Raw genomic sequence first — 105,639 nt, 5'->3', positions numbered from 1 at the left:
ATTACTATGTTGATTTCAGATATCATCAAAAAGTATCTTAAATGCTAATTTGAATTATATATAAAAAACTAGGCTATGGCTTTATTAAATTTAAAGAGTGTTTATATAGAAAAACTAATAACCGCTAAATTTGATCCATATAATCTGCATTTACTAAAGTTATCACAAAATTTTATGAAAAACGCAAAATTAATCATCGTCCCTGATCCTAAATAATCTAAATAACACTTTTATAATTCAACATAACAAGTGAGACTTTTGGTTTAAAAATATACAAGAGATTTTTTTTATAACACCACAAAAAAATCCGAAAGTTAATAATATAAGTCGTAACACATTTATATATATATAAAAGAGTAAAAAAATTGAATGCATTGTTTTGTATACACAATTGTTTTAAAATACTGAGTTATATAAGAAAAAGAAAAAAAATATATATATATAATTTTCGCGAATTTTCGTGTTCGGAATATAATAAAAGAAAGTAAGGATATGAAGTTTTGAAAAAACAAAATAAAAAAAAAATAAAAATAAAAAAATAAAATAAAATAAAAAATAAAATAAGATAAAAATAAAATAATATTATAGTCAACAAAAACATTATCCGAAAACGAATAAGCGAAAGGAAGAAAAGAAAGAAAAAAATAAAATAAAAATTATCTTAATATAACATGAAAGGTATTCCCCTTTTCTATTCTTTATCTTTCACTTGTATTCCCAACCAGAATATCAAAACAAAATATATATATTGTAATTTTCAAGTAATATAATAAATCCCCTTGTGTATAAATTTTTTCTACAATAATATGTCTACTGTAATAAAACAAAAAAAAAAATTCTGAAGGTTGGGAACAATGGGGATGATAATATAAAAAAAAACCTATAATTATAAGTAATATGTATGAAACAAAAAAAAAGATATGTGGCATGAAGCTACGCAAATGACCCATTAATAAAATAATGAAAGACGGATTCGGATCTATAGCTTCTAACTATAAAGTAAAAAAAAAATATAGATACAAAGAAAAATTTTTTTTTTTTTAATATTGGATGTGTGTTTAGTAATAATGATAAATTCATAATTATTTGACCTGTTTTTTTTCAAAAAAAAAGAAAAGAAAAGAAAATGATAATTATTACAAAGTCATTTTATGTACTGATTTTTAAGGCCAAATAATGTAAAACGATGCTTTTTTTGTCGTCTTTTTACATCTTGAACTTTTTTTTTTTTTTTCAAAAAAAAAAAAATACTTTGCAACCGCACTTAACTTTCTTCATAAAGGTTCATTTCTTAGGCTTATTTATCATGGGATTAACAGCACACATCCAGATACGTGTTTTGTAAATTTTGAATAGGTCACGGACCAATTCACGGAAATCAATACGACGCTCAGCAATAAAATAAAAAGTAAGTTTGCGTCGATCCCTGCAATATTAGTTTGTACTCGCATGATCAGAATACAATATATAAAGAAATTAAATAAAATCAAAGTAGAAAGTGATTACACTTACCACTGATATTCAGCATCCACAACTTCCATTGGTAATTTCTTTTGACGAACTTTTGTCTGACATACTAACATAGCTTTTGCTTCATCTTGACTTTTAGTTACTAACATTGTGATTTCTGCTGGCTGGGCCAACCGATAAATACGTTTCGGATGAATTTCTTTACTCATACGGTGTCCATCATTCATGGCGTCAGCTTGTTGTTGTTGTAATAATTGAACTTGATGAGGCATGATCGAATCATTAGTAACTTTTCCCAAATCTTTACCACGATCCGCCTCAACAATAACAAGATCACCCTTTTTCACCATAACATCACTGTTTTCCGCTACATAAAACAAATCTGTACGACCCGCTTTGAATTCTACGAGAAATAGCGGACCATGTGTTGGAACAGCATGTAGTGGAAGACCTTTTCCAAGTTCATTCCATGCTCTGGTACGATGTTCATCGTTATCAAAATAATCATCAATGTCCTCTGGAATACTTGCATACCCCGTATCATTGGTATATGATGCTTGTGGTACATTAGTTAAATGGAGAGATTCCAAAGCATCAGATATATATCTCGATTGTTGATTTGTTGAAAATGAAATTGCAGGTCCCGCAACCGAATGTCGTCTTTGCACAAGGTGCGCATATGTTGGATCGATCGCGGTTCTATTTAATGAGAGTATACAAAAAAAAAAACAAATTAAAATCGATCATAAAATGGTCGAATATTAATTATATCATACCGATGATTAAGCATTCGCAAATCTTGATTGTCATTAATATACTGATATTCGTTTCCATACGTAGGAACCTGTGAAAGTGAAAATCGGCGTTGTCTCATTTTTTCACCAGCCATGACTGCTAAGTAAGAAGAAGGTGGTGCAGGCTGTCTTGGTGCATTTAAGCTATCCCACATACCATAATCAGAGGTACCAGGAACAGAACGTCTGTGATGAAGAATTGGACCATCACTCTGTGATCCTTGATTATTCCAAATTGACCCAGATTCTGAATACTGCTCAGAATCACGGCGATAATCATTAATTTCGTCCTGAGAAAGATCATGATTGCCCGATATAAATGCCGCGGCCGAAGACTTTGACCTTACACGAAATTTCATATTGAATTGTGATATATCATCGGTTTCTTCCTCCATAACAGGGAGTGAATGACGATATGCAAACCGTAAACCACCTTCACTATCACGACGAGACGCAGAGGTTGGAGCATAACCAAACAAATCAGTATCATGTTGCCCGACTGAAAAAGAAAGACTTCTGTGTTGACGATATTGCGGGTGAGGAGGGACTGGTACAGGCAATTTTCCAGTGATACCAGGGGGTGAACTCATCTCTCGTTCATATGATGAATTATTATCATCATTTTTTGAAACAGGAGGAGGAGTAGGAGATGCTCGAGGTACAGCTTTAGATCCTGAATTAGGAACTTGTTGTTGGTTCTTTTCATTCCAAATGGATGTAGCACTGCTCCACTGTAATCCTCCTAAAGCACTCCATTTACCACCATTCGCGCTATTTCCTTCACCATTTCCACTTGGTATACCTTCAACATAAGCTTGAATTTCGTCTGGGCCGGGCCGAATATAGTTTGTAGGCGGACTTCCAACAACTTTCCAATTATACGGTACTGAATTAGATGACGTAGTTGGGGAATTTGATGCTGGTGAAGGACTGTTTTTGCCGCTACGATTCTCGCCATTAGCGTTAATTGATTTATTCGATGCTGATGCGGGGCTAGAAGCTCTACCAGCGGTTGACTTGGTCTAAAGTGAATCCAATTTAAAAAAATAAAATAAATATAATATATACTATATACATATTGCAGAAAATTATGGTTATTCCAATAATTAATAAAGGTATGGAAAGTAGATCTTAAATCGAATTGTTTAAAGAACAATTTGTGGCTTCAATTGGTTTTTTTTAATAATCAATTCTTTCTTTTCCTATTGCTATTTAATAAATGTTTGATGTCACACAATATTTGTGGCTTGGGATGGGAAAAGGTCAAAAAGTAAAACACTATATTATATGTTATTACTTACAGTCTTCCAAGCATTGGAGACAGGCTTCTCTTGCTAAATTTTGTAGTTTAAAAAAAAAAGGAAAAATCTTTTCAGGCATATGCGTGAGAAATAAAAATACTCGAGATTTGCAGTTTGTTAGGTTGCTTTATATAATAAATATACCATACCTCCATTATTGTATTTTAACCTTTTATTTCAAGGTGGAGTTATTAATAAATAGAATAGATTTAAATAATGCGTTAGGTAATAGAACTTAACCCAGAAGTGATCATTAAGATGTATAATATATCAAATTATAGGAAATTTTATTTGTATCCTTACCTTTACAGAAACACTCTGTTACTTACACAAATAAATATATCGTACAAGTTAAAAAAAAAAAATTTTGTCGTGCAAAAGTATGCACACACTTAAACGTGGAATATATTCTAGACAGAAAAAATAAAAAAAAAATATGAAAAAAAAGTATTATTTTTTTGTATATAAAAAATTCTAAACTTTTGCTTATAATAACTTTGTATGCATACAAAAGTCTATTTATCAGTCTAACGAGCAGGTTCTATTCTCTTTGGACCACGAGAGCCAGAGGTCTTTTTGGGGAATATAAAATATGCGAGTTTCTACACTAAGGTCCAGAAAAGGTATTTACAAAAGGGGTAGTGAAGAAACAGAGTTTTCCGTAGAGTTTTCGAGGGATGATTACAAGGGAAGGAACCGAAGGAAGGATTTAGGAGAGGAGAACAACCTGTAGCAATGTCGTAAACGAAAAAGCAAGGATCAGCCAAAGAAGTTAAGATCGTTTTGGAAGAAAAGGGAAAGAATAAATAATATGGAAGAATTGGGTGACTTATTTTGTGCAAGTCGCACGAAACCGGCCAAAGGTCCAAATCATACTAAGGTGTTCCGCAGGAATGAAATATATATATACATGTATATATATTAAAATAAAATAACATACCCAATCTGAAACTAATCAGTTATGTTCAAAAATTCACATAGGATTTGCCTTTGAAAATTGATAAGCGGATAAAATTTGGGTGAAGAATAATGGGAAATAAAAAGAGTGGGCATAGTGAAACATTACACTAATACAAACAAGGAATGTTTTCACATCGAAGTTTACCTGTTTATTCTTTAATTTTTAATCATTTAAGAATTTTTCATTTCTGCACTTGAACGCTGACTTTGCTTAAAAGAAAGAGAGACAAAATAAAATTCATTATCAGGAAATTAATAGTGATATTGTTATTGTGAAAATATCTGATAAAGTGATGTAATGCGTAACAAATGATCGGGGGAGGTGAAAACGTGGGGTTTTAAGCCACAAGTTTATCGAGAGCGAACGCTGAGTGCGCAGTATTTTGAACAAAAATATTTATATGTTGTGTAAATTATAAATTCATTGATGCAATTAATGGTCTTTTTTTAAGATCATTTCTTTTTTTAAAAAAAAACTTTGCATAAATCGTGAATAATTTGTATAATGAAATATTTTATCATTAATTTTAATGTTCTGATTAAAAAATTTAAATTTGATCTAATTGATCTAATTCAAATAGAAAATTTTTGGTAGCAATTTACCATCGGAGGGTAGACATTATTAATCAAAGAAAATCGAATTTACTTAGTGTAACTAGTATAACCCGTGACATTTTATAACTATTACCAATCTATATGTAAATCAATGCATGAAACAATTGACAGTCGATCAAAAATAGATCGCTGAACACCGATTATAGTAAAATAGATGACCAAATATATTTTAATAAAATAAAATGAGCATAAAGGAGGATTAAAGCGTTGAATTAAGTGAAAGAGTTAGAATGTAGAAGAAGAATGAGCAGCATTTGTACTGAATGTATATTAATGAAGCATATACTATTGTTCATCATTATGAAACGTTTACTTTTCGTCTATTCTTTTACAATATGATTTTACACATCATTTTCTTTCTCGTCAACATTTACTACAGCTGTTCCCATAAAAATTTCTTCAACCACATCCGTAGGTGACTTGTCTCCAACCTTACGAAGAAAAGAATTCGCCACCAACGATGAAGTGATAGGAGTAACATGGGTTGCTTGTGCGTAATATGCCGATCCCTAGAATTATTAAAAAAAAAAGAGTAAATATTTCCACAAAATGAAAAGAATTCTATATATAAAATAATATATACAAGAGAGGAATTCGAACGAGAACGCTTTATATGATGTGGACTAAAGCTTGATCTGAAAGCACGAGCTAAAATATATAAATTCGGATAAGCATTTAGTAAAAAAATCATTTTTTTTTAAAAAGAGTATAACTAACGTGATCTTTCATCATCCTGTCGTTCACTTTGTTCTGATATTACTCCTGCAATTCCACCAAAAATTTGCGTTTTTTTGAGGGGCGGTCTAAGATATATTAAAACGCATAAGAAAATATGTATATATCAATGAATAAAATTTCCCCTCAACCAAATAAATACATACCCATGTTAATGTTTGCAAAAATTTATATATACACACACACATACATATATATTACAGTATTTATAAAATTTACGAAGAACGAATAAAATTGTTACTTACACTTTATAACTACTAGAATTTACTATAGTTTGTTTCATATTAATTGTTAACTATGAAAAAGATTAATTGTAATGATTATAAAAAAAAAGTGAGACGAAAAAGATATTAAAAAAAATTATACTTTAAGTGTCGAATTGATTTTACTGTCTTGTAACAAGTATCTTCGAGTCATTGCATTTAATCCAACATATTCGGAAAGATTTAACGATAATTTTCCAATATTATTTATTTCTTTACCTCCATTTAATTCCTAGAAAAAGTAATTAATATAAAAGAAAGAAAATGAATGAAAAAAACTATATTCTTACTTGTTTAATTTTAAGATTTAGTTCACATGGCATTAAAACACCATCTTTCCCTATGACAATTTGTACAAAATTTTCTAATTTATAGTTCCAAAAAATAGAATGATCCTTAATAGGTGCTCTATTTAGCAATTTCAGAAAAGGAGTTTAAGATAAAATTCTAAAAACGTCAGTAGAATATATAATATTGTAACGAATTATATTACCGACTAGTCATACTATTTGACTTCTCTCCATTTTTTAATTTCAATTTTACATAGTAAAGACCTGTTACTAAGGGAACATTTGCTAATTCTTGAATAAAAACCTCAACTTCGAATTCTACTTTGCGATTTTTGGGAACAAGCAGCAGAGAAAGTGAATCCATTTGATTGGAGCATTGTTAAAATTTTCCATCCGTTATAATCTGCGGTTTGTGTCACAAAACACGTGTATATAACCGTATGTTGTTTTTGTTCGGACCTTTATGTATGCAAATGAGTTAAAATGGCAGAAGCAGTAGCAAGAAGATTACTTAAAGAACTCAAGGATTATCAAAAAGAACCAAATCCAGATCTTGCCAAGTTATCTCCCATATCAGATGATAACATTTTGGTTTGGAATGCAGTTTTGCGTGGAGAGTCGGATACTCCTTACGAAGGTAACGTAAATTATTAATAATTTTAAACTTCATATGTTCATGACTTTCTTAACTTAAATCAGGAGGTCATTGGACTTTACGTATTGAAATTCCAAAAACATATCCAATTCACCCACCAAAAATCAAGTTCTTAACGAGAATATGCCATCCAAACATCTCTTTCAAAGTAGGAAAAATTTTATCCATTTATCTCGTGCAATTATTAAGAAACTATTAATATATATATTTTCTAAATATAGACCGGAGAAATATGTCTCGATATCCTGAAAACAGCTTGGAGTCCTGCGTGGACTTTGCAGTCCGCGTGTATGGCGATCAGATTATTGTTGTCAAATCCGGAACCGACAAGTCCACTAAATTGCGATGCTGGTAAGAAAATATATTGGTTATTTTTTGTAATTAATATATTAAATAAGATGTACTCTTTTAATATCAACAGCAAATTTGCTTCGATGCGGTGATTTTATGGGGTATGAATCTTTAGTGAAGATGTACACTCAGCTTTACGCAATGGATCAACAAGAAAACGAAGCAAATAGTTAAGATAACAATTAATATCAGTTTATATCAATTCAATTTATAGCAATTTATATTGTTATGTCAAACTAGATGTAAGCTTTATATTGGTTTTTAATAACATTATAGTATTATATATAGAAAAGAATTTAAATAATGAATTCTTATTGAGAAAAATTTTTAAGTCATTCCTAATTTTTGCTCTAATTTTTCAAATTCTCGTTGAGAAATTGATTCTTCTTCATCCAAAACTTGTTCTACGCAAGTAACTTCCGGAATATAATGCATTAACATATTTTCAATACCATTTCTAAGTGTGACAATTGAAGAGTCACAAGATCTGCAAGCACCTTTCAGTTTCAACTTAACAACTCCATTATCAAATCCTTTATATTCAATATCACCACCATCATCTTGTATTGCAGGTCTAATTCTTGTATCCAATAATTCTTTAATCATTTGAACAATTTCAGGATCATCATCTTTAATTTTTGTATCAGAAGGTGTTTGAACTTCTGTCAATATTGGTTGTCCCGAGGAAAAGAAATCCATAATATTTGCGTATATATCGGGTTTCATTAATTGCCAAGGTGTATCCTGATCTTTGCTAATTGTAATAAAGTCAGGTCCGAAAAATACGCCTCGGACACCTTCTATCTGAAATAATTTTTTTGCAAGAGGTGAAATTGTCGCCGAATTTCCTGAAAGAAATTCTGCAGTATTACCGTCTGTCATAACTGGTACTCCGGGTTTAAATTTTAAAGAGTCCTGATTAGGCGTAATTTCTGTTTGAATGAACATTGTACGAACTATAATAAAAGAATTTTTATACCGGATTAAAACTAATTAATTACAAAAAAGAGATAATAAACAGTACTAAATAATAATTCACCTTGACATTGATAACTTGATAACTTATACAATTTTCCCTTATTTATATTAACATTTTTTATTCCATTTATTATTTCAAAAGAACGTAAAGGACCACAAGAATTTAACGTTATGAATGTTCGTGCACGCATTGAACGACGCTGTATGTGAAAAGAACTTCTTACTGCACTGCTAAGATTCAATAAAACTCGTCTGGATTGCATCTTTAACGCAAAAAAAGAATTGGCAAACTGTATGGTCAAATAAGCAAAAATATGAATCTTTGACCCGTCACATGTATTAATCTTACGCACTGCATGCACGTTGTCGATCACATATTTTACAACCATGAAATAGAATCGACGACGTGCATTCACGTACGTGACGGATCATATTTGCGTCAAATAAAATTTGATTGTCTAAAAAAAGAAAGTATGTGGTTTATACCTTAATAAGGATTGGGTATAACATGAAAATTGATAGTTACAAAGGTAACACGATCGGAAATTTTAAATTTTAAATATCTCGTTTCTAGTTATCACTGAATTTTTTCGCACAAAAATGGCTACACAGTCTAGTTTTGATAATATTGAAGTTGAACCACTTCTATTACCTAGTTCACCCTCTTTTCAAAATAAAAAAGTATGGTATAAAACGCCTTCAGCATATTGGTTATTACCAATGTTTATTGTAGTATCAATAACTAGTGGACTAACTATAGCAGCGGAAGTGCAGCTATATTTAAGAACAGTATGTCATTATTATTACTCAAGAAACGGAAATTTCACTTCTGATTTTTCATTTTCTTCAATAAATGATACTGATAAAGATTGTAATAATGCTGATGTGCAAGCAATAACTTCACGTTTTCTTATGGCTTTGAATCTATGTTCTGCTATTCCAGGTAAATGCATTTAAAAGGAAAGAATCCGAATTAAAATTTATGGCATCTGGCTAAAATTCTTAATTAATTATCAGCTATATTTGTTCTTGGCCCACTTGGAACATTATCAGATAGAAAAGGACGTAAAAGAACTTTATTAATATCAACCACAGGAACAATTCTAAGCACATTAAATTTATTATTGGTCGGGAACTTTTTAGATACATTCGGAATATATTTCTTCTTAGTAGGATCAGTAGTAGAAGGAATGACTGGTGGATTCTTTTCATTATCCGAAGCAAGTTATGCATACGCAACAGATTGTACTTCATCAACACGAAGGTATTTAAATTATATTAATAAATACTAATTCAACATAAACAAGAGAGTGGTTTTAGATTCTAAAGATTAAAAGAAAGTCATTTATAAAGATATTCTTAGTTAAGATTATTCATCTTTTAATGATTTCTTCTCAATAGGAACGTGATATTTGGATGGATACAAGGAGCTATGTTTGCAGGATTTTCAATAGGACCAACGATTGGAGGGTGGATAGTGAAAATCACGGACAATTTACTTTCAGTATATTATGTAAAACTCGTTATAAATATCATGCTATTTTTCTTTTTTCTTTTTATTTTACCTGAATCTTTAACAGAAGAAAACTTATTGACAAATTTAAAACGACAACGAGGACTAAATTCAACGATCAGTACAAATTCATGGATTAATTCTTTCATTTCTTTATTTTATAATATATTTGGACCATTAGCGATATTTCTTCCAAATGATAATTCAAAACAACAAAATAATAATGATAAGGTTCCCATTGTTTTTTTCACAAAATATTCATCATTATCATTAGCAATTACATATACTTTATTATCAGCTTCTATAATGGCTATGACGAATATATTTTTATTATACACATCATTAGTTTTTAAATGGTCATTATTAGAACAAGGTTATTTCATATTTATACAGAGTGTGACAAAAGTATTTGTCTTATTTATTTTATATCCTATATTAGTAAAATTCAAAAAAAGAATTCTTTCCTTGTTATCAAAATTCCAAAAGATTCTTTCAAAAAATTTAGGATATAACATTATACAAGGAAGAGTTGTTGAAGAAAACCAAATGAGAAAAGAATTAATATTTGAAGTTTGGGTTATTAGATTAGTATTATTAATTGATGCATTGTCCCATGTCGCGTATGGTCTAGCGACATCTGGTTCAGTGTTCATCGGAGGTAACAAATCAATTTTATAAATCACCTTTCGTTCATCAATATTTTAATCTATTTTTCTCTGAATTTTATAGTTACTATAGTATCGGCATTAGGTATAATAACTACCCCTGCGATAAAATCTTTACAGACCAATTTAGTGCCCCCATCACAAATAGGTCGATTATTGGGTGCAATAAGCGTAATAGATTCAATCCTTCGTATTATTGTTCCTCTTATATTTGATAATTTATATTCTATACTAGTTAAAAAATTTCCCAATTTAATCTGGTATTTTATTTCTGCTTTGTTATTTGCTGGCTGTTTATCCTCTTTTGGTGTAGGTCCTAAATAACAATATATTGTAAAAACATTTTTTATAATAAATATTAAGGTTTTATAAAGACGTTTTTGTGAAACTCGATTTCATGTTGCGTTAGAAGTCAAGGTAACACCTGCTTCGCCAATCGCCACGTTTGTTTGCATTTAATATCCAAACATTTATGTCTGATATAAATTATAATAAGAAACTTTTGTACTTACCATATGTCGTCATTCTTCAGCTTCTTCTACTCCAAGCCAAAAGCCGAAGAGGTTATGGCAACAACGAGTCCAACTAACGAAGGTGAAACACTCGTGGGTTTGCATTGATCTACTTAATTTTATTTCACTCTTCTCTAAGCTTGTTTTTTCTTGAAATTAGAACCCACTACATCAGCTAAAACAATTACAGAAGATTCCCAATCAGAACCTCAATCTCCCGTGAATTTACTTTCTCCTCCACGTCAAGCACAGCCACAAACGTCGCCATCTAATTCGCCCTCCTCTCAACCCGGTTCACAGCCTCAAACACCGAAGGAGCAAGAAATTTCTAAAAATTCTACAGCTTCAGAAGAACGTAAGTTGGTTTAAATTCATTTAACATTTTATTTATTCTGTTCACTAAGTACACTCTTATCTCTTGTTAGAACCTCCAGATTCCTATTCTGACGATGAAATATTATCATATATTTCTGAAAATAATGAACTAAAGTATGTATTTGCGCGTTTGGCCATATCACACTTTTTTCGCGTTTTATTAAATGTAGAATAATATTTTGGTTTCAAAAGCGTTTCCTGGTCAAAAGTTATGAGTATTATCAGAGAAAGGCTCGAAAAGGTAAATTATTCGTGTGCGGTTAGATTAATTTCTAATTCGATTTTTAATATTGACCATTCTATTCTGCAGACATGTCATGATTCAGATATTCAAATTGCGATAAATGGGGAAGGTTTGGACAAAAATGAGAAACATAAAACGGATGTTGAAAATTATAAGCAAACCATTAATCAATTATTGGACAATTTTGAAAGGTACTTTGTATAATTAATTTTATCCACTTTTCCGGTAAATATAAAAAAAAAAATTTTTTTTTAATATTCTACTTGAATAACAGACCACCATTTACAATTCAAAGACTATCTGAGCTTATACTGAGGCCTTTTCAGCATCATAAAACTTTAATTAAATGGCTTCGTGCTGTAGAAAAGGTAATCAAGTAGAACAACTACTAAGCAAGTTCTATGTCGTTCCTTAATTTTCTTTTATTTAATAAATTATTCCCAATTTTTCATTTATTCTTCTGTTAATTCTGACAATATATTTGGGCATTTCAAAATTTTTTATAGGTTTTAACGGTGCAATCATCTCTTGATGCGTTCCCATCTTTATCTAATACAATTACACTCACAGATAAATTAGAATTAATGGAAGTTACTACATCTCCAAAATTAGTTCCTATTAGTTTCGCTTATAATGCAGAGGAAATAGAAAAGGAAAATGCCAATTCTCCCAAATTGGTTCCTATTAAATTTACTTATAACGCAGAATTGGAGGTAGCAGACAACGAAGAAGATGACGATATGAATGAAGATTATTATTATGAAAAACAAGAAATTGATATACCAGAAGACGATCTAGATAAAATGGATGAAGAAAAAATACAGGATATTGATGATGAAGAAAAGTATGATATGTTTGAAGAACAGTGCAAAGATAACATTGAAAAGGTCGCCAAGAAAAAAAGAGATTATGACGTTGAGGATGATATAATTGATGAAAATGAAAGGAGTTTAAAAAAGATGACCAAGAAAAAGAAAGAAGATAATATTGAAGATAAGATGATTGAAGATGGTAAAAATATTTCTGAAGATGTAGAAAAAGATGATGATGTTGATAGTTTATTTGAGGAGAAAAATAAGATTATTGAAGTTAAAGAAAAAGAAAAAGAAATTGCAGGAGATAAAATGACGGTAGAAAAAAAGGAGGAAAATGGAAAAAATATTAAAGACGAAAAAAATAAAAAGAATTTAGAAATAATTAATGAAAAAACGATCAAGGAAAAAAATGATGATGTTGTTGTTGAAAAAATTTTAGATGATAAAATTAAAAAAATAAGTGAAGAGAGTGGAGAAGATAATAATGAAGAAAGCAGAGATCAAGAGAAAGAATTATTTAAAGAAAAAAATAAATATAAATTATCTGTAATGAACGAAGAAAAGACAGAGGAGGAAAGTTGAAGGAAAAAAGAAAAGAGATTCAATAGAAAAAAAGAATTCTAGAAATAAATCTATTTCTAGGTAAATATTTGTTTATATTATAATTTATAATAGAAAATATGTAAATTTTATATCAAATTACGAATATATTTATTATCAGCTAAAATATTGTAAAAGGTATTAATTTAATGTAATTAACAGGGCTAAAGTTATTTTTTTTTTAGCAATAAATAACTTCTTTTAATATCTAAAATATTTATAAAATTATTTTTTAAATATTGTTCATGTAAAATGAAAAAATAAATATTACATAAATAAATAGAGAAAAAAAAAGTCCAATAGTTTATAAAAAAGATAATATGGTAAATATTTGATGAAAAATTGAAATGATCCTATATAAATAGTTAATAAAAGAATTGATGAGTTCGCTATAATGACAGGTTCTTTTATCGATAAATAAGGCAATTAATAAAACAAGTCTCAACTTTTGAGGAGAACAAAAAAATTTACATTTCACTTCTATTACAATTCACCGTAATCTCGCCTTAAAGGCAAATCTGGTAAATCGCTCATGTCGTCAGAATAATTATTAGTACCAGGAAAAGCCTCATAAGTGCTACTTTCATCCCCTATATAATTTCCTATATTACTTCCATTTGTTGAAATAGTCCATCCACTAATCGTTCTTGCGTCGTCGTCAGTTTGTGCAGTATCTGTATAATCGGAATATTCAGAATTGCTATACGAAGATGAATTAGCATAAGATTTTGGCTGTGCGCCAAAACTTTCACTGTCATCTTCAGCGTTCGTAGCTAGAGGGCTACTTATTCTACCATTTTGATAATTTGAATAATCAACTCCACGAGAAACTAAACCAGGAGGAACAGACATACTTCGACGATGAGCGCCATAATCCTTTCCTATCCCTTTATAGTTTTCAAATACTTGTTCTAATAATATTTAGATAAAAAAGAATAATATATTTAACCCATTTTTTTAAAAATAATAATAATCAAATATTATAAAACACTCTCTGATTCTACCTAGTCCTAACGCATGCGAATGACGAGCACCCACAGAATTTAACGCTTGACTTACTCCAGCAGTCAAGGAAGTTGCGGAAACTCCTAATGATCTTAATATTCCGTCATTTCTCAAAGAGCTGTAACCATTTAAAAGCGGAGTCGAGGAAAGAACTGTTGGTTCAGTTAATGTATGTCTACGGGGAATACCCGTAGCAACTGAACTTTGATTAAATGATGAATACTGTCTATTAAATTCACCAGAACCGCCATTAAGTTCGTCAGGAAAGACAGGTAATACAGCACGTAACGGATCTACCATTCTACTACTCCTTACAGAACCACTCGATAAATTATTAGGAACTGGATGTGAATATCCTTCAGATTCGCTTCTGTTAGATGTTATAAAATAAACGCCTACAAATGTTAATATACATCCAATAAAAAATCCAGTAAATTTCCAGAAATTCATATCTGCAAAGTCATTGTATAATACAGCACTGCCTATAATCGCAGAGATTGTAAAAAGAACAAATTGTATAGGAATGACCTCCTATATATATACATGAGAGTTTTAATTTAATAATAAGATCTTGAAAAAAATTTTTAATATCAAATAATTTTACCGTTGAATCGAATTGTTTTAAAGCTTTGTTGAGAAATCTAATCTGAAGTACTGCTGTACCCATTAACACTATCAATATAAGATAAGTTATAGAGTAGGTAAACATTGCGACAAATTTCATTGTCAACATAGATGACAGAGATTTTGTCGCCAATACAGTATATCCACCTAAATTGTCGGAACATATATATAAGTACGTAAAAACAATAGATTTGACCATTGAAGGCTTTCTTTGTAATAATTACCGAAAATTGCGACTAGAGATAGATCAACAAAACACGTTTTATGTCCAATTTTATCAGATAAATACATTAAAAAAATAGCCAATGTCACCGTGATTATAAAATAAATTATGAATTGTGTCTCTTTAATAGCGGTCCATATGGCTTCAGGCGTAAGCTGAAAATTATAAATTGTTTGATCTAAATAAATTCTAAACAATTATAAGGCAGAATCATTCAACTAATAAGTACCTTAACTTCGTCTGACTTTGAATTGACCACAACCACCACTGCTCCAATTATTGCAATAAAGATTCCCATTAAATCCTGCTTACGAAATCTTTCTTTTAGCATGATAGGAGCCAAAATAACATTAGAGATCAAAGCAACTGTTCCTAAAGGAGCTACTACCGATGCTGGTGCGAATGCATAAGCCATAAAATTTCCCAATTCACCTAAATAAAGAAAAAGAACAATTACGCCCAAAATAATAACATGGAAAGTGAACGCGTGTGTAAGTCATATAAATATTATTTACCAATGATCATTAAAAATATCCCAGCCCACCATGCTTTAGAACGAAGATAGTTTGTTTCGCTATATTGTTCTGGATCTAATAAAACTTCATATTCGTCATTATTAGTATGTAAACTACGCGACGAAAAATCTGAACCTGAATTGAAGTTATTTAATTGGAGCCTTTGGAGCCTTTGTAGCTCATTATGAGCGCTTTTTTGAATATTCAAAGCTACCGATATCAAAATCTTATATAGAAGATAAAGTATATTAATAACAAAAAATAATAAATAGTATGAATAAATAAGAGTAAGAAGCTTACATTGCCAGCTACAGCGAAAATAACGCCGATGAAAGATTTGACCTCAGGTAAGTCTTTAAATGGAGGCCACATTGGGACAATTATCGTCGTTTCCTCCATCATTATTGTTTTACCAAATTTTTACAGTGAGCATTGGGGCGCAAGGAATGGAGATATTTAAGAAGTTGTTCAACCTATTAATGAGGTCCGCGCCGTGGATCTCGTACTTCTTGGTTCTTATCAGCTACAGCTAATATATATATTGATCTGATGTAAATAAGAATTTCAAATGTATAAATTTTTACCACTCATGTTTGTGTGGTGTTACAGTGAAGGCTCCTTTCTTGTACGATATATTACCATGTAACTTCCAAATTAAGAAAAATATGCACTGTAAATTATATTACTTACATATAGAAATAAATTTATACTTTTGCTTTCCTCTACCGTTTGTTTTCCGTTTTTACTTTTTAACATAGAATGTCTTTCAAAAATTATTTTGTTATTATAATAATTTTGAACATATTTTGTTTTCAAGAATGTTTTTCTCGTCGTAGTTCTCACAGTCATGGTGGTCCAAGTATACCTGGGCTTTCAATTAACTCGATTCAAAATAGTAATGCTAACAATCTGCTTATATATTTTCCTTCTGTCACATTACAGTGAACTAAACTTTTGCTTTATAATAGAATACCATTGGAAATGTTTAGATTTGGCAACAAATCCAATGTATTTAAATGATTGTTCCAGTATACCCAGTCAAGTTAAATTTTACATAAGCTTATTGCATCAAAATTATCCAGAATGCAAAAATCCATTTAAAATACACGGAGCTGGAGGAACTGTGTACGATTTATTTATTTAATATTTCAATTTGTGTCAAATATTTATTACATTATTGATTATAATATTATATTTGCTAATACTAATTTAGTTTATCATGGAATAAGAAAGAAAACACCGTTTTCATGGATTCATCAATTAATGCTAATAACACACAATGGTGTTATGATGATTCAAATTATGAGGTAAAATTTTTCATTAGACAAAATTCAACATTATTCCAGTTGTTTATATTAAATGTCGAATTTTAGGATTCGTTCACCATACATCCGTATGGTAGACCTCAAGATTGTCTATCAGCTCCTCTTAAAGAGGGAGATCCAGTTTGTGTAATAGGTTGCTTTTCTGTTGAAGATGATTCTCAAATATTAGGAATATCTTGGGATTTACTCTATAAAACATTTGCTCCATAGATATTCCCAAGCAAGACGATGAAAAAATAATAACTAGAAAAAAAAAATATATGTATTGTAAAAGAACAATTTATTATCATAATTTAATAAATTTTTTAAGACAGGTTTCTTAAAAAATTATCCTTTGATAAATCAATTTTTATTTATATTTGTTAAGAAGTAGCTGCGATTTGGGCAAGATGTTTTGAAAGAGGACCATGATGCGATAAATATTTAACGTAAGCACCATCTGGTTGCAAGAGACCATTTTGCCTCTTTTCCATATATTCTTCTCGAGACAATTTTGTGAATCCCCATTTCTTGGACACAATGATTTTTTGTCGTCCAGGAAATTTGTACTGTATATAAATACAAACAAATTAATACCGATCATTTTTAGTCAACAATAATATAATTTCTTTTTTATAAAATTCTAAAATACCTTAGCACGTCTGAGAGCTTCAATAACGGTTGGCTTATTATTTTCTTTGGTGCGAACAGAGAAAATTATTTGCCCGATATCAACGCGAGCAACGGTTCCTGTGGGTTTACCAAAAGCCCCTCGCATACCAGTTTGCAATCTATAATTTAAATTAAAGATTTGACATTAAACTAAAAAAAAATCATATTTTTTTCATCTGTAAAGAAATTAAATTACCTATCAGCACCAGCACATGATAACATTTTGTTGATACGAATAACATGGAAGGGATGAACACGAACTCTTAAATGGAAAGAGTCTTTACCAGCCAATTTTGTAATATATTTGTTAGCGCAAATACGTCCGGCTTCTAATGCTTCACTAGAAAGTTGTTGATGTTCATCAGAAAGCAGATGAATACATAGAGGAAATTCGTCCACATTCGCCTTTTTTCGACCCAAATCAAAAATTCTAATTTTTGGATCTAATTTGTAAAAAAAAAAAAAAAATTAAATATAATATATTCATATAATATAGATTATAATTAGTTATTCATACCGGGAACACCGCGGCAAAATCGACTCTTGGGATAAGGTTTATTTTTGCAGTATCTGTAACAGCGAGCTGGACGACGACCCATTGTTTTCCCTAATAAATATTACTAGAAAACGTTTCGAAAAAAAAATCAAATTTTTATGTGATACTAACTCAGTACCAAAGTTTTTAGGCAAAGAAAATTTTTTTTTACCCATATTTATACTTTTTTGGAAGAAAAATAGAATTTCGGTAAGATTATAAATCACGTATTGATTACAAATGTAGATATCACGTGATATATAAGCTTAATTTTGTTCACTCAGTAACCTGCATCGTTATATTACATAATAGAATTATAAAAATAGATTAGATGTAAAATACTAAAGGTACCGTTCGAAAATTTGTCAGATGTGTAGATGAGAATCATTAAAAATGAGCACGGCTAATAATGCTCCAGGTTCTTTATCATCAAATACGAACCGAGATTCAAAACGGTTCTCCAGTTTAGGTGATTCTCGTCTAAATGACTTTTTACCATCATTGCACCTTGAAAGTATCGCGAATACGGTAACTGGTACAATGTCAACTACCGTGTCAACCACAGCATCTATGCTTTTCTCCCCTTTAACAACTCGTGCTGTAAAGGGAGATACTGCTTATATTCTATCTGAACTTGCTCCTCAGTTAATGGATCAACGTCGCATACAGCAACTTGTAAATAATAATGGAAACACTCGTCATACAAAAGAAGGTTCAAACAAACTTATTTCTTTAGAAGACATTTCAACAAGTACAACTACTCCAAAGCCCGATGATATTTTATTTAATTCAGAGATACCAGAATCTAAAGCTCCCTTATCGTTGTTTCAGGGATATAAAGCAACTTTTCAAGAGGTTGAGTCTCCAAATAATTCTAAAAAAAAATCAAAGTTTCATAAACGAAAAGTAAGAGGTCTTTTAGCTGAAGCTTTTGGTTCACAAGATGCAATGTCTGATATAGGTAATGAATTATTTCTAATAAAAGGAAAGCCAACTGTAATTATTTATTTTTTTTACATAGACTTATTATTAAAATCTGATCTTTTTAATAAGTCTTATATTTAATATTAATAAATAGCATCGATAGATGGTGATTATAAACCACTTAATCAACTTATTGCGGATCGTGATAGAGTTGTAAGAGAGAATAACAAAATACAAATGCAAGAGGTATATTTTTATTAAAGGAGTATTACGTATATTTCGAGTTATTTATAATTAACGTATATTTGATTTAGTCGCGAACAAAGGCCGAAATTAAAAAAATCGAAGGTGAAATCGCAGAATTGACGGCTAGAAAACTAAACCTGGAAACGAATTTAGCAAAATATAACGAAAGACAGATCGAACTATCCAGTCAACGTAAATTATATTTTTTGATTATTAGCAGTGATTCTTTGTTTCTTTTATAATATATTGATAATTTTAATTTAGTGGGAGACTTAGATGAAAAGATTGCCAATTTTAACCCCGAAAATAATAATAGTGAAAGACGAATGCGCACAAAAGGTTCATTACCTTACCTTCCTGATATTGGTGGAAAATTATTGCTAAATTTAGATTTTTATTAATATTTTTTTATTATTATAATGTAGGAAAAGGTGCCGCAAAACATAATTATGAACATGGAACATGTATTAAGGTACATCACATGTAATTATTAAAATTTATAGCAGTGTTTCTTACTTAAAACTTATATAGGTTTTAGAAGGTCATGATGATATTATCACGTGCCTTGATTTCGATAAATCTTGTGGAACACTTATCACGGCTTCTTTAGATAATACACTAAGAGCCTGGGATTTGAATAATTATCGCTGTTTGGGTATTTTAGATGGACATAAAGGTAATAATTAATCTTCTGTTAACCGTATTAGTTAGTTAAATGCATTATTAATTTTTGTTGTGTATCCATATTTTTTATTAAATAGATGTAGTTAATTGTTTGCAAGTAAATGGATCCCGTTTAGTGACAGGTTCACGAGATAAAACAATTCGTCAATGGGATTTATCTAAGCTAATATCTCACCCCGAATCCGTGACAAATTTATCAGAATTAAGCTTCGCTTCAGCTTCGGTACATGAAGCAAATGGATTATCAAATATTGGTGATAATTGTTGGATAGCTTCATTGGAAGGACACAGTAAATCAATTACTTGTTTATATTTTGAAAATAACAGTCTTGTGAGTCTTAGTGAATCTTATGGAATTTTTTATAATTAAAAAGATTAGTTAAATACTTATTTGTTTTATCAATTGTGAAAGGTATCTGGATCTTCAGATAAGACTATGAAGCATTGGGATATGGAAACAGGACAATGTATTTTGACTATGGACATTTTGTGGGCCATGTCCAGCTCTAAAGTTGAACGTAGACAAGCAGGATTCTTATTTGATAGTTATATATTTGACGGGGGCGAATTTATTGGAGCTTTGCAGTTCCGAGATGTTGGTTTAGCAAGTGGAACTGAAGATGGCGCAATACGAATGTGGGATTGTACGTAACAATCTGTGTTTTTTTTTAAAAAAAAAATTATATATGTATCATTTTAACTTTTAACCGTTTATGTTTTCTGTGTAATAGTAAGGACAGGTCAAGCACATAGAACTCTATTAAGCCATACAGGTTAGAAAATATTATAAATTTATTTGATTTTAAGCTAAACTTAAAAGCAATAATTTGTTTATATGAATCAGGACCCATAACTAGTCTTCAGTTTGATGACCGTCATGTTGTAAGCGGAAGTGTTGATAGAAGCATAAGGGTATTCATGTCTTGAAATTTTTGATACTTAATATTATTATTCAGATTATTAATTAATGTTGCTTTTATATTATTATTGTTATTTTGATATTAAGATATGGGACCTAAGAACAGGATCCATAATTGATACTTTCTCTTATGATAATAGCGTCACAAGTTTACAATTTGATACTAACAAAATAATTAGTTGTGCTGGTAGCAATGATATAAAGGTTAGTTATATACACATATTTATTACTATTGAAAAGGGATTAACTTGATAAATTTTTATTAGATTTATAATCGAACTAATTTTCAACATTCGAGTTTTGAAGGACATTCACAGCAGGTACAGTGTGTAAAGTTTAAAGATTCTATTTTATCATCTGGGGGAAGAGATAAAGTGGTGAAATTATGGGCTTTATAATTTTTAATAATTACATCATATTGAACTAAACGATCATTTGTAATGATTTAATTAACAACATAAAATTATTACATAAGAAAAGACTTTTATCGCGATTTATTTAAAAAAAAAGAGACATATTCAAAGATGATTCAGAGGGATTAAAGAAAGTATGCATTAAATCTCATATCAGTATTATATCATATACTGATATGAAATTAACTTAAAACTATACAATTAGATGTTATTCATCAGGATGAATTGTTAAATAAAGAAATCTATTAAAGTTTCAACCCTAAAACTATTAATCGACCGATTATTTAGTTTATAATAAATTATAATAAATAACGAGATTATTATAATTCAATTCAATTCAATTATGAGATTGCATTTTTTTTACTGTTCAGTCCAAAGTTCGAATGATCTTCGATTTTCTGATAATTTCTTTCTTACGACTTCCGCATCCTTCCAACTACCGCAATTCACTGCCACCAAAACTCTCAGCGATTTCAAATCTCTATCCCAATTTATAAATTGTAATAAAATTTGATCCGTTGCCCATTCACAATAAGATATATCTAAAACTAAAAGATTTATTAAACCTGAAAGAATACGTAAAGAATGCGGGCCATCCTCTCGATTAAAACATCCAGCGATTGACAAATGTGTTAATAATGGTAATGTTGCAACCAACAAGATGGATAAAGGAATACCGGAAATATTATGAGTAAACCCCAAATTTAATTTTCGAAGTTTTGGAAGTTTAGATATAAGTTTGTTCGTTTTTCTTGAATCATCATCATCGTTTGTAATATCCATTGGCTTGCCAAAAATTCTAGAGTATATAATATCAGTTTCTTCATCTTGATCTGCAAGATCTTCCCAATTTTTAACTAAATTATCTACTAAATCTTTTTCTTCGACAATTTTCCAAAAAGATTTTTTGAAACTTTCTAAGTTGATAGTACTGTTTGCAAGATCTAATTCTTCATATTCAGTATCCGTATTAAATAATGGGAGTATTTCTTCGGTAAGAGGATTATAAATACTCAAAGACGAAAGAATACACTGCTTCAGATGAGTTGGCATATTTGCAAAATATGGATATGATATGTAAGATTTAATATTAATAGCTACTGTTTTTGAACAGATTTCCAAAAGTGTTAGAGTTTTACGCATTGGAAGGGTTGGACCTATGAAAGTAATCAAGTGTTAATTTAATATCAAACCAAAAATTATTTAGATACATATTTAAAATGTGTACAATAATAGTCCTGGCAAATTGCCTCACCATCCCAGGCCCTCCTTTTTTCCTTTCGATCCTTAATAAGTAACTCTATTGATTCATTTTTACCTTTCCGGGCTTTTTGCCAGCTTTTGGGTGGTGCTGGACCAGATACTCGCTGTCTCATAGCCTCTCGTTCTCCTCTTTCTTGTTGTTCTCTTTCAGCATGCTCTCTCATTAAATAATTAAACGCTGGTTGTGGTAAGGTGGATGAAATATTCGCTGAAGCAGTTCCATTATTGAACCGAGCTTCCTTACGTAGCTTATCCAGTAATGTGGATACTTGGTTCGTTGATTCATCATGGTTTTTTTGATCTGCTGGTATGTAGTTATTTCTGAAAGCTGGTGTTGTAATAGATTTTCGAAGTTTTTGTTTAAATTTTTGTCGAGAACTCTTAACCATATCGGATAAATTTATAAATTTTCAAGATAGCCCATTTATAGTTTTTTATCTTACATAATCAGTTTTTGAAAAACTAAAAAAAAACGCGTAATAAACATAATAAACGAAACTTTGTTATTTTTATTTTGTAAAAATGATATTCCAACATGAAGAATTTGCTTCTCATATGTCATTTCGATTAATGAACCAACATGGTGTTAATGATCCTATAAAGTTAATATCAATGTGTCCAACAATGGATTTACTCGCAGTTTGTACTGAAACAGATTCTGTTTGGGTAGCTAGGTGGTTTAACTCCCTAGAAAAAATTTGGACTTTACCAGCTGAAAAACATGACGAAGACAAAGTGGAGGTATTAACGTGGAGACCCGACGGTAATAGTTCAGAATACTTGCATAGCTTTGAGTTCAGTGCCAAATATATAAATTATGAATTGATACATTATCAGGCAAAGTAATTGCTTTGGGTTATTCAAGTGGTGCCATTAGACTTTACAACGTTGATAAATTGGAAATGATACATGAGTTATTTCCACAATCTACTGATCCAAAACTAAAAACTAATTCAATATCATCATCCGCAATAAATTTTCTGATTTGGGTTCAGGAGAATGAAAGTGATAATGAAAATGTGAACGAACAACAGGTTTCTATTAACCACTCAAATGAATAATTTTTTAAATTCTTAGCTTTAGACTTATTATTAATTATTCTGGCTTATCAGATTAATTATCTTAGTACACATCCTGTACAGAGACACTTACCTAAACTTAACACAATTCCACGTGCAAAGCCAATAAGGTGAGTATATTTGCTCATACTTCTTTACACTTTTGATATAATCCGTAGCTTCATATTCGATCTCTTTAAAAAATCTAGCAATCTTTTGGGAAACATAAACGAATCATACGAGGATGAACTTGAAGATGAACCTTCCAATCTTATTGATTTATTGATAGCGGGGGACGCATCTGGGAATTTGCATCTGAGGTTTCCTTTCAATTTATAATTTATACTATGAAAATTTTATAATGAATACAAAAAAAAATGAAATTTTATTTTATATTACATTAGCGTTTATGGCATATATCAGTTACTACCTCTCTCAATATCTAATCATATAAAGTCACAGGCTTGTGTTTTTTCTTCTTTGCTGACAGTCATGCATAATAGATAAGATAAATTAAATTGATATTCTCAATTTAGAGTGCAAAAATTATAAAAGCTTCAATTGCACCTGATCTCTCTTACATCATATTGTTTGTTCGCGCAAGTTATACCTCTCCAGCCGTGAAATCCAAAACTTCGACTAACGATAAATTAGTTGAAGTTATTCTTAACACAGGCTTGCTTCACGCACGTAAAAATGAAATAAGAACTTTATCTCAAACGTACACTACTATCAAATATTTGACAGAGTATATATTCGAAGGTTTTAAACAGATCAAAGCTGAATACGAAAATATGAAATCAAGTGCCAAGATATATATTGATAAATTTCAATCGGTATTGTTAGAAAATGATGGTAGGCCAATTGTTATTAATTAAAAGAAAGTAACATTTTATGTTTCTAACTCATCATAATTTTAAATAAAAAAAAGCCAACTCAAAATTATCTGCAGAGTTTGTGCATTTTCTGGCCACTGGAAGACCGAGTTCTTTACTACATAAATATTTGGAAATGCATCTTACTAAGAGGGTAATAAATTTACAAAAGTCTACTATTTTTATTAATATTTATTGATATTGAAGCGTCTTATAACTTCAGGGGCTGAAAGATTGGGAAAATAAAGGCCAAAAGTCTTTCGAACAAATTCGGGAATACATACACCATTATGTTAGACCGGGTTGTGAAAGATTGCTTTTACGGTTGAGTACGTTAATTGGATATTGTAAATGGTATGTCTTTACATCATTGGTTCCCTCTTATTTGGCGTTTCTATTCTCAACTATTTTTGCAAAATTAAGGCAACAAAGATTTAAAGGTCTTGGACTATCAGAGTCATATGTTCGTTCTATTATAGTTTCTACCGAATGTCTCATTAATAGGCTCGAAAATATGTTAAATGCGATTGACGAAAAATACATAAATTTTATGGAGTTTCAACAGTGGCTTCAATATGGTACGTTCTTTTTTATCAATATTTTATAATGAAATTAATGTAATTATTTTATATATATAGAATTCGACAATATCAGTTTAGTAGACCATAATCAAAGCCAAGAAGCACCGCCGCGCATTGACATTAGTAAGGTTGCTTCTTATATAAAAAGTTCCTTGCATATGGATTTCTTAGATGATTATTTTGAAGAAACAGCAGATATTCCTTTGCCTGACATGTTAATATTGCGATGTAATAAAATGTCCACTTCAACAGCATATAACGTTGTTAATTCAGTTGATACAAAAGAATTTTTGGATATAATTGATAATCTTATAGAAGATTCAGAAGGAACACTTTCGTTATTATTAGATACGCGAATTGTAACAAAAGTAAGATATTTAATTGTATTAAATTCACTAAATTATTGTTTTTTCATCATTTTTTTTAATTAATTTATTAGGAAAATCAAACATTTGTATATGTTGCATTCTGTTTATCTAGAACTATTCAATATTTGCCACCGTCTTGTAAATGTTATATCTTTTATGTTATCTTATTTCTCTTTTTTTCTATTAACTACTTTAAACGCATTTGTAGTGTGGGTTCTTCGTTCATCTTTAAAATCGGAAAATGCATTCGATTCACTTGAAAAACCTTCTGATAAACGAACAAGTGAAATCACCTTCATCAGGTTATCAAACCAGGAGCGGCAAAATGAATATCTTAGAATTACAGATATGCGATTATTTGATGATGAAAAGATGCATATAATTGTTACTGGGCTTAATGAAACAGGTTATTTTCCATACTGACTGTATTTATAATAATGTTTTATTTTATTAATCGATTTTTATCTTTTATATTTGAGAATTATAGAAAATGAGGTAAGTTTTATAGCTGAAGTGAACTATTCAAAATTAAATTTTGTACAAGTTGCAGGACCACACATCATTCAAGTAATAGAAAAATCAAATAGGGTCAATGTTGTTGATCAAATATTGAATCAAAAGGTATGTAGAGCTCTGCTAATAAGTTGTTATATTTTTTATTAAACGTCTTTGATGATTCTGACTCTTTTCAATTAAATTATCAAAGAATATGGAAAATTTTAACTCTCTCTTAGTACATCAGTATCGTGAAATCACACAATTTAAGCCATCGAAATTAATAACCAATGGCGCAAGAAGATTAGCTTGTATTTTAAGTGAAGATAAGAAAAGAATAATTATACTCGATACAAATGATCAGGAGGATGAAGACGAAGATAACAGTGAAATGATGCAGTTTTCGTAAAATAAAATTTTATTTTAATTGCACAAAAGATTTTATAGTTAAATATTAGTAAAATTCCCATTACTGTAATGCTTATTTCGACTAGTATATATCAAGATAAATAAAATAGTACAACCGTGAAAAAAATATACACACGTGATTGTATAACCCTGTAAGTTATAAATTTTACTCCACTTTTTTGATTTGGTTTTGTTAGCGATAAAAATGAATGTCCAAGTTACCTCAGATGATATTAACATTTTAATTTATAAATATCTTCATGAGTCAGGTTCGTTATTATATTTACGAGTTATACTGTTTATTTCTTATATGAATTTTATTCTAATATGCTGTTATAGGTTTTAATTTCTCACCTGCAGTTTTTAACATGGAGGCTAAGGTTGAAGAAGCAGCCCACAGAAAGGGTATTGCTGAAAAAGATGTAGAAACTGGACTACTTGTAAAGATCATATACAAAGGTCTTTTTTATATGGACATGGAATTGCACGCATTACCGGTAATTACATATTTATTACATGTTATTTTGAATATGGATCTAAATTAACGAAACTTTATTTTCAGGATGAATCTACGATTAAATGTAGTGCTCCTATACATTTAATACACAAGCACCGTTGCATAACAAATGTATCATCTTTAACTACTACAGTTCAAAATACTACAAATGAGATAAATGATGGTAACGAAACAAATCAAATCAATGAAAATAATGATAACAATTTAAATCAGAATAATAATGACAAAAAGCGGAAATATGAATCTTCAACCGAAGAAGAAGAAATTAAACATCTTGACGAAGAGCAGCGTAGTAATAAAGAAAGAGAACAAAAAAAGGAAAAAGATCGTGCTAGAGGAAAGGATCGTAAAAAAGATGAACGTGTGAGAGATCGGAAAAGAATTAAAGATAAAGATCGAGAAGCAGAATTTGAACTCACGCGTAATAATGGTAAAGACCCATTCTATTAAATTCGTCCTCATATGTCCATTTTCATATATATATATATATATTTTAGTAAATAGCCAGCCGAGCCCAAGTACATCTAACAACATTATAGAATTGAAAGGTCACAGTAAAGATGTATTTTTATGCGCATGGAATCCAAAAGATACTAACATTTTAGCAACATGGTAAATGTTTTGAACAAATAATGAATAATGACTTTTTATAATTTAATTTTTATTTTCTTTTCTTATTTACTTAGTAGCTTAGACGGTACTTCGCGAATCTGGAATATTACAAATTGGCAAAAAGATCACGCACAACCCACCCTTATTAAAAGCTTTATTAAAAATAATCTTTCAGATGTATGCTGGCTAGATTGGAACGTGAGTAGATGAGAGCATTTGTTTCATTATCCATTAAGTTATAATGTTAATACGTTAATATCTCTATTAGCCAACCGAGGCCAATACAATAGCTATTGCGTATGCGGATGGATTTTCTTGTATTTATAATTCTAAAGGTATATATGGATGAATGAAAAGTTTTAAATACATAATTAATAATAGTAAATAATATATTAAAATATAGGAGCTTTACGTAGCAACTCCCAAGTAAATTCCGTGTTAACGATCAAATGGAGCCCAAAAGGTGAACACCTTCTTACAGTTACTCAAGATGGATTTAGTATTTGTACTGATAAGCGTGGGAATACTGTTGGGCAGTATAAACATGAAAGTTAATATTTATTTTTTATGTTTTCTTTTCTTTCCTTTTCTTTCTTTTTCTTTGTGCTATTAAAAATTTAATTATAGTCTAAATTATTCAAATTTTATAGCTGTATATGATGTTGCATGGGCTAGTGATGACTCATTTGCCGCAAGTACAAAAAATAATATCTTGTTTTACACCATTAAACAAGAAAATCCGATCAAAACGTTAACTGGACATGAAGGACCAGTCAAATGTTTGGCCTATGATATTAGTAAGACTTATTTGGCAAGCGGCTCCTCAGATTATACGGTCAAGGTATTCCATCATTATTATCATTACATCATCATCATTATTTATTATTATTACGATTATTATTAACATACATTTGATAATTTATAGATCTGGAAGGAAAATAAAAAGGTTATACATTCACTTAATCATGAAAGTGCCGTACATGCATTAACATGGTCTCAAGCAATGAAGTCAACTAACAAGAAAAAAGAAACAGGTTATATTCTCGCTACGTAAGTGTAATATGTTTGTTTTATAATTAATGAATATGATTATTTAAGGATTATTAATAATTTGTTTCTATTAAGTGCTACACAAGATCATAAAGTGACAATATGGGATGCAGAGAATGGTAAAAAACTTAAAGAGTTTAATGATAATCAAGCCATTATATCTTCGCTCGAATTTAGTCCGAACGGAGCACTTCTAGCGTTAGGATCGTATGATCAAAACTTATTAATTATCGATTCTAAGGTAAAAAATATATCTACATGAAATCATTTTTCAATATTCTTTTTCTTTTAGTTTTAACGGTAAAGTAATGAAATTTTTTTTCTTTCATGCCATCAGAGCTATGAACCTAAAATTTCTTACAAATCAGAATCACCAATATATCATCTTCATTGGGACGCATTAGGCACTAAAATAGCATTTACTTTGGCAAATGGCAATGTAAGTAGAATCAATATAAGCTATAAGTTGTTTAAATCCAGCATTTATTCATATTTTATATTTGTAGGTGATTGTTATGGATATGAAATAAATTGCAATACACTTAAGTACAGTTGATTTGAGTTATTTTTTAAATAATAATAATAATAATAAATAATAATTTGAAATTTCATATATATACTAATATGATATTTCCAAAAAAATTTATTATTATACGTGTTATACGTGTTAACAACTGTGATTCTTAAATATAATTCCAGAAGAAGGTGAAAATAAAGTTATAACTTTGTATGACAAACTTCTAAGAATTAATTATTGCCATAATGACATGTTCGTCGCCAATCTGTCTTAGTACACCATCCGCAAAATATTTGCCTATCTTATCTTCTAATCTTTCACGTAAATCATCAATCGGAGTCTTTTGTAATTCAATATCAATCAAGGGATCTACAGTTTCTTTTAACTTCGCTAATTTGTCCTATAATAAATAAAGGATTAAAATATCATCACACATATTGCAAAATACTTATATTGTACATACCACAATAGTATTATAACATCTAGCAGCAGCGTCACGTTTTATTGGATCAATATCATTCGCATAAGTTGAAAGTAAATCACCGTAAGTTTTCAAATTTGGAACTAATATGGTCCTAATCACTTCACGGCCTAAAGCACCCATAGCAACTATACATCCATAGTGAGTGTATAAAGATTTACTAGTGTCCATAAAACAGCTCATTAAATTTCTCGTAATTCGAGGTTGAAGAGTATTGTAACTTCCGCCATAACGATCACATATTTTGGCAAGGATACGTGCAGCTAATTCACGTAAAGACCAATGTTTCTCTCCCATAGATAGTCCCAATTTCCTTCTAACCACACAGGTTAATATTGCCGGCATCAAATTATGCAGCTATATATTAACATTATAAGTGAATACAAGGATTGTCATAATTAAAAGACAAGAAAAATATTTTATAAACTCACATAGGGTTCCAAGTAAAGACTTTTATTGTTAATTAAAGCCTCGGCCATTTTCAACATTGGCTCTAAAACATTAAAGTTTTTCCTTACGTGTATTCCAATCTAATTTAACATGTTATTATTAACCGAAGTATTTTTATACCAAAATGTCTAATCAGAGAAACTTACTTGTTCACAAATAAATTGTATGAAATATGGAAGAAGTTGAGCTAATCCGGTATCATGTTCGAGATTATTAAGAACATTAACTTTTGTTTTTGAATCTCTCGAGTCCTCACTTTTCATAGCTTTAGTAACTTTTTCGTAAAAAATTTGATGTTCCATGGATAAAACATGTTGTACCAAAGGCTTAACTTCAACATTGTTTGTAACAGGTAATCCAGCTTTAACTTGTAAATCATCATTTTTAGGTACGTATTTTTTGCGTGCTTCCATTTTGGATTCTTTAATAAAGAACGATTAAGAATTAAAGTAGCGATCAATTAATTTTGAATCACTTGAATTTTATTACCTTCTTCAAGCGGTGGAGGTGGAGTTGGATTGTGAGGTATTGCTGGTTGTACACCTTCTACCGCAAGCCAATGAGCTTTAAATAATAATAATCAAGCGTTAATTATATGTATTTTCCTCATTGCTTGGGCGAAAAAAATACTAACCACTAAAAGAAACATCAGTAGGAACTCTAGGCATTGCCGAACTAATAACGCTTTCGAATTCCCATTCGTCATCTTCAACATAAAAAAGATCGTGTTGATTGTTCGTAATACGTTGGAATTTTGAATTGTCATTCAGACTAAAACCGTATAATGGCTATATAACGAATAATATTCTTATATTATAAGTAATTAATTTAATCGGAACAAAGAAAAAAATTTTCTATATAACATACATCTACGTTACGAACACGTAAAGCATTATTAATATCTTCTCCCGTAAGTCTCGTGCGTTTTGAGTGACGCATGAATTTGTTCGCTTCCTGTTCGAAGCATAGTTCCGTAACAGTTTAAGTTTATAATTTTTTACGGAACACTTGGCGATTTGGAAAACGCGAACCACCTGTATTATTTCGTGGACCCTATATTCCACATCGTTTGCCAGCGCAGCAGCCACTTTGTCTTTTAAGTTTGTAACCCCAACAGTTTCCGCTGTGATCTATTGTTTTTAACAATCAGTTTTACTCAATAAAAAAAACATATTCTAAATTTTACCTTAATTGTATCCTTAGGGAATAGTCCATTCATTGTGAGTCGTTTTTTTAAAGTTGGATCGCGAGAGCCTGTTTAAGTAAACGTTTGCAGCTTCGTGCCTTTGTCAAGAAAGTAATTGAATGATTTTCCTTTTAGATTTTTCGAGAACTGTTACACTGGGAATAATCAAACATAAAAAAAAAAACTTTCTCGAAACCTACATATTATAATAGTGACAAAGGTATACTTAAATACTGTTTCTAAACATGTTAAACATGTTAGGAGTTATACGGCAAGCTGCTCGTGTAAGGCCTACAAATTTGTTTTTTTCGTATATTATGAGACAACAATTCTCACAAACAAGAAAGGTTCCATTTTACACTTTATTATTTATTTTTCGTAGTCTTGAAAAAAAAAATTTTTGTGATAAATGTTTTTAAACGCTCTTCAGAGAATTTTCAGTACCGAAGCAACTTCGAAGGCAACTACAGACACTTCCAAAAATGTTACTAAGGAAGCTACTATTGCCCCTACTGAAGCTATTAGAAAAGAACTCGAAACTAGCAAAGTCGCTAAAGAAGAATCTCCAAGGAAAAAAGGATTTGGATTCGGTAAATTTATTTTAGGTGTAACACTTTTGGGTGGTATAGCTTACGGTGGTTCAATATATTATTCTCTTAAAAATGAAGAATTTCGTGATATTTTTACCGAATATGTTTATGGTGCCGAAAAATCTGTGGAATATGTTGAAGATCTTCAAAAACAAGGAATTTTTGATAGACTTGAAAAAAAGGGTAAAGAAGTTGTTGATAAAGTGATCCGAACTTTCAAACCTACACCAGCAGTGGAACCTGGAATAAAGGAATCCGCAAAAGATGTCATTTTGAATAAAGACCAAAAAATTGTTAATAAAAAAGCAGAATCATTTGAAAATCCGATTCTTTTTAAACTTACTAATACTTTAAATGAACTTATTAACATTCTTAGTAATTATGATGTTAAAGATAAAGATGATCTTATTAAACGGGCACAAGAAGAATTAAAACAACTTGAAGTTCATATCGATCTTCTTAAGATTGAAAATCAGGCAAAAATTCAATCTACTATAGATGAACAAATTGAAAAATACAATCAACGATATGATTCAAAAGAATATGAACTAAAACAACAACTCGAGGAAGAAAAACGTCGTCTTTATGAACAACATTATGAACAGCTTAAAAGTGAACTCGCTCGTGAATCAACGAAACACAATGAAGAATTGAAAAATGCACTTTTTCGACAAGCTACTGAGATGCAACGAAGATGGATTCGAGACGTTAAAGTTATGGTTGAACAAGAACGTGGTGGACGTCTAGCAAGGCTAGACAACATTAATCATAAACTTAAGATACTTGAACGTATAAGTGTAGACAACGCCGAACGTTTGGACAGTAGTCTTAAAGCTCACAGGCTATGGTGTGCATTAAGATCATTACAAGATGCGGTTGAACAACCACATCGAACTCCTTTTGCTAATCAAATTACTGCTATGAAATATTTGACTTCAACTGATGAAATTGTAACAACTGTATTGTCTACAATTGATGATAACATCGCAAATAATGGAGTAGATTCCGTATCGGATTTATCAGCTCGATTCGCAATTGTGAGGGAGAAAGTTCGACGCGCATCTCTAGTACCTGAAGACGGCGGTGTATTCGCTCACCTTTTATCTGCTATGTTTTCAAGGATCTTATTCCGTAAACATGGACTTGTAAAAGGGAACGATGTTGAATCCATTCTTTCCAGGGTTCAATATTATCTTAATGAAAATGATTTAGATACTGCGACGCGGGAATTAAATCAACTTAAAGGATGGCCAAAAAAATTGGCAGAAGATTGGATCAAAGCTGCTAAAAATCACTTGGAAATCAAGCAGGCGATCGAGGTTATATTAATATATAATTATTGCATTCTCACTCAAATATTTTATATATTATGGTAATCTTTTTTTTTCTTATAGGTAATTGAGACACAGGCTACATTATCAAGTCTTTCAGTAGTATAAAAAAAAAATGACAATAAGAATTCCGAAGAAAATAGAATTTTTAATGTAACACTCCTATCGTTTTCAACTAATATCAAGATTCATCCATTTTATCATTTTGATCTGAAAATTTATTCAATTCTAGAGCTTTTCTCAATAAAGCAATTTTTTCATTTTGAATTTTCATCTTTTCTGCAATAGCCTCATCATGATGTTTATTTTCAAGTATTAATTCTTCGAAATTCTCGTGATATTCTCGTAGAAAAACTTTTTTGGTATTTTGCTGTGCAAAATAAATAAGATTACACACGTCATTCACAAAATTCATCTTTAAATAAAATTAAATGTTACTTACCAAACTAAGATAAATTTCATCACATACTATATGAAATTGAGTCTTCAATGACTCTAAAGCATCTAAATCTTCCTTAGAAGGTTCGTAGCTCGCTTGTCGTTGGCTATTAAAAGAGTTATCAAAAATATTTTTTTACATCCGTTTGAAAATCACGAAAAAGATACCTTAGATGAGCTTGAGTAGCTCTATGTTCGATTATATTGCTCGTACGACCATATATTGCCTAGTAAAAGAAAAAAGTTTAATAATGAGTATTGAGAAATAAAAAGACGTGATCTATTAGAAAAATTCTTAATAAAACATTTAATGAAGTTCTGAGCAACTGAATATTATTTTCTAGAGGATTCGAAGACATTTTCTGGAGAAAGATTGTATGACACGTGATATATTGAAATTACGGTTACTTCACCGCAGTATTTGAAAGAGAAAATAAAACTCCAATTTTGAATAATTGAAAGAAACCTCCTGACCACAAGACTTCTACTCCGATCTAATTCAATGTTATACTAAAAATCATAACCAATAAATAATATTGTCTTTTTGTACAACAAATTGATTTACTATATTACATGCATTTTTATGTTGTTTTGTTTTTTATTAATATTCAGGTGACTGCCCAATTTTTGATCAGTGCGGTTTGATCTTATAAGGCAAAATTCAGTATAGCAATACCCAATCATTTTATAGCGAACAGGACCAAAATTATTTTATATATAAGCTTAACTCTAGCTGCAAACTTCGTGGCTTTCTCTCCGCCTTGTTATTTTTTTTTTTTACTCTTGCCCTGTTCCAACAAAATAAAAAAAAAACAAAAAAAAAATAAAAAAAAAATTTATATTTCACGCCTTTATAATTTTATTAGAAAATAAAAAAAAAAAAAAAAAAATAAAAAAAATTAAAATAAAAGTCTGTTCCCCTTTAGATTCATTCATAAATATTATATAAAAAAAGTTTTTTTTACATCCTTTATAACGATCCATCAATCCCCTCTGACCCTCTTAATAACAAATCCTTTTATTTATAATCCAAAGAATGTCCGCTGCTGTCTCTGCTGCCTCCACTAGTGTTTCTGCTGCTGTACCAATGTCTAACCCTGGAGCTCAACTTTCTGTTGAGCAACAACAGCAAATTGCAGCTGCCCAGGCTCAAGCAGCTGCCCAAGCTCAATTTGGTGTCCCCCCTGCTGCTCCTCAAGCCTCTGCATCTCTTTACGTCGGTGAGCTGGATCCCTCCGTCACAGAGGCTATGCTTTTCGAAATGTTCAACACAATTGGCCCTGTGGCCAGCATCCGTGTTTGCAGAGACGCTGTTACCAGAAGATCTCTTGGCTATGCTTACGTTAACTTCCACAACGTTTTAGATGGTATGTGTTCCTATTTAATTCTTTTTGGTATTTATAGCATATATTTCTGGAGGAGTCTTTAAATCATAAAAATCTACAAGATGATCTAAAAATTGCTGCGCATTATGGCTCTTGTGTTGGAATTTGGGCAATTGTTAGATGTTGATTATTTATTCAAACTTTGATTTGTGTAACATTTTAATTACTTACTAAATATAGGCGAACGTGCTCTTGATACGCTCAATTATACTGTAATCAAGAATAAACCATGCAGAATCATGTGGTCTCAACGTGATCCTGCTCTTCGAAAAACTGGAACTGGCAATATTTTTATCAAGAACCTTGACAAATCAATTGATAACAAGGCTCTTCATGATACATTTAACGTATTTGGTAACATTCTTAGTTGTAAAGTTGCTATGGAAGATGGTTCTTCTAAAGGTTATGGTTTCGTTCATTATGAAACTGCTGAAGCCGCTGAAAATGCTATCAAGCATGTTAACGGAATGTTGTTAAAAGACAAAAAAGTGTATGTTCTTAATTTAGAATGTATTTTGCTACTTATTACTTTTTTATAATATTCTTTTTTTAACTATTTTAGATACGTTGGTCATCATATCCCTAAAAAAGAACGACAATCAAAACTTGAAGAAATAAAAGCAAAATTCACTAATATTTATGTGAAAAATCTTGATACTGAAGTTAGTTTAGAAGAATTTAGTGAAATCTTTGCTAGATTCGGTAAAATTACTTCTGTCGTCATCACAACAGATGAAAACGGGAATTCCAAGGTAAAGCGAAAAGTTTAATGTGTGAATTCATCGAATAAGTCTTTATGTTCATCTTTTTGATTCATACTAGGGCTTTGGTTTCGTAAACTATGAAAATCATGAGGAAGCTGCTAATGCAGTTAATGAACTTCATGATACAGATCTCAAGGGTAAAAAGCTATTTGTAGCTCGCGCCCAGAAAAAACATGAGCGTGAAGAAGAACTAAGGCGTCAGTACGAACAAGCTAAAATGGAAAAGTTGAATAAATATCAAGGTGTGAATCTTTACATCAAGAATCTTGAGGACGATATTGATGATGAAAAACTACGCCAAGAATTTTCTGTATACGGTGTAATTACGAGCGCCAAAGTCATGAGGGATGAGAGGGACCAATCAAAGGGTTTCGGTTTCGTATGTTTCTCTTCTCCTGATGAAGCTACTAAAGCTGTGACCGAAATGAATGGAAGAATGATTGGTAATAAGCCAATATACGTCGCACTTGCCCAACGTAAGGATGTACGCAAATCTCAATTGGAAGCCCAAATTAACCAAAGGAATCAAATCCGTATGCAACAACAACAACAAGCGGTAAACATATTTTTGTTGCTCTATAAAGATTTTTCTTAATTTCTCATCTTTTTTGTAAAATTTACAGGCAGTTGGAATGGGGGCAGGTGCTTACATGCCTGTTGGCTATGCTCATCCAGGAACATACGGTAGACTTGGTCGTCCTACTCACTTTTACGGTGGTGTTGGAATGATAAACGCCGTTCCCGGTACAACTCCCAATATCCGTACTAACAACTACAATATGGTCAATCGTTCTAACGGACGACCTCAAAATGCTCCACAAAACGCTGGTCGTCCTAATGCCAGTAATCGTGGTGCTAGGAATCAATATCAACCAACCAAACAACATAATCAATATTCTCAAAATAATCGTGTTGCCAACGGACAAGGTTTATCCAATTCTCGTAACTCCGCAACGGCTTCACAAAGCAGCTCTTCCGCTATAAGCTCTGTATTTGATACTAGAAAATTTGTTGGAGTTTCACCTGAGGCACAAAAGCAGTTGCTTGGTGAACAACTTTTTCCTAAAATCTCTGATCGTCAACCTGAGTTGGCCGGTAAAATTACTGGCATGTTGCTAGAGATGGATAACGCTGAATTGTTGCACCTTTTGGAAAACAAAGCCGCTCTTGACTCTAAGGTAAGAAAAATATTTATTTCTTGGTTCAAATTAAAGAGATTTGAATATGTTTTTTACTTTTTTCACCATTTTAAAAGGTCGATGAAGCCGTTAGTGTGTTGAAACAACATGCTATGGCCACTGGTCAAAACTTCCCCGACTCTGAATAATAGGTTTTAATATCATGTATGTAATGCGTCATATATAACTAAACTGAGATAAGCCTTAAATTCTTTAATCAAATGCTATTTATACCACATATTACATTATTAGACCGATAATGGAGAGAAGAAATTAAAATAATCCTTAAAAAGTATAAACGAGTGACAATCGACGGTTAATGTATGCATAATATCCAAATAATATCCCTTCTTCCTTATATACCAGTTTTTTTTATTTTATTTGCCTATATTTTATTATTTTTACTTTTTTTTTACCTTTTGCATGTGCATATATTAAGAAAGCAGGAGAAAGGGATGGATCTGGATAGTTTGCTATTTGTTGTTTGTTTTTAGTTTACTACTTTTTTATTGCGCTCTCTTAACATTTGTAACCTTTTGTTTTCTTTTAATAAATCTTTTGTTGGAACATTTGTGCAAGGGCAAAATTACAGACAGGGTTGTTTCAAGTTAATAATATATAATAATCATTTTAAATTGTTTAGTTATTTATTACTTATTTTTTCTATTTAATTTTATAACTAAAATGTATATATTATATATACACATTGTCAAATTACTGTTATATACTGTTAGGTTTTTAATAGACATTTTAATCTAATATATTATCAATAAATTTTCTTTTCGATTTTTTAATTAAAAAAAAAACTTTATAATCAATTGAAATCTGAAGATTTTTTTATATTAAATATAATTTTTTTTTTATTAAAAAATAAGTTTTTATTTTTATTTTAGCTTTTCTTATTTTATTTTTTAGAAACTTATAGGGTATATTTGCTAGCAGGTAAAATGCAATTTATTTAGCATAAGTCTGATTCTTGTAATTTTTCCTTTATATAAGAAATATTATATAAAAAAAATTATTTTATTTTTTTTTTTTAGATTTTAGTAATTTATTTTGCAAATAATAGTATATATTTATATATATATAAACTTTATATTATTTTTTTTTATATTGCAATTTTTTATATTTTATATAACATTTCTGATTAGGATAAATGTTTTCCTATTTGCAATTATAGATTTATAACTAGTACTTCTGGTAGACAATAACAATATAGATGAAATATTGGTTTTGATCCTATTACATCATGATTACATACTGTAATTTCAGATTTGTTTATATAATACTTCTATAATTCATTAAGTTTAATGCATTCATAAATTTAATTATATATTGATAAATATCTTTTGCTGCTTGAGATTTATAAACCTTTTTAAACTAAAAGAAAATTAAAATAAATTAAATTAAATAAATTAATAAACTAAAAAAAAAAACCTTTATAGCTCATTGGAAATATTTGCTATTAATTGAATGAGGTATTTTAGAAATTAGGATTTATAAATACATAAACTAATTACCATATAAGAGTAAATAAAAAAAAATTTTTTTATATTGCAATTTATTTATTTTATTAATACTTTAAACCTAATAAATATTTATTTGTATTTTACCTGTATAATTGTACATGTGGGATCCTTTTCAGGATGACAAGCAGTTTATAACTAATGTTAAATAGTCTGTTTTGTTTTTTCATATATGAGGTATTGATATATTACAAATCGAATTTTCTAATAAAGTTTTAAATATACTGCAGCAAAAAAAAAAAGAAAAACTATTGATTTGACAGTTATATATATTACCCAAATTATTTTAGAATGCTATAATTATAATTTAAGATAGAATTCCATTTACTTATAATAGAAAAACATTTTTTATTAACTGGTCTAAAAAGAAAAAAATCAAGTGCAAGCTGATATAATTCTTGATGACATATCTAAATAGACTATATTGATTCAAGACAAATATTCCAAAAAGAATGAAAGCAGAAAAAAAAAAGTTTTTTTTAATGAATAAAAATGAGAAATTTAAAGTGTTCATAAGCTTAAATTTAAAATAAAGTTATTTAAAAAAATAATTCATAATTGATTTATTATTAAAGTAATTTGTTAAAAAATTTTATTATACTAAACATTTCCTATGTATATATTTTTTTATATATATAATGATAATAAAAAATTCAATATAGGTTTTTATTAAATGAAAAAAAGTATTTAAAAACCAATCATATCCAAGAGTCTAGGATAAGAAGTTGACTCTGAACTCCGGGGTCTAACTGAGTCAAGTATAATTCGAATTTTCTTTTTATCTGCGAGCGAGAGAAAAGCATTTCGGAATGAGATTTGGTTATCTTCATAGTTTTGTTACAACGTTAGTAAAAACGCGTCAATCATCAAAACATTTTTGTACTTTCTATTGCAATGTTAAGACGAAAGCAGTTCCGGCAGTTGATTTATTTTTTAATAAACGAGTACAAACTACGTTGCAACCATTCTGTCGCGTAAAAACACGCTATTCTTTTATCACTCGTTCAAAAAAGACCTTTACTTTATCCGTAAATAACTTGCCTAAAATTTCGGATAAACCGCAAAACGATAATTTATACAAAGGACCAGAATGGGATAGTACAGTTGGTAAGGCAGTGAGACTTGCTCAACTTGAATATCCAGAATGCATTATTTTAACACGCGTTGGTTCTTTTTGGGAGGTAACTTTTAGAATGAAACATCGCTTCTTATATTTTTAATTTCTTGTAATTTTTTTTTTTTTTGGATTATCTTATACTTTTATTAAGTTATATTTCGAGCAAGCCACGAGAATTGCGCCGCTTTTAGATATCAAACTGACTAAAAAGAAATTTGGTCAAGAATATATGCCTTTTGCAGGTTTTCCACTCCAACATCTTGATAGATATCTTACAACATTGGTTAATGATCATGGTTTCGCAGTAGCTATTTGTGAGGAGTTTCTCAACGACAATAATGATGAAAAAATTAAATTCAAGCGTCGTGTTACGCGTATAATTACTCCCGGAACACTTATTGATGAAAGTTTTTTACAACAGGATAAAAATAATTTTTTACTTGCGATTTCATTAGACGAAAAAACAAATCATGTTGGATTAGCATGGATTGACATAACAACCGGTCAGTTTTTCATGGCAATGTGCGGATTAGGATCGCTATCCGACGACTTGGCACGTATTCGACCTAGTGAAATTGTTCTAAGTGAACAATTTAAAGTAAATAAAGAACATCTTATATGGCAACAATTGACTCATGAAAAGTATGCTTTTGCATACGAGTCAACCAAGTCTTTTGATGCTACCATACCTCAACCATGGCAATCTGATTTGCAATACAAAGGTGGAATCGAAGAAGTCTTTTCCGGAGTTGAAATACAAGCTAGTGCAGCTTTACATAGATATATTAGCAAAAACCTAATTGAAAGATTTCCTAAAATCCAACTTCCAATAAGAATCAATCCGGAAAATACAATGATCATTGATGAAACAGCTTTGCGATCACTGGAAGTTATAACATCAATTCGTAATAATTCTAAAAAAGGGAGTTTAGTTCATGCTATTGAGAGAACAAAAACAAAATCCGGCGCAAGAGCTCTCGATCAATGGCTACGTAAGCATGATTTCAATCATTATACACTTAATTTTACGAAAAGCTAACATTTCCTATTTGCTAGGCTTCCCAACAACGTCATTAAGTGAAATTAATAAGCGTTTAAGTATTGTGGAATACTTTTATCACAATACACATCTCACTGGTGACATTCGACAAATTTTGCAAGAAGTTGATGATGCACAAAGAACTTCACAAAAAATTTCTTTTGATTATTGTGGACCTGATGATTTCATTAAACTTAAGCGAACATTTGAGGCTATGGGAATGATAAAAATGCGTCTACAAGAAGAATTAAAATTAATGTCAAGTTCTAGTTTAGAAGCACTTGTTGAGCGTTTACAATCTCAAGGTGATATAATACAAATAATAACTGAAGCTATAGATGAGGACGCACTATTAAGAAATAAAGAAATACCTGTTAAATCAGGATTAGCTATTGATGATATTAATTCAGAAATTGAAGGTGTGGCAACTGAGTTTTCAAGCAATGAAGATAAAGGAGTAGAATTAGATAATAAAGGAAAGAACAAAAATTTTAATAAAAAAAGGAAAGATAAGAGAAATACAATAAAAAAAGATGATAAAAAATCTGCTGATATAAATTTTGAAGAGGTGCAAGATCTCATCAAAGCAGATAATTGGATTATTAAGAAAAGGTGTAGTTGTGTTAAATTATGCTATCTTTATGAAGGATGAGTTGTGAATAATTCGTATCGATATTTAGTTTTTCGGATGAAATAATGAGTCTTCATAATCAGCTTGAAGCTCTATACTTTGATATGATAAAACTCCGAAAACGATGGCAAACTGAACTAAGTAAATTATTGATAACATTATCGCTTTTCCATATAATTTATTCAATAATTATATGTATTTTTCCGTAATATTTATTCAAAGCAAAATTTATAATAGTTCCAAAAGCTATTTTAACATTATGCTCTTTTTTTTTTATAGAATCACCATCATTAGAGCTACGATCACATCCAAGTTTTGGATTCATTGTAGTTGTTAAACGAAAAAATAATTGTAATTTAGAGCAAGCTCTAAATGCAACTCGTATTCAGCATTTTAAATCTAAGAAATGGTTTATTGTTCAGGTAGATTTTGGAATATTTATATATTTCTAAAATAATATTTATAATGAAAGTTGGTTTTGCTAGACATGGACACATCTCGGAGGTAAAATTGAAGGAATAAAATCGAAGATACGTGGAACTGAACTGAATTCATTTCAGATTATTAGAAATAAGGTATATATACTAAAACTAAAATACTTTTTTTTCATACTTTTGTACAAGTTTGCGTTATAATTTGATTATTCGTTACAGATTTCTGATAATTGGAATGTAACAATTCGTAATACGACTGTAATTGATGAAATCGATATTGCATCATCTTTGGCAGCTTTAGCCAGAGAACAAAACTTTGTTCGACCTATTATGAATAACAGGTACGTAAGTTATTTTCTGGAAAAAATTTTAAATTATATTGTCGAAAAAATCTTGGATTTAAAATTTAATCCTCTAGTAATATTCATAAAATCGTTGGTGGCCGTCATCCCATTGTTGAATCCGGACTTCAGATGAAAGAACGTCCATTTACGAAAAACGATTGTTGTGTCGGAGATAAAGAGCGAGTTTTATTATTGACAGGGTATTTTTCATTCTTTTTTGAATTTATTATTTATTCGATTATCATATAATTTACTTCAGTATTTTATGCCAAAGTCCAAATATGGGAGGAAAGAGTACATTTCTGAGACAAAATGCGATTATTTCAATTCTGGCACAAATTGGTTCATTTGTTCCAGCTGATTATGCAGAAATTGGTATCGTGGATCGAATATTTAGCAGAGTATGTTATCAATATGATTATTTAAAATGTTTATAGTCATTAATTTTGATTTTTATTAGGTTGGTGCTTCTGATAATTTGTATGGTGACCAATCAACATTTATGGTCGAAATGATCGAAACTGCAAATATTCTTAAACATGCTACGTCTAAGTCATTTGTATGTATATAAAATATAATTTTAGGTTCAATATACTAATTTATTATCAAAATTGTAAAAGGTAATTATGGATGAAATTGGTCGAGGAACGGCAATTTTAGATGGAATTGCTATATCTTACGCAACTTTGCATCAACTACATTATGTAAATAAATGTCGAACTTTGTTTGCGACACATTTTCACGAATTAGCGAATATGACAAATCATTTTGAGCATGTTGCTTATTATTGTACTGATATTAAGGAAATTGAGGTAATTATCATAAATTATTTTTTTTATAAGAGAGAATTCTCAATTTTATTTTATTATAATGAACAGAACGGAAGTTTTCATTATCTTCACAAAGTAAGGAGAGGAGTAAACCAAAATTCGGCAGCAATCAAAACTGCAAGATTAGCAGGTTTGTGATATTTATGAATAATCACATTGAAATTTCTAATTTAACATTCTATTCGTATACAGGAATGCCAAATTCTGTATTGGATGTTGCAAAGAATACTTTGCGTTCTTTACGGCTTTATAACAAATTCGTAGATTTAGATGCTAATATTATTCGGAATTTTAATTTAATAGAGTCTTGAAGTTTCTGCTACAAATAAATAAAAATAAATGTCACTCGTAAAAAAAATTCCTGATTAATGCCGTTTTTAGGTAGATCAGCGATTACAAATTTAAAATAATCGCTCCAATACTTAAAGTGATCAGAATGTTTTAAAAGAAATTATAAATTGGCTAGCAAGTATTAGCTGGAAAGTTGCCAATATAACATTATCTTTTTCCGACTACCCGATTTTTTATATTATGTATTATAATATTATTATCTTTTTTTCGTCGGCGAAAAAGTTGCACGGAAAAAAAGAAATTCTATAGGAAATTTCCTGTGGAATTTTGCCATATAAAAAATGGAAATCTTTTGATTGGACAAGTTAAATCGAATTATCGATTACAAAATATTTATTTAAACCCATTCGTATTAAACTTGATAAAAAAAAAAATATATATTTCCAAAAGGACTTACAATATTAACCATGGGTAAATCTAATAGTAAACTCAGTGAAGACCAATTAAGAGAATTGCAGAGGTGTACTTATTGTACGTATTTCTTTTAGTAAGAAAACCAACAATCCTTAATTTTTAGTCGCTAACTTTCTTCCTTTTTACTTGTAAATATATAAAACTACCTTAACGTAAAAAAGTTAATAAAAATGAGCTTCAGCAATGGTAAATTAGTTTCTACTTTAACAAAAAAAAATAATTGTCGTCTTAATTAAACTTTACTTTTTAATATATTAGGTATAAAGGTTTTTTGAAAGATTGCCCTACGGGCGAACTTGATAAAACAGAATTTCAAAAAATATATAAACAATTTTTCCCCTTCGGTGATCCTTCGAGATTTGCTGAATACGTGTTCGATGTGTTTGATGAAGATAAAAACGGCAAGATCGATTTTAAAGAATTTATATGTGCATTATCGGTCACTTCTCGAGGAAAGCTGGATGAGAAGTTAATATGTAAGTTTATTTTACTTATACTTACATCGAAATTAATGTTTGATATAACATTTTTTTGTTAAAACATAGGGGCTTTCCAACTTTATGATATCGATAATGATGGATACATAACACACGAAGAAATGTTACGGATCGTAGATGCCATATATAAGATGGTTGGCAGTATGGTAAAATTACCAGCCGACGAAGACACGCCCGAAAAACGGGTGAATAAAATATTCACCCTAATGGATAAGGTAATGATCTTATTTCTCATTTTTGTTATTAATAAGATATTGACCAAAATAATCTTTTGTATCATTAGAATCATGACGGCAAGCTTAGCATGGAGGAATTCAAAGAAGGGTCAAAACAAGATCCTACAATTGTTCAAGCTCTAAGCTTATATGATGGTCTTGTATGACATTATTTATTTTTAATAGATAATTTTTTTTTGTTTAGCTTAACAGATATTTGGTTATAATTTTTTTTTATTGTACAGTAATATTTTATTATTATTATATTAGTATTATTATTATATTTATATTATGTTTAGTTATTTATAAATATCTTTTAGATAAGGTATTGTAAATTTTTTTATATTAAACATATTTGAAGTTCAGATCAGCCTGATCTTTAGCCTGATCTTCTGTAAAGAAGCTCTACTTTAAAATTCTAGAATTCCGAATTAATTTAAATTCTAGAATTCTAGAATTCTATAACATTTAATATAGTTAGTTTTAGTTTAAAAAAGGAAATAATCATCGAATAACAATTATACTAAAAAGGATATACAAATTATTACTAAAAATAGTTAGCCCAAGAAAGATAATACCTTGACTTCTATTGTGACATAATCAATGTCACCTGCGATGTTCATTATTTCTGCGCCTCTCGTGACTTTTATATTTTTCTTTGCTATGTATATATCTATCTTGATTTTTATCTCGGCTTCTTGATCTTCTATATTCTGATTTCTCTCGATTATTATGCCGATATCTCGGGGGGGACCTTGATCTTGATTTCGAGTACCTTCTGAATTTCTTTTCTTGATTATATTTGTTTTCTGCTTGGTGAAATTCGTTTGTATGAACGCGATGACGTGAAGAAAATGAATCAATTGATTTTTCGTGATGAAACCGACTTGGGGATTCATTACGTTTATTATAAGTAAATCGCTCCTCGTCAGGACTATTTCGCGGATTATAATTCGATATTCCAGTTATGCTTGATTTACCCTGTCTATTGAAATGTAAATCCTTAGAATATTGAAATATAGATCGATAATTTTGAGTTGCAGATGAAGAGGAATTTGTGCCTCTTCTATTAGCGTTATGACGCCAACAATCATCGAATCGCTGATCAGGAAGAATTTCTGGCATATATTGATTTACGGCTATATTTCTTTAAAATAAATGTTAAATTATATGAAATGTTAACGATATTTGTTCCATAAACTTACTAACTTACAGAGGTCGTTTAAACGGTCTATCTCTTGCTCCGAAACGAAGTTGACCTGATTCTTTTCGACCAGCGAAACCTCCTCCCATTCGTCTTGGAATCCAACCTTCCATTATTCTGCTTCTTTCATAATCAACTAAAATTTGGCGGCCATCAATTGTCATCTTGTATGCATACTACATGAAATATCGCTAAATGTATATATGTATATAAAACCAAGCATGTGTTTATATATCTTACTCTGTAAGCTTCTTGACAAGACCTTTCATGAGTGAATTCAATAAAAGCATAGCCACGAGAATCACCAGTTACTGTCGTAAACATGAATTAGAAGATTTATTTAATTATACATAAAGAAATGATTTCACTTAAACTTACCTATATTACGTACAAGACGTATCTTTTTGATTGTTCCAAATTTCTCAAAAACTTGCGTCAAAGTTTCTAGAAATGAAATAAAAATTATTATTATAATATTCATTATTATATAGTTACAATATAGTTGCCTTCTGTGGTATCTGGATTTAGTCGTCCAACAAATATTGTATGGAATGGATCACTGGTGACATCGTCTTTGTCCGAAGGTGGCACATCTTGAAAAATCAAATTTTAGTTACATAAATTTTTAAGTGTAAAATATAAAAATTGTTCATACAATTTGAGTTCTGTGCTCGCAAAATTCCGTGATCGTGTGGTACGGTATCTGTACCATCAATGCTCCCAGCTAATTAAGTATAATAAATTATAAAAGTTAGAATACAAGATATATAAATGAATTATTTATATAATCACCTTGAAGAGGATCGTATTTCTTCGCGTACCACATTTCTTGTATAATTAAAATTAAAAATTGAAGAAAATTTTTCGCATACCACATTTTTTTTTACGAATAAAGATTTCATTGATGGTTACACAGATCATCTAGAAATCAAGCTTAATAAATGAGTAATTGTTATTGGCTGATCAATTGTCAATTAATTATGATTTATAAATGACATATGTTTAAACAAGATAAAACTATTAATTTCACGTGGTATTTTTATAGTTTGGTGAAAAAAGGTAAATAAGGTAATATCATAAATATCATTTAAAATATATATATAGTGTTCTAATGAAAAAGCGCTGAAGTTTTATTACATTTCTTTAATTAATATATAATTTTATTTTCGGAAAAATGGAAAAACAATTCAGTATTGAGGTTGGTCCAGAAGATGAAAGAACCCGTCGTTCTATTCTTTCTCCTAATGAGCTTTTGAGCACTCCTGCTGATAAGCTCAATACCCTATATGACGTACTACAATACAGCGTCAAAACTCATGGTACTAAAAATGCTTTTGGCACAAGAGAAATTGAAAAAATAGTTGAAGAGGAAAAAGAAATTACTAAAATAGTAAATGGTGTAGAAACTAAAGAAACAAAGAAATGGAAATATTTTCAGCTTTCTGGTTTTAATTGGTTAAGTTATGAAGAAGCTGCAAAAGAAGCTGGAAAAATCGGTTCTGGGCTAGTGAAATTGGGCCTTCAAAAAGATGCCAAAGTGACAATTTTCGCTTCAACTAGGTATAATTAGCGCACATTCAATTCTCTTTATATTTTATTTTTCATCTATTTTAATTCTTGATTTCTTTTATAGCGCTAATTGGATGCTCGTAACACAAGGTAAATATTATATTTAGCATTCCATGAGGAAATTCGAAGGTTTCCTTACTATCGATTGATTCCTCTTTTTTATCTATTTAATAGGTTGTTTTACTCAGGGTTTAACTATTGTTACTGCATATGATACACTTGGTGAGGAAGGTCTTCTTCATTCAATGAATGAAACAGAGGTTCATGCCATGTATACCAATGCTGATTTGCTTCTTATGGTAAAAAATATTGCTGGAAAATGTCCTACACTTGAGCATGTGATATACGATGGTGAAGCAAAGGGAAATATTTTGGAAGAATTAAAGGCTGAACATCCTAACCTTAAACTTTATACATTGGACGAATTAAAACAATTGGGTGAAAATAATCCAGCTGATTCAAATCCTCCATCACCAGATGACTTGTGTTGTATCATGTACACATCTGGAAGCACAGGAAACCCAAAAGGTGTTTTATTAACTCATTCAAATTTAGTTGCTGCAAGTAAGTACATATACGTTTTTATATTATTATTTATTATTTTATGATATATGTGTTTTATAACATTTTCTTTTGCAGTTGCCGGTATTAATGCAATGCTTCAACCTATTGTTCGACCTGATGATGTTCTCCTCGCTTATCTTCCTCTTGCGCACGTTCTTGAATTTGCTGTAGAAAATGTCTGTATATTCTGGGGCATACCAATGGGTTATGGTACACCACGTACATTAACTGATTCGTCGGTACGCAATTGTCTCGGAGATATACGTGAGTTGAAGCCAACTTTAATGACAGGTGTACCAGCTGTATGGGAATCTATTAGAAAAGGAGTTTTAGCAAAGGTTCACTCTGGAAGTCCAACAGTACAAAAGGTATTTAGTGCTGCTTTCAAAGCAAAAGGTTGGCTAATGGATAAGGGCTTGCCAACTAAACTTTTGGATGCTGCAGTATTTAATAAAATTAAACAACAAACTGGTGGTCGATTGAGATATGCTTTGTCCGGTGGTGCACCAATTTCTAAAGAAACACAAGAATTCTTGTCCATTGCATTGTGTCCGATTTTGCAGGGTTATGGTATGACCGAAACTTGTGGGTAAGTAATTAACGCGGAAATTCCATAAATCAGTTATATTTATATTTAATATTTTATTTTATTATGTATTAAGAATGTGTACAGTTATGCCACCTGAACAATTTGCATATGGAAGTGTAGGTTCACCAGTGCCTTGTTTGGAGATTAAATTAGTTGATGTACTAGAAGCTGGTTATACATCTAAAAATACTCCTAACCCTCAAGGTGAAATTTGGATTCGTGGGCCAGTTATCACTAAAGGATACTATAAAAATGAAAAAGTGACTAAAGAAACGTTAACTGATGACGGCTGGCTTCAAACTGGTGATATTGGAGAATGGCTTCAAAATGGTACTCTAGCTATTATTGACCGTAAGAAAAATTTGGTGAAGCTTTCTAATGGCGAATACATTGCCCTTGAAAAACTTGAATCCGTTTATAAATCAACACTTTACGTATCAAACATTTGTGTTTATGGCGATTCATACCAATCTCGTCCAGTTGCTTTGATATTTCCTACTGAAGCTCGTCTTCAGGAACTTGCAAAGGAAAAGAATTTAGAAAACTTGAATTTTGAGGAATTGTGTACAAATAAAGAGATAAAATCTGCTGTTCTTCAAGCTTGTATCGGACAAGCCAAAAAAGCAGACTTAAAACCTGCAGAAATACTTACTGATATCGCATTAGTACCTGATGAATGGACTGCTCAAAATGTAAGTTTTATTTAGTTTGTTTCTTTTGTTATAAAATATATTTTTTTCTAGTTTGTTTTGTTATAAAATATATTTTTTTCTAATGTATATTTCTATAGGGTCTTTTAACCGCCGCTCAGAAAATTAAACGCAAAGATATCCAACAAAAATATCAGAAAGAAATAGATCATATGTATGGAAAATCATAATTTAGATAATGGATTTTTCTATAACCATGGAATAATTAGTAATAACTTCAGCCAACTTAATTATAAAAAAAATATTTTCTCATTTTTATTAAAAATAAATAAATTTTAGTAATTTAACGTCTTGGTTATTTTTTTTATTTTTATTATTTATATTTTTATTTTTATTTTTATTTTTATTTTTATTTTTATTTTTATTTTTATTTTTATTTTTATTTTTATTTTTATTTTTATTTTATTTTTAATTTTATTTTTTTTGTACAAAGATTTACTCTGCATATTTAATATGAAAACTTAATTTCCACGATCACAAATAAAGCGCAGTACTTATAATCCGACATAGTTATCACACTGGTATCGATGTCACATAAACGTTTGAATACAAAAATAATGATTATTTAACTTTCGCATTTAGATCTATATACTTGAACTTTATTTTGACAGTCATTTACTACCAATAGGTAATTCATAACTTATTAGATCTGTTTATTGGCGAAATATGTGACCGATTACTTAGCAAGATGTCTATAGTTGTTTTTGTATTAGTATTTTTATATTAGTTCCGTTATAACAACATAATCGTAAGAATAAAGTGTATTTAGGGACCTGTGAAGCACAATACTGTTGAACTTTTTTTTATTTACTTAATTTACCAACCTATATATACTCCTCTAATTTTGAAGAATTGGAATAATACTAACCAATTTCTTGTATTCCTATAAATTTTTTCTTTGATTGCAGGTTTTAGATTTTTAATTAATAGTTTATTAATATTGCAAAAAAAGATCGATTTTAAATATATTTTTTATTATTTACCGACTTCCTTTAACTCGAAACCCGGTAAAACATACATAAGGTAAGTTAGTGAATTAACATAGACTTCAACCGAATCTAAGTTAATACATGATTCATACCTTCATAGATGACTAGTGAAAAAGGAATTGATAGCGAGGATCAAACAACGCCTGATAACCTGGAGGACACTGATGAAATTAGATGTATTTGTGGCGATTCTGATGATGATGGATATACCATTCAATGCGATAATTGTTTTACTTGGCAACATATTAAGTGTATGAAAGTTGATCCTAATGTTAAAGAATATAAGTGCCATAATTGTTCTGATATAAAGGTAGAAAAATCGTTAAGAGACGGTAAAAAATCAAAAAAGTATCAGAAAATTCGTCGTGAAACTGACTCAGGAGTGTATTCTTCTCCCGCTCCCCAAATGAGTGAGTCAAGTATCATAGGCACATCTAATAAATCACGTAATAGGTCTTCTGATTTATCGTTCGTTATAAAAGAGCGTCAATCAAGTCATTCTAAGGAGTATGAACCCATAGAAAAAAATATTATTGCATCAAAGGCAGTAGAAGAACTTTTCCCTAAAATTTATTCACAGTATCAACATAGAAAAAGGTCCATGTCACTTTCATCAACATCTAAAACAGACAATGAACATAATCGTGATGATAATCAAGAAACGTTATCTATACGATCAACATCACCTTCTTTAGAAATCGGCAATCCATTTAATATGGAAAAAGAATCTTTGGCTCGCCCGTTCATGAAAACGATTGTTAAACAAGTTAGATCTAAAATGCTAAAGAAGAATTCTAATTGTTACGGACTATTTGCCGAGACCAATATTTCTCCCGGGCTCTTCATTGTCGAGTTTAAAGGTGAAGTTTGCCTAAAATCAGATTATAAAGCTAACGAGAGCAATCAATATTCCTTATTGGGCGTTACTCAACCGTTTGTTCTCTTTTATCCTGTATTGAATCTTTGTGTTGATGCTCGTCGAGTCGGTACTGAGGCAAGGTTTATTCGTCGGTCATGTCATCCTAATGCCGAAACTCGAACTATAGTAGTGCCAGGTGGTGATGAAGTACATTTAGGAATTTTTTCCAAATTTGAAATTTTGAAGGGAAAAGAGATAACAATTGGCTGGGATTGGGAATCTAATCACATTGCTAATAGCCTAATACAATTGCAAGATTCAGTTTCTGAAAACGATGATGACGAGAATACTCTCGCAAAAAAGAGAGACGAAATTGGGAAGACAACAGCAGCGATTTTACGATTAACAGAGTGTGCATGTGAAAATAAGGACGATTGCATTATTTATAAAATGCAAAATGAAGGGAAAACATTAAGTAAATCTAGAAAAAATAAAAAGTTAGTAATGGATGTTGAGGAAATGTTAATTGAAGGAGAAAAAGAAACTTCTCCGGGAATAAACGATGAAGACTACGAAGATGATATGGATAGTTCACAAAAAAAGCGTGATAATGTTAGTTTAACACGTAAAATTAATCGCAAAGGCAAACAAAATGTTGAATCATCCCTCAATGGAAATAATAAAAATTTCTCAGAAGATAATGAAGTGTCCAATCAAATAGGACGTAAAGATAAAAAAAGGGTGAAAGAATCAGATGCAAAATCTGACAACATTGCACCATATAGTCAAAAAAATAAAGGAAAAGAATCTGCTAATCGAGTTCGGGAAGAGACATCTGGAAATATTAAAAGAAAATCACTGAGCTCTCGAAAATCAACGAGTAGTAGGCATGCACGTTCATTATCTAGTTCAAAGCGGAGGCAGCAACATGAAGATGATGAGGAACAACTTTCAGATTCATCTTTATCGTCAGTAAATTCTGAAATGTCTCTTGATGATGACACGTCGATTGTAGAAGTATCTCCTCCTGCTGATAAAAACATCCCTAATGAACACATCAACAAGGAAAATAATGAGGATCAATTATCAGGTTCGAGTCACACAACATTTTCATACAAGAATTAATCGGACTTGGTTTATTTATATATTCTCTTTGTTCATTAATATTTAACGTATTTTAAACTCTTGATGGCTTATTAATCTCATGAAAGTTTTATACGATCCTTCCAACAAAATAGAACATTCCATAGAAACAGAGGTCAATGACATATTGTTACAGTCATCAGCCACTCCTCCGCGTCCACTTCCGCCTGCAATAAGCCAGATACCTTTTAAGGATTATCTTATTCAAATGCATGAATGGAAAAAGGCTATCGAAGCAATATCTAACTCGGCATCAACGGAAAGTGATAGACCATCTTCGCCTATCCTTCATGAATCTAATATGGAAACGACTTCTGAAAATGTAGAGCCGGAGAATATAGGGAAATCTAAAGGACTAAAAAGTCATGACGAGGATTTAATTACAGATAAAGACGAGGAGATCGATCATGATCAAAGATTAGTACCATTACCGACACCTATTATACCGGCAAAACGAGTAGCATCTAGTCCCGGCCCCACATTGAACAATCAGAATGGAAAATATTTATATAATGAGAATGGGTCAGATATAAAGGGTAAACGCCAAAAGACTGAAGAATTACAAGGTTTGTCCAAGGGAAAAGGCAAAGAGACTGAAATTGAAAAAGAAGAGGTGCAATCTTCAACTCCAGATAATCGCGATAGTGTTGAAAGTACAATTTTGATAAAGACTTCTGGAGATTTGAAAAAACAAGTAATGGATTCTTCAATCACTCATAGTTCAACAAACGAAACTTCTAAAACGATGACCTCAAAGCCTAGGAAGTTGTCTCTTAATGAATATCGAAGTCAATTAGCCATTACGGCATTAAATAAAGAGACGTTAGAGAAAAAGTCTACTTCAGAAGATTCTAAGTCACCAATATCATCCGCAACAGAGATTGACAAGAAAGATAATAAAACTATTGATAATAATGACACATCGTCCTCATTGCCTGTGAACGCTTCAATTAAAACAAAACTTTCATTGAAAGAATACCAAGATAAGATAAGATTAGCGGAATCTTCTAACAATAGCAGTGTAGATGTTACGAAAAAATCCATAGATCTAGTACCTACAAATACTGAAGAACTTAAACAAAAGTCAGACGTAATTGAAAACAAACAGATAAATGAGCAAACAAAATCTGAGGAAGTTGTGGATTTAACCGTTATTAGTACATCACCGAAATCACCAAAGCTACCTAAAACCGAGGATAATAAATCATCTTTGATAAATGATGGATATTTCCCCGACGTTGACTTTCGATTTGATTTCCCTATTACGCCTTTAGATACTTCAAAGGATATTAATGCCTTCACTACTAATGAATTTGGGCGTCACGCTAATTCAAGCCATTCTGACGGTTCATATGAAGAAACAAGAGGAAGGCATTCACCATATAAAGATTATTCGTCTATGAAATCTTCTGGCAATTATAATTCTTCTTATAATATACCTTTGGGTGATACTTCTATGCAAACAAGTCCTCGTCCTGAGCACACGTCTCCACCACGAGGACCTCGTTATTATGGTGGTGGTCATTTTAGAGGGAATCGCATGGGAGGATCATACCGGGGTATGTCTATGTCACCAGGAGATCGCGGTCGTTATCACAGCGGATCTGGATATTTTAACTCTGCTGGATCTTTGCCAGCTACACCGAGACAAGGCGCACAGTCTTCAATTATGACATCATCTGCTTCTTCTCCTTATGATCCGGCAAACCCAGACGGACAAAGTGCAAACACATCTAATGAACGTGATCCGATTTTAGATAATAATAGTATTATGGGAAACAATTCTGGAAGTGGAATAGCAATGGAATCAAAAGCACGAGATTTTGCGAGATCGGGTGGAGATAGGTCTGATTTACGTGACAGATGGAGCTATAATAATTATGCTAGTATGGATCGATCGCGAGAAAGAGAGTGGCGAGAACGAGAAAGAGATGATGGTAGGAAGGATTGGAATAACAAAAGGCTGGACCATTATAGAGAGAGGGAATACACTGGTACATCAGAGTTACCACGTTATCCTATGATGGTTACGAGAAGACATTCGAATCAAGATAGATACATGATAGGAGGATCAGGTATGTAATTACACATATAACTTTTAAAGCAATCCTATTTATCGTTTATTTATCGTTTATTATCACTTGTTATTTACAGTACCTACCGGTCCAGCCGCTGGTATGAATCCTAGTCCATCAGGTATTTCTAAAAATAGTGAGCAGCCTTCCTCATCGAATAATCCCTCTCAAAGATTTGGCGTTGATGTAAGTTAAATTTTATTGATGTTCGATAGTATTTTTATTTTTCTAAATAATTTGTTTGTTCCAACAGGATCATCGCAGAAATCGACGATAAACAATTTGACATTTCCTATCGTGAATTGTAATATCAAAAGTAATTGTTTTGACCAAATATCATCCATTTCAATCAACCTATTGTCTTTTAATCGTTCCTTTTCCCCTTCGAAATCTAATCAAGTAATGTATATAACTTTTCAACGCTTTTATCTTATTAATTCGCAATAAGTCAAGATTTTTTTTTTATTGGGGAAAGAGTAACAGAATTAAAAATTGCATGTGACGAAATTATTTTTTACATTATTACATTCTTTGATAACTATAAAGTATGCAACTGTTAAAATTAAAAATGTAAATGTTAAATTTAGCATTACATCATCTGTCAATTGTTCCGTAACACTCAAAAATTCAATGATCGGCGTTGCATGAGCTGTCATTGCGAAATTTTTTTCGGTGTTAACGTGGCGAATTTTTATTTGCTGTCATAGATTTTGATTGATCGTCCAGCATCTTTAAGGACACGAAAAAAAAAAAAATTTCGGTTTCTTAGTTTTCTTAGTATTTTTGTATCATGTATTGTTCAAAGCTTGGACGTTCATTTTTTTCTCGTCCAGGTTACAAGCTTGGAAGTTGTTTGGTATTTATATATTTTTATGTTTTACGGAATATTTGTACTTAATAATATTTACATTAAATTTAAAGCATGCAAAATAATTTTGTTTTACCATTTTAGAGATCAAATCCTAATTTTCAATATATAACTTCACGAGCTCAAAGGTAAAGTATAATCCGCATTTTGTAAATTATTATCGGTAAATGAAACTTATTTCTTTACATGAAATCTAAAGCTCTAAGATACAAGGAAATGTAATTGGTATCGATTTGGGAACAACTAATAGTTGTGTGGCAGTTACAGAAGGAAAGACACCTCGCGTTATTGAAAATGCTGAAGGAGGTCGTACTACACCTTCTACTGTTGCTTTCACTAAGGATGGTGAATTATTAGTTGGTTTACCTGCCAAACGTCAGGTATGTAATTAAAGAAAAAATAAAGTGAAATATTTATAATTATTATGATTTCTGATAGAATTATAAGTAAGCAAGAACAAAAAAATTTTTATAAATTGTCTTAGAATATCTCCTTTTTTTTTATATTTTTTTTTTTAATTTTGACTTTTGTGATATGTGATACAAAGCTGTGTACCGATTTTCGCATATAAAAATTATACTCACTAATTATAATTTATAGGCTGTTGTAAATCCCGAGAATACATTCTTTGCCACAAAACGATTGATTGGTCGAAGATTCAAAGATGCTGAAGTACAACAAGATTTAAATCATGTTTCATATAAAATTGTTGAGCATACAAATGGTGATGCGTGGTTAGAATCTCGCGGAAAAAAATATAGTCCTGCACAAATAGGTGCTTTTGTTGTTGGTAAAATGAAAGAGACTGCAGGTAACTCTACGCTTAAGAGTTTTGTTTTTATAATTATCTAGTGAACTTCTAAATTGACAAGTATTATTTTTTTTAATACTAAATTTTAAAAGAGGCTTATTTGGGAAAGCCCGTAAAGAATGCAGGTACAAATTTAAATTATTATTACTTTTCATAAGATTTATTCATATTAACATAATTAAGCCCTATTTTTCTTTAAAAAAAAGTGATCACTGTTCCTGCATATTTCAATGATTCTCAACGTCAAGCTACCAAGGACGCTGGCCAAATTGCAGGTCTTAATGTGTTACGTGTGATCAATGAACCCACCGCTGCTGCACTTGCTTATGGTCTAGATAAAGTTGGTGATAAAGTAATTGCAGTTTACGACTTGGGTGGTGGTACATTTGATATCAGTATATTGGAAATCCAAAAGGGAGTTTTTGAAGTAAAATCAACGAATGGAAACACTCATTTAGGTGGTGAAGATTTTGATAGCGCATTGGTTAAATATTTGGTTGATACGTTCAAAAAAGAGGTATGAATTGATTGAATTTAACTTGTGTTGATTTATATTCTAATTAAATAATCTAACTACATATTAATTTAAAGCAAGGAGTAGATATATCACAAGATAGAATTGCTATTCAACGAATTCGCGAAGCAGCCGAAAAAGCCAAAATTGAACTTTCATCTACTATACAGGCAATTAATCAAATCACATAAGTTTCTAAGCGGTTTGAAATATATTAGAAGAAAATACTTATTCTAAGTATTTGATACTAGACGGATATAAATCTTCCATTTATTACGGCTGATGCGACCGGGCCAAAACATATTAATATGAAGCTTACTCGTTCTACTTATGAAGCACTTACAAAAGAACTTATTGATAAAACTATTGAACCTTGTAAGCTTGCTTTAAAAGATGCTAATATTGAAACCAAAAACATCAATGAAGTTATATTGGTTGGTGGTATGACACGAACGCCAAAGGTTATCGAAACGGTAAAAGCATTATTCGGCCGTGAACCATCAAAGAGCGTTAATCCTGATGAAGCCGTTTCTATCGGAGCTGCAATTCAAGTAAATTTATATTAATAGATATCTCAATTATCCTTACGTCTTTAAAAAGTTTCTTATTTGTAATTTAAGGGCGGTGTACTTGCCGGGGAAGTTACGGATATTTTGTTATTAGACGTAACACCGTTATCACTTGGTATTGAAACTCTTGGTGGAGTTTTCTCTCGTCTAATTAATCGAAATACAACAATTCCCACCAAGAAATCGCAGGTATTTTCTACTGCTGTAGACGGACAAACGAGTGTTGAAATAAAGGTCTATCAGGGCGAACGAGAATTGATCCGTGATAATAAGCTACTTGGAAACTTTCAATTAAGGGGGATTCTCCCGGCTCCTAAAGGAGTCCCCCAAGTTGAAGTTACATTTGACATTGATGCTGATGGTATATTAAACGTTTCTGCTCAAGACAAAGCTACGGGCAAAGATCAATCTAGTAAGCTAAAATAAAAAATTTTATTTGCTATTACTACGCTTTTCACCAAAATCTAATTAATTTTTGTGACTATTAAAGTTACCATTGCTGCTTCTTCTGGATTAAGTAAAAATGAAATTGAGAAAATGATTCTTGAATCTGAACGGTACGCTGATGCAGATCGGGAGAAGAGAGAAGTTATTGAAGCATCCAATCATGCAGATTCCGTAATTCATGAAACTGAGAAGAATATGGAAGAATATAAAGACCAACTGGATCAAACAGAATCCGAAAATATTAAAACACAGATTCAATCATTAAAAGAGATTGTAGCTAAAGCACAAACTGGTGAAAGCACTCTTAAAGCAGATGAAATTAAATCTAAAGTTGGTGAATTGCAAATAGCAAGTTTGAAATTATTTGAAATGGTGTATAAGAAGGTGAGATATAATATTTTTTACATGTATTTGTACATCTATCCTTTAATGTATTAATAATTACATAATTACATACATTCTTTCTTTTAAAAAAAAACCAAAAAAAATCTAGCGTGAAGCCGAAAATCGTGGAAATAACAGCAATGAAAATGGCGGTGCAAATGAAGCTGAATATCGGGATGTTAAGGGGGATAATAAAGAATAAATATACCGTAGCTTATCACTTAGTTAATAAAAAAGGAACATTGTAATAAATTATTTTAATTCAGAAACATAAAATCATGGTCGCTACTAAATTCATTGTAAGTTGCTGTTGTAATTATAATAAAATATCACGGAAAAGTGAAACTTTGGTACATTATGCAGATGATAAAACTTTAACAGATGTAAGATTTTCTGACTGTTCTCATGACCCCTTCGTATTATATACCTTGTATAGTACCCACTTTATTACGATATAATTATATCCTGTTATAGTATCCCTGAAATTACTTAAATAGGGGCCCTTCTAAAGCAGGGGATATTACGCACTTTCTTGCGACAGTGGCTGGTAACATTCGTAACATTCCTCAAAGTCTTGGGACTACAGTTAACCTCAATATACCAATAGTTTATATACTGATAATTGGTAATATATAAGAACATATACAAATATTTTTGGTCAATTAAAAAGTTAACCATAAGGATGGCAATTGGCAAGAACTAGATTTTGGCCCACATTATAATTTGCTAACAAATTACATTACTTATATAGTAAAAAATGGTGCAGTTAGATCAAGTACTTCATGCTAATCCTCTTTACTATAGCTTCCAGCAACTTTTTTGGTACTAAAAAGAAAATTCAAATATCAATCCTGGAGGATCAGCCTACTTTCTTCTCTCTTTGAATGTGGTTTATGTTCTAATGCCTTTTAGCTTTATAACTCATCAGCTACTTTACTCTATTATATAAACTTAAAATTTTCTAAAAAAAAAATAATCTTTAATTTATAATCTATAAAATAGCTGGTTTATACAGCTTAAGCTATATGATTTTATATAATCTTTTATTATATAAAATAAGCATATTCTAGCAGATACTTATTCTGATTAGCAATTTAATTGAATAAAATTGTTAGAAGCATTTAATACTATTATTTTAAAGTAATATATTATTTATATTTAAAAAAAGTTTTTACATTATTTTTAAAGTATTAAGATTTTGCACTTTTATTATTAAAAATTATTTAATATTAGGCAATTTCTATTTGTACATGAAATGTTTGAACCTGAATTATGTGATTATTGCCATTTTAACTAATAGTATAAACTTCAAAATTAGTAGATAAATGGATTTTTGCCTGCTATACAAGTTTACCTAAGGCATCAAAGGTGCTTTTGAATGCCAGTTTTGACTTTACCTATGAATAATTGATTTTGCTGATTATTCTTAAAAAAAATTTAGAAAATAACTGGTAAAAACAGTTTTTCATATATAAGTCAAAAACAGCATTCAAAACCCCTTTTAATGCCTTAAGTAAACTTGCAGAGTAGTCAAAAATACATATATTATATAGAAAAAGTAAAAAGGTGTGACATTGGTGTTATTATATTTTATATAACCCATATTCAAATACCCTGTGTAAACTTTGAAATTTTCTTAATATTAATATTAAAAACAAAAGTACAAAGTATTATATTAGCTTTAAAAATAAATTTAAAGTTCTGCAATTTAATTTGATATTTGACAATTAATTTGAATTTGATTTGAATTTAATTTGAATTTAATTTAATTTAACAAATTCAAATTAGTTTTATATTCAATTTAATTCAATTTTAAGAAACTCTAAAGATGAGTCTAAAAGAAATCTTATGCTGATATTATAATTTCTTTAGGTTTGAAAAAAAAGTTAAAATTATTACAACTGATGACAAGATTAAAAATAAAGCTGTAAGAATAATAATATACAAAAAAATGTTGCAGTATCTGCCTAATATCATTTAAAGCAATTTGTAACTTCAAATTAAGTTAATTACTTATAGTAGCAAATAATATTTCTAAATTAAACAAAACTCAAATTCAAAATGTTATTATAGATTATATAAATAATTAGATTTATGTAATTTCAAAAACCATTTATACTAATAATTTTTTTTTTGTTGCTGCTGCACATTTATTAGTTTATTAAAATAAAATTCATGTCAATACATATATGAGTAATACAATATAAATTTAAACTAATTTAGTAATTAATAAACCACTCGTCATCTTACAAGAGGACCCCACATGTGCACTATCAGGTGAATTTAGGACTATGAGAGTAAGTCCAATGTAAAATTGTCCTTTCTTAAAGAATACGCCCCTCCTCTCAGTCTCAGCTCTAGGAAAATTCAGCAAAACCTACTATGATATAAACAAAAAAAAAAGGATTTTAAAATAAAAAATTCAGGGTAAAAAAAAAGGGTTAATATTATATAGACTAGATGGTAAGTACACCAACATCCCAAAACTCCTATTTGACCTAGTCCTCCCATCAGTTGACTAGTGATCTTAGCAACACCCTAATTTCAGCTAAAATTAATAACTTGTTATTGCCGTCAAAGCCTTTATTATTCGAAGTAGATTGCTTTTTTTTTCCCCAAAGACTTCCCCTTCTGTTTCTGTTCATTTATATCTTTCTGCAAAACATTCAGAATCTTGTTTTAGTTCTGCTTCTGACTAGAATCTGTCTTTTTTGGTGGCTTATTTCTAGGCCAATTCAAGGTGGGCGAAAAATATCAAGTCCAAACACCTTTAAATTCTTCAAAGTTAAAATCCGTATTAAGTGCTTTATCCAAGCTAGCCTATTAAAGTGTCAAAATACGCAATAAACTTCCTATGCTCACGGTCTTGAATAATCTTAAAAGCTAAAGCACCATCTAGTTGCGATAGCATCGATTGGGTTGGATTCTCCGCATTGTAAACTACATTATTAGTAATGGATTTGAAAATATCCATAACTACAGTCTAGAATCTCTTACATTCTTTACGCTACTTCAGAGTTCAGGACGCAGAGAACTATTATACAGGCATTCCTCCAAGCGGAGCTGTCCAAACTATACATGAAGTTGAAATTAAAGCCCAAAAGTAGAAATATTTCGACTTGAGAAGGTCAAAAGTTGAAATTAAAGTTGAAATGGTCGAAATTACATCATAGTCATGTATTTTTTATAATTATAATTTAATATAAAATTTTAAACGTGAATAACTCCGTCAATATTGATGCTACAGATATGAAATACATATCATTAGAATCCTCTCGATGAGCTGAATCCAACCGCGTAAAGATCATAAAAATTGAATCACTGGATGCGGAGATGAATTTTAAAATTATTGTTTACTATAAAAATTATAAGACTATTTAATACCAAATTTTAAACATGAATAACTCCGTCAATATTAATGCTACAAATATGAAATACATATCATTGGAATCCTCTCGATGAGCTGAATCCAACCGCGTAAAGATCATAAAAATCGAATCACTGGATGCGGAGTTCGTTAACTTTGAATTTTAATATTATTGTTTACTATAAAATCATATGACTATGACGTAATTTCGACCATTTCAACTTTTGGAGGGGCTCAAGTTGAAATCATTTCGACCATTTTAACCATTTTGGAGGTCAAAATTAACCAATTTCGGTTTCATGTATAGTCCAAACTCCATTATTCCAATTTGTCAAAGCCCACTTGTTGAAGTCAATAGACACAGTCACAGTCGAATACTTCTTTTTAAAGATGGTCATCAGTCCTAGAAGACCGCGGTCCTACGGTCCTACACCATAAAAAGACGGACTGGTCCGTCTTAGTGTAGGACCGCGGTCTTTCGGTCCTGTATCACATATAGTAAGACCGTCGGTCTTTTTAAGGACCGCAGTCTTTTTAAGACCGATCGGTCTTTTTTCTTTTTTTTGCAAATAAAAAAAGATTTTCTTCCCTAACTTTATTAGGAATAGCCTTGTTTTATAAATGAACACTAATTGGGATGATTTTTAATATAAATTTTTTTTTTACAAATCACCTGGATATCATCACAACGTCATGCAAAATTTAAAGCTTTGAGAAAAAATACTTCAAAACGCAATATCTCGCTATCCAGTGATTATAAAAGGATAATTTTACCACCATTCGAATCGTCTCGCTGCGGCGCGTCGAATGGTATCAAAATCATGATTTTAGAATCGATAAAAAAAAAATTACGTCAGCAAAACTATTTGATAATAAATTCAATAATTACTGACTATCTATCGATCCTAGAAACATGATTTAGTCACCATTCGACGCGTCTCGCTGAGACGATTCGAATGGTGGTGGTTTCATCCTTTTATGATCACTGGATGATGAGATATTCCGCTTAAACGCTTTTTTTGGAGTTTCAGAGTATCAGCGTTTTGACATGCAACTCTACAAGTGGGAAGAGTGATTGTTATTATTTATTGGTTTGGAAATGGCCGGTCTTTATATTATTTTATGAAGATATTTGTCAGATTAATAGGTTTATTCAATATAAAAATCATTTATTATATGAAGACCGGTATGAGGACTGGTCGGTCCTCAGGACCGGTCCTACTGCGCCACAAAAAAATGCAAGACCGCGGTCCGGTCCTACAAGTCCTGGGACCGACCGGTCCAGGACCGAGTAGGACCGGTAGGACCGATGACCATCCTTACTTCTTTTGCGTCTTTACTTTGAACGCAATTACCTAATTCCATTTTCCTAGGTTCGTAAGGATATCAAGTTGCGGCATGGTGGAGGAAATATTATAAATAACTATCTCATGAACGTTAGCCTTATCTTCTGGCATATATCCGGTTATAACAGTTGAAATTGTTTTCTCCAGTGTAAGCTTAGACTTCTTAGTCTTCTGCTGCTATGATTTAATGTTAGTACTACCCTTCTTAGAAGTAAATTGGGTGATCTGTTTATCCTCAGGAGAAGGTGACGTAGGCCGGAAATCGTCAGAACCAGAATCTTTTGCGATATCGGCATATGTCATGTGCTTCTTTCCTCTTGGGTATACGGCTGAGCTTGTACATTAAGTTTTGTTTGTATCACAGAAAATATAACCGGTGATTGGTGTTTAGGCTCTTCAATAATTTCCATTTCCATCAGAGTGAAATCCGGTATTCCTAGAACTCTATTGGGTTTATTTATTATTATTTGCATCTCACGTGATGCCTTTTCTTTTTTTCTCATGTAATCCTTTACCATCTCATAGAGAAGGCATGTATACGTGTCTTTGAAGTTAATAGCAAAAAAAAGAAAAGCGTTAAAGCTGTCTTTGGGTATATTTAGTTCATAGAACTCGTCAGAATATGTAGTTTGTAGTCCTTCCAAATGTTTGTATATAGCAGGTTCGAAATCTGTAGCAGTTTGATAAATGCCAGTTGTACTAGTCATCCTAAAAACTTGCAATGTTTGTTCTAGTAAGGAAGTGAACATCTCTTCGTCAAGTAGCTTGAGGAAGTTTCCAAGTTCTTGTAAATTAAAGTTGTTAACAGTAGAAGCCATTTTTTATAATAAGTTTTCAAAAAATATTATTGCTGAAATTTCGTTAAAAAATGGTCTATGTAATTGGTGGAAAAATTTATACTAATAATAACAATTAGAATCATATAATTACCAAATCATTTATACTAATGGTAACAATTAGAATTATATGATTTGGTAAAAATAATTTCATTAGTCATACCTTAAGTAAGTAAAACTAATCCAACTTATAATTACTTCTATTTTCACAACAAAATATTGAATCAATATTCTAATATATAGAGAGAATTTAATAGTGAAAATTTTGATTATTATAGTATTACTGATAAAATATCATATTTATTATGCAAATTAGATTATGATAATAAAAAAAGTATAGAAAGTAGGTATAAAGTTAAATCTTATTTTATTAACCCTATAAAAAGTTTTTATACTTAAAATATACTTAAAATTTTATTAAAATATACTTAATTGCCAATCTGCCTAAAATCGGCATTGCATTACTAATAAAATTCAGGGATAATAGCGATGTAAACAGTCAAATATCAAGCACGAGAAGATGATAAAATTCAATCACCAAATGTAATTGCCAAATATTAAGAACGAACAAATTAATTATGAATTGGCGTAGATGGATAAATAATTAGCCGAAAAGGATAAATATTTAAGAAGAGCAATGATCTACATGATGTAATATTTATCGGATGATTAACATAGAATAATTAGAGTCGATCAATTGCGGCTTAGCAATCTTTAGCAATAAGAACAATTAGAAAGAATAATTATAAGCCACAAAAGGTAGATCATATAAAATGGAGGGATAGCGGACTAAAGGAACACGCATAACGAAAGTACATACATTCATTCTCATGTTTTATTATTTCTTGCGGACATTTATCTTTCTTTCTTGAAAAACTCAAATTTAATATTTCTTTAATTTCACTAATTTCTAAAGATTCATTTTTATTCTTATATTTATGATTTACACAAAATGCATCACAAAATTTACAATATATCTTAAATTTTACTTCCATAAATAATAATATAAAAAGATAGCATAAAGATGGAACATAAAAGATAACATATTAAAAAGAACATATATAAAAAGATAGCATATTGAAAGATAGCGTATTTAAAATATAGATAGCATATTAGAAAGATAGTTCAAAGATAATATGTAAAAAGAACATAAAAGATAGTATATAGATAGAATAGAAAGTAGCATAAGATTTGTATAAATAGAGAGCGGAATTCAAAGTAATTCCACAGTTCTCATCCGCAGAACTCAATAAAAATATAAGTTTCATTTAATTATTTGTTAGTAAAGTTCAATATTAATTAAAGATGAATTAAATATATGTTTTTGAAAAGTAATAATTCGTAGCGAGAGCTATCGAAGTTTGAAATTAAAGGTAAAAGTGGATATAATTTGGGGAAAATTTAGAGAAGTTAAATTTATTTTATACCGTTTGATGTTTTATATTACTAACGCTATTTATGTCGTGAACCAAGAATGTTGTTGTATATTGTTGTTGTATGTTGTTCGTTAATTATGCTGTTGATTATTTGCTTGTTCGTTTAATTGTTCGTTCGTTCGATTATTCGTTCGTTCGACCATGAGAATGCCCGTTCGATGTGGCAACTCTGTAAATTGATGACAGAGGGAATTGGGGGATCTCAGCGATAATAAAAAAAAGCATTTTTGCATCTCACACGTAAAATAAGTTTCAACCATTTTACAAACAAAAATATCATAAATACAATATTTTCTTTCATTTTATGACAAGTCATATTTGCCAAAAAATTTTATAATTATATTTCTGTAACTGGTTTTCTTCAACTTTCACTTGTTTTTAATAATAAAAATATTTCAAAAAAGCTTCTTTAGAAGCTAAAAATTATAGGTTTTTAATGTAAATAATACAATATAGTAAAATGAAATATTGAAATTTCGTATATTTTAAGGTGTAAATCTGACGTGTGCACATAGTAAACTCATTATTTTGCATACAAATGTATAACTTTTTTTTGCAAATTCATTTTTTTCAAATATTTTTTCAATATATCATATGATTTTTTTTTATAGTCAATATGTCATCTATGAGATATCCTTTTTTGAAGTTTGTGTTCTAGCACAAAATTGGCAAATTTAACCCCAAATTTTATATTAGTAATGCAGTGCCGATTTTAGGCAGATCTGCAATTAAAATAAAATTTAATTTATGATATACTTATAATATACCTATAATATACCTAAAATATTCTTAAAACATACTTTTAATGTACTGTATTTGTCTGAGTACTTAAATTATATTTAAAATATACTCAAACTAGAATTTAAATACAATATAAGTGTATTTTTTACATATTTAAAATACGGTTTTTATTTTTTGCACATCTGCGTAAAATTTCAGGGTGCACAAAAATTTATTAATATTAATTAAACTTAAAATTTTATGCATATATAAAAATAATATAAAAAATTAAAAAATCTTTGCAATGCACATATTTTTTTATACATGCCCCTATAATAATATTATTGCTATATATATTTGAATTACATAACATTAATAATAACATTAATAACATTAGATATTTAGATTATTTATTGTAATATTGTAATACATTCTGACGACCGAAGGGAGCCAGGCTGAAATTACTACTATAATTCAAGCTGGCTTACAAGCCAGCTTGAATTACAGTAGTAATTTTGGCTCTTAATTTTGTCTTCTTTTCTTTTTATTAGGATTTGATGGATAAGTTGCACGATTATATCTTACATTATAGTATAATCCACATTTATTCTGAGTTCGTCCACCAATAATTTCATTAGAATGAGACGAATTTTCTAGAGGTCCTTTGAATCTTGCAGTTCCTGGTAGTCTTCTTTTAGGATGCCTAATTATTGGATTTCCAATTTGATTTTGATGCGTATTTTCTTGATCAACTTCTAATTCATCTTGATTTTCCATATTATCGGATTGTTCTAGTGTTAAAGCTTCACTATTCTTTTTATTAATATATTCTTTAAGTAAATCAATGAATGATTCATCACAAGTCTTGCAAGAAATCTGATTAACTTGTTTAACTAATCTATGTACATTAGCATATAGGCGTTGTTTATTGAAAAAAACATATGGGATACTAATTGAAATACTTGAAACATCATCTATTACATCAAGGAATTCAAGAAAATTATTAGATTCTAACAATGAAGTTTTTAAATTAGTATTAAATTTTGAAGCAAAATAAAGTGGCCGATTTTTGATATCATTCAAATATGTAGTAATAAACCAACGTGAATTGATAAATCCTATATAAAACTGAGCCTGTGAAGTTCGTAGCATTATACTAAAATAATGTCTACAAATAATCCCACGAGTTACCAAAGACATACAGGAACATTTATATATTCCATTTTTTAATAAAATAACAAGATGGTGTATTCCAGATGATGTTAAATAATTAATAGAGAATTGGTTACACATTGATAAAAGCTGATAAAAAGTAATTTGTCGAATTTCCTGATTTTCAATAAAGCCATCAGCAAATGACCAATCCTAAAAATCAATGTTAAATTAAAGATTCAGGCATTTTTGTTAATCAGATATATTTGATAATACTGACCTGTGATGTTTCATTTTTTATATAAAATTGATCTAATACCCTTGCATCTATACTTGTGTCCAAAATTATTTTAGTATTACGGAAATATGTAATTCTGTAATTCTGTAATTATTAAGTAATTCATTAAAAAAACTCCGTATTCCGTAATTGATTTTGGACTCCGTAATTAATTTCGTATTACGAAAATATTTGGCCAGAATTAGCCTTAATTTTGGCCGATTTATATATAAAAACTTTAACAAATAATAACTCGGCACCCAGTGATCCGTTTTGGATGATCTTACTACCATTTGATTCGTCTTGATAAGACAATTCTAATGGTAGTAAGATCATTTAAATCCAATCACTAGATCACGATCCGATACCAATAACTTTTAAATATTTATAGCGTAATAGCTCCGCCAATTTCAATGCTAGAAAGATGATCTTACCGCCATTAGAATCGTCTCATCATGACGAATCGAATGGTGGTAAATTCATTCAAATCTAATCACTAGATCGTACTCCGACACCAAAATTCATTAAATGTTTATAGTAATTTTACTAGGACCCAGAAATATATATATAAGGGTCAGGTTTGAGTTTGCGTATTTTGAACTAAAAAAATCATGAAAATCTTTCCTTTTTTAGATAATTTTTGATAATGCCAGTCAGAATTTTATTTCCTATTATAGTAACCGACTGGCATTATCATAATTCCGGCCCTGAAAAAATGCGTACAGCTCATAGTAAAAAAATTTTTTCATCACCTGACCCCTATATATATATTTCTGGGTCCTATTTTACTCCATTAATATCGGTGCTATAGAAATGAAACACATATCATTAGATTCGCCTCGATGAGACAAATCGAATGGTAGTAAGATCATCGAAATCTGATCATTAGATCCCGAGATATTCACAATTTTGCACTATTATGCAAATTTCGGAATTTCGGAATACGTAATTAATTTCGTAGCACGTAATTAATTACGTAATTACGTAATTAATTACAATTTTGTAATTTCGGATTTCAGATTTGAATTTTGGAAACAACTATACTTGCATCATAATTAAATGCCATTTCCATTTCACTGTAATGTACTTTTTGAATTTGTGGAGTAACAAACAACTTAAGTTCATCAATTATATTAGTAAAAGCATTTGAAGCAATAGTAGAGGACTGATTACATGGAAGAGAACTTTTCCAATTAATATAGTCATTATTATCTTCTTCCTCTTCTAATCGTTCTTGAACTGCATGAAATATATCAATAAGTGTGCTATTTGAATTAAATAATAATCTTTTAAAAGTAGCATTAACTGATTCACAGCGTGATGTTGTTTGTATATCGATTGTAAAAATATTATTGTTAAATGCACAAGCCCAAGATTTCTTTGATAGATACAGTCAACTCTCTTTATAGTCACACATTTGGGACAGTCCATATTTGGTGATTATAAAGAGATGTGACTATATAAAAAATTTCTTATATTTGTATATCATAATTCTGGCCAAAAATTAACATAATTTTAGCCAGAATTATACTTAAAACTTTATTGTATCGTAACTTTGCCAATATTAATTGTAGAGAGAGATGATCTTACCACCATTCGATTCGTCTTGATGAGACAGTTCTAATGGTATAAAATACATCAAAATCCAATCACTAGATTAATTTTCAAAATTAAAAAAATATTAATGGTTTTTGTGTAATAACTCTGCCAATATTGATCCTAAAAAGACGATCTTACTACCATTCAATTCGTCTTGATGAGACGAATCTAATGGTATAAGATACATCGAAATCCAATCACTAGATCAATTTCTGAAATTAAAAAATATTAAATAGTTTTTAAGTAATAACTCCGTCAATATTGATCACAGAGAGATGAGCTTACCACCATTCAATTCGTCTCGATGAGGCGATTCCAACAAGCTATAAATTGTCTTTTTTACAATCACTAGGTACTGAGAAATCTAGCAAAATGTTAAATGGCGCAGTAAACATAAATCAAGAAATATTATAATGCTGATGTTTAACATTTTGTTGAATAACTCGTCAGCCAGTGATCGGAAAAGGATAAAACATGGTTGATGTTACCTGTCGAAAGTCCTCCATGAAAGTAGGTGCTCTCTAAAGGTCGTAAAATAAATTGAGTACCAGTATTATGCAATGGATTAAGGATGAGTAGGCGGCGTGTACCTAGCTTCAGATCAGCCTAAAATGGCTCGATGGGGGATGTCTTCTACATGGTGCTGTTACCTGAGAAATTAAGTACTCGGTTTAATGGTTGCTTATTGAAGATGATAGGACACAGACCCGAGATTAGTCTCATAAGAGGCAATGGGTGGTCTGGCCGTAAACAATAGCAAAGGAAAAGGATAAAACTCAATGGGTGGTCTGGCCGTAAACACTAGCAAAGGAAAAGGATAAAACTTAGTACCTAAAATGGTGGTATGGAAGGGTACTAGATGGTTGATGTTACCTGTCGAAAGTCCTTCATGAAAGTAGATGCTCTCTAAAAGTCGTTAAATAAATTGAGTATCAGTATCATGCAATGGGTATAGGATGAGTAGGCGGCGTGTACCTAGCTTCAGATCAGCCTAAAATGGCCCGATGGGGGATGTCTTCTATAGTGGTGCTGTTACCTGAGAAATTAAGTACTCGGTATAATGGTTGCCCATTGAAGATGATAGGACACAGACCTGAGATTAGTCTCATAAGAGGCAATGGGTGGTCTGGCCGTAAACACTTGCAAAGGAAAAGGATAAAACTACCACCATTCTATTCATCTCAATAAGACGATTCTAACAAGCTATGATACATCTTTGTACGATTATTAGATGCCAAGTTATTTAATATATTCTTTATATAACTGTGATTATAAATGATTCTTTTTAATATAAGATTTTTGAGGATAGGTGTGATAGTGACTATAGATAGATTGTGACTATATAGGATAGATTTTAATAATAAAGTGTTTTGAACATTCAACTGGTGTGACTATATAGTAGAATGTGACTATAACGAGAGTGACTATAGAGGGAGTTGACTGTAAAGACTTTTTTTAAGGTAACTAGCTGTATTTGGATATTTGACAAGTAAATCTGACCATTTTTGTTCAAATATTTCTTCAACTAAACTATTTTGGCATTCATAAAAATCTTTTTTAAACTGATCAAATAATTCACCAAGTTTAGATTTAAGCTGTAATGGTAAATTTTGGCTGATGTGCCAAATGCAATGTATTGGAAAAGTTGAAGGATATTTTAGCAGAATAGCAGCATCCATTCTAGGGTCAGCATCTATTATAAAAACTTTTGGAGTAATTCCTGTAGCATCTAATGTACATTGAAATACCCAAGCATACGCATCTTTTGTTTCTCTATCCATTAATACTTGTGCTACAATCTGAGATTTCATGTTGTTATCAATTGCAATAAAAAAGGAAAGAGCCATTTCATACCAATTTGTTTTCGCAGTATTATCATTAAGGATTACATCACTATAGTGATGCTAAGTTTCCAATTGTTCTGAACTCATCCAAAAGATCCTAGTTAATGTGTTTGTTTCATGATCCCAGTCTTTATAAATTATTCAACAAGGGTCTTTTTCTTTAAGTGTTTCAAGATACACAAAGAGCTGGGAAACATCATTATTACTTAATTAAGAATTATTTTTCTGATGTTTATAGATGACTTTATAGAGATCTTAATTGTAAATCTTCCTATTGTATTTAGCTTTTAACATACGCTTGATAGATAATAGCTTCAAATGACCATGAATACACATCCACTCTATATCATCTAACATAGGCTTTATAAAAGCCTTATTCATTTCAAAACAAGTTAAAAAAGGATCCAAATTGTGTCCAAAATGCTCATTGAGTAGTGTAGTAACGTAAATAGTTTTATTTGGATTATTTTTAATAGGTCAGAAAAGATTAATGTACCAGTTACAATTGGTTCGATGAGTTTTTGAAGGTTTGTTTTTATTCTTTTTTGCTTCATTGTTATATATACTCTTACAATTACATACTATTGTTTGTTTCCTACGTTCATTTTCCACTTTTATACATCTTCCTTGTCAAATAAAAAAGCCTTGTTGGAGTGACCATCTTTTAATATAGTTATATGCAGATTTCCAAGTAAAAAATGTCATACCAACTTCTAATGTTAAATCATCACTAGAATTATCAATAGTTTTGATAGAACATTCCTCTTCATCACTATCCTCCAAAATATTATTAAAAAACTTGTCGGTAAAGGTTTCTGCATCAGAATTATCACTGAAAATGAAGTCAAGTCATCCATATTGGTTTGAGGAAGGTAAAAATAAAGGAAAAATTAAAATATTAATTATGAAATAAAGGAGAAGAGGAGAAGTGATAAGAAAAATAATTAGCGAAGCCATAATAAGCTTAATAATAATTTGATCATGTGTATATGAGAAATAAAAATATAAAAATTTAGATTGACCCTGTGCACACTAAAATTAATATGCATGGGATGCGTAATATACATGATGCGTAAAATACAAATCTCTTTTAAAATATTCTTAAAATATGCTTAAATTAAAATTTAAGTATAATATACAGTAGCTCATATATATTATGCATCACTTTGAATACTAATTTTAATCACATGTATTGACATCAAATTAAAGCCAATCAAAATGAAAATTTAAATATAAATTATTTATCATGTAAACTACAAAATGTACTAAATTTAATGTGTTAATTTTTCAAGTACAACATAATTTATCAAAAAAAATGATGCATTACTTTTATGGTTTTTATATTTTTTAATAAATTAAATATTTTATAAAAATTAGTAATATGTTTTATTATAAATTAAATAATAAATAAATATTAAATGATCTAAATTATTAAAAAAAATAAATTATTTTAATAGTTTATAATTAATTTTATTTAGGTAATATATTTAATAATTACTATATTTTTTTTAAAAAGTAATACATAATAAAATTATTAAACTACTTAATTAAACTAGCTAACATTATTAATTTATAAACCACTCATCATATTATAAAATACCTTATGTGTGCACTGTCAAATGATCTATTATGCTAAATAGGTAAATATATGTGTAATATGTTTTCTTAGCTAAAGGCCCTATTGTCTTTGCAAAGATAATCATGGGACCTACTATACTGTGACTATATTTTCATCTTTGTTACTGGATCCTTTTTTTTATGATGTATCTAATTTTCTTTGCTTTCCATAACTATAAAGAACCGCCTGATATATGTGAAAAGATATTATCTCTGAAATGTATCATCAATTTGCATAACAATTCATTTTTATCAAAAGATCCTTGTGAGAGATACGGAATTTGTTGTTAAGATACAGGAATCAGGTGACATTTAATGGTATTCATCTTATCTTTTTAATAATATTTATTTTAATTTCACAATGGTTCAATTCTAAGCATCATGAGTTTTATATATATTTTCTGAAAGTATAATTGTGGTTCTAACTGTAATATCATTAGAGATTTTTCTGGATGTATATCATTGAAGTTTTGTTATAATCATATCCAATATGAGACCTTTGATAAGTTCTAGATGGTTACATTCTTTAAGAAGTGAAAATGTTATCTTTGTACTCAAAAATAATAAGTTCTAATTGTCTGAGCTGTAGCAGGACCTCACTTACTTATAAGATAGGTCACCTCCAAATATACATAGCCTGGTAATTCCCTATTTTTGTATAAATACATAATTCATAATTCTGGTAATTAATTACCAGATTTTTTGAAAATACGTAAATACAGTCAAACTTTGATATAGTAAACCCTTGATATAGTGAATTTTTCAGACAATTATAATAAATTTCCCTTACTATAATGAATTAACTAATCAAATCTTTTAAAATCTTCACTATAGTCTTATAGCGAAGTTGAGATCTAGTCAGAATCCCGCTTACTTATAATAAAGATTAGGCCGCTCAAATCCAAACCTTTGTTTAACATAACCCCCCCTCCCATTGGACAAATAAAGGACAGTTGAACAACACATATTTTATCAATTTGATTGGTTAAAATTAATCACGTGATTTACAATCAGATCATTAAAATTGACCATTAGATCAGCCGTATTTTACCAATAGATCGGCCGTGACTTTTTATTAACATATAAATATACTTTTTCAATTTTGTACCCAATATCTTTGTTGCACAATGGGTTTCTTTGTTGTGTGTGTACTTAAAGAAGCAAAAACAATCGTTTCAGATAAGATTGTAAAGGTGTTGCTTACAGACTGTTACCAGTTTCACAACGTATTTAACATAGCAACAAATAACCAGTTTGAAAATTTAGGAGGTATTCAAGTATTTTTAAAAAAGCCTCCAGAAAAGTGGGTTTATGTAGAAGAAGGACTGCAGGGTGATGTATCTATGTTATTTGAACTTAATTTTACACATATTAAGTTCATTTTGGAAGCAACTAAAACTACAGTTCAAGAAAGACCAAATGCAATTGATTTAATTATGAATATTTCACAACGTATTTGTCTTCCAGAACAGAAAAAAGAAGATACTCGCAAGGATTTACTTTATAATAACATCATTAAATTATTTCGAAGTAAAATGGTTGGATGGAGAAATGGAATACAAAATACTTTTGGAAAGAGTTTCGTTGAATGTCTAACAGCAGCATTGTGGTACATAGATCCACATCGTACAAAATTTACAGAACGATCACTTTTACTTGGAGAATTATTTAATGAATTAGATCAATATCAAAAAGAACAAAATTATAATCTTTATTATTTTACTGGAAAGCATGCTAAATATAATCTTGAGCATGACAAGCTTGAAAAATTAGCTTCTTCATTAGAATTATCGGTAGCACAACCATGGGCAGCTAACGAAAGTTGGGAGAATATTATTGAAGAAGTCTTTATTTTTACATCTTCAATGCGAAAATATGCAAACAACTTAGAATAAATTAACAAATCTATGAAACAAATACACTTGAGTGATATACCAGCACGTCAGCCAGCTAATGATCTAAAGGTATACACAGTAGATTCCTGTCAAAAAATTTATGTACAATACCAACAACTTCAAGATCACCTATCCAATATGGCTAATTATACCGAAATTAATTTGGATAGTTTTTTACCTGAAGATGCAATGCAACGGTACCGCTATATTAAAGATCTTCAGATACAGTTTCCTGTTACTTTATATCGGTATTATCATGACAGTTATCTTGGTACCCTTAATTATATTTGGAAAGTTCCAATTAATCCTGAAAACCGATCAGAAACTGCACAAGCACGTGTGCTAGCAATTATTCAAGAAAAATTGCCACAATATTTCACTCGACAAATGCGAAAAAATGCGTTAGGAAAGGTTAATTTTATTTGTATTTTACTTGAAAAAATATTTTGAATTAAATGTACTAATAGTCATATATAATTCTAATAGTATTCATTAGTTAAGAATATTACACCTGCTATTTTACGCACTTTATATTATGATTTAAGTGGCAATGCTGCTGTAACATCAAATGATATTTGTAAAGAGCTGGAAGAACGGCTTCAACTCATATTAACAATGGAAGATCTATCAATTATATGTGATTTACGTCAAAATAATGGATTTAAAGGAACAAAATTTGATACTTTCTGGGATGTGATGGGAGCTTATTTTAATGAAGTAAATTATTTTCTTAATTACTTTATTTTATGTGTAAAGTATTGATATTTAATTAATTAATTTTCATGTTTTAAGAATTCACCAGCAGTTAATGATCGGTGACATGGAAATGTTTTATATATGCCACTTGCTATTTCAATACGTGATCTTCGTGAAATAATCACTAAACGGTTAAATGAAAAACTTATACCTGAAACTGTTTTAATTCCAAGTGAAGAATGGATACGTTTGCAGTTTCAACTAACAAATCCAATAACAGAAAGTGCCAAACAATATACTGGACGTTTTAATATCAAATTTATGGTTCAAGTAAGACAGCTTCGTAAAGACCATCCAGATACACATTACTGTGCAGCTCTTTTTCGATATTTACGAGAATTTGCAATTTTGTATCAACAGTATGTCTCATTTATATGTGCAGATGATAAACATAAAGTTTCTATTGGAGAAGGTATCAATACTTCTACTGGTGTTCGCAATAGAAAAACTATAGTTTTTCAAGAAACTCCTTTAGTTGCATGTAATCATGATTTCACAAAGTTATCACTTACCCCTTCTGTAATATTCTTTTGCAATATTCCCCAATCTATTGAAGATTCATTTTATAGTGGAAAAGTATTTGTTTCATTTAAAGATACAGTATTCCAACCTAGTAGTGCTATCAGGCATACTACTGAGTTTTATAACGCAATTTTTACTCATCACCTTAACAATATTCCTCCTATTCTATGCCTTTACACTGATGGTGGTCCAGACCATCGAACAATATTTGGTTCAGTTCAAATTTCTCTTATTTGTCTTTTTTTACATGGAAATTTTGATATGCTTATTGCTATGCGTACAGCGCCACATCATAGCTGGACCAATCCCGCAGAAAGGATCATGTCTATATTGAATTTAGGATTACAGGGTGTGGCGTTAGTTAGAGATACTATGAGACCAGAATCAGAAACTGCATTTGCTAAATTGGATACATTAGATGAAATTCGTGCTGCTGCTAAAACAAATGAAACTTTGCAGAGTGATTTATGTAAATGTATAACACGTGTACAACAGATATTGGAAGGTCGTACAGAAAGATTAGTTTTACATGATGAATCATTTCAGTACTATGATCCAGCAGATAAAACTATGATTGATGAATTTTTTAATGTAAGTAAAGTAATTTTAGAAAATTACATATCTTAACGTTAATACTGAAAATTCATTAATATTTATTCTAATATAACACAATGTTTTTAGATAATTTTATTGATTGATCGAACCTTAAAGATTTCAGAAACAACAAGTGATATTTTATCAAAAAAAACACAATTACAACAATTCATGAAAACACATTGCAGGCAGCGTCAATATGTTTTTCAGGCGAGTTAGTTTCATTTTTTAAGCATCAATTTAATACATTTATAATAGAATAAATTCTCATTATTTTATAAACAGATAAAAAAATGTGGTCAATTGTCATGTACTATTTGTCAATCTGTTCGGCTTCCAGATGACATTTTTGACTCACTTGATTGGCTTCCAGATCCTATTCCTTCTACAAGTGCGTCATAAGATTTTTTTTATTTTATTATATATAGAATCTTTGACGAACAAAATTTCATTAATTGTAGTGGATAAAGATCATTATGCTAATTTTCAAACAGCATATCGGTCAGGAACAACAGAACAATATCGTCCAACACTTATGACAACAATGGCAAATAGTGAACGTGTACCATCATCCATTTTTACAAATACACGAGTTCATGAGTTTATTCAATGTTTTCAATATGGAAAGATACGATGTCTTTACAGTGAGTGTGCATTATCAGCAGAAGATAAGATAGCATGCCAAATTTCCATAGATGATTGGGATTACAGTTGTGGATCACCATTTGTACCAAAGAATAATATTCTATACAACAAAATTTTTGTACGAGAAAAAATTAGTTGTGAAATGCCAATGGAATTGGCATATTATTCATGCCGAAAAAGTACTAATAATGGCGATACTTGCTATTGGTGTGGACATGATAATGAATTGGTAGAACCTCCAGAAAGCCTTAAGTTGAAATACAAATCCTTGTTTCCATGCTGTACATTGTGCCGAAGTGCAGGGAAGGATATTTTTGCACGTGGTGAAATTAAAACTCATACAAGAGCTGCAAAGAAACGTAAAATTGGTAACTGAATAAAATTTTGGTAATAATTGTTGAATTGTTCAATATAAGGTTTATTTTAGAGGTAATAACTAAGTAAAGATAAGATTTTATTAATTATTTCAATAATTTAATTTTATACAAGTAAGATATTTTAATTTTTATTTCTATTTTTATCATGAAGACGGAAACCGGGATTACAAGCAAATGTTAGAAGAATGAATTACAAAAATGAAACTAAACTAAGCGTTGCGAGTTAGTCCAACCCCACCAAAGAGGAATCGTTCCGCCTATTATTCACCCTTGAACCCTTGGCGTAACTGAGCTATCCACTAATATGATAGAAAATAGGATTAAAAGAAGTTGTAAAAAATCTATACGATAATATAAATGAGAAAATAAAGAAAAATATAACTCTATAAAAAGTTTGTCTATCTAAACTATTCATAATGTTCCAACCACCTGCATTGGAGATAATTTGATGTGATTAAGATGATCCATCGTGGTATATAATTGTACAGTTTGATGCAGAGTCTATCGTCATATTTGTGTGAATTATTGTAAATCTTTATAGGGTTTACGGGTATGTTGGTCGCACTACTTGGAGTGGCATTTTTAGGTATCCTTGTGCGTGATTTTTTCTTTTTTCTTAGGTGCTTTTTCCGAAGCGAATTTTTTTTAGCAGTAGTGATACTTTGCTAGTTCCCACTGTTTCATAGCTTCCGTATGTTTGAGCCATATCATGGTGTATAATGTTGATTGAAATTTTAGCATCGTCTCCATCACTAATTGCGTGTGATCTTGTAACTATTCGTGTATTTCTGTATCAGATCTACTAATTCTTGGGGAACGAAATTGTGTATGAGTAAGTAAATCGGGTGTTTGTCGTTCGTAATTAGCGTGAAAAGACATGACGCGTTGAGGTCTTGGGATACAAAATATGTCATCCTCCTCAAGTCGGCGTGTAAAGTAATCTGACGTTTAAAGTTGTCGGGCTGGTAGTGTGCCTCGCTACGCTCATCCCACCTCGGCCTCAATGGCCTCGCAGTACCTACATTCCCCTCCGTGGGGCAGGTTTACCTGCCACAGTACCATGGTCTGCCACGGTATTTTTCCACTTATTTTTTTTTCTACATTTTTTCTTATATATAACTTACTATGACAACTATGGCAACTATGGCAGACTACTTAAAAATGGAATAAAAACGCGAATAAAGCCGAAATCAAACAGAATCTCCTGCCATAGTACCTGCCATAGTACGAAAAATCTTATAATAATACTATGGCAGCCTTAGTCAGCCCCTCAGACCCCAAAACCCGATTCACGCTATGATTACCCTTTATATACTCACCTAGATCCTCCAAGTATGATTCCCTATGTCCTGAACTATGGCACCCGAACTATGGCACCCGAACTATGACCACTTACCCCCGTCAGAAAAAATATATTCGGCAATTGAAGATTAGGTAACTATAAGTAACATACAATGATAAACTTACACGCCACCACTTCTCTTGCCGAAGACCTCGGGCTTGATCTTGTAGACATCTATGGAATCCGTAAATGGATCCAAATTCGGGCATCACCCCTCAATGACCCGGACATAGTAGCAGAGATGGTCAGAAACCTTCCGGTTAAAGAATTCGGAAAACATCTCAAGATTAACAGACTCTGGTATAACTGTTGTAAAGCCGAGTTGTGGAAGCGGCATAAAGAAGCCGAGGAGGTATACAAACAGGCAGTAGACTACTACAAGGAAGCCATTGACAATTTCAATGAAGCCGATCAGAAAAAATACACCAGGTTTGCAGGGATGGTAGTAATAGAAAGAGCACTCCTCAGATGCGGCTTTATAATGCAAGAGTCCGACTGGGAGAAATGGACTCAAATAACGTACAACATCCAATTGCTTAAGGAAGGTCGCACTCCTGACGACTCGGATGATGAATCAGATGATGGAAAGGTATCTCTCGATGACTCAGATGATGAGGAATACTTTTAAAAGGCGGTACTAATCCGTCTTCCTCTTTTTTGCCTCCTTAAGGCATTTATCAATACACTGCTTACACGTGTCATCAGAATCTAAGATTTTCTGCCCGAGTTTTTTGCATTGCCGATTGTACGCCGTCTGATGTCTTTTAGCCGCAGTTTCTTTTTTCTTCTCCTTGGTTTTCTTTTTGATAACCCAGTCTATCCCAGTAAAAGTATTCTTATGCATACCACAAACTGTACAATCACCATGCAGCCGGTAACGCCCATTTGTGGTCATATCTTGTATTTCACTAGCAGTCTCGGTTTCCTTCTTACACTTTAGGCAGTAAAATCGTGTCATTTTAAAATTTGAAGTCCGAAATCTTTCCTTTAATTTGTCGTAATATGTCACAATTAGAGAATTACTACAAATACTACAATCTCTCCAGAGTACCAGCACGAATTCTAAAGGTGAGGAGCACTACAACCTATACAAAAAGCCCCTAAAGGAAAGTCATCAGAGCGTCCACGAGTAGTTGTATGGAAACCAAATGCGACGCATCAGGCAGATCTCGCAGAAATGCCAGTCGACCCCAAAGGATTCCACTATTTCCTCATAGTGGTGGAAGTCGCAGGTAAACGAGTCGACGCAGAACCCCTAAAGGATAAGACTGCAAATAGGGTTCTCAATGGATTTGTTAAAATCTACAGAAGAAATCGCATTAAGCCACCAATACATCGAATGGAGACAGACTCCGGATCAGAATTCACCAATGATCAGGTACGTGATTTTTTCCTGAACAGCCTAGGGGTGATGATGAGGTTTGGAGAGCCGGGAAGACACAAACAGCAATCATACGCTGAACGAGCTATCCAAGCGATCCAGGAGCCTCTCCTAAAACGAATGGTGGCACAGGAGTTGAAGACCGGGGTGACATCCGTGAAATGGTCAGAAGATTTCCGTGATGTAGTTAATAAAATAGATGAAATCTGGCAGAGAAATCCCCCAGACATTCCGACAGGGTCACCCAAAGTGTCAAAAAAGACGGAACTTCTCTCTGAAGGAACACATGTCCAAGTCAAGTTAGACGAACCTATTTCAGTACTCGGGAATAAACTCCATGGAAAATTTCGTACAGGTGACATAAGATGGAATCCCAATATCCGTGTCATCAAAAAAATGATCCTCTCACCCGAACAGCCTCCTACGTATCTTCTTGATGGACCACACGGGCGTCTAGGTGTATCCAGATGTGCGTACACCCGAAAAGAGTTGCAGATTGTTCCAGAAAATGAACATCCCCCACCTGACTCCGTGATAAGAGGGCAACCCGAAAGATTTGTACCTGAGCGGATATTCCGGCATCGCATCGGGAAGGGTCAAGACCAGTATCTAGTCAAGTGGGAATGATACCCAGATACCGAAGCCACTTGGGAACCCGCTGACCGGTTGGAGGAAGATGTCCCTGCCTTAATCCGCAAGTTTTGGGAATAAAAAATAAATATTCCCTATTTTTTGTCTCCTCGATTCACGTCAGAAACTATCGGGATAAAAACATTCTTCTCATTACAAGTAAGGGCGATATGTTCACGCGATTCATGGACATCATAATTGTAACGTTTCAGACACGTCCGGCTCAATCCAATCTCCCTATGCTTGTAATCGCTTAAAACCGCGAGATTCTCGGTGATTACGCAATCAGGGGGTTAGTTTGATTGACACACCTTTTACCATGCCGAATGTCCTACCAGAACCCGGAGCGCCGGATATGTTATGTGTAATACTCTTGTCGATATCCAACCCTAATTCTTCAGCGGCTTCCCTCTGAATAAAAGACGCGTTAGCACAAGTGTCTACTAAACACTGAATTGCTATCCCATTGACCTCCCCATCCAGCGCTAAAAGATCTTTAGTATTCTCCAAACGAGCTATGTCAATATCCATCGGGTCATCTTCCCCGATATCCTCTTCTTGTTTTTCCTCAACTAGGTCTTCTGGAATCTCCGTACTTTTACGAGCAGATTTTAATTCTTCCCGAAGAATCTCGCGGAGTAATTTTCTAAAATCTGCAGACCTTAATAAACTTAATGAATCATTTTTGGTGATGGCTTTTATAAGTGTGGGCTTACTACTAGTAACCTTCACAGGAATCTTAATAAGAGTCATTTTAACTGATTTTTTTGGAACAGATTTAAGAAGTTTCGAGATACTTACACCCTTATCCGAGTTTACTTTTTTTTTGTACTTCGAACCGCACAAATCCGAAAACCACCTTCCTCATCGGGAACAATTTTCAAGTCATCAAAACTCGCGGTATTAGTATCAATATCCATAGCATCATCATTAAGATCGAGGTTTCTCATTGCTCGGGCTAATTCCAGATCATCGCGTCTATCTTTAGCCTTCTGAAGTCTCTTTGGAAATCTTTTAGACGTCTCATATCCCATAATAAGATCAATAACATGTTGATCATCCTCACTAGTCCACTCAGGGGACATCAGGGTCAGCAGGGTCATCACCAAAATCATGATCTACATAACCATCATTCCAATGCGGATCCCTGATGATCCTGAACAACGCGTGGCCGTGGCTTTGGCCGAACAGGTTTAATCTGTTGTCTATAGACCGGTGGTTTACGAACTGGCTTAGATGCTTGTAATTGTTTAAATTGTGCCTGGAAATTCTTGGTAAGTTTCTCGGCTTGTGCCGCTTGAGCAATTCTTGTAATCGTTCTTGAGTAATAACGTCTGTCGACCTTTGTATTACAGCACCTTCGTGTGGAGTCACGGGATGAGTATAGCCAGCCAATTCCTCTTTTTTAGCCTTTTCAATACCCTGACGCCTTTGTAATCCATAGAACATTTCGCCCTTTCGTCGCTCAAGATCACTCAATCTATCGATTAATATATTAAGAGGTGCCGCCCCGATTCTGGAAGCTTCAATAACGTTTTCCGGCAAAAGTCCTCTATAGAACTGGTCAGTAACCATAATTCGATTATATCCTACAATATCCCCAGCCCTCTCAACTCGCTTATAGTAAGATCGAACAGGTTCACCTTGTTCCTGGTAAAGGTTACTAAATCGTATTTGAAGTCTTTCTTCCACAGACGGTTGGAAAATTTGTACGCATATGCATAAATGCTTGATCCAGGAGAATCCCCTGTAAGACTATTGGTTGATTCTGGACAGCAGCATTAAATGGACCTCCATGATTTCCCAACCCATTAACGGGTTGATGAGTAGGACGTCCGCCCGCACGCCTCCACTGCTCTTCAACTTTAAAATTCGTTCTAACGATATCAGCGCGTGATGGGAAAAATGTTTCTCCAACGGTTCTCGCCGCATTAGCTAAAATCCTTGAATATGCATCAACATCAGACCCGGGTAAGTAAGTACCAACATGTAATTCGTTAGCAACCTCAGGGAACAGCTAAAGCTCTGAACGCTCGGCGAGTAGCACCGGCTCTACCATTTGCAGTAGCCACTAACCGAATATTCGAGAGTTCCCAATTTTTTCCAGTAAGTTCTGCATCAAACCACCTCGCCGCTTCATCTCTCATACAGCTACGAAGAATCCCCATCGCTCGCACCCGACCCGGAGGTGTACCGGCATCGTCCAATGGATCAATACCAACGGTATTAATATACCCTAAAAAGTTATCAATAAAAAGATTAAGATCTTCATCTTCCCGACCATGAAATATAGGGGCAGCTATACCAACGGCAGCCATATCGTATTTTGTGGATGGTTGAGAGGAGGTGGAGGAAGGTTCAATTGTCTGATCCGAAACCATTGTACTTAGATACGCAGAGCGGCTATTTGTTGGAAAAGTCGATTCCTAAGACGTCCCAATGTCCGAATTCCAAAAAGAACCCGATTATTGGCATATACAAGCCGATTTCGTGCTGCATCACGCTCGCCTATAGCTCTATTACGTTCACCTATAGCTCTATTACGTTCTCCTCTCATAAGATTATATTGCTGCTGAAGACGACGATTAGTCGTCCGCATACCACCAAACTCACGTTCCAATTCAGCCAAATTAGCTTTTAAACTAGTAATAGTATCTTGTACGTTATTTAGCTCATCTTGTGTAAGACCTAACAAACCCGTTTGAACTCGAGTTCATCTTGTAATTCATCACGTTCTTTTCGGCATCGATCACGTTCCGCTTTTAATATATCGCGTTCTTCGTATGTTTCTCTACAGCGATGAATTAATAAATTAAGAGCATGTTTAAGACGATGGTTTGCATTTTGTACATCTCGATTAACAACCATGCGATCACTGACAGTTAAAAAATCTGTTAGATCCTTAATTACCGCAACTAATGGTATATTATTCATATCACGCAAATCCCTAGGAGGCGGTCCAGTAGGCTCTGAAGGAGTATAAATTGCAATTGGTGTCGACATCGTATTTAAACTAAGATAGAATAAAATTCAAATGGATCTTTATGTATACAATTTGGACGAGTACACGACCGACTCGAGACAGGGTAATGAGTTTGCCCCATCATGGCCTTTCCCCGTCTTGCCGTAGCAGGAAGTTCTGACTCGGGTAAGACAACTATGATTATTAATTTGTTAATGGGAGACAAGAAGGCAAAGGAGGATGGCGAAAGGTACATATTATGTGATGCGGTAATTCTAGTTGGCAGATACCTCGATGAACCGAAGTGGGCAGTCGTACGTGATTTTTTCAAAGAAGAAGAAATTCCGTTTACCGCAGTATCCCATAGTGAGATTCCAAATGTTAAGGACTTCAACTCCACCCAGGCTACTGTGGTAATCTTCGAGGATTTGATGGATGTGCCTAAAAAAACCCAGGATCTCATCACTGGATTTTTTACACACGGACGACACAAAAATATTTCATGTATTTATGTGGCCCTAAGATTCTTTACCATTCCCAAGGCTATTCGTGAAAATGTGAATTATATTTCCCTACATGGAGATCACGGAAGTTTGACCGATACTAAGAGAATCATCCGCCTATATACAGAAGAATCAGAGTCATTAGCACCAGTAATTGATGATCTTACTCTGCAACGTGAATTTGTAGTGTTTGATCTTAGAAGATCCAAGAGCGATCCGTTATCCATTCGGGTTAGATGGGATACTAGTCTCAGTTCGATCACTGATCAATCTCAGTTCGATCCTAGTTCGAACTCAGTTCAATCTCCGTTCGATCCGAGTTTGAACCCAGTTCGATCAAAGTTTAGTCCTTATGGCCAGAAAGCTGTAGCTGAAGCAAAAAAGTCCTCCCAGCTAATTGAGTTTGCTCGGGAATATCCATCGCCTAAAGAGAGAAAACACCTCCTCGTATCTGGTATTATAGCTAAGAACGCAGATACCTGGATTAAGTACGTCTTTCGGGAAGCCTACGGACTATCTGGTAAAACCCTGGGATCAGACTTCCAAAAATTCTTAGCAAAAGTACGGGATAGGACCGCGAAGACTGAAATTCCAAAATCTGAGACCGTAAAGGAGTTATTCTTCCGATATGAAGTCCTGAAGTCTAGTCACCCTTTGGATAATAAAAAAATAATAGAAGGCATCGGGGTCCTTTTACAGATCTTTTCTAAGGGTCATATGGACCGTCGAGCATTACGAGTAGGGATCAATAGTATTTTGTAAGAATCTGGTTGCTTTAGCAACCCATCTCGCGAGTTCTTCGCAGAAGCCCCCTAAGAATCATGGCGCTTTTTTACGTCCTTCGAAGTCAATCCGTAGCATCCTAGCTTTTAATCCAATAGCTCCTAAGGCTCGAGAAGCAAAGTTCTTAGTCATCGGATTTCTTACATGATTTACATAGTTCTCATAGAATGTAGTAAAGGGTTCGTCAATACCATCCGGGTATATATTCCGTAAGAACTGATATAAGGCAATTTCCCCACTGTCACATCCAATGGCTATAAGCTGTTCAAGAAGCCACTTCCTAGTATCCTCGTATGAATCTCTGTCTATAATTTTCATATCTAGTCTTTATGTGAATAATTGCGTAAAATCCGCATTATTTGCCCGACGGATAATCTGGACCAACTTATCCCTGGCAAGTCCCAAGGCTTGTAAAGGTTCACTCTCGTCACCAATTTTCTTTATAATCTGTCTATACAACACGCTGGATAATCCTCTATATGCCGCTTTTGCAGAGAATACTCCACAGTTCTGACACTGGTTTATTACGATTGATGTTGACATGGCTATCTTTCTTTGATTATTCGCTCACTTAGTATCCTTCACAATCTTTTTTATATATTGTTATCTTTAAATACCTGTCATTTGTATAAAAAAAAAATAACTGGCATTAAGGGATCAACCGTTGGAAAGACCGGAAGACCAGAGGACCGGAGGACTGACCATTAGGAAGCGCAGTCCTTGCACAACTTGTCCGTTAAGTCACTTGGGCTGAGCATGAGACATTCCCTACACAACTCAATATTAAGCTCTGCAAGTCTCGGGGCATAGTCCTCCAAAGTTCGTGGATGACCGGAAGGACCGGAGGAAGGTGTCCCGTTAGTCGTATTCTGCTGTAAGATAAAATCATCATATTCATCTTGGTCAGCTTGAATAGCGGCTCTGATTTGTTGTATATTATTGAAAGTTAACCGCTGGCCATCAAGATTTTCCTCATTATAGCGTGTTTCATTGATGATTTCCTCTATAAGCTCCTCCTCTTCAGAATGAACAAGGTAGTAGTCCTCAACTACCTCGTAGTCACTCTCAACCAGTCTATGATACGTTCTAGTACCGTGTTGAATATAGCGTCCTGTATCTGTATTTAAATATACAGGTTGTTCCTGGGGTGGAGGCGGTACGGTTTGTCTACGGACAAGCCTTCCATCGATATAATCATGGGATTCCATAACTATTCGATTAAAGGTATCTCCACCAACACGGATTGGACGTCCGGTTATAGGATTAGTTATATAAGGGTATGACATGTCTTTTTTCTGTATGTGTCTACATACCTAATTGTTATCTTCAATTTACAATAACCAAGTGACATCGTCATCAGTCCTTGTCAAAAAATGCGAGGATGCCTGATGATGAGGTTACATGATCATCAGTCCTTGTCGCAAAACACGAGGATACCTGATGAATAAGTTATTGGATTATTGGCCTAAAAAGCATTCATGGAAAAATTATGGATTATATTACAGAAAATGTGAACGGAGTTCATGTCACGTGATACCCTGAACAAATGTGTAGAGTGTCACGTGACTTCATGTGGTACGTAGATCATTTCCTTTTTGGGCGATACCCGTTCCACAAAAAATCGATTTTGGTAAAAATGCGTTTGGAATCTTGTGTAACATAAATTTCCTTTTTCGGTAATTCGGGATTACGCGGTAATGCCGGCCGGATCTAAAAAATATGACTCTGCAGGGTAATTCCTACGAAAGTCAAGTACAAAATGCTTACTCCTGTTGAGTCCATTCATACCACTCCCAGTCTCCAAGGATCGCCTCCCCATCTTTGTTCACTTAATGCATGCTCTATGGTTTCCCTCTCTTGGGGGTCACGACCATCCCATTCCTAAGCATTTTCTCCATAATATAAAGCTGATCCTCGGTGAGGCGGTTTATCCATCTTTTATAGAGGTCGTTTACATCTTCAAACGTTATCCAGTCAATTTCCCTCTTTACATAATGCTTTCCGAGAGCTCGGATTTCACAGTACACATCCCTGATCGTAGTGGCATAATTTTTCCACCTCTTATATGCCTTTCGACGAACTTCCTGCCACCACATTCTATCTACCTTACTCGCTGCAATAAGGTCAGTATCCGGGATCTTTGCGACAATGCGTTCGACTATTTCTACTGGTAATCGGTCCAACATGATGTTATGTTACTTATACTATAGCTATCTTCAATTACTGTATGCCTATTACACATGGATAAAAAATATAGACTAAATTCGTACAGAATCGTAGGACCACAGGGAGCCGCTTATGCAAGAAGTTCTGTTAAGGTTTTCTCAGCCTCGTTTTTAGTAATAGCTCGCTTTGGGGGACCGGTTGATGAGTCCTTAGTCGCATTATAATACAATTCGAAGAGGGCCTCAAGCTTATCTAGGAGAGCTTGTTTATTCTTGTATGATTCGCAGATTTTTGCTATTTTAGCAGTATATGCCGCATTATCTGGGAAGAGTTTTCTGGCCACGAACTTCACATATGATACAGAAGAATTTGCCGTTTGGATTCGCTTGATATACTTCACGTGGTCCTGGACGAGGTAACTGGTTTTGCTAAACCCAGATACTAATGCGATTACTATAGTATCTTTTAATGCGCGGATAATCTTGGGGACAGTTTCGTCGAGACAACATTAGGCTGAATGCGCGATGCCTCGTAAATAACCTCCTCACTAGTGCTGTCAGTGCTGTTAACAATGCTTGCGAATTCGGTATATGTTGACATGATTCTTTGTACTTTGTAAAAAATATAAATCTTCAGTTACCTGTTCATTCGAATGAGAAAAAATAAATATGAACCTCGGGGTTTACACTTGGGATACTGCAAGACAGTAGAAGCGTCGCTCGGCCTTTTGCATCAATGGAGAGTCTGGTCTATATAACCAGGGGATAGCGACTTTCTGGATTATCCTAGCCGCTTTATTGTTCCTTCTTTCTATATATCTCCTAAAGGCATTCTGGATCATTTCAGCATGATGAGTATAATAGTCGAAATTAAAATGCTTTGGGCAACTATATAAATGTAGTCGCACCGCTTGATCCATGAAAGCGTCAGCTCCCCATCCGCGATCAATAAAAGATTTACAGTAGGTACAGTACCACCTATTTGGTAGTCGTGATACTATTCTCCTAATGTGCACAATATAAAGCATATACAGCTTGACGAGACCTTGGATAAGGTAGCCGCCTATGAAAACCTATTCTACTACAAGTCTCATAATATTGCACAGCATTCTGAATGCGCTTAGCCCACGCGTGGAAACTTTCATCGTCTTGTCTACCTAATCCGTCGGTGTTTTGCATTTGGGTATCTCGTAAGATTACATATCCCATAGGTTTATTCAATTATGCCATCACGATATGTCAGTAAAAAATATACATACCGGTCCCTAGCAATCATGTCCAGATAACCTTGTTCGCATTTTTCACATGGCAGTATCCCGCGGTTTCAAACTTGAAAGTCTTTAGAGTCGTATCTGCATTCTCTGAACAAGTGAAAAGCGCGGGGCTATCTGGCTGTTCTTCTAAAATAAATCCGTCTGTATGGATACGTCGTACTTTATCCTTGTATAGTTGAATTGCCTCAGATGTGATTTTGCGACCACGTGCTAATAAGAATGGGGCGATCCTGGGATACTCACCTTTGAAGGGATTACCCGGGTTTGTAAACTGGAATCGCCACTGGTCAGATCCTACTGGTATGATAGAGTCGAGTGTATGGCCCTCTGGAAATGTAAATGGGTCTGTTTGATCTGTGGTGAGTGTCTTGTAATTACGCTTCCTCTGGCATAATGCTCCCCATAATGTGTTGAGGACTCGCTTTGCCACGCGGCCAGCTATGCCACCCTGGTTTTTAATTTTGAAGAGGAAGTGTACATACTCACCGAATATTATGGTCCCAGGGATTCTCGCTTCTCTATCATATATCAATGCATTTGGCTTCCCATCCTGTATTAACTGTATATTGAGACCAAGTTTTTTTGCTCGTTGTAAGTCGATGAATGTATAGATTTCCCTTTTATTCTGTCGGAAGAGAATATTATTCCCACTTATTTTGGCACGGAATAATCCATACAAGGCATAACTCCTGTGGTCGACAAAGTCATTAAGTGTCTGAAATTTACTCCGTCTGATTGGAAAGTTCACGTTTGATTGTTGGATACTCGGGTATAAACTTGTTGCGTCATACTGTCTTCCATAGCCCTTCCACTCGTTATCTGCCCAGATTAATCCTCCCATCATTGCATCACTTAACCATTCCGCTTCTATCGGGTCAAGAGGATCATTGGCTGGAATCCCTACACTTAATCGTTCGAATAACCAGAGAGCCGTTCTTTTGTAAGACCAGTTATGGTATGATAAGTCGATTCCTAAACCGAACTTCTTTGTCTCCTGTAGAAAGGAATTCCGCTCCTCGTGGATTCTCTGATATGCTTCTTCAAGAGTTTCATATACTCCAGTCTTACGGTTTTTCTCGACGGGGATGAAAGAACTTTTGGAATTCTTAGTTTTTTGAAACTGCGCAATTGTGCAAGACTTAACTGTTTTGCCGTTGTATATTGTGACTACATTATTGGTCCCATCTTCATGGTATACAATGGGTAAATTACGCTTTTTATCTATTTTACTGGGGTGGAGTCTTCCAGGATTTAACGTGAGGGAGTAATGGCCTTCTGATAGGATGAGAGTCGCACGTCTATCGGACTTACTCTTAGAGATTCGGGTAATGTCCCCCACAATATTAATTGCGAGACTTCCTGCGAGTTGTTCAACCTTGTCCATGCATGAAACTGGGATGGGAGCATCGCGATTGAGACCTAATGCCTTTTTGATATACTCGGGCTTTTCGATTGACTTTGGCATTTTAGAGAATGTGCCGTAAATATTTTTTAGGCATTCATACAGGCAATCATTTAGCTCCCTATTGCATCCTCCTGCGGCCGGTGGACTATCTCTTGCATAAATTATGAATCGTTCAAAATAATCAGGGTCTGCGTCATCCGGTAGTTGTGCTTCATCATAATGGTAATAGTGAAAAGAGGCTGGCTGGTTGGTTTCCTGATGTCCATCCACCGGGTTTCCAGTTTTCATAGGGAAGTAGGATCTGGAACTTTCTATCTGGAAATCGCGTCTGGAGAGTCTGACCGAGTCTGGCGATAGCTCCTCTGGAAAAGCGAGCACCGGAATACTGAAGTTCCTTGATGTCAAATCGTGTTGGTAAAGTGCGGGCAATTCTTGAGTATTGCATTTTTATGTATATGATTTGTCTTCAACTATAAATAATATCTTTCTATATATATACGAAAAAAAAAGAAATAATCTCAAATAGCGCTTACAATATGTCGTTGATAGCGCCCTCAGTATCCTCTTCGTCCCAGTCATCGATGATTCCATTGGCGGCCTCCCATTCACGTTCCATATCAGTTTTTGGACGTTCCTCGGGGATCTCTCGCACTTTACCCTTATCTGCCCTCATAGTTTCATAACCAGAGGGGGTGGGAATAATCTCAGCATTACGATTCTCCTTGTATATTCTTATTAAATCTGCGAGTTCTTTACGGCTAGGTATTTTAGGTAAGTATCCATTATATTCAATCCAGTCCTTGAAGCGGTCTACTACCTCCATAAGGTAGTACTGGTACTCGTCCTCAATACGCGTTGTGGGACATTCCTCTATTTCAAACGCGAGTATTTCCCAGTCATATTCGTCTGACGCATCTTGGTACTTGGCCCATAATTCCTTACCTGTATTGTAGAGATCATTGAAGACCTGGTCCTTTAAATTTTTAACCCATGGTTTGCGATCCCATCAATGTCTTTCTTGCCAAGCCCAGTGCGCTCGAGTGCCTTCCTTTGGTTCAGGATCCCGGTCAACTTCTGGTTCTGTGTCAGGTTCTGGGATAAATTGCTCTTCAGAAGCCGGTTCTGGGTCAGGCTTAGTGACAGATGCAGAAGATTCTGCGGGATACTCGGGTTGTTGTTCAGGAGCTGGGTTCACAGTTGTAAAATCTGAGTCAGATAGCAAGTCATCTAAAACGTCGTAGTTATCTGGCTCGGGGATAGGTTCTTCTTGGTCAGGTTCTCGTCAGATAGATAACAATCTGAAAAGTTATCTATAGATTTATCGGTGTTTGACTCATTAGTATCTTCATCGGGATCTGGTTGTTCTTTTCTTAACTCTTGTGGACGTTCTTTTAAGTGGTCAGGCTTGGGTGGAAGCGGTGGAGGAGTCTTGCGAATTACAGGTGCAGGTTTTTCCTCAGCGGGTTCGGGTTTTTCTCAGCGGGTTTTTCCTCAGCGGGTTCGGGTTTTTTCTCGGTGGGTTTTTCCTCAGCAGGTTCGGGTTTTTTCTCAGCGGGTTTTTCCTCAGCGGGTTTCTCGGCAACTAACTCTACTCCCTCTACTGGTGCTTCCTGTACGTCTTGTACATCTTGGATTACTTTACTAAAATTCTCCACGATTTTTGCTTTATCTAGTATGTAATAGTTTATTCGGGTACCTGAGCGGCTTACACGCATTTTAGGGGCGAATTGTTTAATCTCCATACCGAATTTATTGTCACTTAGTGTTTTGTTTTCACCCTTCTCACTGCACCAATTCTGGTAAGTGCTATAGAAATTTGTATACGGGATTTCAAGTGTGTCGCAATTGTCGGGCCACATCATTTCAAGGTAATATTGTATAAAACGCTGGGGATTCGGGATACTTGCTTCAATTAACTCCCGTTTCATTTGAGTATCAGGAATAGATCGGGGATTGAAGCCAGTTAAGTCTCGGCTAAGTAGATAGGACATGAAGGAACTGGCTGTATCCGGATTTTCTAATACTTTTACGAGAGAACCGAAGTATTCTCTATTGCCCTTATATTTGGCTGAGACGTTGAGAGCTACAAATCTTTCATCTCCCATTTCTATGCGGATTGGCATAGCATGATTACTGAGGATCATGTAGCCAGCAAAGTCATCAATAACCTTCACATCTATCCCCTTTTCCTCAATAGAGATGTAAGGCTCGGTGATTAAACTCTTGAGTTGGTTGTTTGCCGGTGCCATTCCTTGCCTGACATATCGCATTCATTGAGGATGATAAGTTTTTTGGCACGAACAGCCACATTGAACCTTCCCATTACATCTTCAAGACGAGTAGTGGAGAGGAAATTTTCACGGCCGAGAATACGTTCTCCGATAAAATCGGTTAAGATATTCTTACCACATCTGGGGGGACTGCGCATGATAATTGCTGTACCGGGTTTTTTGTCTGGATTTTGAATTAGAAATGCGAGCCAGTTGAGGATGTATATAGTTAATTGCTTGTCCTCTGCACACCATACCTCATGAACGTGTCGGATGATTGGATTAACTAGGTTTGGTTTGATGCGCTTAGCGGGTTGGGTCCTGAAATCTAGGAAGAGATTGAAGAATTCAGGATTATACTTTGGCGCATTTGGGGGATAAGGCATGAAGTTTACATCTGTATAACAGATCTTTGCGATTGATGCTTGGAGAAGAAGATCCTTTAATTTGGTGGATGTGGTCACGTCACTGTCTTCTCCGGTATCTGACCGAATAATTACCTTGTGCTTAGTAGAAATCCCCTTAAGATCTGCGGCGAACTTGAAGTATATGCTTCCATTGTAAGCCTTCTTTTTTCTAATCCACATGCCGGATTTTGTGGTGATGAAAGCCACAGAAGCCAAGATTGCTGAATTGACGCTTTCTTTTGTGTGTGTACCTACACATTTTTTAAGAAGGTCATCGTAGAAGAAACGGTTGTTGGGGTTAAAGATTGCTGGAACTTGAGCGGCCATTTTTTGTTCTATCAAATCGAGTACTAATTTATAGTTACCTAATCTTCAATTGCCGAATATATTTTTTCTGACGGGGGTAAGTGGTCGTAGTTCGGGTGCCATAGTTCGGGTGCCATAGTTCAGGACATAGGGAATCATACTTGGAGGGTCTAGGTGAGTATATAAAGGGTAATCATAGCGTGAATCGGGTTTTGGGGTCTGAGGGGCTGACTAAGGCTGCCATAGTATTATTATAAGATTTTTCGTACTATGGCAGGTACTATGGCAGGAGATTCTGTTTGATTTCGGCTTTATTCGCGTTTTTATTCCATTTTTAAGTAGTCTGCCATAGTTGCCATGTTAGTTGTAGTAAGTTATATATAAGAAAAAATGTAGAAAAAAAAATAAGTGGAAAAATACCGTGGCAGACCATGGTACTGTGGCAGGTAAACCTGCCCCACGGAGGGGATGTAGGTACTGCGAGGCCATTGAGGCCAAGGTGGGATGAGCGTAGCGAGGCACACTACCAGCCCGACGACTTAAAGTATCTTTGAATTCTTTCACGATGTTGTTAAGGGATGGTAAAATGGGTTGACAGAAACCTAAGTGAGAGTTAGTATCATTTCATTCTGACAGAACGGACATTTGATGGAAGTCTGTATATTGGAATATAATGATGAATAGTGTGAAGTAAGTATTTCTCCACACGGCAAAATGTGATTGAGGCATTTTAGTTTGAAAGCGTCTTTTTTTGATTTATTAGTGCTGCAAACGTCGTTATAATTGATCCAGGACTGAGTGAGTGGCCAATTAATTTCTGAGATGTTATGATAAGCAAACATATCTTGTAATGGTGAGTTGTGTGTAAAGGAGTCGAAAGTTCTTGCTTCCGTGATCGATTTAGCGAACTTTCGGGTATCTCGATCAATGATGCCAATAGAATCCCATAAGGGCCACAGAATCTCGTTTTCAATAAATTTAGGGTTGATGAGTAATGGTAGGACGTTGAGGCCTTTTTTTGCTTTGGCGTCTGCTAGATCATTATAAAAATTATTGGAGTGAGCTTTACTTTGTTGAAATGGACTTCTAAATGGTTTTTGTTGATTAGTTGTTTAATACAACGTCACACAAGATGGTTAGGAAGTTTCAGAATTTTCCAGTTTTACGTTAAAGCGTTGTTGACTCGTTGAAATGTGTTGATACAATTTTGAGAATCTGTGTCACAGGTCTAAAAGTGAAAAATCAGGCATCAATCAGTCGCCAATCGGTCACCAATCAGGTACCTGATTGGTGACCGATTGGTGACTGATTGGACATTTTCGCCAAATACGTCACCAATCAGGCAGTTTGCTAACTTTTGATCCAGTGATCAAAAAAGAATGAAATATAGCTCATTGGAATTGTTTCAACAAGACGAATCTAATGGTAGTAAAATCGCATCTCTAGAATTAATAGTTAATAATAAATTAAATAAAATATAAATGATACATTTTTATTTTTATATTTTACTTAATTTCTCATCATGTATTAATCCTAGAAATGCGATTTTACTACCATTAGATTCGTCATATTGAGACGATTCCAATGAGCTATATTTCATCCTTTTCTGATCACTGGATCAAAAGTTAGCAAACTGCCTGATTGGTGACGGTATTTGGCGAAAATGCCAATCAGGCACTAATCAGTCACCAATCAGTCACCAATCAGCTACCTGATTGGTGACCGATTGGTGCCTGATTTTTCATTTTTCAACCTGTGTGTGGATATGGATTGTACTGTTAGATAGACAAGTAAAGCTGTTAGTATTGTAAAGCATTCTGCTTTTGTAGATGAAGGCGTGAGAATTGTGTTACCGTGAAAAGTGATTGGCGTAGAATCTAACGATTTTGATCCATCTGAACCCCATGTTAGTAGTATTTGAGGGTGAATCTGGCAGGTTAGAAGCAGGTCGTAAAGTTCCATCTGTGTAGAAGGTCAAACGCTTGTTCGTTAATTTGTGATCTTGCTATAGTAATTAGTTGTGTGATGGTATCGTCATTTTCTATGAGATGATGGCGTATCTTGATTATTATGTGCAGTTAAACTTATTGTCGTGTGATCTATGGCATGATGAAATGGACATTGTTTCAATTGCATGTATGTATATGAGTTATATGCATGAAAACTCAATGTGCGTTTTTGGTTTTGTGCGTATGCTTTTTCTTTCATTGCGACATTCAAGTAAGTATTTCAATAATTTAATTAATAAATAACGTAAATAATAATGAGTATCACGTGATTTATTATATGTTTAACTGTTGTTCAAATGCGCCCCCTCTGATAAATCATGGTTCCGTTATGTTAAACAAAGTTTAGGTTTGGTGCAGCCTTACCGTAGAAAATTGGCCCTTTACTAATAGTTTTTACTTTACTTTTTTCTTAAATTCTATTGGTTAATTAACTAAAAAGGAAAAATATATGGACTGATTTGTCTACCTTTAATTAAAATATTGATTTTATTACATTTTTATTATACAAAATACTATATAATATACAGTAAATTGGGGATGAGTATTAAAAAATTTTTATTTAATTTTATTATACTATAATTTGGTAAATATTTCTTTTAAATTAATATAATTCTTAGTACTTACTATATATGTTAAAAATTTGTATCTTAACTTTAAACATAAATATCTTCAGATTCAATAATCCAATCGGCAAGCTCTTTTTTCGCTCATATAGACCAGATCAAGGGCTTTCCAAAGAGCCTAAATTTATAAAAAATGAATATTTAAGCATGTTAAAAAGTTCGTACCTCAACTTTAAACGTAAATATCTCTGAATCTAATGATTCAATTGCGAGCTCTTTTTTTGCCTATAAAGTCCAGAACAAGAGCTTTCCAACAAGCCTAAAATTATAAAAAACGGATTAGTGGATCTTGATATATTTGTGTTTAAACATGGTAACATAAATTCCGACATAGAATAATTATTTTTATTCATATGTGCCGATTTTTGGAATTAGTCTAAATTAAGATTTTATAAAAATTTAATATTTTAGTAAGATTAACATTACACAAATCTAAATTAAATATGTGTTACATATTTACGTAACTCAGATTTAATAAAAAATAAAAAAAATTTTTTTAATCAATATTTAAAAATAACGGTAATAACCACTTCTTTTTCCCATCACTGCCCATCACTTTTCCATCATTTTTCTATTCACTTTTATTAAATATGACAAAAAAGTTTATAAGCAAATATAGCAGTTATTTTTAAGTGGTAAGTAAAAGAAAAAATTTAATATTTTATGTACATAAATAAGACATTTTTTTTCATAATTTTTAGCTTTAATTTATTGTTTTTTCTTTGTAAAAAATACATGCAAATAAAAAATAATTATGATGTAAAATAGTTGTAAAATGAATAATAAGATATTCTTTTTTTTTCAAAATAACTAATTATATATTTGTTTTTTATCTTTTAAAATTATTTTATTAGATTTATTCTACTAAAATCCTTAAATGGCAAATAAAATCTTTTAAATAAAGTAAAAGAATTTGGGATTCTCTTATGAAAGCATTTTTTGGTAAGAAATAAAATTTTCAGATCGGACTTTATGCAGGTGACAAAATCGTGCATTATTATTCCTGGAGATATGCTAACATCATCATTTTACATTCATTTGAAAGCTGAGAATTTGCTCTATCGTAAGAATCAAAGATCAGGAAACTTGGATCACTGGATGAGGCGTAATTAACGATCAAAGTCAAATCAAATTTAAAAATTAAAAATAAATATATTAGACGTAATTATTCACAATCCAGTGATTCAATTCATTTGATTTTAGGCTTATTAGATAGACCTCAATTTTCTCTTTCAAATGAATATAATTTCATTCGTGTAGCTTGCATCTACAGGTATTTAATAAATTTTTTTATATCAGATTTTATCAAACTTATAAAATTTTATATTAATAATATAATTGATGATTCCTAAACATCTACATATATTATTTTAAATTTATTTTAAAAATAAAAGTTGGCATCACCTTAGGGAGCAAAGATCATTCAAATTGAATCACTACATGTGAAGTAATTAATGATCAAATTTAGATAAAATTCAATAAATATACTGAACGTGATTACTGAACAACTCACTTGATTTTAGATTCATTAGATAGATCTCGGTTTTCTCTTTCAAATGAATGTAAATTTATTTGTATAGCTTATTTCTACGAAGAATTATCAATGATTTTGTCATGAGAGTTATATTTGATCTTTTAAATTTTAATAATATCTTATATTAAAAAAAAATTAAAAATTATATAATTAATTAGTTTTTTTTGCATTATCTAGTATAAATTTATTATTCTTATATAAATGATAATTTATATTTGCTTTAATAAAATTATTTTTGTGTAAAAAAATTAGATTCCAAGAATCGGCCCATATGTGTTTGAAAATATCTATTATAATACCATTTTCTATATGATATTTTTATTATATTTTTATAAACATTTATAGCTATTAAGACTACAGTCAACTCCCTCTATAGTCACTCCCGTTATAGTCACATTCTACTATATAGTCATACCAGTTGAATGTTCAAAAAACTTTATTATTAAAATCTATCCTATATAGTCACAATCTATCTATAGTCACTATCACACCTATCCTCAAAAATCTTATATAAAAAAGAATCGTTTATAATCACAGTTATATAAAGAATATATTAAATAACTTGGCATCTAATAATCGTACAAAGATGTATCATAGCTTGTTAGAATCGTCTCATTGAGACGAATAGAATGGTGGTAGTTTTATCCTTTTCCTTTTGCAAGTGTTTACGGCCAGACCACCCATTGCCTCTTATGAGACTAATCTCAGGTCTGTGTCCTATCATCTTCAACGGGCAACCATTATACCGAGTACTTAATTTCTCAGGTAACAGCACCACTATAGAAGACATCCCCCATCAAGCCATTTTAGGTTGATCTGAAGCTAGGTACACGCCGCCTACTCATCCTATACCCATTGCATGATACTGATACTCAATTTTATTTAACGACCTTTAGAGAGCATCTACTTTCATGGAGGACTTTCGACAGGTAACATCAACCATCTAGTACCCTTCCATACCACCATTTTAGGCTTCTGTCCAGGATCACCCCTTATGTGAGTATCAACCACCAGGGATCACAAACCAGGACCCAAGAAGTGGGGAATCGAACTACATCCTTAAGTGCTACCTGTTCGTGCATGAACACCTTGGTTGATCTAAGACCTAACAGAAGGTCAAACTACCACTAAGACATTGCACCCTCAGCTTTACCATCTAGGACGACCATCTAGCCATTACTGACCCCAAGTGGTATCGTGGAGTGACCACCTGAACAGGAAGTCCCCCCAAGGTATAGTAGTGACCTCAAGGACAGGACTGCGCACATACCAATGGCCCCATAGGGAACGTTAGAAGGACACCATGACCCTTAGTTGAAATGTGCGGCCTAACCGTACACACTAATTCACCATGATGCAGTCTAACTACACTAATCCCTGTACCTTCACGCTATTGGTTGTAGCGTTCGCAGTAAAATTCTTTTTATTTCCGTGGTCATGGGAATCGAACCTGCGACCTCACCATACTCAGGCTTAATGAGAGTCTCAGTGACTAACCACCGAGATAGGGTGACCAACCCTAGTTTTATCCTTTTCTTTTGCAAGTGTTTACGGCCAGACCACCCATTGCCTCTTACGAGACTAATCTCAGGTCTGCGTCCTATCATCTTCAATGGGCAACCATTATACCGAGTACTTAATTCCTCAGGTAACAGCACCACTATAGAAGACATCTCCCATCGGGCCATTTTAGGCTGATCTGAAGCTAGGTACACGCCGCCTACTCATCCTATACCCATTGCATGATACTGATACTCAATTTATTTAACGACCTTTAGAGAGCATCTACTTTCATGGAGGACTTTCGACAGGTAACATCAACCATCTAAGTACCCTTCCATACCACCATTTTAGGTACTAAGCTCACTCAAAGGCCACTACAACCTGCGATTACCTAGCACCGATAGTACAGTTGTTTACCCCAAGTGGTATACTTTGTAGTGACCACTCGGAGAAGTAGAGGCGTTTGTAGGGATCGTATATGTATCAACCACCAGGGATCAAACCAGGACCCAGGAAGTAGGGCAGGCATTTGTCCCCAGGATCACCCCTTATAGTGGGTATCACCAGGGATGTTACAGGGCCGAGGAGGGTATTGCAACCCTGCACATGCTACCTGTTCTGTTGCACGAACACCTTGGTTGGTCTAAGACCTAACAGAAGGTCTAACTACCACTAAGACATTGCACCCTCAGCTTTACCATCTAGGACGACCATCTAGCCATTACTGACCCCTAAGCGGTATCGTAGAGCTGACCACCCGGACAGGAAGTCCCCCCAAGCATAGTAGCGACCCCTGCGACAGGACTGCGCACATGCCAATGGCCTCATAGGAACGTTAGAAGGACACCATGACCCTTAGTTGAAATGTGTGGCCTAACCGTACACACTAATTTACCATGATGCAGTCCAACTACACTAATCCCTGTACCTTCACGCTATTGGTTGTAGCGTCCGCAGTAAAATTCTTTTAATTTCCGTGGTCATAGTTTTATCCTTTTCCTTTGCTATTGTTTACGGCCAGACCACCCATTGCCTCTTATGAGACTAATCTCGGGTCTGTGTCCTATCATCTTCAATAGGCAACCATTAAACCGAGTACTTAATTCCTTGCGTAACAGCACCATGTAAGAACATCCCCCATCGAGCCATTTTAGGCCGATCTGAAGCTAGACACGCCGCCTACTCATCCTTAATCCATTGCATGATACTGGTACTCAATTTATTTTACGACCTTTAGAGAGCACCTACTTTCATGGAGGACTTTCGACAGGTAACATCAACCATCTAGTACCCTTCCATACCACCATTTTAGGTACGAGGTCTCACTCAAAGGCCACTACAGCCTGCGATTACCTAGCACCGATAGTACAGTTGTTTACCCCAAGTGGTATACTTATGTAGTGACCACTCGGACAGGAAGTAGCAGGCTTCTGTCCAGGATCACCCCACTTATGGTGGGTATCAACCACCAGGGGATCACCAACCAGGGACCCAAGAAGTGGGGAATCGAACCCCATAACCATGCTACCTGTTCTGTGCACGAATACCTTGGTTGGCCTAAGACCTAACAGAAGGTCTAACTACCACTAAGACATTGCACCCTCAGCTTTACCATCTAGGACGACCATCTAGCCATTACTGACCCCAAGTGGTATCGTGGAGTGACCACCCAGACAGGAAGTCCCCCCCAAGGTATAGTAGTGACCTCAAGGACAGGACTGCGCACATGCCAATGGCCTCATAGGGAACGTTAGAAGGACACCATGACCCTTAGTTGAAATGTGCGGCCTAACCGTACACACTAATTCACCATGATGCAGTCCAACTACACTAATCCCTGTACCTTCACGCTATTGGTTGTAGCGTCCGCAGTAAAATTCTTTTTATTTCCGTGGTCATGGGAATCGAACCTGCGACCTCACCATACTCAGGCTTAATGAGGGTCTCAGTGACTAACCACCGAGATAGGGTGACCAACCCTTATAGTTTTATCCTTTTCCGATCACTGGCTGACGAGTTATTCAACAAAATGTTAAACATCAGCATTATAATATTTTTTGATTTACGTTTACTGCGCCATTTAACATTTTGCTAGATTTCTCAGTACCTAGTGATTATAAAAAGACGATTTATAGCTCGTTGGAATCGCCTCATCGAGACGAATCGAATGGTGGTAAGCTCATCTCTCTGTGATCAATATTGACGGAGTTATTACTTAAAAACCATTTAATATTTTTTAATTTCGGAAATTGATCTAGTTATTGGATTTCGATGTATCTTATACCATTAGATTCGTCTCATCAAGACGAATCGAATGGTAGTAAGATCGTCTTTCTAGGATCAATATTAGCAGAGTTATTACACAAAAACTATTAATATTTTTTTAATTTCGGAAATTAATCTAGTGATTGGATTTCGATGTATTTTATACCATTAGAACCGTCTCATCAAGACGAATTGAATGGCGGTAAGATCATCTCTCTACGATTAATATTGGCGAAGTTACGATACAATAAAGTTTTAAGTATAATTCTGGCTAAAATTATGTTAATTTTTGGCCGGAATTATGATATACAAATATAAGAAATTTTTTATATAGTCATATCTCTTTATAATCACCAAATATGGAGGATCATCACAACTCTTTCCTGAATTTTTGAAAATACTAATAAAAAATTTATTTTTGAAATTTTCGTTTGAAAATTTCTAAGTGCTCGTTCTAAATACTAATATTTTCCCAGTTGCTTTCCTCTTTACTGAGCTCTAAACTATGACTACACCTCCAGCTCCTTCTGTTATTAACCCGGATATTCCGCCGCCACCACGTCCTGTTGTTTCTACTCCCTCTGGAGACCGACCTTTATCTCCCACTAGTACCGCTGGCGCTCGCAATAAACGTACGCGTACTGTCTCGATGACGCGATGAATGTTGATATAACCGCATTCAGCTCCTGCTCCCACCTTTACTTCTACTGTTCCTTCAGGTCTTCCTGTCAACAAAGTCCAAGTGCTTACATCTCCTCAAAATATTACCACTCCTGTTGAAACTGTTGACGCTTCTATCCATGCTCCCTTTAACACCAGTGGTAAAGGCAAAGCTGTCGTCTTTGATGTTCCAGAATGACGGCCATCTCCCAATGGTAATGCTGCTGCTATCAAATCTGCACCCTCTCGTTATCATGCTGCGGCCTATCTACGCGACACGCCTAACGCGTTCAAAGCTAAATTCACCACCAATCGCTCTATGTGTGACGAGGTGGATTGTTCACTCTCCCGTTATTCCTCTTATGGTGCTCGCGCACGATGCGATGGATCAGGCGATAACAAGAAAATCCTTGTCTTCTTTAATAATCATGATGATTATACCGATTGTATCACCTCTCCACGTGCCGATCTCCTCGATTTAGCCTTCAGTCATTACTCCTCTGCAGACGCCAAGCTCAGTGACGAGATGAAGTCCTTATTCGTCACTGATATCCCACTTTTCCTAACTGAGACTCAAGTCCGTCAGGCATTTTCCCGTTATGGTACTGTAATCAAGTGCAAACTTACTCCTAGGAAACATTACTATAATGGACATATCCAGTTTTCCTCCGCGGATGCAGTTACCCAATTTAATGATATTTGGGCGATCATTTGCCTTGGTAATTCTTTACGTGTCTGCCCAGCATCTTTCTCGAAAACCCAACGCGACAGCCGTAGAGAACATGTCGCCATCCTTGCTGGCATCCCAAAGAATATTAAAGAAGCTGATCTGTTGGAAATTGCTACTCAAGTTAACGCTAAAGCCCTTAACGTTCCTCTATCTATCAGCTCCTACAAGCCTAAACCCTATGTATATTTGAACTTATCCTCGTTTGAATCTCTTGAAGCTGCCAAAGAAATGACCGTGGCTTTCCGCGGCAAAGGTTTAACTTGGCACCCTCCTAATGAAGCTCACACTTTATGTCATATCTGTGGACGTTCGGGTTGCTCTCCTTCTGTATGTAGCCCTCGTCCCACACGAAAAGTGGACGATCGCCTTAACAAACTTTACTCTCGCTTCAATGCTGGCCCTGACGTGCGCTCGTCAGGATTCACGACAATCACGTGACAATTCTAATTCCCGTTCAAGATCGCGTTCCAATTCTCGATCTCGCAATAATAATTCCTCTTCATCCCGCTCTAACGACAGCAATAATAAGTCTAACACTTCTCGTCCCAATACTCCTCGAAGTAGTAACCGGACTAACAATAATAATAATAATTCCAGGAACAATGGAAATTCTTCCGGACCTACTCAACCTCCGCACAGACCTCATCCTATTATTTCTACAACACCTACTTCTTCATCTGACAATCCTGCCCCTACGCTTCCTCAACATATTATTGATGAACTAAAGGCGCAGATTAAAGAGATCGCTAACACCCTCCATACTCTCGAGGAAACTGTCTCTTGGATGAATGATACTATCACGTCCCATGAATATAGGCTATCTGAGCTTGAATCAATGATGAATTATGATAACCCTGGTGACTCTGATTTGTATCCGCCTCGTGATGATCATGAAAATCAAAATTATTCTTATGATAATGGTGGATGGGATGATGCTCCAACCCATGACACGAATTCTGGTTTCAATCTTCCTCCCCATACTTCTTCTTCTCTCATGGACGTTTCTCCTGATGCTTCCTTTTCAGCTTTGGATCCTAGCTCCATCCTATCAAAACGACATGTCCCTTACCTGTTTCCCGACCTACTAATATCACCCCCGACGCTAACACTTCCCGTTTGCAATCAGAAATTTTTAATGTTACTACTACACAAAAGAATCTTTCTGCCCAACTTGGTTCGATTATGGAAAAATTGGACTCCTTCTCTCCTTCAAAACCCTACCCTTCTAATGATTGAACACCAACTTGTATCGGGTGTTTCACAGGGATTTCACCCCCCTGATAGTGCGATACCTAATTTTAATAGTCCTAATAATCCCCCTTCTCCTCCTTTTTCTTCCCCTCTTATTAACTTTGGACAAGTCAATGTTAATGGATTATGTTCCCCTGTACGACAACTGCATTTGTTAAATTATTTCCTTCATTCTTCTTTTGGCGTTTTATCTTTAAATGATACTCGTCTTACTTCTTCCCGTGCTAAATCTATTTATCAAAATGAACATTCCCAATATAATTTTAAATCTTATTGGGCTCCTTCCCCCTCTAATTCGCGACCACATGATGGTGTTGGTCTTTTACTTCGCCATCCTTTACACAAACATGTTCAGAAGATTGATCCCTGAAAGGTCGTCTTTTAAAATTAGATCTTTTTTTTCATCAGACAAAAATTTCTATTATTTCTGTTTATATTCCTCCTTATCATTCTATTCATTATAAAGAACGTGATGCTATTCTTGTTCGAACTTAATTTATGGCTTGATAAAGCCCGTTCCAATAACTATCACGTAGTTATCCTTGGTGATTTTAATGCAGATGAAATTTCACATTCACATCTTCCTCAACATCATTTGAAAATTTTACGATCACTCTCTTCTCGATATTTTACGGATCACCAATCCCATATTTCCTCAATTTCAGGTCCTAGTCCTACCTTTTATCATCAAAATGGTTCTTCAAGACTTGATTATATCTGGTCATCCTCTGGATTTCCTGCTCCCGGTCTTTTCTCTTAAGTTGCAACTTGTCCTAAGCTGAATGATAATCAATTTACTGATCATTGTGTACTTATAACGGCTTTTGATTTTAGCTCATGTTTCGCTATTTTATCCAAAGCTCGATTAAAGCAGAAAAGCGAACAACGCACCATCTTTCTTTACAAAAATTTGAAAGATGACACTTGGGACAAATTTTCCAATGAAGTAAACTCACGTCTTGAGTTATACTTGACCACACACCACCCTTCAGTATCTTCACTTTCAGCTCTTTCATTGGACAAACTTTGGCACGCTCTTAAACGTTCTATTCTTAGTGGTGCCATTGATTCTCTACCATTCCAACATGTATCCAATACTCATCACCATAAATATCCTCCTGAACTTACCATGCTTATTGCTGTCAACAAATTCTTGGATAGATTATTGTTTAAATTGACCACATCTAGGCCTGATCGTCCTGCTCAAATTTTACAAATGATTAATTCTTTACCAACCCAATTAATCCTCCTTAAGTCTCTTTTAACAGATTATACTATACCTTCTTATAGTACAACACCGCTTCCTACTTTTGTCAAATTTTTACGTTCACAAAAAGCTTTGGTCTCAGCTTATCTTTCCACACAATTTCATCAGCATCGTGTAGATTCCATTGAATATTATACTGCTCTTAGAGATGAACATTTCTCTACATCCCCGGGCTCTTTTATTTCCTCAGCCCTATCAGTGGAACATCGTTCTATCGTCCTTGATAGAGTTTTGGTTGTTATTGACTCCAAACCCACATTACTTACTGATCCTTCAGATATCAAACAAGCTGCTATTAAACACTTCCAATCGGTTGTCACTCCTCCTTTGGTCCAGTATTCTTCTACGGATTCATTTTCTCCACGATGGCAACGAGCTTATACTCCTCTTCCAGATATTGATTCGTCCTTATATAACTCGGTTATGTCTCCTATTCTGGCCGATGAATGGAAAAACACTCTCAATTCTATGCCTAATAATAAAGCCTCTGGTCCTTTCAAGATCTCTTATGAAATGCTCAAACATTTAACTGGAGAAACTTTCAATTTGTCCCTTGTACTAGCCAATGCTTGTCTTATTCATGGAGATATTCCTGCCGATTGGCGTGAAGCGCTTGTTTATCCCATTCCAAAGCCTCATGAATTTGACGCCCAATTGAAGAATACATGACCTATCACTCTATTGGAAACAGTACGAAAATGTGTGGTTAAGGTCGTTACAACTCGACTATCAAAAATCCTAGCCGACAATCAAGTGCTCCAAGGTGGTAATTTTGCCGGATTACCTGGCGGCTCCACCGACATTCCTATTAAGATGCTTGATGCTATTATTCATCAACGACGCTTTGATAAAAGCGATGACCAAGAACTATGGGTTGTTTCGTGGACATTTCTAAGGCCTTTGACTCAATTGATTTGAACATGCTTAGACTGGCTTTAATTCGTCTGCATATTCCGTCTTTATTGATCAAATTTATCATTAACCTTTTTTACAAGGCGTAATAATAAAATTATTACACATCATGGTGATACTTCTGGATATAGAGTTAGAATTGGCATTGACCAAGGTGAAATCATCTCTCCACTATTATGGGTTATATACTTGGATCCATTACTTACCACACTTAATCGAGAAGCTTGTGATCCCTTTATTTTGAAATCTTCTGCATTATTGGATTATTCTCCAATTGAATATGAACAACATAATCTTCCTGTTTCACATATTACATTTATGGATGACTCTACTTTGATTGCTTCATCTAAACAAGGAATTGAAGATCGCCTTTCCATCACTGCTGAATTTTACACTTTAAATAATACTCAAGCAAATTCAGCAAAATATATCCTTCTTTCTTCTGAACTATTTTCTCAAACTATTGTTTTTGATTTATTCCCATCCTCTTTAAATACGATTCATACCCTTACTTTAAAGGCGTTAGCCTTATCTACATCTTTTCGGTTTTTAGGTGTTTGGTTTAACCTTTCGGCTTCTTCTCGTTTCGTTCATAACCAAACTGTTTCCATGGTCAAAGACATGGCCGCTCTACTCAGTCCTAAAAAACTTTTAGCACAACATATAGCTTATCTTTATAACGTTGTCCTACTTCCAAGGCTAGAATTTCGCCTACAAACCACATTATTTGCAGAATCCACCATTAATCGCATGGTTTCTCCAATGCTTTCTCTTATTCGTCAGAAGGCTGGTTTGGCCTCAGTCACTCCTCTTTCCACACTCTTTACACTGTTGCCTTTCTCTATTCAACAAGCGTTTGGTCGATTTCTATCATCTCATGTGGCTTCATGGCAGAAAATTTTCTCTCACCCTTCATATAAGCTCTTTGCTAATTATATGATTACTTATCTCCAAGGTTTTTTGGACTGTGATGTCTGCCCTTCTACTATTGACCTGGAACCATGGTCCCACACCCTTTCTTTGCGAACACATTT

General features: G+C 32.8%; 28 protein-coding genes across 29 annotated transcripts; 15 read left to right on the top strand and 13 right to left on the bottom strand.

Moving 5' to 3' along the window:
* Positions 1–347: 347 nt before the first annotated feature.
* On the bottom strand, positions 348–3,720 carry OCT59_006490 (uncharacterized protein; the record flags this gene model as incomplete). The annotated part of the gene is made up of 5 exons (XM_025333963.2): positions 348–1,426; positions 1,513–2,169; positions 2,247–3,286; positions 3,566–3,598; positions 3,715–3,720. The coding sequence occupies 5 exons, from the start codon at positions 3,718–3,720 to the stop codon at positions 1,285–1,287; spliced, it is 1,878 nt and encodes a 625-aa protein (XP_025167830.2). The 3' UTR covers positions 348–1,284.
* A 227-nt stretch (positions 3,721–3,947) lies between these two features.
* On the bottom strand, positions 3,948–6,798 carry OCT59_006489 (uncharacterized protein). Of its 2 annotated transcripts, XM_025321831.2 has the most exons (7): positions 6,632–6,798; positions 6,429–6,546; positions 6,242–6,370; positions 6,121–6,170; positions 5,858–5,943; positions 5,724–5,788; positions 5,283–5,649 (listed from the first exon to the last, which is right to left on the bottom strand). In XM_025321831.2, exons 1-7 carry the CDS (start codon positions 6,790–6,792, stop codon positions 5,482–5,484), a joined length of 777 nt encoding a protein of 258 aa, XP_025167831.1. In that variant the 5' UTR covers positions 6,793–6,798; the 3' UTR covers positions 5,283–5,481. The 2 variants fall into 2 exon arrangements, with proteins under 2 accessions (XP_065998098.1, XP_025167831.1); XM_066141295.1 differs by lacking the exons at positions 5,724–5,788; positions 5,858–5,943 and having other exon boundaries at positions 3,948–5,649.
* A 60-nt stretch (positions 6,799–6,858) lies between these two features.
* On the top strand, positions 6,859–7,774 carry OCT59_006488 (uncharacterized protein). The gene is made up of 4 exons (XM_025321832.2): positions 6,859–7,065; positions 7,128–7,231; positions 7,305–7,434; positions 7,505–7,774. Exons 1-4 carry the CDS (start codon positions 6,912–6,914, stop codon positions 7,606–7,608), a joined length of 492 nt encoding a protein of 163 aa, XP_025167832.1. The 5' UTR covers positions 6,859–6,911; the 3' UTR covers positions 7,609–7,774.
* Positions 7,662–8,719, bottom strand: OCT59_006487 (uncharacterized protein). The gene is made up of 2 exons (XM_025328159.2): positions 8,474–8,719; positions 7,662–8,390 (listed from the first exon to the last, which is right to left on the bottom strand). The coding sequence occupies exons 1-2, from the start codon at positions 8,673–8,675 to the stop codon at positions 7,762–7,764; spliced, it is 831 nt and encodes a 276-aa protein (XP_025167833.1). The 5' UTR covers positions 8,676–8,719; the 3' UTR covers positions 7,662–7,761.
* Positions 8,720–13,225: 4,506 nt separating this feature from the next.
* OCT59_006486 (uncharacterized protein) lies at positions 13,226–16,051 on the bottom strand. Its single transcript, XM_025321835.2, has 7 exons — positions 15,804–16,051; positions 15,504–15,729; positions 15,218–15,420; positions 14,990–15,143; positions 14,746–14,912; positions 14,141–14,672; positions 13,226–14,047 (listed from the first exon to the last, which is right to left on the bottom strand). The coding sequence occupies exons 1-7, from the start codon at positions 15,903–15,905 to the stop codon at positions 13,620–13,622; spliced, it is 1,812 nt and encodes a 603-aa protein (XP_025167836.1). The 5' UTR covers positions 15,906–16,051; the 3' UTR covers positions 13,226–13,619.
* On the top strand, positions 15,570–17,169 carry OCT59_006485 (uncharacterized protein). Its single transcript, XM_066141294.1, has 4 exons — positions 15,570–16,398; positions 16,472–16,628; positions 16,717–16,810; positions 16,877–17,169. Exons 1-4 carry the CDS (start codon positions 16,263–16,265, stop codon positions 17,036–17,038), a joined length of 549 nt encoding a protein of 182 aa, XP_065998097.1. The 5' UTR covers positions 15,570–16,262; the 3' UTR covers positions 17,039–17,169.
* OCT59_006484 (60S ribosomal protein uL16) lies at positions 17,086–18,183 on the bottom strand. The gene is made up of 4 exons (XM_025309599.2): positions 17,997–18,183; positions 17,676–17,922; positions 17,460–17,598; positions 17,086–17,376 (listed from the first exon to the last, which is right to left on the bottom strand). Exons 1-4 carry the CDS (start codon positions 18,076–18,078, stop codon positions 17,191–17,193), a joined length of 654 nt encoding a protein of 217 aa, XP_025167838.1. The 5' UTR covers positions 18,079–18,183; the 3' UTR covers positions 17,086–17,190.
* Positions 18,184–18,381: 198 nt separating this feature from the next.
* On the top strand, positions 18,382–21,461 carry OCT59_006483 (uncharacterized protein). Its single transcript, XM_025321836.2, has 12 exons — positions 18,382–18,975; positions 19,093–19,184; positions 19,253–19,376; positions 19,449–19,523; positions 19,610–19,656; positions 19,716–19,860; positions 19,946–20,199; positions 20,281–20,512; positions 20,600–20,641; positions 20,713–20,780; positions 20,875–20,991; positions 21,054–21,461. Exons 1-12 carry the CDS (start codon positions 18,408–18,410, stop codon positions 21,183–21,185), a joined length of 1,896 nt encoding a protein of 631 aa, XP_025167839.1. The 5' UTR covers positions 18,382–18,407; the 3' UTR covers positions 21,186–21,461.
* OCT59_006482 (uncharacterized protein) lies at positions 21,256–22,852 on the bottom strand (the record flags this gene model as incomplete). Its single annotated transcript, XM_025321837.2, has 2 exons — positions 21,256–22,357; positions 22,429–22,852. 2 exons carry the CDS (start codon positions 22,850–22,852, stop codon positions 21,561–21,563), a joined length of 1,221 nt encoding a protein of 406 aa, XP_025167840.1. The 3' UTR covers positions 21,256–21,560.
* A 133-nt stretch (positions 22,853–22,985) lies between these two features.
* On the top strand, positions 22,986–26,249 carry OCT59_006481 (uncharacterized protein; the record flags this gene model as incomplete). The annotated part of the gene is made up of 14 exons (XM_066141293.1): positions 22,986–23,226; positions 23,301–23,497; positions 23,576–23,652; positions 23,731–23,841; positions 23,926–23,983; positions 24,058–24,376; positions 24,453–24,550; positions 24,620–24,750; positions 24,820–24,974; positions 25,035–25,345; positions 25,417–25,483; positions 25,554–25,751; positions 25,833–25,966; positions 26,052–26,249. The coding sequence occupies 14 exons, from the start codon at positions 22,986–22,988 to the stop codon at positions 26,247–26,249; spliced, it is 2,295 nt and encodes a 764-aa protein (XP_065998096.1).
* A 195-nt stretch (positions 26,250–26,444) lies between these two features.
* OCT59_006480 (uncharacterized protein) lies at positions 26,445–29,384 on the top strand. Its single transcript, XM_025321838.2, has 12 exons — positions 26,445–26,517; positions 26,588–26,745; positions 26,811–27,195; positions 27,263–27,377; positions 27,452–27,575; positions 27,646–27,712; positions 27,781–27,927; positions 28,028–28,218; positions 28,303–28,427; positions 28,503–28,668; positions 28,765–28,866; positions 28,934–29,384. Exons 1-12 carry the CDS (start codon positions 26,454–26,456, stop codon positions 28,955–28,957), a joined length of 1,668 nt encoding a protein of 555 aa, XP_025167842.1. The 5' UTR covers positions 26,445–26,453; the 3' UTR covers positions 28,958–29,384.
* On the bottom strand, positions 28,892–31,094 carry OCT59_006479 (uncharacterized protein; the record flags this gene model as incomplete). Its single annotated transcript, XM_025321839.2, has 9 exons — positions 28,892–29,344; positions 29,408–29,782; positions 29,857–29,955; positions 30,022–30,296; positions 30,365–30,439; positions 30,510–30,663; positions 30,743–30,829; positions 30,910–31,005; positions 31,062–31,094. 9 exons carry the CDS (start codon positions 31,092–31,094, stop codon positions 29,168–29,170), a joined length of 1,371 nt encoding a protein of 456 aa, XP_025167843.1. The 3' UTR covers positions 28,892–29,167.
* A 212-nt stretch (positions 31,095–31,306) lies between these two features.
* Positions 31,307–33,246, top strand: OCT59_006478 (uncharacterized protein; the record flags this gene model as incomplete). Its single annotated transcript, XM_025309598.2, has 3 exons — positions 31,307–31,408; positions 31,492–32,970; positions 33,046–33,246. 3 exons carry the CDS (start codon positions 31,307–31,309, stop codon positions 33,088–33,090), a joined length of 1,626 nt encoding a protein of 541 aa, XP_025167845.2. The 3' UTR covers positions 33,091–33,246.
* OCT59_006477 (uncharacterized protein) lies at positions 32,896–33,895 on the bottom strand. The gene is made up of 4 exons (XM_066141291.1): positions 33,726–33,895; positions 33,589–33,647; positions 33,425–33,527; positions 32,896–33,352 (listed from the first exon to the last, which is right to left on the bottom strand). Exons 1-4 carry the CDS (start codon positions 33,777–33,779, stop codon positions 33,164–33,166), a joined length of 405 nt encoding a protein of 134 aa, XP_065998095.1. The 5' UTR covers positions 33,780–33,895; the 3' UTR covers positions 32,896–33,163.
* Positions 33,896–34,091: 196 nt separating this feature from the next.
* OCT59_006476 (uncharacterized protein) lies at positions 34,092–37,546 on the top strand. The gene is made up of 7 exons (XM_066141290.1): positions 34,092–34,787; positions 34,986–35,295; positions 35,368–35,557; positions 35,628–36,125; positions 36,193–36,747; positions 36,825–36,912; positions 37,000–37,546. Exons 1-6 carry the CDS (start codon positions 34,457–34,459, stop codon positions 36,894–36,896), a joined length of 1,956 nt encoding a protein of 651 aa, XP_065998094.1. The 5' UTR covers positions 34,092–34,456; the 3' UTR covers positions 36,897–36,912; positions 37,000–37,546.
* A 1,536-nt stretch (positions 37,547–39,082) lies between these two features.
* On the top strand, positions 39,083–43,018 carry OCT59_006475 (uncharacterized protein; the record flags this gene model as incomplete). The annotated part of the gene is made up of 13 exons (XM_025321843.2): positions 39,083–39,454; positions 39,542–40,382; positions 40,447–41,041; positions 41,110–41,201; positions 41,340–41,482; positions 41,546–41,635; positions 41,714–41,835; positions 41,913–42,038; positions 42,113–42,239; positions 42,299–42,397; positions 42,459–42,650; positions 42,717–42,798; positions 42,861–43,018. 13 exons carry the CDS (start codon positions 39,083–39,085, stop codon positions 42,977–42,979), a joined length of 3,000 nt encoding a protein of 999 aa, XP_025167848.1. The 3' UTR covers positions 42,980–43,018.
* Positions 43,019–43,388: 370 nt separating this feature from the next.
* Positions 43,389–44,541, top strand: OCT59_006474 (Neuronal calcium sensor 1). The gene is made up of 5 exons (XM_025321844.2): positions 43,389–43,490; positions 43,595–43,619; positions 43,692–43,909; positions 43,979–44,145; positions 44,214–44,541. Exons 1-5 carry the CDS (start codon positions 43,427–43,429, stop codon positions 44,310–44,312), a joined length of 573 nt encoding a protein of 190 aa, XP_025167849.2. The 5' UTR covers positions 43,389–43,426; the 3' UTR covers positions 44,313–44,541.
* A 55-nt stretch (positions 44,542–44,596) lies between these two features.
* On the bottom strand, positions 44,597–46,226 carry OCT59_006473 (uncharacterized protein; the record flags this gene model as incomplete). Its single annotated transcript, XM_066141289.1, has 9 exons — positions 44,597–44,604; positions 44,724–44,731; positions 44,921–45,292; positions 45,359–45,525; positions 45,590–45,660; positions 45,728–45,749; positions 45,845–45,942; positions 46,005–46,073; positions 46,142–46,226. The coding sequence occupies 9 exons, from the start codon at positions 46,224–46,226 to the stop codon at positions 44,597–44,599; spliced, it is 900 nt and encodes a 299-aa protein (XP_065998093.1).
* Positions 46,227–46,422: 196 nt separating this feature from the next.
* On the top strand, positions 46,423–49,098 carry OCT59_006472 (uncharacterized protein). The gene is made up of 6 exons (XM_025321846.2): positions 46,423–46,909; positions 46,983–47,008; positions 47,093–47,482; positions 47,558–48,071; positions 48,145–48,763; positions 48,862–49,098. Exons 1-6 carry the CDS (start codon positions 46,524–46,526, stop codon positions 48,949–48,951), a joined length of 2,025 nt encoding a protein of 674 aa, XP_025167851.1. The 5' UTR covers positions 46,423–46,523; the 3' UTR covers positions 48,952–49,098.
* Positions 49,099–49,310: 212 nt separating this feature from the next.
* Positions 49,311–54,372, top strand: OCT59_006471 (uncharacterized protein). The gene is made up of 6 exons (XM_066141288.1): positions 49,311–49,409; positions 49,690–49,804; positions 49,871–51,719; positions 51,868–53,847; positions 53,927–54,033; positions 54,101–54,372. Exons 3-6 carry the CDS (start codon positions 49,871–49,873, stop codon positions 54,122–54,124), a joined length of 3,960 nt encoding a protein of 1,319 aa, XP_065998092.1. The 5' UTR covers positions 49,311–49,409; positions 49,690–49,804; the 3' UTR covers positions 54,125–54,372.
* A 235-nt stretch (positions 54,373–54,607) lies between these two features.
* OCT59_006470 (uncharacterized protein) lies at positions 54,608–57,798 on the top strand. The gene is made up of 11 exons (XM_025321847.2): positions 54,608–54,703; positions 54,800–54,843; positions 54,915–55,095; positions 55,316–55,526; positions 55,619–55,651; positions 55,733–56,043; positions 56,118–56,210; positions 56,292–56,591; positions 56,661–57,021; positions 57,100–57,440; positions 57,550–57,798. The coding sequence occupies exons 1-11, from the start codon at positions 54,638–54,640 to the stop codon at positions 57,640–57,642; spliced, it is 2,034 nt and encodes a 677-aa protein (XP_025167853.1). The 5' UTR covers positions 54,608–54,637; the 3' UTR covers positions 57,643–57,798.
* A 4,654-nt stretch (positions 57,799–62,452) lies between these two features.
* OCT59_006469 (uncharacterized protein) lies at positions 62,453–62,971 on the bottom strand (the record flags this gene model as incomplete). The annotated part of the gene is made up of 1 exon (XM_025328160.1): positions 62,453–62,971. One exon carries the CDS (start codon positions 62,969–62,971, stop codon positions 62,453–62,455), a length of 519 nt encoding a protein of 172 aa, XP_025167854.1.
* Positions 62,972–72,761: 9,790 nt separating this feature from the next.
* OCT59_006468 (uncharacterized protein) lies at positions 72,762–73,529 on the top strand (the record flags this gene model as incomplete). Its single annotated transcript, XM_066141287.1, has 1 exon — positions 72,762–73,529. One exon carries the CDS (start codon positions 72,762–72,764, stop codon positions 73,527–73,529), a length of 768 nt encoding a protein of 255 aa, XP_065998091.1.
* A 1,650-nt stretch (positions 73,530–75,179) lies between these two features.
* OCT59_006467 (uncharacterized protein) lies at positions 75,180–76,422 on the top strand (the record flags this gene model as incomplete). The annotated part of the gene is made up of 3 exons (XM_066141286.1): positions 75,180–75,398; positions 75,687–75,792; positions 75,863–76,422. 3 exons carry the CDS (start codon positions 75,180–75,182, stop codon positions 76,420–76,422), a joined length of 885 nt encoding a protein of 294 aa, XP_065998090.1.
* A 1,455-nt stretch (positions 76,423–77,877) lies between these two features.
* On the top strand, positions 77,878–78,393 carry OCT59_006466 (uncharacterized protein; the record flags this gene model as incomplete). The annotated part of the gene is made up of 1 exon (XM_066141285.1): positions 77,878–78,393. The coding sequence occupies one exon, from the start codon at positions 77,878–77,880 to the stop codon at positions 78,391–78,393; it is 516 nt and encodes a 171-aa protein (XP_065998089.1).
* A 7,472-nt stretch (positions 78,394–85,865) lies between these two features.
* OCT59_006465 (uncharacterized protein) lies at positions 85,866–86,210 on the bottom strand (the record flags this gene model as incomplete). Its single annotated transcript, XM_066141284.1, has 1 exon — positions 85,866–86,210. The coding sequence occupies one exon, from the start codon at positions 86,208–86,210 to the stop codon at positions 85,866–85,868; it is 345 nt and encodes a 114-aa protein (XP_065998088.1).
* Positions 86,211–87,194: 984 nt separating this feature from the next.
* Positions 87,195–87,398, bottom strand: OCT59_006464 (uncharacterized protein; the record flags this gene model as incomplete). Its single annotated transcript, XM_066141283.1, has 1 exon — positions 87,195–87,398. One exon carries the CDS (start codon positions 87,396–87,398, stop codon positions 87,195–87,197), a length of 204 nt encoding a protein of 67 aa, XP_065998087.1.
* Positions 87,399–87,461: 63 nt separating this feature from the next.
* Positions 87,462–89,691, bottom strand: OCT59_006463 (uncharacterized protein; the record flags this gene model as incomplete). The annotated part of the gene is made up of 2 exons (XM_066141282.1): positions 87,462–89,262; positions 89,402–89,691. The coding sequence occupies 2 exons, from the start codon at positions 89,689–89,691 to the stop codon at positions 87,462–87,464; spliced, it is 2,091 nt and encodes a 696-aa protein (XP_065998086.1).
* Between the last annotated feature and the right edge of the window lie 15,948 nt (positions 89,692–105,639).

The sequence above is a fragment of the Rhizophagus irregularis genome, chromosome 14, assembly GCF_026210795.1.
Source record: "Rhizophagus irregularis chromosome 14, complete sequence".
Taxonomy (NCBI): domain Eukaryota; kingdom Fungi; phylum Glomeromycota; class Glomeromycetes; order Glomerales; family Glomeraceae; genus Rhizophagus; species Rhizophagus irregularis.
The sequence above is the reverse complement of the archived record's forward strand: the minus strand, read 5'-3'. Positions and strand labels throughout refer to the sequence as shown.

What these genes read in the sequence shown, in the direction of transcription:
- OCT59_006489 (XM_025321831.2), bottom strand. Translation starts at nt 6,792, where the DNA reads ATGGATTCACTTTCTCTGCTGCTTGTTCCCAAAAATCGCAAAGTAGAA. An exon ending in AATTCTAGTAGTTATAAAGT is followed by an intron (nt 5,944 to 6,120) that starts GTAAGTAACAAT and finishes AATATATCTTAG; the next exon opens with ACCGCCCCTCAAAAAAACGC. An exon ending in ACAGGATGATGAAAGATCAC is followed by an intron (nt 5,789 to 5,857) that starts GTTAGTTATACT and finishes TATATATTTTAG; the next exon opens with CTCGTGCTTTCAGATCAAGC.
- OCT59_006488 (XM_025321832.2), top strand. Translation starts at nt 6,912, where the DNA reads ATGGCAGAAGCAGTAGCAAGAAGATTACTTAAAGAACTCAAGGATTAT. An exon ending in GTCGGATACTCCTTACGAAG is followed by an intron (nt 7,066 to 7,127) that starts GTAACGTAAATT and finishes AACTTAAATCAG; the next exon opens with GAGGTCATTGGACTTTACGT. An exon ending in ATCCAAACATCTCTTTCAAA is followed by an intron (nt 7,232 to 7,304) that starts GTAGGAAAAATT and finishes TTCTAAATATAG; the next exon opens with ACCGGAGAAATATGTCTCGA.
- OCT59_006487 (XM_025328159.2), bottom strand. Translation starts at nt 8,675, where the DNA reads ATGCAATCCAGACGAGTTTTATTGAATCTTAGCAGTGCAGTAAGAAGT. An exon ending in ATCAAGTTATCAATGTCAAG is followed by an intron (nt 8,391 to 8,473) that starts GTGAATTATTAT and finishes CTTTTATTATAG; the next exon opens with TTCGTACAATGTTCATTCAA.
- OCT59_006486 (XM_025321835.2), bottom strand. Translation starts at nt 15,905, where the DNA reads ATGATGGAGGAAACGACGATAATTGTCCCAATGTGGCCTCCATTTAAA. An exon ending in TTTTCGCTGTAGCTGGCAAT is followed by an intron (nt 15,730 to 15,803) that starts GTAAGCTTCTTA and finishes CTTCTATATAAG; the next exon opens with ATTTTGATATCGGTAGCTTT. An exon ending in ATCTCTAGTCGCAATTTTCG is followed by an intron (nt 14,913 to 14,989) that starts GTAATTATTACA and finishes CCGACAATTTAG; the next exon opens with GTGGATATACTGTATTGGCG.
- OCT59_006485 (XM_066141294.1), top strand. Translation starts at nt 16,263, where the DNA reads ATGTCTTTCAAAAATTATTTTGTTATTATAATAATTTTGAACATATTT. An exon ending in AATTAACTCGATTCAAAATA is followed by an intron (nt 16,399 to 16,471) that starts GTAATGCTAACA and finishes GCTTTATAATAG; the next exon opens with AATACCATTGGAAATGTTTA. An exon ending in CACGGAGCTGGAGGAACTGT is followed by an intron (nt 16,629 to 16,716) that starts GTACGATTTATT and finishes ATACTAATTTAG; the next exon opens with TTTATCATGGAATAAGAAAG.
- OCT59_006484 (XM_025309599.2), bottom strand. Translation starts at nt 18,078, where the DNA reads ATGGGTCGTCGTCCAGCTCGCTGTTACAGATACTGCAAAAATAAACCT. An exon ending in TCATGTGCTGGTGCTGATAG is followed by an intron (nt 17,599 to 17,675) that starts GTAATTTAATTT and finishes TTTAAATTATAG; the next exon opens with ATTGCAAACTGGTATGCGAG. An exon ending in AAGCTCTCAGACGTGCTAAG is followed by an intron (nt 17,377 to 17,459) that starts GTATTTTAGAAT and finishes ATTTATATACAG; the next exon opens with TACAAATTTCCTGGACGACA.
- OCT59_006483 (XM_025321836.2), top strand. Translation starts at nt 18,408, where the DNA reads ATGAGCACGGCTAATAATGCTCCAGGTTCTTTATCATCAAATACGAAC. An exon ending in AGATGCAATGTCTGATATAG is followed by an intron (nt 18,976 to 19,092) that starts GTAATGAATTAT and finishes ATTAATAAATAG; the next exon opens with CATCGATAGATGGTGATTAT. An exon ending in AAGACGAATGCGCACAAAAG is followed by an intron (nt 19,524 to 19,609) that starts GTTCATTACCTT and finishes ATTATAATGTAG; the next exon opens with GAAAAGGTGCCGCAAAACAT.
- OCT59_006480 (XM_025321838.2), top strand. Translation starts at nt 26,454, where the DNA reads ATGAATGTCCAAGTTACCTCAGATGATATTAACATTTTAATTTATAAA. An exon ending in TGGAATTGCACGCATTACCG is followed by an intron (nt 26,746 to 26,810) that starts GTAATTACATAT and finishes CTTTATTTTCAG; the next exon opens with GATGAATCTACGATTAAATG. An exon ending in TTGTATTTATAATTCTAAAG is followed by an intron (nt 27,713 to 27,780) that starts GTATATATGGAT and finishes ATTAAAATATAG; the next exon opens with GAGCTTTACGTAGCAACTCC.
- OCT59_006477 (XM_066141291.1), bottom strand. Translation starts at nt 33,779, where the DNA reads ATGTCTTCGAATCCTCTAGAAAATAATATTCAGTTGCTCAGAACTTCA. An exon ending in TGCTCAGAACTTCATTAAAT is followed by an intron (nt 33,648 to 33,725) that starts GTTTTATTAAGA and finishes TTCTTTTACTAG; the next exon opens with GCAATATATGGTCGTACGAG. An exon ending in ATGAAATTTATCTTAGTTTG is followed by an intron (nt 33,353 to 33,424) that starts GTAAGTAACATT and finishes TATTTTGCACAG; the next exon opens with CAAAATACCAAAAAAGTTTT.
- OCT59_006476 (XM_066141290.1), top strand. Translation starts at nt 34,457, where the DNA reads ATGTCCGCTGCTGTCTCTGCTGCCTCCACTAGTGTTTCTGCTGCTGTA. An exon ending in TTGTTAAAAGACAAAAAAGT is followed by an intron (nt 35,296 to 35,367) that starts GTATGTTCTTAA and finishes TAACTATTTTAG; the next exon opens with ATACGTTGGTCATCATATCC. An exon ending in AAGCCGCTCTTGACTCTAAG is followed by an intron (nt 36,748 to 36,824) that starts GTAAGAAAAATA and finishes CCATTTTAAAAG; the next exon opens with GTCGATGAAGCCGTTAGTGT.
- OCT59_006474 (XM_025321844.2), top strand. Translation starts at nt 43,427, where the DNA reads ATGGGTAAATCTAATAGTAAACTCAGTGAAGACCAATTAAGAGAATTG. An exon ending in ATTGCAGAGGTGTACTTATT is followed by an intron (nt 43,491 to 43,594) that starts GTACGTATTTCT and finishes AACGTAAAAAAG; the next exon opens with TTAATAAAAATGAGCTTCAG. An exon ending in GCTGGATGAGAAGTTAATAT is followed by an intron (nt 43,910 to 43,978) that starts GTAAGTTTATTT and finishes GTTAAAACATAG; the next exon opens with GGGCTTTCCAACTTTATGAT.
- OCT59_006472 (XM_025321846.2), top strand. Translation starts at nt 46,524, where the DNA reads ATGGAAAAACAATTCAGTATTGAGGTTGGTCCAGAAGATGAAAGAACC. An exon ending in GGTATGACCGAAACTTGTGG is followed by an intron (nt 48,072 to 48,144) that starts GTAAGTAATTAA and finishes TTATGTATTAAG; the next exon opens with AATGTGTACAGTTATGCCAC. An exon ending in ATGAATGGACTGCTCAAAAT is followed by an intron (nt 48,764 to 48,861) that starts GTAAGTTTTATT and finishes ATATTTCTATAG; the next exon opens with GGTCTTTTAACCGCCGCTCA.
- OCT59_006471 (XM_066141288.1), top strand. Translation starts at nt 49,871, where the DNA reads ATGACTAGTGAAAAAGGAATTGATAGCGAGGATCAAACAACGCCTGAT. An exon ending in TAATGAGGATCAATTATCAG is followed by an intron (nt 51,720 to 51,867) that starts GTTCGAGTCACA and finishes CCAACAAAATAG; the next exon opens with AACATTCCATAGAAACAGAG. An exon ending in CTCAAAGATTTGGCGTTGAT is followed by an intron (nt 54,034 to 54,100) that starts GTAAGTTAAATT and finishes TTGTTCCAACAG; the next exon opens with GATCATCGCAGAAATCGACG.
- OCT59_006470 (XM_025321847.2), top strand. Translation starts at nt 54,638, where the DNA reads ATGTATTGTTCAAAGCTTGGACGTTCATTTTTTTCTCGTCCAGGTTAC. An exon ending in ATAACTTCACGAGCTCAAAG is followed by an intron (nt 54,844 to 54,914) that starts GTAAAGTATAAT and finishes TGAAATCTAAAG; the next exon opens with CTCTAAGATACAAGGAAATG. An exon ending in CTATCGGAGCTGCAATTCAA is followed by an intron (nt 56,592 to 56,660) that starts GTAAATTTATAT and finishes TTGTAATTTAAG; the next exon opens with GGCGGTGTACTTGCCGGGGA.